Source organism: Canis lupus, chromosome 18 (assembly GCF_003254725.2).
Source record: "Canis lupus dingo isolate Sandy chromosome 18, ASM325472v2, whole genome shotgun sequence".
Taxonomy (NCBI): domain Eukaryota; kingdom Metazoa; phylum Chordata; class Mammalia; order Carnivora; family Canidae; genus Canis; species Canis lupus.
The window spans coordinates 55,290,059-55,427,184 of NC_064260.1; the positions used below are offsets into that span (position 1 = coordinate 55,290,059).

General features: G+C 53.0%; 7 protein-coding genes across 19 annotated transcripts; 3 read left to right on the forward strand and 4 right to left on the reverse strand.

Annotated features, from left to right (window-relative positions):
- Positions 1-19,529: 19,529 nt before the first annotated feature.
- Positions 19,530-26,950, forward strand: SLC15A3 (solute carrier family 15 member 3). Its single transcript, XM_049096544.1, has 6 exons — positions 19,530-19,635; positions 20,544-20,690; positions 22,131-22,241; positions 22,955-23,123; positions 24,512-24,666; positions 26,035-26,950. Exons 2-6 carry the CDS (start codon positions 20,676-20,678, stop codon positions 26,626-26,628), a joined length of 1,044 nt encoding a protein of 347 aa, XP_048952501.1. The 5' UTR covers positions 19,530-19,635; positions 20,544-20,675; the 3' UTR covers positions 26,629-26,950.
- Positions 26,868-39,600, reverse strand: TMEM132A (transmembrane protein 132A). Of its 4 annotated transcripts, none has more exons than XM_035701895.2 (12): positions 39,440-39,557; positions 37,652-37,778; positions 36,958-37,172; positions 36,510-36,728; positions 35,447-35,778; positions 33,980-34,129; positions 32,733-32,931; positions 32,491-32,634; positions 30,085-30,287; positions 29,140-29,413; positions 28,561-28,752; positions 26,868-28,133 (listed from the first exon to the last, which is right to left on the reverse strand). In XM_035701895.2, exons 2-12 carry the CDS (start codon positions 37,656-37,658, stop codon positions 27,108-27,110), a joined length of 2,961 nt encoding a protein of 986 aa, XP_035557788.2. In that variant the 5' UTR covers positions 37,659-37,778; positions 39,440-39,557; the 3' UTR covers positions 26,868-27,107. The 4 variants fall into 4 exon arrangements, with proteins under 4 accessions (XP_035557788.2, XP_025301741.3, XP_025301740.3 ...); XM_025445956.3 differs by lacking the exon at positions 39,440-39,557 and adding an exon at positions 38,602-38,973; XM_025445955.3 differs by lacking the exon at positions 37,652-37,778 and having other exon boundaries at positions 32,733-32,928; positions 39,440-39,600.
- A 1,098-nt stretch (positions 39,601-40,698) lies between these two features.
- On the reverse strand, positions 40,699-53,244 carry TMEM109 (transmembrane protein 109). 6 transcript variants are annotated; one of them, XM_025445874.3, is made up of 4 exons: positions 53,026-53,244; positions 43,712-43,956; positions 42,745-42,847; positions 40,699-42,288 (listed from the first exon to the last, which is right to left on the reverse strand). In XM_025445874.3, exons 2-4 carry the CDS (start codon positions 43,946-43,948, stop codon positions 41,897-41,899), a joined length of 732 nt encoding a protein of 243 aa, XP_025301659.1. In that variant the 5' UTR covers positions 43,949-43,956; positions 53,026-53,244; the 3' UTR covers positions 40,699-41,896. The 6 variants fall into 6 exon arrangements, with proteins under 6 accessions (XP_025301659.1, XP_025301654.1, XP_025301658.1 ...); XM_025445869.3 differs by having other exon boundaries at positions 52,799-53,186; XM_025445873.3 differs by lacking the exon at positions 53,026-53,244 and adding an exon at positions 52,943-52,999.
- Positions 53,245-53,368: 124 nt separating this feature from the next.
- On the forward strand, positions 53,369-63,646 carry PRPF19 (pre-mRNA processing factor 19). 2 transcript variants are annotated; one of them, XM_025445868.3, is made up of 16 exons: positions 53,369-53,509; positions 55,159-55,308; positions 55,494-55,570; positions 56,342-56,483; positions 56,567-56,640; positions 56,762-56,824; positions 57,704-57,745; positions 57,883-57,957; positions 58,300-58,375; positions 58,533-58,642; positions 60,050-60,205; positions 60,435-60,504; positions 60,733-60,818; positions 61,125-61,295; positions 61,419-61,524; positions 63,132-63,646. In XM_025445868.3, exons 1-16 carry the CDS (start codon positions 53,491-53,493, stop codon positions 63,227-63,229), a joined length of 1,515 nt encoding a protein of 504 aa, XP_025301653.1. In that variant the 5' UTR covers positions 53,369-53,490; the 3' UTR covers positions 63,230-63,646. The 2 variants fall into 2 exon arrangements, with proteins under 2 accessions (XP_025301653.1, XP_025301652.1); XM_025445867.3 differs by lacking the exon at positions 53,369-53,509 and adding an exon at positions 54,139-54,616.
- Positions 63,647-69,607: 5,961 nt separating this feature from the next.
- Positions 69,608-79,480, reverse strand: ZP1 (zona pellucida glycoprotein 1). The gene is given in 17 exon segments (XM_049096307.1): positions 69,608-72,881; positions 72,884-73,203; positions 74,257-74,489; positions 74,550-74,679; positions 74,682-74,795; positions 74,876-75,141; positions 75,856-75,994; positions 76,328-76,426; positions 76,429-76,499; positions 76,566-76,619; positions 76,621-76,729; positions 77,374-77,609; positions 77,688-77,731; positions 77,733-77,840; positions 77,843-78,067; positions 78,236-78,455; positions 79,377-79,480. Coding segments are annotated over 17 exon segments (2,754 nt in total). The 3' UTR covers positions 69,608-72,599.
- A 4,878-nt stretch (positions 79,481-84,358) lies between these two features.
- Positions 84,359-94,312, forward strand: PTGDR2 (prostaglandin D2 receptor 2). Of its 4 annotated transcripts, XM_049096547.1 has the most exons (7): positions 84,359-84,733; positions 84,868-84,924; positions 86,043-86,165; positions 88,053-88,172; positions 88,309-90,373; positions 91,028-91,154; positions 92,526-94,312. In XM_049096547.1, the coding sequence occupies exon 7, from the start codon at positions 92,534-92,536 to the stop codon at positions 93,734-93,736; it is 1,203 nt and encodes a 400-aa protein (XP_048952504.1). In that variant the 5' UTR covers positions 84,359-84,733; positions 84,868-84,924; positions 86,043-86,165; positions 88,053-88,172; positions 88,309-90,373; positions 91,028-91,154; positions 92,526-92,533; the 3' UTR covers positions 93,737-94,312. The 4 variants fall into 4 exon arrangements, with proteins under 4 accessions (XP_048952504.1, XP_048952503.1, XP_025301650.1 ...); XM_049096546.1 differs by lacking the exons at positions 84,868-84,924; positions 86,043-86,165 and having other exon boundaries at positions 84,364-84,733; XM_025445865.3 differs by lacking the exons at positions 84,868-84,924; positions 86,043-86,165 and having other exon boundaries at positions 84,374-84,733; positions 88,053-90,373.
- Positions 94,313-95,009: 697 nt separating this feature from the next.
- On the reverse strand, positions 95,010-100,823 carry CCDC86 (coiled-coil domain containing 86). Its single transcript, XM_025445866.3, has 4 exons — positions 100,200-100,823; positions 97,584-97,713; positions 96,039-96,113; positions 95,010-95,845 (listed from the first exon to the last, which is right to left on the reverse strand). The coding sequence occupies exons 1-4, from the start codon at positions 100,763-100,765 to the stop codon at positions 95,726-95,728; spliced, it is 891 nt and encodes a 296-aa protein (XP_025301651.1). The 5' UTR covers positions 100,766-100,823; the 3' UTR covers positions 95,010-95,725.
- Between the last annotated feature and the right edge of the window lie 36,303 nt (positions 100,824-137,126).

The following is a 137,126-nucleotide window of genomic DNA, read 5'->3' on the forward strand; positions in this document are numbered from 1 at the left end:
TGGGAAGGGGACAGGGATTTAGAGTGGGTTTTTTTTTTTTAAAGATTTGATTTATTTATTTTAGAGAGAGAGGGAGAGCTTGAGTCAGGGAAAGGGCAAAGGGAGGGGGAGAGAGAATCCCCAGCAGACTCTGCACCAAGCGTGGAGCCCGAGTTAGGGCTCAGTCTCATGACCCCAAGATCATGACCTGAGCTAAAACCAAGAGTTGGATGCTCCCCCGACTGAGCCCCCAGGAGCCCCAGGGACCTGCTGTGTTTCATTCACCGCTGCACTCCCTGTGGGGCGCAAGGTAGATGCTGAATAAATGCTGTTGAGTGACTGAAGGAGCAGAGAACGTACTTTGGTGGTTTAAGCAGAATCCTCGGAGAAATGGAGTCCAGAGGAAACTGGCTCCATCCTGGCCCTTTGTCGTGTGACCGTAGCTCTGGCCTGATGCTTCCTTTCTCTCTGTTTGCCTTCATTCCCCCATCTGTGGGGTGGAGAGCATTTCTCCACTGGGTCCCCATCCAAGGGGGCATCGGTTGCAGGTTTGGGAGCCACAGAGAGCCAGGCCCCCTCCCCCAGGAACCCTGCCTCGACCTGGGAGCTGGACCGGACTGTGGCTGCCCCCTGGTGGAAGGCCCCGGCAGCACAGGCGGTGAAGAGGGGGCCTTCATCCCCTGGGTTCACTTCCATTCAACTGACACTTAGGGAGACTTTGGTGTGGGAAACTCTGGAATGGGCTAGGTGGGAGATGAAGGTGGGAAACCATATCCCTGCCCTCAAGGAGCATGGGGGTCTCAAACCCAGGTGACCAAAGCACAGGCCAGGGTACGATGGACACAAGGAGAGGTGTCCTACTGCTGGGCAACATCCCGAGAGAAACACATCTGAATGGGCTGGAGGGGAGGGCTAGACTTCTATTTCTGACAATATGGTAAGCAGCAGATGCTGAAAGTTCTCCTGATACAAAACACCAAAAAAGGGGTAGGGGGATAAAAACATTTATAAATATCTTTAGAAATGCAAAGCTGAGGAGCATCTGGGTGGCTCAGTGGCTGAGCGTCTGCCTTCTGCTCAGGTTGTGATCCTGGGGTCCTGGGATGGAGCCCCATGTCCAGCTCCTGCTCAACAGGGAGTCTGCTTCTCCCTCTACCCCTCCACCCTACTTGTGCTGTCTCTCTCTCTCTCTCTCTCACTCGTTCTCTCTCTCGAATAAAAAAAAAAGAGAGAAGATCATTGAGAGCAGAAGCGAATGTTCCCCTGAGGTACCTGCTGATCCCAGGTGGCCAAGAAGTTCAGTTTAATGGGACAAAACCTAGCGCCTGAGCAAATGGAAAGCAAAATCAGAAACCTACCCCCTAAAGCAAAACAATGAAAACCAAGACTCACAGTGAATGAACTAGGGAAGAAAAACCTCTCCAAGGGCTCGGACAGAGAATGTGCTTGGCTCAGCATTGACTCTGAGTGGAAAAAAAAGGAAATGCCAATCCTGAATGCTCCTAACCTCAAGGCCACCGGCAACTGGGGCTGAGAGGGAATTCACAGGACCTGTGAGGCAGAAACACCACCACAAACAAATAAACAAAGAGCAGGAGGATTTAGAGCAGATAGTAGTTCCTGGGGCACTTGGCAGAAACAAATGCAAAAATTCTCTCTGAAGGGAAGCCATCTGGCCCTTTTGTGTTTTGGGAGGTTTCTGATGGCTGCTTCAATCTCCTCCCTGGTTATCGGCCTGTTCAAGCTTGCCATTTGCAACGACATGGATGGACCTAGAGGGTGTTAAGCTAAGTGAAAGAAGTCAGACTGAGAAAGACAGATACTTCTATGTGGAATCTAAAAACCAAACCAAACCAAACCAAACTCATGGATCTGGAGAACAGGGTAGTGGCTGCTGGGGGTGGGGAGGGCAGTTGAGGGTGGATGGGCACAATGAATGAAGGGGCTTGAGAGGTGTAGACTCCAGTTGTGAAATGGCAGGTGATATGGATGTGGTGCACAACAGGGCGACCACAACAGTCCGTGGTATTGTGGTACAGATTTGAAGGTTGCCAGGAGGGTGGATCTTGGAAAGGAAAATTAAAAAATTTTTTGTAACTTTTTATAGTGGTGAATGGTGATTAGCTTATTGCGGTGATCATTTCACGGGGTGCACAAGCGTCAGATCATCACCTTGTACACCTGAAACTAATATGATGCATATCAATCATGCCTCAATTTAAAAAAAAAAACGAGAATGATTTTGTTATAGACTCGAAAAAAAAGAATGAGGTGGAACAGAATAATTTTCAGATAAAAATCGAGAGCATTTACAACTGACAGAGCCTCACCTAAGGAAATTTTAAAGGATATTCTTCAGGAACAAGGAGAATAATCCCAGAAGGAAATCCCACCATTCAAATAGGAATGGTGAGCAAAGAAATTCGTCAACATGGAGGTGAATTAAATAAGCATTGATGGTACACGACGATTACAATAATATCTAAGTGGTGGGTTAGAAAAAAAACAAGATAAACATAAGGAACCAGAAGAAAATGACATGAATTAATAAGGAGTGAGCAGAGTTGGGAAGGTCTATTTGTCAGAAGCATAAAATATTGACTAGCTTTTGACTTTGTTCAATTAAATGTGCATGATAAACCAGTACAATAATCAAATGGAATGAGTTGAAGAGCCTGACAGAAAGCCATGAGGAGGCAGGACAGGAAAGGAAAAGAAATGAAGGACAGAAGCACCCGGCGGGCTCAGAGGTTGACCGCCTGACTTTGGCTCAGGCCGTGACCCCTGGGTCCCGGGATCGAGTCCCACATCGGGCTCCCTGCATGGAGCCTGCTTCTCCCTCTGCCTGTGTCTCTGCCTCTCTCTCTTTCTGTGTCTCCCATGAATAAATAAATAAAATCTTTTTTTTTTTTTTAAGAAAGAAATGAAGGACAAACAATGTTGGTAGATTTCCTGGCAGAGGGCACAGGTAAAGTTGAGGCAGGACAGCATGGGGGAGTGTCCCTGGTAATGGATGTGACACACCTCAGTCACTGTGTCTCACGAACATGAAGCTCTGAATAGGAAGCTGGAAGTTACACTGAGCTGAGTATCTAGCTCAATGAGCTCCTTTTTCTTTTCTTTTCTTTCCTTTTTTTTTTTTTTTTTTTGAGGGTAGTGGTGGCAAGGGGAAGAGGGAAAAGGAGAGAGAGAATCTTAAGCAGGCTCCATGCCCAGTGTGGAGCCCAGCTCAGGGCTCAATATCATAACCCTGAGGTCATGATCTGAGCCAAAATCAAGAGTCAGAGGCTTAACTGACTGAGCCACTTAGGTGCCCCTTAATGAGCTGATTTTTATGTATAACTCTTGGAGCCAGGATCTTTTTTTTCTAAAGACCTCTCTCTCTCTCTTTTTAAAGTAAACTCTATGCCCAACATAAGGCTTGAACTTACAACCCCAAGATCCAGAGTCACATGCTCTACTGACTTGAGTCATCAGGTGCTCCAGAGCCAAGCCCTTTTGAACTCGATTTGCAAGGACACTTCGTGCTCCTCCATGCTGTGGAGAGCCCAGGCATCTTTCATCCAGACTCTGTCTCTCTCCTGACCTTGGCCCAGCAAAGTGGAACATGCAACATCATTGAGGGCCTCTTTGGACAGAAGGGAGGGAAGCCCTAGGACTGCATCCTCTGTCATGTGGCACAGAGGAAAGCATCATGCAGACGGACACCTAGCGAGTGCATCCTATTCTGCCCCATGCTTCACAGGGGATCTGTTCTGATTTTCACAGCATCACAATGAAACAGGTACTGTCCCTCACACTCTCATGCAGATCAGGAAACAGGTTAGAGAGGCAGTTTGCTCAAGACCCCACAGCTAAGATGTGGAGTAGAGCTAGGCTCTGAACTCGGGGCTGTCTACTCCAAGGCCCTGAGTTCTTAACCATAGGCAGTTCAGCCTTTTGAAGGTTGGGGGACCCTGGGGGGCTTGTGGAAGCATGGATTCTTTGGCTGAAACACGGCATCTCTAGCGGGAAGGCTCTGGCTCTATGGGGCTCTGAATCTCGGACCAGCCCTGCCCCCAGCTCGAGTCCAGCCCACTCCTGTCTCGGGAGGCCTGAAACAAGTTCCAGAGCAGCCACAGCCAGCTCCTTGTCTTTCCTGAGGCCCAGTGTTTTGTATCACAGTCTAAACATCCACACCTAAATGTACATATATTAACCCTCATCACTTGGTCACTCATTTAACACAGATGTCTCATGTTTTAGGGGCTGGGGACACAACACTGAACAAAACAGATAAATATTGCTGCTCTTAGTGGGAGAGTCACATCACAAATAATAGACATAGCCAATAAGTAAATTATATGGAGAAAAGGAGGGAAGCTGAGTCCTGGGTACTGGGAGAGCCAGGGAGCGGTCATCCTTATAAATTGAGGCTCGGGGATCCCTGGGTGGCGCAGCAGTTTGGCACCCGCCTTTGGCCCAGGGCGAAATCCTGGAGACCCGGGATCGAATCCCACGTCGGGCTCCCGGTGCATGGAGCCTGCTTCTCCCTCTGCCTGTGTCTCTGCCTCTCTCTCTCTCTGTGTGACTATCATAAATAAATAAAAATTAAAAAAAAAATTGAGGCTCGGCCTGCACCTCTCAGAAAAGCCTTGCTTGCAGATGGGTTATTAGGGAACGTGATCCTAGAGGACAGAGTGGAATACAGGGGGGTGACAAAGGAGAAGAAGGACAGTCAGTAAAAGGGTGCACCATTGGGTTGGTCCTACTACAGCAAGTAGTGCCTGATGTCAGACTTACGAGATGGTTCTCAGACCTGTCCACTCCAGGGACGCCTCCATTCCTGCCCCCCACTGCACCAGTGCTGCTGTGGCTAGGGGGGAGAAGCTAGCTAACAGCCACACGCAAAGGCATCCTGTCCACTGGATTGCTGGAGCCTCCTGTGGGTACACCTTCTCTACTGGGCATTAACATAAGACACAGAGCATTGCATGCTTGGTGTCCACTCCCCCAGACCCATCCCCAGCTCCTCCCCACCCCACCAGGGGCTCATGGTTAACCCTGCCTTCAGCCACTTTTCCTTCTGCAGGCAGCAGATGACCAGAGGTACTTTCACATCTCGGCCCCCACAGGAGGGCTTCTATTTCTAGTTAGTAACTGCCTATGCCCTTGTTGATGGAAACCAGACTTGAGTTTTCCTCCTCCGTCAATGGCAGCTCCATGGAAGCCAGAGTATGAACGAGTTTAGAGAGAAACATGAACACAACAGAGGTCAGGGTCATCTGTTCTTTCTTTCTTTCTTTCTTTCTTTCTTTCTTTCTTTCTTTCTTTGTTCATGAGAGACACAGACTGAGAGAGAGGCAGAGACACAGGCAGAGGGAGAAGCAGACTTCATGCAGGGAGCCCGACGTGGGACTTGATCCCGGGACCGTGCGATCACACTGGGCCGAAGGCAGACACTAAACCCAGGCATCCCCTGTTCTTATTTCTTTGCACCTTCTGGACCTGTTTGAGCCTGAAGCTATTGTGTACAGTGAATCCCTTACAACCTGGTGTATGCAACACCCAGCTTAGGACTAGCTCTTAGGTCACCCAGTCTTTGGTGACCCATCATTAGGCACAAGTCTCCATGTAGCCAGCAGGAGATGGTTTTCAAATGACAAGTGGTTCTTTGCTATAGGAGTCATAGATTTACTCCAGGGCTTTGCTTTTCCCCCTTTAGAGCCTTCCAGATACTCCACACAGCATCCTCATTTTTTTTTTTAAAGATTTTTTATTTATTCATTTGAGAGAGAGAGAGAGAGAGTATGAACAGGAGGAGGAGCAGAGGGAGATGGAGAAGCAGGCTTCCCACTGAGCAGGAAGCCTGATGCGGGGCTCAATTTCAATTCCCTGAGATTAGGACAGAGCCAAAGGCAAAGGTTTAACTAATTGAGCCTCCCCCAGGCACCCCCCACATAGCATCCTTATTCGTCTTGGCATCTTTGGCATGATTGGACTTCGCAGGTCTTATGATCAGGTTAGCACAGCGGTCTGCATCATGCCTAGAACTGCCATAGAGCCTTCTCTTGCTCTGGGCTCCACTCAGAACTGGCAGCCCCTCAAGTCACATGAAAAATGGGTCAGAACAGAATTGCTAAGGATAGTCTATGCTCCAAATTCTAAACAGATCTACTGTGTACTGTGCCCTGTTCTTGGTGGGAGGGGATGCAAGGTTCAAAGTCTTGCTCTTTGCCATAGAGGCAGTATCCTGGCATGCTCTAGACCTTTGGATACCTAAAATCTTCTCCAACATGGCAGCCACCTAAATCTTTGTGGGGCGTGTGTCCCTCCTTTTAGCACACAGAGAGCAGCAGTTCTCAACCTCGTTGGTCTCAAGCCTCCTTTATATTCTTAAAAATTATCAAGACCCAAAGAACTTTCGTTTACGTGGGTTGTACCTATTGATACTTACCATATTAGAAATTAAGTTGACACATTTTTTTTAAGATTGTATTTATCTATTCATGAGAGAGAGAGAGAGAGAGAGGCAGAGACACAGGAGGAGGGAGAAGCAGGCTCCATGCCAAGGGAACCCGACCCGGGACATGGCGGTGCTAAACCGTGGAGCCACCTTGGCCGCCCAAAAATGACACATTTTAAACATTTATTTAATTCATTTAAAAATAACAACAGTGAATTTATAATATGTCATTGTAAATAACATTTTTGATGAAAAGTTAGTATATATTCCTAACCAAAAGATTATTGGGAAAAGTAGCATGGTTTTACATGTTTTCAAATCTCTTTAAAGTCTGATTTTATAGAAGACACTTGGGTTCTCTTATCAGCTTCATTTAATCTGTTGAGATGTGTTGTTTTGGTCAAAGTCTATGGACAAAAATCTGTCCTCATAATAACCAATTGGAAAAAGGAGGAGATTTTTTCTTTTTACCCTTTTTAGATAATTTTAGATATTCTTCTCTGATACTGCAACAAAATTTGACAAGTGATGTTTTCTAAAGGTCAGTTGCAGTGTGAGATCTGAAACTTTATCAATGAACTTTAATTAACTGTTAAATTAAAATCCACTGGCCTATCTTGCACTTTGAATAGATCTTTTATCCGTGCATGGTTCTGTATTAACATATATCGGTCATTCTGGAACATACTGGCTCACAAAAATTATGCAGATCTCCCAAATGTTGATATATTTCATTATATGGTATCAAAAAATCACATTCTCTAATATCATCTGTGATATCATCAGGAAACCTTAAGTCCTTGGAAGCTGTCAAGAGCATGGTGACAGATAAGAGTCTTTCTAAACTTAAAATTTTCACTTAAAAGCTCCAATTTCATCACTGGCAGCAAATACTGTCATGTGTTTCCTTTGAAACGACAGGTTTCCTTTGCTTGGTTTCAAAACTTTTTCTGCCAAATTCTCCAGTCTGAATAACCATAGTTTTCAAGTAAAGACGGTGTTCCATGAAAAAAATCCCAATGACGCAGCCTGGTGGTGACCGTGGCGTGGTGGGACTCCGCGAAAGAGTGCTATGCTATTTTCATCCTATCACATACATAGAATACTAAAAAATTAGGGGTGCCTGCGTGGCTTGTTTGGTTGGGCGTCTGGCTTCCGCTCAGGTCATGATCTTAGGGTCTCGGGATCAAGCCTCACATCAGTCTCCCTGCTTGGCGAGGAGTCTGCTTCTCCCTCTACCTGCCCTTACCCTGCTCGTGCTCTCTCTCTTTCTCTCTCTGTCAAATAAATAAATAAAATCTTTAAAAACAATTTTTTTAAAGAATACTAAAAAATTGGGCAGCCTGGGTGGCTCAGCGGTTTAGCGCTGCCTTCAGCCCAGGGCTTGATCCTGGAAACCCGGGATCAAGTCTCATGTCGGGCTCCCTGCATGGAGCCTGCTTCTCCCTCTGCCTGTGTCTCTGCCTCTCTCTCTCTCTGTGTCTCTCATTAATAAAAATTAAAAAAAAAAAAGAATACTAAAAAATTGTGCGTCTAATTGTGATCTAATAATGTTAATGATTTTAACTGTTTCATTGAGAACATTCTTAGGTAAAACTCACAATTTTTTCCCTGCTTATACTCTGAGCAGAGGGTGGAAGAATGCAGTGGCTTCTAGGACAATTTCATGTCCCTGCAGATTGACTCATCATGGCTTTTGTACCAGCAAACTATGTCAGTAAAAAGGCACATGATGTCTTCATTTAGTATGAAAATAGTTTTGATCTCCTAGATCACAGAAATGGTCTTGGAGACCCACAGGACACCCATGGACCTTTGAAAACCCCTGCTTCACAGGGAAGGGCTGAGGGACTCAAGAGCTGAAACCTCGAACACCCTGAAATCCGAGCTCTTCTCTGAAGCATTGCCTGAGACATATAATCCTTCTTCAAGGGGAGCCTGGGTGGTACAGTCAGTTGAGGTCTGTCTCCTGGTGTTGGCTCAGGTCCTGGTCTCAGGGTTTTGGGATTGAGCCCCCACATCAGGCTCCACACTTAGTGCAGAGTCTGCTTGAGAATCTCTCCCTCTCCCTCTGCCCCACCCCTCTGCTCCCTCTCTCTCAAGTAAATAAATCAATCTTAAAAAGCAAACAAACAAATAAAGCCCTCTTCAGGGGGCAGCCCTGTGGACATTTGGCAATAGGGATGTGCTGCCCAGTTGTCTCTTCTCTCCCACGGGTAGGATTTCAAGGCCTTTCCTCCCCTCGGATTGCTACCCGCTGGACCCAATGGTCTATTAAAATCAGCCTGAAGTTGAGCAGAAGGATACCCTCGATACCAAATTTGATCTTTGTGTAACTTTGCCTTAGAACCGCATTAGAGCAACTCTGGGAATTTAGGAAAAGAAAACAAATCAGTATAATCCCATCACCTTGACAACCACTGTTCTATTGTGGCCTCAGGTGACCCAAACAATGTTGACTCATCCCGAATCTGTTAATAAAATCCCCAAGGTTTCTTGTTGTTTTGTTTGTTTGTTTGTTTGTTTGTTTGTTTTGTCCTACTACGACTGAGCCATGTCATCTTGGCCCTTTCCACGTGTGGCCGAGCGTGCCATGGAGAGGGCCTGACATTTACATCTATCCACTGTCCTGTGGACATCTTTTGGTGTCTGGAGTCCACTGGCCAAAGTTTCTGACTAACTTTTCAGCTTTGGGTGAAAAGTGCAGAGAAATCACACTCATCTGACATCAGTGACCACTTTCACAAATTCTCCTGTGGCAATTTGAATCTTGCATTAGAACATTCGATGTTGAAACACACTCACTGATGAGGTAAGATCTTTCCGATTAGTTTCCTGTGGCTGCTGTTAACAAATCTGGTGACAGATGACAGAAATGTATTCTCCCACAATCCACAAGGCCAGAAGCCTGACATCAAGATGTCAGGAGGGACACACTTCCTGCAGAGGCCCTCACAAAGCCTGTCCTTTACCCCCACCCTCATGTCTCATGGAGACCCCAGTTCCTTGGCACTTCTTCATTTGCAGCCACATCATCTGCTCTCCACTTCTGTCTTCCCTTCTATGTGGCATTTGTCCTTGCCCTCTGCCTTGCTCTTATGAGAACACTTGTCTATGGCATTAAGGGCCCACCAGGATAATCCAGGATAAGCACCTCCTCTCATGACCCTTAATTTAATGGCATCTCTTATCATATCAGGTAACAATCGTAGGTTCCAGGGATTAGGATATGGATGTATCTTTTTGGGGGTTACCATGCAGCCCACTATACCCTTCCCCAGCAAACATTTGTCTAACAGCAGTTTTCTGCCTGCAGGGGACATTTGGTAATGTCTGATCACATTTTGATTGTTACAACATAGGGAAAGGAGTACAGCTAGTAGTATCTTGTGAACAGAGGCCAGGGATGCTGCTAGCTACCCTATGATGCACAGGACAGCCCTCGCAACAAAGAAGCATCTGGTCTGAAGCGTCAATAGTGCCAAGGTTGAGAAACTCTGATTTATAGTAAATTATGATTATATCATACTCTATCTAAAAAGCCTTCACTGGGAACCCTGGGTGGCTCAGCGGTTTAGCACCTGCCTTTGGCCCGGGGCACGATCCTGGAGACCCGGGATCGAATCCCACGTCGGGCTCCCAGTGCATGGAGCCTGCTTCTCCCTCTGCCTGTGTCTCTGCCTCTCTCTCTCTCTCTCTCTCTCTGTGTGACTATCATAAATAAATAAAAATTAAAAAAATAATAATAAAAAGCCTTCACTGTCATCTCTGTATCTCGTTTCAACTTGGTTTTTCATTTTAGCCTTTATTATATGTGACAATAAATGTGCCGTGTTCTCGTCTGTTCTGTTTTATTCCCTTCTCTTCTTTTGCTCAACTGTTGCCCAAGTACTGGAACGTCACCTCCACAAGGGCCCAGATTTGTGTCCATTGTGCTTATTGCTGTATCCTCAGCCACTTGCACAGCCTCCAACGCACAGTGAGCAATATCAACGTTTATTTATTTGTTAGTTACTTAAGGTGCAGACGTTTCCTGAGCTCTTACATATGCCAACCACCAGGCTGGGTTATCTTGTTTTGATACAAAAAAAGCATACAGGGTAAGTATTTTTCATTCTCTACTATTCAGATAAAGTACCAATGAGGTTAAGTAACTTAATGAAGATCACACAGCTCTTGAGAAGTCAAGACAAGGCCTTTGCTCAGTTGTCCAGCCCTGGAGTTCATCCTCCTATGTGCCTGGAACAGAGATGAAGACACAACCCCGTCCTCAGAAAGTCTCTAGTCTAATGGGATAAACAGGCAAGTAAAGCAGGCATTTATGACATGAGTCCCTACAGGTGCCTCTAAGGGCTAACCTGAACTTGAGAAACTAGAGGAGACTTCTTGGAAGAGGCGACATCTCGGTCAAGTCCTGAGGGAACAGGATTCGTTAGTGATGGGAGGTTCTAGGCTCTAGCGGGGTGCAGCACATGCCAACTTCCAGAGATAGGACTGGAAGCTGACAGTGGCTGAGGGGCGGCATAGAGGCAGGGGGCATGGAGAGGGAGCTGCTGGGGGTGAGGCTCAAGAGGCAGCTCCATGTCAGCATGTTGGCCCAGATTTCACAGACCCCCTGCCACACCCCTTCCCCAACTTCAAGAGTAGCAAGAAATCTAGATTTTCATATTTCTGAATGTTCAAGGAGATAAGTAATTTTTTTAAATATTTATTTATTTATTTAGAGCGAGCGAGCAGTGGAGAGGGGTAGAGAGAAAGGGAGAGAGAATCTAAAGCGGATTCCCTGCTGAGCGCAGAGCCACACATGGGACTCGATCCCACGCCTCTGAGGTCATGATCTGAGCCAAAATCAAGAGTCAGACACTTAACGGACTGAGCCACCCAGATGCCCCATAAGCTAAGTAATTTTTTAAAAGATTTTATTTATTTAAAAGAGAGAGAGAGAGAGAGACAGGGAACAAGAGCACACAAGCGGCAGGGTGGGGGCAGGGACAGAAGGAAAGGAAGAGGCAGGCTCCCCGCTGAGCTGGGAGCCCGAAGTGGGGCTCAGTCCTGGCACCCAGGCGCCCTAAAAATGTTTTAAGTCAAAAAACAATAATGAAAGCAAGAACAAAAACTGCACATCAGGTGGCCAAATTCTCTCTGGATCAAACTGCTTCTGTTTATGGGTCATGGTCACAGGCCACCTGCTCTGGGTCTCCTCAGTACTGAAACTGCTCTCCAGCTCCCTTAAATGTGGGCAATCAAACTTAACTCGTGTTTGGGGGACAGTCACGTCTATGTTCAGAATGCCACTCCCGCTATCTGTAAAAGGCAGTTTTCCCCAGTGGTCTCCCTAGGTAAGCAGATCCCAGGACCTTCCCTAGCACCCCACCCAAGTTCCTGGCCCCCATGCACCTCGGGAATGGAGACTAGACAGAAAGGAAGCAACTTAATTTGTCTCTTCTTTGATGCCTTTCTCTCTGTTTTTCGTCTGTTGACTACATTGTTTCAATGAGGTCACTTTCCCTTTGTCCTCCGGCAAGGTCACTGAAGGTCGCTGGCAGCAGACCAGTGCTCTCATCTGCAAAACTCAGCCCTCTGGGATGGCGTTCATCACATCCACCACACTGGTGATCTTGCCAAGAGAGAACAGAGCTGAGTCTGATGTGACATGCACTTCATCATCATGCCCTGATGATCCTGAGCTTCCTCCAAGAAGAGGCAAAGGCAGCTTAATCTTAGCATGAGGGAGAGGCTAGGAGACCCCAGTCTCTGCCCACGTCATCCAAAGCATCTGTTCTTGACTGAAGTGGCTGACACAGAATCCAGGGCGGGGAGCTCTGCTTTCTCTTCACCACCCCATATTATACCTTACCCTACATGGGCTTGCCTCATCCATCACAGCTTGTATTTCTCACCTGATACTAAATTTAAGAACCTAATTTTGAGGGACATCTACAGTTCTTCAGTAGGTGAATGGATGGATACATTGTGGTCCATCCGTTCAGACAGTTATTCAAAAGAAATGAGGTATGGGGCCATGAAAAGCCATGGAGGAATCTTAAATGTGTATTTAAGAAGAAGTCAATCTGAAAAGGCTATACCCAGTGCATGATTCCAGCTCTATGACATTCTGGAAAAGGCAAAGATGGAGACAGCAAATTCAGTGGTTGCTGGAGAGTGGGGGGTGGGAGTGGTGGGGGTAGGGAGTGGGCACATAAATAAATGCAGCACAGAGGATGTTTAAGGCAGTGACAATACTCTATGTGATATTATAATGATGGGCACATTTCCTCATACATTTGTCCATAGAATGTACACCAAGAGTGAGCCCTAAGGTAAACTATAGACTTTGGGTGATTATCATGGGTCAGTATCAGTTCATTCCTGGTTAAAAATGTACCATTCTGGTGGGTGATGTTAATAATGGGGAAGGCTGTGCACATTAAGGGCAGGGGGCATATGAGAATCTCTGTACCTCCCTCTCAATTTGGTTGTAAACCTAAAATTGCTCTTTAAAAAAATTCTTAAAAAAAAGAAAAAAAAGGACAAAGTTCTTGGCCCAGTGGAACTTCTATTGGAGAAAACAATGAACCAGCAATTAGACAAATAGTATGTGCTCTGAAGATATGAACACAAGACAGTGTGACCGAGGATGGGGGCTGGGAATCCAGCAGGCAGCTACCTAGGACCACCAGGAAGGTCTCTATGAAGAGGGGACATTTCAGCTGAAATCTGAATAAAGAGAAGAAACCAGCCTTGCAGGGTTCTGGAAGAAGAGCAGTTCTGGCAGAGGTCAGAACTCAGCAGTCAGGGGAGCAGAAAGAAGGTCCCCGGGGCTGGAGTTGAGTGGTTGGGGACCGTCATGAGGTTGGAAGAAGGCAGGGGTCAGAACTCACTGGGCTTCTAGGTTGAGTGAGGGCCAGCTCTTCATCCAAGTGCACTGCAGGGCTTGGAGGAGGGGCTGTTGAGGCCTGGTTTGGGTTAGTCTGAGATCCAGGCTGTCCAAATCTCAACTCACTTGTGGGCCTTCTATGGTACCCCATGCTTCCCGAAGGTGTCCCTGCTTCCTTCCCCCCAGTAGCACTTACACAATCTGAATTGCATTTGGAGAGCTTCCCCTGTCACCCAGGAGCCCCAGCGGTGGTTCAACCCCAGTTCAGTGATCTGGAACAGCCGTCCTGCCCCCCCCTCCTACAGGTCCTCTGGGCCTCAGTCTCTGCATCAGTCAAGTGGGCGAGGATGGGGAAGAGGGGGAAACCAAAAAATACAAATGGTGTTTCCAGTTGTGTCACAGTGGCTTTGGATTGTGATCGGAAGAGGATGCAGCCAAAGTGGGATCCGGGAAGGAAATGAAAGTGAAAGATGGAAACTCTTCCTCCAGGCTCCAGAGGTGGGGGCAGGAGGACTAGGCTGGGGAAGGAGGGAGGTTTTCAGAAAGCTGGGCAGGCGCAGACCCTGTGACCCAGGCTTTCGGTTCTCCTAAGCCCCCCACGGCACCATGTGACCCAGAGTGGCCGCAGGAAGGGGAAGCAGGAGAGCCCAGAATTTCTCAAGAAGCAGAAAGCTGGACGGAGGCTGAGCTGGAGGGAGAGGCCGAGGGGCCCAGGGAGGAGAGGAGGCAGAGGTGGGGGGGAGTGGGAGGTCCCCCTCCCCAGGGTGCAGGCCAGGGGTCAGGGCAACCGGGGAGAGCAACGGAAAGGGGGGCAAGGGGCAGAGAAGAGGGTGAAGGAGGGTGGGCAGGGAGGTCGAGAGGAGGAGGAGAGTCAGGCGTGGGTGGAGGGGAGGGGACAGGACAGGGATGCGGAGGGCGAGGCTGGGTAGCCCCTGAGGTCGGGGCGCGGGCGGCCGCGGTGCTGCTGGTGGAGAGGCTGGAGGCGCCGCCTTCCTCCTTCGGCGTCTCGGCCGACCCGGTGCCCTACCTGGGCCGGGCTCGTCCCCCTGGGCGCCTGGGCCTGCTGCCGCCACCGCCACCGCCTCCCCGACGCCGCCCCGCGCCCCTACTGCGCGCCCCCCCTGCTGCGGCTCCGGGGCGCCGGCCCCCAGCTCCATCCCGAGCAACCTGCCGCCTGCGCCTCGGGGCTGACCAGGGGAGGCGCCCAGCGAGGACCCCGGGACGGAGCCAGGCGCCACCTCACACGAGCCGCTTCCCCTGTCCGCGCCGGGTCCCCGCGTTGGAGACCAGAGGGGCCTTGACTCCAAGGGCCACGCGACGGCTGCAGGGTGATGTGGGCGCCCCCGTGCTAACCCCTTTCATCCTCTTCACCACCCAGGAGGTGGGCGCTAGTCTCAGGTCCACCTTACACACGAGAACGCTAAGGTTTCAGGGTGTTAATCCACCTGTCCAAGGTCAGGAGAGAGCAGGTCAAGGAGACGAAGGGCAACTAGACTTCAGGCCTCACCACAGCAAGCCCTGTCTGCGTCGTGGGGATCTGGGGGCCAGGGAAGAGCAAGTCCCTTCCAACCAGCAGTGTGAGAGGTGGGGTCCCCTCTCAATCCCTTTCTCAGATCCCAGCTCTGCCACTCACTAGCCAGGAGCACTTGGGCAAATATCTGGACTTCTGAACCTTTCTCTGTATGCCTTTGCACAGCACGGGGCACACAGGACGAATGCGGTAAATATTTACCAAATGAATGAGTGAATGCCTAACAACAAGGCTATATTTTTTTGTAATTTTTATTTATTTATGATAGTCAGAGAGAGAGAGAGAGAGAGAGAGAGAGAGGCAGAGACATAGGCAGAGGGAGAAGCAGGCTCCATGCACCGGGAGCCCGACGTGGGACTCGATCCCGGGTCTCCAGGATCGCGCCCTGGGCCAAAGGCAGGCGCCAAACCGCTGCGCCACCCAGGGATCCCCAACAAGGCTATATTTTGCTAGCTGTACTCAATGGGATATTAGACCATAACTTTAAGTAATAAGTAATATGATTAAAACAACCACATATGGTGTTGCTGAGCAAAAGCGAGGCAGAACTGCAGAGTATGATTAAAGTCATATGAAAAGACTAGGAGTCAGCTAAAAGGGGAAACCAGAAAAAATGGTAACAATGGTTATGATCAGGCCCTGGACTCATTGTACTTCTCCTTTACCGCCTCTGTTTTTCAAAGGTTCTTTAATTGTACGTATTCACCATCATAGAGGGGACAGTTTATTTGCCAACTCATAGCATAACACCCAGTGCTCATCCCGCCAAGTGCCCCCCTCAGTGCCCAGACCCAGTCACCCCAACCCCCCACCCACCTCCCTTTCCACCACCCCTTGTTCATTTCCCAGAGTTAGGAGTCTCTCATGTTCTGTCTCCCTCTCTGATATTTTCACTCATTTTGTCTCCTTTCCTCTTTATTCGCTTTCACTATTTTTTATATTCCCCAAATGAATGAGACCATATAATGTTTGTCCTTCTCCGATTGGCTGATTTCACTCAGCATATTACCTTCCAGTTCCATCCACGTCGAAGCAAATGGTGGGTATTTGTCGTTTCTAATGGCTGAGGAATATTCCATTGTATACATAGACCACATCTTCTTTATCCATTCATCTTTCGGTGGACACCGAGGCTCCCTCCACAGTTTGGCTATTGTGGACATTGCTGCTAGAAACATCGGGGTGCAGGTATCCCGACGTTTCATTGCATCTCTATCTTTGGGGTAAATCCCCAGCAGGGCAATTGCTGGGTCGTAGGGCAGGTCTATTTTTAACCCTTTGAAGAACCTCCACACAGTTTTCCAGAGTGGCTGCACCAGGTCACATTCCCACCAACAGTGCAAGAGGGTTCTCCTCATAAAGGGGGCATTTTAAAAAGAATCATTGCATCCTGCTGATGCCCACTGTTCGGCATCCTACACAGTTTCCAGTGTCCTTACCAAGGATCTACTCATCTAGCCTATTTGGATTCCTTTGGTGATGGGGGACTCAGTTCCCCCAGGGCTTCCTGTCCATTCCTAGGCTACTGTTGACCTTCCTTTAGACTAGGAGACCCCCAATATCTGCTACTAGGACTCTCCCTTCTACTACTATTTCTGCTGCTTCTTTCAAGATTTTATTTATTTATTCATGACAGACACAGAGAGAGGGGCAGAGACACAGGCAGAGGGAGAAGCAGACTCCTTGCAGGGAAACCCGATGTGGAACTCAATCTCAGGACCATGGGATCACGACCTGAGCCAAAGAGATGCTCAACCACTGAGCCACCCAGGTACCCTGGAATCTCTCTTCTTCCTTCATTCCACTCTTTCATTGATATCCACTGTACCCCAGGTGCCCTGGGCTGCCCTAGGGGTTCTGAACCTGACCCACAAGACAGGTTGGAAACACTGAAACAGACAGAGGTGGATTTGAGTTCTTTAAAAATGTCTCTGGCTACAGTGGGGAGTGGGTGGGGGTAACAGGAGTGGGTACACCAAAGCAGTGACGGGCTGCTGCAGAATTCAGGGGGGGCAGTCAGATGGAGGGTATCTGGGCGGGAAGGGTTGTCATCATCTGGCAGACAGCCATACCCACGAGCTGTATTTTTAACACACTTGCTGGTTTCAGAAAGGGCCGTCCATCATTCTTGACAAAGTGCTCGTTTTGGGAGAGCTCATTTATATCCTGAACAGGCTGCCTGGTCTTCCCCTCAGAGCTGCAATTGTCATATACATTTGCATCCCGTTAATAAATGGAAGTGCCTGCACATAATGGGACTTACTCCATTTTCTGCTTGAAAGTCTACAGCAAAAATCCCCAATGCATGGACATGGTCCTCACCCTCTAATGCCTGGAGGACCCCTCAGAATCTCTAAGGGCATGCATCTATCTGTATGGACTATAATTTTACCTTTGGAAAAGGAAAAAGAAATACTTACCTTATCCCCAATGCACTTATAGAAAGTAAAGCTTGACAAAGGAGAACAGTGGATTTTGAGATGCGGTGCTTTGTTGAAAGGGTGATGGGCATAACAGGGCACAGAATCACCTTGAAAATTGACCTCTAGTCTTCACTGCTTTTTAGAAATGCAGACTCCTGGGCTCTTCCTGCCCCAGACCTGCTGGGTCAGAATCTGGGACCAGGGTCTGGGAGAGAGAGGTGGGATCAGCCAGTGCAGCTGATCCGAGCCAGCAGGGCGCCTGGGGCCTGACTGCTGCAGATTGATCCAAATCCTGGGTAAAGATTTTGAGTCTTTCTGTCCTTGCTGGAGGCCTGATTTTTTCCCCAACCAGGCCAGAACCCACTCAGGGGGCTGTGTGCGAGGCCACCTCTGTTTTCCCTGATATGCCAACCTTGTTTGACTGGGCATATATTAGAGGAAGCAAGTGGAAGAGAAGGCTTGGGCCACACTAGGGAACTCTGCATCTCCAAATTGCAGAGGAAATTCTCCATTAGAGTTTTAACTGTCCTTTCAGCAATACCCATATGTCCCACCTAATAACGTGAAACAGACCTGATCATTATTGGCTTTCTTCTGATGATAGAGGTGGTAGGTACTGTAGGTTGTTCAAAGACAAAGGAATAAATCAAATAGAAGTGAACAAAGTGGCATGAGAGACATCTGTTGTGTGCACCACTTGGTGAAAATGAGAAAATGTGTTCCATGGGCATGCAAAAATAGCTGTGCCAAACTTTCCTGATCATGAACTCCCAAGGGAAAGGTTTCTTTATTCAATCAACCAGTATTTATTTACTGTGTCTATTTAGTGATCAGGGACCAGGAAAATGCTGGAATGTCCACCCACTGACTCAGGAAGTATCTCTGTGGGAAAAGGAGGGCAGGTACATCATGGCAGGGTGCCCCTGGGCCTCCCTTACTCTCACCCCTGCCCAGCAAGTGATGGATCTTGGCCGCCACGCCAGCCGCCGCTTCTTCAACTGGCTTTACTGGAGCATCAACGTGGGTGCCGTGGGCTACAGTATCACCATGGGCTGCGTGGACCTGGCCTTCTTCATCTTCCTCTTCGCCACCCCCATCTTCATCACCAAGCCCCCTACAGGCAGCCAAGTGTCCTCTATGCTGAAACTCGCTTTCCAAAGCTGCTGTCCCCACCTGCGGCACCGACACTCTGTCGGGTAAGAAGGGTGCTCTTGGTGACGGGGGCCATGGAGCCTGGAGACGTGCTGTGCTTCTCCTGGGGAGGTGCAGTCCTCTTGGAAGAATGTTCTGGGTCAGCTCCCATGGTAGCCCTTTATGACAACCTGCTGTGCAAGGGCCAGAGCTGCCCCGCTGTGACCTTGCTGGTGATGGAGCCCAAGGTGGTGGTGGTGGTCCTGCCCACGGACTAACTCAAGAGAGTATAAGGCTGGTTGTGCACGGTCTTGACAGTGATGATCGAGGTAGAGGGGGAGGTGTTCATCAGCAGCCACGGTGAAGATAATTCAGCAGTGGTTGACAAAGGCATTAGGACTGGCTGATGATGGAGACGATGGTACCAGGGAAGGCTGTTGGGATATAACATGAGTAATTCAACACCACAAGGGTAGCAAGTGTAAGAAAATCTAAGAGGGCACCTGGGTGGCTCAGTCGGTTAAGTGTCTGCCTGCGGCTCAGGTCATGATCTCCGGGTCCTGGAATGGAGCCCCACACTGGGATCCTGCTCAACAGGAAGCCTGCTTCTCCCTCTCCCTTTGCCCCTCCCCCCTGCTTGTGCGCGTGTGCCCTCTCTCTCTCACGCACTCTCTCAAGTAAATAAATAAATAAATAAATAAAATCTTAAAAAAAAAAAAAAAAAAGAATGTCTAAGAAATCAGCCAAACTTGCTCCTCCTCCGTTAGCTGGCATCCCAGGGAGGAAGGTTCAGAACAGTCCTTCACACACACACCAGCTTCCTTTTGCCCCTGTCCTTCCTGAAGTTAATTGACCACTTTGCTAAGCAAACATGTCTCCAGACCTTGGAGCCTGTTACAGATCCTATCAGTAGGATCTAGATGGAGAAAGGACAGGACATGTTTGTCTAAGCTGGTGCATTGTGGTGGGGGTTTGTTTTAATGATCCAGCTCAGCCCAACAAACCATCCTGGAACTCAGTTACCTAAGCAATCACATTTTATTACCTCTCATGATGCTGTGGGTGACTGGGCTCAGCCAGGTAGTTGTTCCGCTTCTTGTGATGTCATGGGGGTGGGGGGCTACAGTCATCTGGGGGCCTGAAGGGATTAGAGCATCCAAGACGGCTCACTTATGTGGCTGGCAGTCCAACAAAGGCACCCGGGGTCCCCCTTCATGTGGCCACACACCTGTAGCTGGAGCTCCTCACAGTAAGGAGTCTGGGTTGCAAGACCGAGCCATCACTTCTGCTTGTTCCGTTGGTCAGCACAGCCACAAGGCCAGCCCAGATTCCAGGGCAGGGGAACAGATGGCCTGTTAGTGGAGGAGTGACATCCCACCCTAGGAGGGGAGACGCTGATAGTGGCCATCTTTGGAAATGACCACACTGGTGTTATCCCCTTCGGCATCTCAAAGGATGAGGCAAGACTCTTGAGCAAGAATGGATTAGAAACTAGAAAAATGTCAAGACAAAGGGCAAAGGCGGGGGGAGGTCATAGCAGTGGTTGATCTATCCTGTTTCCTTAACATTTCCCCTGCACCCCTACCTCTCCACTGCCTCCATCCTCGTCAGGTAGGGAGAGGGCTATAATAATGCCTGTTCAGGAAGATGGACTTGGAGACAGGGAGTGAGGGTGCATTGGGGTATACCAGATCCGGGCTGGCCTCTCTCTCTATCCCTGTCTCTCTCTGAGTCAGGCTTAGACTGGGACCTCCCTGCTCTCCGCAGCACACTGATGCTGTGAAGCCAAAAATTCCCGAAGACTCCGCTCACCACAGTCTCTGGTCTGCTTTCCCCGGGGACCACAGCACACGGCTCTTGGCTGGGAGGGGTCTTGAAGAAAGGAGGAGATAGTGAGGGAGTGTAATGGACAGTCAGTGGGAGGCTGGCTTTGGGGGACAGTCGCTTCACTAACGACAAGGAAGGCGAGGATGCTGGCTGAGGTGACGATGGTGATGATGGAGAAGGTGAAGCTTCTGGTGGAGGGAGGAGATGGGTCATTTCAGAGATGATGGCTGTGGTCACCGGTGATAGAGGAGCAAGACTAAATAGGGGATAATGGTGGTCATGGTGGTGGCGATGGCTGCTGTTTTATCTGCTGCCCCCATGGCCCCACAGGGACCCTCAAGGCGCCCAACTGCTGCCTGACCAGAGGTCTCCCCAGCCTGGCCCTTCCCCCCAAGAGGACATTGCCAACTTCCAGGTGCTGGTGAAGATCTTGCCCGTCATGGTGACCCTGGTGCCTTACGGATGGTGTACTTCCAGGTGAGCACCCTGCCCGTTAGCTCTGAGGACAGTGGCTCCCCAGTCCCCGGATGGGGCTAAGCTCTCACCATAGAAGCCCAAAGCACGTGGAAATGGGAACAGGTGTTCACAGAGTGACCTGGTGCTACCTGGGGCCTGACACAAAGCCATCCCAGTAATTAATAGCATGAGGAACCCTGGAGACAAATTTGAGGCCCAGGGACTCCAATGTGATCCCATCTGTCTGAGCCTCATGTATAAAACAGGGAGCTTAGGGGTTCTAATAGCTCTAGAGCATTCAGATCCTCTGATGTGGCAACTGAGGCCCAGAGTTACCCTGTGCCCCACAGCCAGTTAGGGGCCACCTCGGGGCATTGAATTCTTTGTAGCAGTGATTCCCCCCGGGTCTGTGTCTCAGAACCACCTGCAAGCTTTTAAAGCAGATTCTGTGTCCCACCCCAGAGTACTGAAAAGAGAATTGTTGGGGGAAGTCTCTAGGAAAATAAACTTCTCAGGGGATACTGGTACTTAGCCAGGTCTGAGAGCCACTGTTCCCCACCATTTCTTACCGGGAAGGTTAGTGCGATGTGTGTGTGTGTGTGGGGGGGGGGGGTGGCTGTGACCTGACTCCAACTTCTAACCCCCCCATGACAAAGTCTTTGCCTTCCATACCCCTTCAAGAGGAAGCTTGTTTTGAGTCACACAAGATGGGGGTTATGCAAGGCCAGCCTGCTTCTTGGGGGTGGCATAGAGGAGACAGGACAGAGGCATGGGGAGGGGGTCTGTCTGTGTCCATGGCTGATTCTCAGTCATACTGGTTGTCAGAATACTGATGTACTTATGTACCACTTGGTCAATGGCTGTTGTCCTGAGCAGCCCGAGTGCCCTCCCCTGCCCCAGACCCTCGTGTGGGATTGTTCTGGATCCCCTGCATTTTAGAATACTACAGGGGTGATATGTGATGTGAAACTGGGCCCCTTGGAGCTTGCCCCTGCAGCTGAGCCCAGAGCCATGCTGGTGGGTTGATGTCTACCCAGTGTCTGTGCCACGTCCGCCTGTGGGATGAAGCTTGGCCTCAGTGTCAAATGAGAGCTCCCCATGGGGACAGCCGTGTCATTATCTTCCCCATGTCAACAAACATTTATCCACACTTCCTCTGTGTCAGGCCTTGGAGACACCAAAATGTGAGTCATAACAGCTGTGCCTAGGCTCTGGGATAAGGCTGCACACACAGCTCACGGGCCTGGGAACAGAGCGAAGGAAGCTCCCTGACTGAGCCTGGCTCCTGAGGAGGAAGCAGGGTAGGCAGGTCACATCTCCCCGAGGCTGGGAGAGGGGACAGCTGCCCAGCTGCCCTGTGCTCCTTCTGAAGAACGCCCATCTCGGAGCTTGCGGCCTCACCTCTCCTCGCAGGTGAGGTGGCCAGCTCTGTTCCAGCCATGGCTCCATCTCTCTTGGCAGATGCAGTCTACGTATGTCCTGCAAGGTCTTCATCTCCGCATCCCAAACATTTTCCCAGACCTCCCTGCCGATAGCTCCATAGCTCTGGGAGCCCAGGGTAGCGGCTACAAGGTGAGACCGGGTATGCATTCAGCCCCCGTGATGGGCCTTGCTGGGCGTGTCCTCTCAAAACAGAAAGAAATTAAGCTGTTTTCATGCCCAGGAGCAGGGGATCATCAGGAAACAGGAAAAGCACCTGCAGGATGGGGAAACTTGTGCCCCAGCCCAGGCATCCTGCTAAGATGGGGCAGCTTTGCTCCCACCCACCGCTGCTCTGAGGCAGGTCTCACCACCCTGTCTTCATCCCACAGACTCTCAGAGAGGTGCACCCACATCCCAGTTCTACCTTGAGTTCCCACACTCTCCGGGGCCCCTGGATCCCCAGATGTCTGCCTTCCACCAGGACTTTCCAAACCAGTTCCATGGTGTTTCAAAGACTCCTAACATCAAAGATCCTCAGAGCTGGCAGAGAAATTACATTTGCCACCATACCTTCATTCCTTGCCTGGGGCAGACATCACGAATCAATCCTGACCATGTTTTCATGCTGAGCCTGAGAATGTTCGCAGCAGCCATTACCAACTGATAGAAGCCAGAGGAAACCATTTGCCACCTCTGATTTAATCCCATCCCCGATTTAACCCAGCTGAGGAGTGTGCATTCCAGAGAGGGGAGAGGGCTGACCCTGGGTCACCCAAGGACGGTCTGGAGGCCAGCGCTCCCAACTCCAGCCCACAGCTCCTTCTGCTCTGCTAGCCTGTCTTGCTTGGCCCCCTCTTGTTCAGATCCCGGAAGCCTGGCTCCTCCTGGCCAATGTCGTGGTGGTGCTGATCCTGGTGCCCATGAAGGACCACTTGCTCGACCCTTTACTGCTGTGGCACAAGCTGCTTCCCTCAGCCCTGCAGAAGATGGCACTGGGCATGTTCTTTGGTTTTGCCTCTGTCCTTGTGGCAGGTGTGTGGGCCCAAGTGGAGGGATGCAGGGAGGGAGGCTGGCCTTTGTCTGCAGTTGGGGGAGGTTGGCTCCACTTTGGCAGGTGTTGGAGCCGTGGGTCTGGGCCACATCCACCCTCCTGCCGTGGGTGCCAGTCTTGGCTTCCCAGAGGGTGTGAGCTGAAGGGGATCTTCCTCCTCTGGTCCCCGGCCTCTCCTCATCTTGACAGATGAGGGAGCTCAGGACAAGAGAGGGAGAAAGATTTTCCCCAGTGGGATGTAAGCTCCCTGAAGACTGGTTTTTCTTTTTTTTTCTTTTTCATTCACTGCTATGAAACTATGCATGGACACCCAGTAAATGGGTTAAATGAATTTTTCAGACACTCAGCCACTTAAAGAAAAGAATTTATCATTTTGCTCTCTTCCTTCTCGTTCAAAAGGATTTGAAGCCATTTACTACAAAGAGGCTCTGGTAAAGAAGCCTTTCATGCCACGACACAAACCTCTGTCCCTTTCACTCCTGAAGTTACTTAGCATCTTTGTGCTCTGTCTTTACAATGGCCGTAGTCATTCATGCAGCCCCCGTGCAGGACCTGGGTTCTGCCCTCGTGGAATGTGGTCTAGCAGGAGTGTTGTGAGGATTCAAAAAAAAGGCAAAGCTGTGAGACATCCAGCACTGTGCCTGGATCACAAGGAGGAGGCAGGGAAATCAAAGCTCAAAGCCCAGTATTGTGTTGCAAGGAACGAAAACCAAACCAGGTTCTTTTTCAGCTCCGGGCTTTAAGGTACGTTGTCCTATTTCATCCTCACAACTCTGGGATTTTTATTCTCGCTTCTTGCATAAGAGCACTGGTTCTTAGAGAGGTTAAGTGATCTGCCCAAGGTCACCACTAACCAGTGGCAGGGCCAGGATTGGAACCTAAGTGACCTTGCACCACATGCAGTGTTCATGCCACTACGGCACAGCTGTCTTCTAACAATGACCTCCTAAAACTTGGAGGTCAGGTTAGAAACCCTCCTTGATGCTGCAGGAGAGAAGTCACGTGATATGAAGGAAATGGGGCACAAAGAGGTGGAAATCCAGCCCCAAATACTCATCAGCTCGTGTGACTCGGGGCTGATTACTTACTCTAAATTTCTTTCTTCATTTGCAAGAATGCATATTAAATGCCCAGCACATAACAGGCTCTCAGTTAATACCAGTTGTTCCTATTCTTGAGTGCCAAAGCCTCATTCTGAGCTTCCTAGCAGCCGAGGCAAAAATCAAGGCGTTTGCCAGAGTTCTCCTTTCCTGCTGTTCAGTCGGTCACCACTGGCCTAGGGAATACCCACCACGTGCCGAGCTTTGCTGCGGGCTAAGCTGAGGACCGGGGGCCTGGCTATTTATGGTGCACCTGTTTCCCCCACCAGGAGGCCTGGAGATGGAGCGTCTACAGTACATCCATCGCAACCAGTGTCCCAGCAGATCGGGAAGGATGTGTACTAGGCGGCACCACTGTCCATCTGGTGGCAGATCCCTCAGTACCTGCTCATTGGGATCAGTGAGATTTTTGCCAGTATCCCAGGTACCCCGGGCCCCTCCCCTGTTCTTGCACCAGTGATGGGCTCTGCCTGGAGCTGCCTCCAAGTCAAAAAGTCTCATGGGCACAGCTTCTGGAGTTTGCAGGAGTAGAGGAAGGCCAGGTTTTCTGAGTGCGGCTGCATTCACCCAGTGGATACTTACTAGCTCCTGGTTTGTGCCAGGCACTGTGGTAGGCACTGGAGATTTGGAAGGATGAAGACGCTCCTTGGCAACCTCCCACATAGTCCCTGGCACCATGTGCCTCATTCCCCATGTCTGTGCGTTGCTGTTCCCGATGCCTCGGATTCAAAGTAAACTTACTTTACTTAAAATAAACAAAGTATTTCCCCTTCACTGCTGAGCCTAAATGCCAGCTCCTCCATACAGCCCTCTCCAAGCCCCCTGGTCACAGGGGGTCCTTCTAGCTCCTTTTATTCACATCTATCACAGCACACGGGTCACTGTGTTGTAATAGTGCAGTATGTTTGTCACCCCCGCCAGGCCTGCGAGCCAGAGCTGTGGAGCGCAGGTGGGCTCTTCGCTCAGCCAAGTAGCAGAAGCTACTCAGCCACAGGCCCAGGGCTGGGCTCTAGTGGGACTTGCTCGGAATTGTGGAGACCATCACACGGACAGTAAACTCAGTGGAGGGCTGTAGAAGTGACTGGACAGTGTAGGGAAAGCCCCTGGGACGAGGTGGGGAGGAGGCTGGTAGGCAGGGAAGGTGGAACTCCGCAGGTAGGATGCCACAGGCGGAAGTGAAGAGCTAAGGCTTGTGGGGAGTGTGTGCAAGGCTGGGGAGGTATAGGGCCAAGCCTGGGTGTTGAAGTCGTTCCTGAGGGCAATAGCTGCCACCGCCCCCCAGCCCTCCACCCCAGGGGGATTTTGGCAGGGAAAGGATCCCAATCTTTTAGACAGACCCATCTGGCTGTGTGAGCAGGAAGAAGGGAGGCAGGGGGGTTTGCAGGTACTTGCAGAGGCTGGGCAGTAAGTGATCAGGACTGTGCTTTGGCCCAGGGCAGTGGGAACAGAGAGGAGGGCAGACAGTGAGATTTCTGAGGTTGGGTCAAAAGGATTTGGGGAGGATGTTGAAGGCGGGCAGAGAGGGTAGGGGAGAGGGAGGTGCTGTCCCTGAAATGGGAGACCCAGGAGGAGACAAAACAATGCAGGGGCATCCAGGTGGACGTGTCCAGCCAGGGGAACAGATGAGCAGGGCAGAGGCAAGGGGTCACTGGTACGCAGGTGTCATCCTAGCCATGGGTGGGCAGCCATACAGGGGAGGCCAGGATGGAGGCTTGGTGAGTATGGCCGGAGGCCCTGAGCCTCATCTCTGCTCCTGCATCAGCCGCTTGGGTTTTCCCCCCTCCCTCTGCAGGCCTGGAGTTTGCTTACAGAGGCTCCGTGCTCCATGCAGAGTGCCATCATGGGCATCTTCTTCTGCCTGTCGGGGGTGGGCTCACTGCTGGGCTCCAGCCTCGTGGCACTACTGTCACTGCCCCGGGGATGGCTGTACTGCCCCAAGGACTCTGGTGAGTGTGGAGCCCTCCCTGGGATTGGGACATGGGGGGGGGGGGGCTTGGAAAGTGGGTGGCAGCTACCAAGTGCTTTGATGCCAGGCAGAGTAAAACACAGGCTGGACTCAGGAGAGCCAGGTTCTAGCCCAAACCTGGCCAGTTGTCCACAGCGTGGCCTCCCTGCCTTGGGCCTCAGTGTCCGTAACTGTCAAAAAGGAATCCGTGAACTTAGCAGACCTCCAAGGCTCCTTCCCACTTCTGGAAGTCAGTCATTGTGGCCTAGGAGTCACCTTCCTCTGTGGTATTTGTATTTTAAACCCCTGAAAGAACAGCCAACAAGGAATTGCAGACGCCACAGGAAACACTGTGGACCACCAGGTGTGAGAGGGCTGCCTGCCCACCCACTGCCCACACTGCTTCAGCTGCCAGTCCCAGGGGAGCCGTGCCCGACCTGAATGCCAACCCCCCCTTTCCCCGGGGAATATCAACAATTGCCGGATGGACCTTTACTTCTTTCTGCTGGCCAGTATTCAGGCGCCACAGCCCTCCTGCTTATCTGGATTGCCGGTCGCTATGAGAGGGTAGCTCAGAGCCCGGCCTCCCAAAGCTGTCCCAGCAGGGATAGGGGCTGAACACCGCCACCCCCGACGCCCCCTTGCTTCTCTCTCAGGACACAGGCAGCAGCAGTCCCAGGTGGGGGTTCCTTGAGTTTATTCTGTACCCAACGTCACGATGAAATGGTTCTCATAAATAAGGGGCGTAAGCCCTTCCTCACGAGCATGGTCCATGATGGGGGGCGCAGGGCAGAGGGGGCCTGAGTGGGCGTCCTTTTGAGAGACCAGGCAGGGGACTTGGATCAGCAAGCACCAGGGGGGAGCAGGAGGCTGCCCGGGCTGGTGGCTGACAGTGCTGGACCAGGCAGGCCGGGGAGGGGTCAGGAGCTGCCCCGGATCCTCTCCATGTAGCTGCGCAGCTCCTCGGGGTCCTTCAGTCCCATGTCCTCACATACCCAGCGGATGTCCTCCTCACCTGCCACCAGGATGGACTGCACGGCCGGGGCCCCTACGGACTCCTGAGATAGCTCAGCCAGGGGAGCTGGCGCAAACGTCACAAACTCGACACGTTTCCGCCGTCCCCCCGCTTCCTTCCGGGCCAGGGTGCTTGAGGAGCTACTGGTGCCCCCGCCAGGTGCCTGGGCCACAGTCAAGGCCTCCCCTCCTCCCCCACTCTCACAGGGGCAGCCCCCCTCCCCCTGGGGCAGGCCTGGGGACTGCCGATCCAGCTGGCGGCTTAGTTCCTCCTGGTCTGTACCCAGCCAGACCCAGTTGTGGGGCTGGGGGGAGGCAGGGTCAGTGGCACCGTCGGGAGGCTCCTTGCGCTGGTAGCGCAGCACGAAGACCACACCGTTGACCAGGAAGATGAGGATGGCCAGGCAGAAGATGCCCAGCAGAGCGTACATGCCCAGCTCTAGGTCGGTGACCCGCTGAGGGGCCGGGACCATCTCCTCCTCCTCTTCCTCTTCCTCCTCCTCTCTGGCCTCTGCCTCTGCCCGCTCAAACTTGCCCTTCACAACCCCACTGCCCCCAACACCCCCTGCCTCCCACTGTTTACCACCCACGCTGGCCTCCGTGGCTGGTGGGCCCCGGGCAGGGCTAGATGGGAGGGCGGGGGGCGGGGTGGGAGCAGGGGGAAGCCCTAGCCAGGCGGTGCCAGAGGCCAGGGGGACCCGGTGGCGGCCCCGGCGGCAGGGCTCAGGTGGGTGGAGAGCCACGTGCAGGGGCAGCCCCTCGGCACCTGCCCCACTCACCACCACCCCAAGCTGGGCACCCTGGTCCTTGGCTGGCAGGATAGCACCAGGCTCCTCGGCGGAGACAGACAGTCCCAGGTCATGTTGGTTGTAGAGCTCAGCGGGGACCAGGGTGTGGTCAGAGAAGGACAGCCAAAGGGAGAGGGCCACCTCCTGTGGGGCACACGGACACAGGCAGAGACATGCGAGGGCACGCACGCATGCACACAGAGACCACTCCCACAGAGACAGGCCACACGGAGGAAGAGGAGGAAGAGGAGAGATCAGAGAAAAAACAAACACAGGCGGATGGACAAAACACAGGGAGAGAGGGGATGTGTGTCAATCACCTGGTTGCCACTCAGCCCTGGGGTCTGAGTCATCGGGAGGGTCCTCAGAGCCATCTAACCAACCTCCCACTGCCACACTCCAGCCAGTCACTGCTTGATCATCTCCAGCCGCAGAGAGCTCACTACCTCACAGGACAGTCAGTCCTCATTCTGAAAACCCTAAGGGGAGGGGTCCAGGTGCCTCCCAGCCCCCTGTCATTAGCCCCCATCTGGAGATGTTGACCTCACTCCCCTCATCCCCAAGCTGTCACCTGCTTTGGGGCGGGAAAGGCTGACTGTGCCCAGCACGTGGCTGTGACCTCCCCAGGGTGGGCAGTACCCCGGCTCAGGGCCAGTGAGATGCCCATCACCGGCTGCACCTGCAGCTCCAGCACCGAGACCTTGTCATCCGTCACGGCCAATGCCTGCTCCCCCAAAATGGAGTCAGACAGCGGGGAACGCACCTGAGGGTGAAAGGGAGCTGCAAGTTGTGGGGCAAGGGGGAGAGCAAGTGCACAGCCTCTCCCCTCTCATCCCCATCATCTGGACACACTGCTTTCCCCCACCCTTTGCATCCCATATGCCCTATACATTCATACCTGGACCCCAATACCATCTCTCTCTCAAGACCTGGTTCCCCCATGCTGTGAGGGATGCTGCTGTGAAGCAGCCCTTCACGCTGTGAGGATGTCCCCCATTACACAGGCCACCCTCTTCCTACCCAATCCCACTGGGCTCACACGTGCCCGGGTACACTCTGGGCCCGTTCTGACACTCCTCATCCCTGCGCATGAACATTCTGGGGGGTGCCACCTACACCCTTCTCTGGGGGAGGGGGGGGGTCTGCTCACCTCGATGGAGGTGACGCCGGGTTCCCGGCCCACCAGGATGCGGCCGCCCTCCAGCGAGGCTACGCGTGGGTCTTGTACACGTGCGTGAGGTGCCACGAGGTGGGTCACATCCAGCAGCCAGTCAGGGCCGAGCAGGTGGGTGAGGCGGCGGCCACCGTCCAGTGGGTGAGCCGCAAAGGGGACAAGGAAGCGCACGCCAGCTCGCTGGTACTGCAGGCGGCAGCTTCGGGGGCGCCTCTCAGCCTCCTCAGCAGCAGCCTCAGGCTCTGGCATCCTTGGGGGAGGTGGGGAAGAGCGTCAGCTCTGGGCCCCGCCCCTGAGGGACCCCCAGCTCAGCGAGGGGTGTACAGTCTTCAAACTCTGCAAGTACGGTTGCACCTCCACCTGCTGGCCTGGCACCGCGGCCCATTCCTAACTGGTGCCTATGCCTGTCCATCAAGCTGCTCTCACCCTCCCCTCGTTCCTAATCTGAATTCTTGGGTCCTGGGGAGGTAGGGAGATCTCAGGGTGCTCACTATCTGGAAGGCCTGGCTCAGATTCCTGAGGCCACCTCACCCATGTACTCTGGTGGGCCTCTCTTGATATAAGGCTGGAAGAACACAGCAGTGAACGTAAGAGACAAAAGGCCCTCACCTTCAAGGTCTTACATTCTTATGGAGGAGAATGAAGGTGGTGGCCATACCACAAACAAGATGAATCGGGCTATACAGTAACTAGAAAGTGATCCGCACTACAGGGAAGCGCAGCATGGAAGGGGGAAAGGGAGTGCGGAAATCAAGACTACAAATAAAGTGGCATAAAGTGGCCATAAGCTGGGTGGTGACAGGCAGGTGAGCAGGAGGAACCAGAGGCAACTGAGCAGTTAGACCCCCGCTCAAGCCCATGGCCAAGCTCCGTGCACTATCTCTCAGGTCCCAGAGCAACTTCATCAAGGTCTCCACTCACCCTTCAGTGGGGCCAGGGACCCTCCAGCCCCGGACCTGCTCCAGGGTGGTGTCGGTCAGCTCAATGCGCAGGGGCAGCAATGGGGCCCACACTGTCATCTGCAGCGAGGCCCTCAGACGGCGCCACCAGAAGTCCACCTGCACCCCTTGGGCACCCCGGCTCTCCTTGCCAGACACAAACACAGCATCACAGGTCTCGGACACCTATGGGAGGGCAGGAGCTGGGCTAAGCCTGGGAAGACAGGTATGGAACAGAGGGGGCTGCCCTAAGCCCTTACCATAAGGGGCAGGGCTGAAATTCATTCTGCACTCTACTGGCATGTCTCAAGATTAAGATTTCATCAAGGGGCACCTGCGTGGCTCAGTTGGTTAAGCGTCTGCCTTTGGCTCAGGTTATGGTCTCAGGGTCCTGGGATCCGGTCCTCTGTGGCTCCCTGATCAGCAAGGGGTCTGCTTCCCCCTCTCCTTCTGCGCCTCTTCCCTCCACATTCCCCCCCCCCCCCCCACACACACACTCGTGCTCTCTCTTTCTCAAATAAATAAAATCTTTTTAAAAAATGCATCCAAGATCCATTCTGGAGGAACCAGCCATTCCCCAGGTTCACCTGGAGCTCAGCTGAGGAAACTGGCTATTTGCATGCAAAATCTTTGTTCTGGTAGTGGAGAGTTCGAACCCACACATTTGGCTCATTAGTGCTGGCCTCTGACTTTCATTCTGGAGCCACCTGGCTACCAACTACAGGAAGGTGGGCGGAGGCAAGACAGACCTATCTCCTACCTCCCAATCCCCAAGAACCCTCAGGAAGGAATCACTCACATAGGGACAAAGTGCCATCATAAGTAGCAAGACACCTTTTCCAGTCAGGCAGCCAAGATTTAGGCGTCCCCTTTTAGAATTTCAAAATGGAGAAAGCTGCCCGCCCCCCCCCCCTTTTTTTTAAATCTCAGGATCATTATGAGGCTCTAATAATTATCATTATTTTTTTTAAATTTTTTTTATTTATTTATAATAGTCACAGAGAGAGAGAGAGAGGCAGAGACACAGGCAGAGGGAGAAGCAGGCTCCATGCACCGGGAGCCTGACGTGGGATTCGATCCCGGGTCTCCAGGATCGCGCCCTGGGCCAAAGGCAGGCGCTAAACCGCTGCGCCACCCAGGGATCCCAATTATCATTATTTTTAGCATCATGTATTACATTGTATTACTCTTAAAAGTTGTCATTGTTTCAGCTCCTGCCTCTCTGCTGGTAGAGTGTCTTAGGGTGCTTTTAATTCTTTTTTTTTTTTTTTTTTTTTTTTAAAGAATGGGAAGGGGATCCCTGGGTGGCGCAGCGGTTTAGCCCCTGCCTTTGGCCCAGGGCGCGATCCTGGAGACCCGGGATCGAATCCCACGTCGGGCTCCCGGTGCATGGAGCCTGCTTCTCCCTCTGCCTGTGTCTCTGCCTCTCTCTCTCTCTCTCTCTCTGTGACTATCATAAATAAATAAACATTTTAAAAAAATTCAAAAAAAAAAAAAAGGAATGGGAGGGAGTGGGGGAGGGGCAGAAGGGGAGGGAGAATCTCAAGCAGGCTTCATGCCCAGCAGGGTGCTGGATGTGGGGCTCCATCTCACAACCCTGAGATCATGACATGAGCCAAAATCAAGAGGTGGATGCTTAACTGAGCTACCCAGGCGCCCCTGGATGCCTTTAATTCTTGTAACAGTCTAATATATTAGACTCACCTCTAATACTGAGGCTCAGAGGTGAGGAGACTTGTCCACGATCACAGATAACAAAGATGGGTTTCAAACTAAAATTTGTTGGTTCCAACATACGTGTTTTTTTTTTTTTTTTAAAGATTTTACTTACTTATTTGAGAGAGAGAGCACACACACAAGGGGGGAGGGGCAGAGAGAGAGAAGGAGAAACAGTCTCTCTGCTCAGCAGGGAGCCTGACTTGGGGTTTGATCCCAGGACCCTGCGATCACGACCCGAGCCAAAGGCAGACGCTTAACCAACTGGGCCACCCAGGGTCCCCCTCCCTTTTTAAAGTAAGCTCTAGCTCTATGTCCAATGTGTGGCTTGAACTCCCGACCCTGAGATCACGGATCACATGCCCTACTGACTAAGCCAGTCACGTGCCCCCAAGGTATGTGGCCATACTCTTAACTTTCCCACATCAGTTCATTTCTTTCATTACAGTAACAAACGCAGGAGGGCCTAAGCCGGGGCTGCTGGAGTGACAGAGCTCCTTCCCAACTGATGTTGGAGAGAGGAGGTGGGAACAAAAGAAGTTGAATCTGTGGTTCCCCCCACGAGGCTTCTGGTGTCCAGAAGCTGCTCTCTTGGGTACAAGAGTGAGGAAGGATATGCATCGCTCTGCACACAAGTGCACACTTGCCTGGAGTTGGCACACATGCCACTCACCTGCAGCACCTGTGTGTTGGTCGACTCACAGCCAATGTGCTCTGTCACCTCCACCAGGGCCCCCCCATTGTCCACGGTGACCAGGCGTATGGGCACGTGCCTCGGCTCTCCGGTCAGTGGAGCTGTGTTCACCAGCTCCTCGGCCTGCAGGTGCAGGAAGAGCTCAGCCCCAAGCCCATTGCCTCACTTGGCCCCAGGCCTGGCCAGCCACAGGCTGGGGGGGTGGGGGGAGGACTCCTTACCTTGGCCAGTGGGACAAGGGCTCTTACATCCCGCTCTGACACCAGGATCTCCCACACCATTTTGTCCTTTTCTGCTTCGGGGGCCTGGCCTGCATATTCCAGCTGCCATGTGACAGGGCGAGTGACTGCCACACCCCCACTAGTGCCATTCTCCACCAGAAAGTCCACCCACAGGAACTCAGAGAGTTCAGGAGGGCTGCTGGCCAGGAGAGAGACAGAGAGAGAGACTGAGTGCTTGCTAGCGGCCAGGCACAGTTGGAAGCGCTGGCTATATTCATGAGACAAGTCCTATGACAGCCACCAATTAACAGGGGAGAAAATTGAGGTATGAACTTCTATAACCTGCCCAAAGTCACAGAGAAAAGTGGCAGGGCTGGGATTGAACTCAAGTATCCTGGCTCCAGAGCTCAAGCTCATATATTTGTGGCTTCTAGAAGGTGCACGCAGCCACTTCACCACCCTCCTGGAAAGCCTGCTGGTTCTCCTGACTTCTTACTCCCCTTCCATGCAGAATTCTGCCTTCCATGGTCATCCTCCTCTTCCAAGGAAGAAGAGTCACTTCAAAACCCCAGGACTGGCACTCAACCTCCTGAATACTAACCCTCACAGGTCCCTTTGATCAAGCACTGGCTGGATGCTTGCTATATAGTATTTTATTTTCAAAAACCCTAAGGGATGCATTATTATCCCTACTTTACAGGTGAGGAAACAGGCTCTGGTCAGGGGTGTATTTCTTTTTTTTGGGGGGGGGTGATGTAGCGGAGGTTAACTGGCTTGCTCATGGCTATTCATCCCAGTGTCAGAACTAGGGTTCAAACAGAAGCTACCAAGCTCGTGGCCTTGGCCCAGGCTCAGAGCATGAATAGGAGTTCATAAATGTTAACTGCAGCTGGGCTGTCTTTGAAATACTAATGGCCCAGAAAAAGGGACCCATTTGGTGATTGTGGGAGCAGGGAAGTGGCTGCAAGGGCTGTAACTGGAGTAGCCAGGATAGGCTTGTGTCACCTGGAATGAGACTCATGGACACTCACTGAACTTGGTGTGCACCTGGGGATGGATAAATAGTAGCTGGATGAATGAGTATCTGCTCTGCACTGCATCCTGGAAGGAGTCCTCTGTGCTCCCTCATGTGGGAGCATGGGGGCAGCCCAGTGGCCCCCTTCCCTTGGGCCGCAGAAATCTGCTCACTCCTTCCTCCGTCCCCCATCACTGCCCCCCCACCTCGCCCTGGGGAGGGAGATGCCCACCTGGAGTCCAGCCCTGTGTTGCCAGCACGGTGGCAGATGATGAGGGTTGTGTGGTGCTTGGAGCCCTTGAAGCGGTCCAGCTTGGCAGTCCAGAGGCTGGGCTGGACTGGGCGGGCAGCTGTCACATGCAGCCCCTTCTTCACCTTGATCCTGGAGAGAGGACCCAGGCCCCATGTGTCAGGGTGGGTGCTGAGCTATGGACTGAGTAAGTAGGGACGCAAGGGACCAAAGGCATTGGCCTGCTGCCTGGCCTCCCCAACTCATCTGCTCACAATCCTCTGATCCAGAAGGACTCCATTGCAACTCAGGGCAATGCACTCATTGCACTGCAGCCCTCCTCGACTCAAGAGACCTGCCGCTCCCAGGGTCAGGTCTCATCGCATCCCAGCATCTGGGCCCTCCAGGATCTGGTCTAGTTTCATCCTGGGCTGTGACTTCCATCTGTTACTCTGCTTCGGTGACACCGAGAAAGTTCTTTCCTGGACACACAACTCATTTATGTCTCTGAGTCTTTGCTCACGACAGCCCAGCCTGCCCTTCCTTTCTTCCTCTGCTCCTTCTTCAAGCCTCCAGCAGCTCAAATACTATTTCCTCTAGAAAGCTTCTCCTGTGGCAAGATGAGTTTCCCACTTCCCTCAGCCCTAACCCAGGCCCCCACTGCACCTCATATGGCCACCAGAGCATAGGTGCACCCCCAGTGCGTGCCACCTGGCTCCCTTCCCTGTTGCTGGGGCCCCTTCACGCCAGATGGGGACCAGGCCTTGCTCATCTCTGTAGCTCCAGAGTAGAGACACAGGGCCAGGCATGTTTTAAACATCTGGGAAAGATCTAGTGAGTGTGCGAGGGGGCATGAGAAGGTGTAAGAGACAGGGGGACAGGACAGGTACCTGAGAGATCCACAGGAACAGGACACACATTAATCCAAATGTGGGAGAGGCAAGTGACACTCTGAAAATTCTTGTCTGTGGAACTGGGTTGGGGGCTACTGTGGGAGAACCCTCTGCAGGGAGGGACGCAAAAAAGAGAGACTTTCCTGTGGGGAGGGGTGGGCTCTGTCCAAAGGTGAGGACATGCAGCAAGGCGGCGGACGGGAGAGCTTGTAGATGAATGTGATTGGGGCAGACACCCATCCTGGGGCATCAGAGCATTAACCACCCCCAGGCATTGCACTTTCCAGTCTTCCCTCCCTGGAGCCTCATGGCTGCCCTGTGAAGCAGGCAGCATCGGCCTCATAGGACAGGCGTCTCCAGGAGGTGTCGGGGGAAGGGGAGCTTCCAACATCTGATGCCAAGTTCAGGGCTGTGCCCACTGCTGGGGCTTGCCTGCTGCCAGGACAGTCACGGTTCTTGGCCCAGAGAGGGTTTGGTGGGCCCATATCAGCAGAGATCAAGGACTCCAGTAAGGTACCTGCTCAGTCTTTCTGCAGAGGTCCCTGCCTCCAACCCATGCCAGGAGCTCTGGACTCACCGCAGGGTCAGGATGCTGGCTGTGAAGTTGTGCCGAAGCAGGAGGGTGGCACTGAAGAGCTGGCCTGGCCGCACAGGCACATCAGGGACCCGCAGGGTCACCGCCTCATCCAGGGGCACCTCTTGGTACTGTGGGGGGTCCGCTGGGCGCAGCTCCACACTACCCACTGGAAGGGCTTGCTCCCTGGGGTCCTCCTCCTGGCTGGGGCCGCAGCCCCCAGGGCCCTCAGCTGCGGGCTCCAGCGTGTAGGCCAGCTCGGCCCGTGTAGTGGAGCCCTGGGAGAACCAGTGGGAGGGAAACTCCAGCTCCACCACACAGGCGCCTAGGGAGGGCTGCAAACACACAACGGCCATGGTTGACATGGTGGGGGAGGGGGTTCCAACACCCATGGCAGGAAATGCAGAGCTGGAGGGGCCCGTGGAAGGCAGGCCCAGCATGGGCCAGGGACATTTCCCAGATGACACAACTAGTGAGTGATGTGACTGGGGCGAGGTCCCCGAACTCGTCCAAAAGCCGCGCTTCTCTTCTTGCCAACAATCTCAATCCTAATGCCTCCCCCTCACCAGGCCCCAGGACCACCCTATGCCTCAGGCTTTGAAGATTCCCAAAGCCTCCAAAATATCTCTCCCTGGTAGATTCCCAAACAGTGCAAGCTGCAATTATAAAAGTAATACTAACAATAATGCAAACACTCACCGAGTGCTTACTCTGGGCCAGGTACTAGCATTGTGCCAAAAGCTCTTTGCAGCCGTTTCATTTGTTCTTTATTCCAGCTCCATAGGAGATAGGAATTATTATTACCCCATTTTACAGATAGGGAAGCCAAGTCCCACAAAAATTAAGTTACTTGCCTGAAGTTGTATGCAACAGACTAACTTCCTGAAAGGACCCTAAAGAACCCTTTCCAAGGGTCCCCACGTAAGTCAACAGAACAGGAATGCAGTCCGCTTGTCTGGGACTCCTAAACCACCCGGGAGTGGTGAGCCCTTTCTTCCCTGCCCTAGGACTGCCCTCTGGCTGGCATAGCAGGTAGAGCCAGACTAGGTAGGGCCTGCCCACTCACCTGGAAGTGGCAGGCTTGGTGAGCAGTGCCTGCAGGATGTGTGGCATGGAGCCAGGCGCAGGGCAGGCTGCCAGGCCCTGGAGGCCAATCCTGCCCTTTGAGGTGGAAGAGGACTCGGGCATGGGGCTCTGCTGGAGTCACGGCCGCTTCCACCGACACAGCCCGCACATCCCACGGCACTGGCCGTTGGTGGGGCTCAGTAACCCGTGGAGGGACCACCTGGAGGGAGAAGGGGGTGCTCAACAAACCAGGGGGCTGGGGGGGAAGCAAGATCCGGAGAGATGGGATGCCAGGCTTCCAGTCCCAGTGTGGCAGGAGAGAGCATTTACATGTCTCTGGAATACGCAGAGTGCAGCTGGGGGTGGGGAAGACCCTTGAGCCGCACACAGCAGGCCACAGCTCTGAATCCTATTAGCCTCGGAGTCAGTCTCTGGTGCCCTCTCCTTACCTGCTGAGTGGCAAAGGGTGGGTAGGAGGCCCGGAGAAGAGGCTGGACCCTGGGCCATGGCTGCAGGAGCAGAAAGGTCTCAGATCGGGAGCCCAGAGAGGAGTTGGCAGGTGGATAATGGCCCACTTGCTGCACACGGAAGTGCTCAGGGGCATCAAGGAGCTCCAGGGTTGCAGGCAGGTAGATGGTGTTCAAGGGGTCCTGGTCACAGTCCACTGAAGAAGGAGAAGGGATAGAGATGGTGACAGCTCCAGAGCTGACTGGGGCTGCACCAGGCTCCAGCCCAGGGCACCGTGGTGGTGGGCAGTGGAGGAAAGGAATTATAAATGTCCCATCCGGGATCCCTGGGTGGCGCAGCGGTTTAGCGCCTGCCTTTGGCCTGGGGCGCGATCCTGGAGACCCGGGATCGAATCCCACATCGGGCTCCCGGTGCATGGAGCCTGCTTCTCCCTCTGCCTGTGTCTCTGCCTCTCTCTCTCTCTCTCTGTGTGACTATCATAAATAAATAATAAAAAAAAAAAAAACAAAAAAAAAACATAAATGTCCCATCCCCCCCAGGATGTAGGGGAAGTGGTCTCATTTCACAGATGGGGAAAGTGGGGCTCAAAGAGCCTCCCATAGGTAGCATGGGACAGGGCCAGGATTTGAGTGTACATTCGGGACTGGATGCCAGCTTCCAAACCATTCCTTCTACCTTCCATAGACTCAGGCCTTCCTCCCTTGAGGAGAACCTTCTCAACATCTCTTCCCCATTCCTGTCCTCTACATACTTGCTTCTGATATCAAGGCATTTGTGGGGCACAGTTCTTCCCAGGCAGGGTCTGTGTAGTAAAAGATGGTGGCAAGGTGAGCTTGGTAGAAGCAGAGACCCTTTCTCTGTCCCTGAATCCTTGGCCAGACTTGCCAGGGCATCCACCCTCCTGTCCCCTTCATCATCACCATGGCAACTACAGCTTCCTAAATGTGCTCCCTTCTTTTCCATCCCAACTGGGTACCAGAGTGCAAGAGTGGGACTAGGGTTGGGGTGGGGGTGGGGCGACCGTGAGCTTGGGGAGAGGGTCAAAATAGTTAATGAGTAGAAGGGCAAAGGACCCCTATGACCGTATTTGGTTTGTACCAAGTTATGACTAGTTAGCCCCAATAAGAATAGACACTTTTGGACACTGACTACATGCAGACTACTATTTAAGACATTTTACATACATTAACTCTTCAGTTTATGTAATAGCTCTGAGAACTAGGCTCTATTGCTATTAAATCCATTTTATGGATGTGGAAGATGAGGCTGAGGTTAAGGGGCTTGCCAGGATCCCTCGGCTGGAGAGAGCTGGAGCTGGGAGTCAGGGATCAGGCACTACACACAGAGGGGGTACCCTGCTTCTCCATCCTATGCCCTCTGCAAGGGTGAGCACTTCTGGTTTCAGTCCCTGGACTGTGGGTCTCTCTTCCATCCCTTAGGTCACGTTGCCTCCTTAAGGAAGCCCTTCTTGATTGCTTGCCCTCCCACCACGACCCTGGTTGCCTCATCTGAATTAGCTGTCTTCCTGTCTAGGGACAGAGGTTTCTCGTAATCGTTCCTGAATCCCCAAGCTGGGCAGCTCTCCCTAGAGAGGATGTTCTGGGAGCCCGGAGGGCTGCGTTTACATCTTAATTCTGCCTCAATGTAGCTTGCATCGGTCATTTGACATCTTCACCTGTGGATTCTCTTCACCTGTAGACTGAGCATTCAGTGACAACTGCGAACAAGGGAGGGCTCTGGAAAGTGTGGAGCGCTGTCCAGGGGAGAGGTTATGGCCACTGAATAATGGATGTGACAAGGCCTCCCTCGTGTCTCCCAGGAGAGGTTATTAGGGCTCCTGCTGGGTCCCCTGGGGAGGGAGCAGGTGGCTGAGCGCGGCCCTGCGGACAGCGCCTTCTCTGCCCTGCCCTGGGCTGGGGGGCTTGATGGTTTCCACCCCCTCCGAGACCCCCCACCGGGGAGCTTGTGCCTGAGAGGCTGCCCGCGTCCGCCCCGACCTGCCGTCCTCCTCCTGTTCTCTGCCGCCCGGAGAGTTACGGGACGCCCGGGCCGGACTCCGCTCTCGCGGGGGGGGCGAGGCTCGCAGGGGCCTCACGATCCGGCCCCGGCCTGGGGGTCACCCTCCGAGCAGCGCGCCCCACCGAGGTGCTCCGACCCCCGCCCCGGCACAGCGGAGCCGCGGCCCCGTCCTCCGGTGATGCGCGCCCGGACTCAGGGAGGCGCCGACGGGGCCGTCCCCGGGGCCTCTGGGGTCCGGTGGCTCCTTGGGGCGGGGGCGGGAGCTCGCGGCAGGCGCGGGGGCCGGTGCCGAGCCCGGGCCGGCCGGTCCTGGGTCCCTTAGGGCTGCGGGGCTCCTCGCGAGGGAAGCAACGGGGAGCAGAGCCGGGACCCAGGGCGGAGACCTCGGGCCTCGGGGCGCAGTCGGGGACCCCCCCGGGCCGTCCCCCCCCCCCCCCCGCTGACCTCTCTCGACGTCCAGGGCCAGGGCCAGCGCCAGCAGGAGGCAGGGCCAGGGGCCGCGGGGCCCCCGGGGAGCCGCCCCCGCGCGCCCCATCCCGGCGCACATCCTCCCGCGGAGGGCGGGGACTAGGCGGGCGGCTCCGGTGGCCCCCGCCCGCCCGGCATCTCCCGCCGCCGCCGCCGCCGCCGCCCGGGGCCGCAGCTCCAGACAATGGAGCTCGAGCCGGAGCCGGAGCCGGAGCCGGAGCGGGAGGAGGAGGAGGAGGAGGAGGAGGAGGAGGAGGGGGAGGGGGAGGGAGCGAGCGCGGCACGCGGGCTGCCCCTCGCCCGCCGGGTCCTAGCGCCCTTCGGCTCTCCAGGCCCGGGCCGGGACCCGCCCCACCGAGGGACCCGCCCCACCGAGGGACCCGCCCCACCGAGGGACCCGAGGCCTTCCGCTCCCCCCCGCAAGCTCCGGCCCCGGCCCCGCAGTCAGCGGCCCCCTCCTCCGCCTCACGCCCGCCCCACAGACAACGCACCTGTAAAGGCGCCCGACGTCGGGACCTGCGGGATCTGCGGACCTGAGCCCCCGGGGCAGAAAGGGGCAGAAAGCGGCCCGGGGACAATCATCGGGGCCCGCCCTGAGAGTCCCGGCCGCTCCCGTGGAGGAAGGTCTCAGGCGCAGACAACCTGAGCTTCAGGCCCAGCCACAGCCTGGGAGAGGCCCGCCAGCCAAGGAGGGGCGAGGCCCCTCTGCTCCCCACCGGAGGTTCTGCCACCCAGGTCCTGGTCTCCTGGGCCGGCCCTGCCTACCAGGCAGTCAGAAGGAGTCCAGGCCAGGGCACTTGGCTGCACCCTAACATTTCTGTGGCAATTTAAAAACAAAGAAAAAAACCAACAAACAAACAAACAAACCCCAAATACCTGGGCCCCTCTACCCAACAGCTGATCCAGCTACAGGCCAGGCTGAGAACCACAGTGCAGGGAATTCCCGCGTAGTGAGCAAAGGCGGCGGGCAGGGAAACGTGGCTGTCTGCAAGCAGCCGTTCGTACTCTTACATACACGGAGCAAGGGGCACCTCCCTTGCCCTCCCTCACATACACACTGTTCCAACAGTATAGGTCGGTTTCTGGAAGTTCTGTAAAGAGGGCATGCCTTCCTCACTTCTTGCACTCCAGGAGGGAAGGGCACCTGGTACCAGCCTTCTTTTTTGCTCCCCCCCACCCCCTCCCTCTCCACAGAAATGGATTAAGCTGTAGGGAGAAATGAGAGCAACCGAGACTCTGAGTAAATACATTTTATGTGGAACAAGATAATAAAATAGCGTGCATTTTATTTAAAACCAACCAAGCGCTGATAAAAATATGTATCACTGCAGCTGTGATTCCACATCAAATCTTAACAGTAAGAGCTGGGATTTGAATTCATTCTTCACATCAAGTGCTGGCCCTGGCAGGGGATACCCACCTCCACCAGAGCCTCAGAGGAAGAATGAGACCCCTGGTGGTGAGAGGGCTCCGGTGGCAGGCACCCTGGCCCTCTCGGAGCTTGTGACGGGAAGGGGCCATGGTGTGCAGCTCTGGTTTGTCGGCCTGCATTCCCCCTGGGCCACTGGAGTAGACCCTGATCAGCAACTCCCTGGTGGCAATGAGTGGAGGAAGGGGGTGGAGAACCATCTGGAGCTGTGCAGACAAGATGCTTCTCCTTCAGCGTCTCTGAAATCCCCACGGGGGACCTGATGGCCACTGCAGGGTCCCACTTGCAGGCACAAGCCTATGAAGCAGTCACCTTTTGCTTTGGCTGAAGGGGAATCAAGATGAGAGGGAAAAACTCTCTTCTTGACACAAAGCAGCCACAGTGCAATTTCCTACATACAGTATAGCAGCGGGCAAGTAGAGGGCCCTGCTGGCTCGGATTAAGGCACTTGTAACAGACTCATTGTGCATCCCCATTCCCAGCCCCGGGTGGGAACCTGCCCCTGGGCCTCAGGTCCCTGGTGCCCTGCCTCTTCCCCATGGTGGTGAGGCAACAAAGAGGACAGGAACATGCCTTGAGGGACTGTGGTTTGGGTGGAACGCAGGGCTAGAAGGAGACAACCAGGAAAGAAGCAGAGACTTGACAAAGGAGGAGCCACAGAAGGACAGGAGAGCAAGAGCGTCAGGAAGAAGGCGAGGCAGCAGCAGAAGGGAGACACTGGCAGTGATGCCCATTGAGGGCAGATGCACAAGCCACAGGGGAGGCCCTTCCAACCTGGCCTGAGGCAGGCTGGGAGCAGAGAGGGGGTGAGGACAACCAATTCCAGGCAGAGAACCTCAGAAGACAGGGCCCCTGGGGACCAGCATGGTCTTCCTCTTTCACTGCTAGGGACGAAGGTTCTGACAGTTCAAGAAAGGAGTGGGGTGGGGGGCTGGAAGGACGGCTGTGCGATCCAAAAGCAGTGCAGTTCTTTGGTATGAAGATGGCCTTGCCCGGGGTCCTTCTCACTCCTCTTCCACACTCCGGGGCCCCTTGGCCGCCCGCCTCTGCCGCCAGCGTAGCTCTTCCACCTGGCGCTCCAGCCCTCGGACCTTTGCTTCCAATTGGGCCCCTGAGGCCCGGGTGCCACTGAGCCGGCTCAGCAAGGCATAGAGGGTCAGCAGGGCCAGGAGGAGCAAGGCCCGGGTGGAGGGGTCAGGGACTGACCTCACCAGGGCCACAAAGCCCACCAGGAAGAGGACAAGCTTCAGACCCCACAGGATCCGCCCCAGCACGGCCAAGACCAAGCCAAGGAGCAAGGACAAAAGCCAGTAGACAACTAGGGCCCCTGCCCCCCACAGCAGGAACGTCTGGACCTGGCTGGGGCTGAGCTTCAGGCCCTGGGTGAGGTGATCTCCTGGAAGAGGGAGAGTCACAGAATCAGCCAACCTGGAGTGGTCAGGGCACGGGGGTGAGACCCAAAAAGGGAAGGCTTGAAGCCCCTTGCAAAGGAAAAATCCTTTCCCACAGGGTCACAAGGATGGGAGCCTGAATCTCAGCTCCTATTCCTGCTGGCTGGGGGTTGATTACTTCTTTTGGTTGAACCCGATCCATCTGCAAAACCAGAGTGATTCTCTGGGCTGCAGGTAACAATTAAATGACATACTAGGGCTTAGCACAATGCTTTTCCTGACATGAAGCAAACACCAGGAAGGTGGTGGCAGTCATTAGCCAGCTCTTATACTTAACGCTGGGGAAACCTGGCAGGTGTCAAGCAGCTGGGGGGAAAGTCTGGGCCCTGAAAAGATAAAGCCCCACCAAAGGAAGTGACAGGCTAAGCTCCAGGAGACCTGACTAGTTCTCTGCCGCTCACCATCTAGTCCCAAGGCGTTGAGCAGCTGTGCAGCGATCCCAGACAGCGCGAAGAAGGCCACTGAGATGGCTGAGGAGATGGCCCACATCACCTGAGACAAGGTCTGTGAAAAGAGCAGGGCAGGAGATGAGTCCACAATCAGTCTCCTTTAAGCCTCTGAGCCTGACTGGGCAAGGCCTGGAAGGAATGTGTCCCATCTCTCAGCCAGACATCTGCCCACCAAGCCTGGACAGCAGGCCATCTGTCCTTCCTGACCTGGAACTCGGGACATCTGGGCCCTAAATCAAGTGATTTGCTAGAACACTGTGGTGATGGGAGTAGGTGAATGTGTGTGAGGAATTCATCAAATCTCCATAGTAGTCACCCTGTGACACTGAGGTTCTCCCAAGAATCATGAGGTTGCATGAAGCAACATCTGTGAAGGGCTAGGATGTTTCAATGAAAAAGGAGTCAATCAGCTCTACTAGATGATGGATTTTATAAATAACCATCTCAACTGTTTAGAATAACCTATGGAAAATACGTGATGCCACATCTGGCATGCCATTAGGTAGAAGGGACAGCCCTGCCTTAAGCCCCTGAGTCAGACCTACCTCTATCTCTACCAGTGAAGGAATGGATTTGGGTCTTGATATTTTGCCAGTTTAAGACTTTAGGTCAGATTTAGACAAAAATCAGACTTTGTCATCCAGTGACGTGGGTTTATAAAGACTGGCTCATTTCTTAGTCTTTTTGGCAAGAAGGGGCAGGAATAAGGGAAAGAGCTAAAGGCCCTAGGGCAGGACTCAATCAATGGGACTGCAAAGAGCGGGTACTGTCTGGCTTCATTTCGTGGAATGTGGGGCTCTCCGCACCAGAGATTATGACACACAGAGGATGTAGAGCCAAGATGGGGTGGCCATGAACAACCTCTCCTCCTTTAACTCTCTTCACTGTGTGTGGTCACAGCAGGGACCACTTTCCTTACCTCGGAAACCAGGTGCATGGTCTCTGGCCCCAGCCAGGCATCCAGTGTTCCCCGCGCAGAACGACCCATCTGGCTCAAGAGATCAACTGGAGCCTCCTTCTTCTGCTGGCCTGGTGGCACAAAGTCTGAATGGGACTGGGATGATGCTGAGTGGAGGAGGACGAGGGCCACTAGGACCATCAGGATGACTTTGTACACATGCTTGCCCCACGGTGAGCTGCTGCCTGGGCCTGCCATGGCTGGGTCTGCCAGGAGAGAAGCACAGGGTGAGCAGGGAGTTAGAACTGGAACGGACACCTACTGTCCCAGCTTTGACCTGTCCCAACACCCTCCTCCACCCCCTACCCTGTTAGCTGAGAAAGGCAGAACTGGGCCTTTCAGCTGAAGCTGGGCATAACCATCTGATTCATAGGTTCCTCTTTCACATTTTTTACCACTTGCATATTAATTAACCAGCAAGCATTCTTCGATGCCTTGGGGTGGATGAGATCTAGGATTATTCCAGTTCTAAAAATCTGAAGGCTCACTTCCGGATCTTAGGTGTTATGGGCGTAAACATATGTGTAAGACTGTAAGGCTTTGTCCCCATGGAGGTATAATCTACTTAAGATAAAGCTGATATAAAAAAACAACTTAAAAAATAGCCCACAGATACAATTACTGTTGTGTAATGATGTACAGAGAAAAGTGCTCAGGCACGTGCTCAAGCAAGGAAGAATGACATATATGCCATCTGTTCTCCAGGACCATCTATACGAGGTGGGAATTACCTCCATCCTGGGAATAAATGAGAAGATATTGAGACTTAGGAGTTAGGCATTTGCCCAAGGTCACTGAGCTAAGTAGAAAGGTCCGGATTTCAACCTGAGCTTCTGCTTCTGAATTGCATGCTCACTGGGAGTGAAGGTAACAGTGGATCTCTACCATGGCTACTCACTGGCATCACCTGGGAGCTTCACATTTACCGCCTCTATCCCTGAGCCCAGGGGTTTTGATGTTGCCATCTGGGTGTGACTTCCGCTTAGACCTGCAAAAGCTCCCCCAAGTGATCCCACTGTGCCAAGCTGAGATCTACGGACACAGAATGATCTCAACTGCCCAGCCTCCAACGTAGGCAAAAGGTTAAAGCAAAACCTTCAGGGAAAGACATTATTATTAATAACAAGCTAACCGGACACCAACTATCTCATATGATAGCTGGCAACAGGTAAGCATTGTTACTTTCCTCCATTTTACTGATGAAGAAATTGAGGTCAGAGAAGCAGGAAGTGGAGAAACTGGCATCTGAACCCAGGTACAACTCCTTGTACACACCAGCCAGGTGTGTCATCTCCAAAGTCAGTCTCAAAAGTGACTTAGAGAATCACACAATAGATTATTCATAAGCTAAAATAAACTTGGCATCTACCGATCATCTCTGTGAATTGCTGGTGACAATTCACTTAACCACCTTGTGCTTTGTGCTCTGAGCTTGTCTGTAACATGATGATACAGGCAAGTTAAGACCCAACAAGTACCAATTCATTGAAGCAGGTGTGGATCAGTCAAAAAAAAAAACATTTGCAAATTCACCTTCTCTTTGCCACTGTGCTCGAGAAATATCAAACAGCACCAACAAATCCCCTGTTCTCTTCCAGGCTCGGGAATGAGCCTGTAGCTTCAGGGAGTTTCCATGATTCAGACCTGATGATCAGAGGCTAAGCCATGCCCCTGATGCGGGAACAGCCAGGTGTTTGAAGTTTTTGCAATTACCAGATAGCTCAGGGAGTTGGCCAGAAATGGGAGCCATCAGGATGGAGTAGAAGGAAGATGTTTCCATTCTTACTTAGTGAGAAGGATAACAGTCCAAGTAAGAGTTATAAAAATAACATATCTGGGCACTTTCTGGCCCAGAAACAGCTGCCGTAAGTTCCTCTTGAGGTCTGTGGAATCAAGCAGGGTTGCAAAACACACTTTTGTGGGGAGCGACCTCAGGCCGGGAAGCCTTTTATTCTTCTACTCTGTTTGGCATAAATCAACAATCAGGTGGTTCCTGTCTGCCAGTGGTCAGACATGAGGGAAGTACAGGTCAATTCCTGAACTATCTGACTATCTGGGTCATAACCACCCTGCGAACTTTAGAGAGCAGAGTTGCTATCTTGGGTTGGATCCTATATCCAAGGACCTCCACCAGGAGGGATCAGATGTTGTCTCCCTTCTAGAAGGTCAGGGTGATGTGAGCTGCCCACCCCCCACCCCCACGGCAGCCTCCTGCATTCTGTGCTAGCCTTAACCTTCAAGCAGCCATCTGCCCCAGTCCACAGGAGCTACGGGACCTTGGAAAAACATCCCCCTTCCCTCCCTGTGAGGCCACCATTGCCTTGCCAGCTGACCTTTGGAAGTGCACCAGAAACCAAATCTAGCAGGGTTCTAGAGTATGCCTTTTGCAGATAAGAGTGCAGATCACTGGCTGGTGATCTCTTCAAATTGTTTTATTTAACAGGATTTCTTCTCCTTTCTTCTAGGTGGCAAGAATCAGACTCATTGTCATTATACCTCCTCCTCACTGCAGCCCAATCGAATACTTTTAATAAAAAGAAGCCATGACAGTCAAGAGCCAAAGCAGTCTCGAGCTCTGAGAGGAAGTAAGTCTCAAACATCTTCGTCTCCTGCAATGCCTGGCCTCAAATGGTAGGCTTTCAACAAATTGTGTGTATGCGTGGTGTGTGTGTATTTCTATTTATATACACAAGTGGCCATCTGCCTCAGTTGATTGTGCATGTATAGTGTTAAGCATAGCTTATTTGTGTGTGGGCGCGCGCACGGTGCTTTTTAATTTACAAAGTGTGGGCAGCCAGGATGGCTTAGCGGTTTAGCACCTCCTTTGGCCCAGGACATGATCCTGGGGACCCGGGATCGAGTCCCACATTGGCCTCCCTGCATGGAGCCTGCTTCTCCCTCTGCCTGTGTCTCTGCCTCTCTTTCTCTCTGTGTCTCTCATGAATAAATAAATAAAATCTTTAAAAAAAATTTACAAAGTGCTTGCCTTTTCACTCTCTCATTTAACTCTTACAACAATCTGACAAGGTTCTGCTATTCTACATTTTACTCAGAAAACTATGGCTTAGAGAGGTCAAGTGACTTGTTCAAGCTCACACAATAGAACCAGGACTTGCTTCCAGAACTCAGGATCTAAACCTTGCCTCTTTGCTTGTTCCACACCCCTATGCCCTTTCAGAAAGACCAGGTCCCTGCCCTCAAGGTACTTAAAGTTCCACCAAATAGCAACAAGCTCAAAGTGAGAGGACAACCTGATTTCCACCAGGAGATGATCCACCTGCTGGACTTACAGGTCACGGTTTTGTACCAAGAGGTATGACAACACCAAAAGATTGGGGCAAGACCTGCAGGATGGCTCAGACAGGGCCAGGAGAACCCAGATCAGCTGGCAAACGGCTTCACTTAACTATGGTAGTGAGGAGGCACTATATGTTTAGGTGTGGTTTGCCAAGAGGGCAGGGTGGAGCAGTCCACACCCCCCCAGCCAAGGCTCCTTCCTCTGGTTAGCTTCCTTTCACACTATGAATCACTACGTGGCAGGAGGGGCAGCTGATTTAGTGCCCTCTGCTGGCCCTGATTTCCCCATCATTGCTCAGAGCTGCCCGGGTTGGAGCCGTGGTTTTCAGTTCTGGTCCCAAATCAGAAAGGTCTGTGGAGCCTGTTCAAGCAAGAATGTCTGCCCCACTAGGGGCCACCTTAGACTCTCCCGAAGAAACGATTTCGTTTTTTAGAGCCCCTTGAGAATTTCTGATGCATAACCACACAGCTGCCACAAACCATCAGCAGCACAGGAAGAAGTCTATTCTAGGCAAAGCCTCCAAAGTGTGGCAGTGCACAAAGGAACCCAGATTTCCATCCCAGGCTCCATTAGGCCACAAACTAGAAGCCACTGGCGTATACCTGTTACCTAACCTGAATGTCAACCTCTTCCACGTAAAATGGGGTTAAGCCGAGTTAAGAACTACTACATGTTTCTGCAAGAGTTTTGTAGACCTTAAGGGTCAACCCAAGTGTTGCGGTACACAGACCGCCAACACACCACTCATTGCACTGTAGCATAATTTAGCAGTTTTTAGGCTCAGCCTCCCACATCAGACTTTGAGCGCCTCCGGTTAGACTTAACTTTTTTTTGGAATCCCCAGTGCCTAGCACAGAACGACTAAGAGATGCTTGTTAAATATTAGAAGCCCGTCAAGAAGCTGTCAGAGTAGCAAGGGAGACGTAGGGAGAGGCGGCTCATTTTAAAGTTGGTCCAAGGGCAGCCCTGGTGGCTCGGCGGGTTTAGCGCCGCCTTCAGCCCAGGGCCTGATCCTGGAGACCCGGGATCGAGTCCCACGTCGGGCTCCCTGCATGGAGCCTGCTTCTCCCTCTGCCTGTGTCTTGGCCTCTCTTTCTGTGTGTGTCTCTCATGAATAAATAAATAAAATATTTAAGAAATAAATAAATAAATAAATATCTAATAAATAAATAAATAAATAAAGTTGGTCCAAATAGGCAGCAGCCACTGGAGAAGCACAGCTGCGGTGACAGGAAGCTCCCTGACGGGGCGAAGCTACCACTCAGGAAAATGAAGTCAGCGTCCCGGCAGGTGGGGGCAGCCCCCGCTAAACCCCTGACAGCTGCTGCCCAGCAACTGCTTGGGGGCAGGGCCACGGGCAAAGGGGCAGCTTCCTCCCAGGGCCCAGCCTCCCGCAGACAGGGTGTCAGTGGCATGTGCTATTTCGAACAGCAAGTCCCCTGCCAAGCTCTGCTGGGTGGCGTCGCTGGCGAGGGGCGCGGCGCGGCCCGGGGGCTCGGGGTACCTCTGGAGGCTCAGAGCAAGGCCACGGGGAGCTGGGCCGAGGGGCAGAAGCTCGGGGCTCAGCGCCAGCTCCGTACCCCAGCCTGGCAGCTGCCCGGCCTCGGCCGCCGGACCTCTGAGCAGCGCTCGGAGCCCTTTTCATCCCGGAAACGCGTGCCTCCCGTCACCTAGCAACGACGCTCCCTGTTGCATAGCAACCAGGATCGGGGCCCCAGTCGGCCCCCCCCCCCACCCCCCACCCCGCGCGCCGTCGGACCCCTCCCCAGGCGAGCTCGCCAGGCCTCGCGGCCCCGTCCTGCTCCCACTTGCGGCGGCGGCCGCCTCCCCGCCCCGCGTTCCGCCCCTGAACCCGTCTCCATCCGCGCTCACCGGGCTCCGACCGCCACTGCCCTTCACGTGCGACTCCGTTAAAACGCCCCAACAAACCCGCGCCTCAACCCCGGGCGTTGGTTCAGCGTCTGCGCACGCGCAAGGCGGGATGAGCCGGGAGACCGCCCAAACTCTGTGCCGTGGGCGCATGCGCGCGACCCTTTGCTCACCTTTGCGACCCCCCCCCCTCCCCACTACCCGAGCATTCCCACCGAAAAAGAGTTGGAATCGGAAGTTCGAGCTGGGAACGGAAGTCTCTGGCAGGAAAAGGAGGAGACGTGACTATATGTGGGCTGCGGAGTAGATAAACTGGATCTTTGAAATTCGGAGTCGAAGCCCACCCGTTTCTTCGATCCCTCGGCATTCTGGGCAATGTAGTTTCCAGCCAGGCAGCGCCTCCTGGGGCATTGTGGGAAATGTAGTTCTAACCAAGAGGTACCTAGGCGTTTGAGGCACTTTGGCCCTAAAAAGGCACAAAGGAAAAAGGTGTTAAGAGGCACCAGTACTGAGAAGTTGCATCCACCTCGAACCCTGCAAATGGCTCCCGAATGTTTACTAAATTTTAGAGAGGGAAAGGAACTAACTCCCAGACCCCATTTCTAAAAAGAAAGAAAAAGAAAAGAAAAGAAAAAAAAAAAAAAGGCAAGATCGTTGGGTTTGGAATTCCAGAAACCGGGGGTTTGGAATGAGGTGATCTCTTGCCTGCTTTGTGATTCTAGGCACGTTGCTTCATCCCTCTTGATCTCAGCTTTTCAGTTTTACTATACAGTCCTAAAATACCACTTCACTTCACAGTAGGGTGTGAAGATTCAATCAAGTAAGGAGAGTGAACATTAAAAAAAAAAAAAATCCAAGTTGCTGTCCGAATACCTCTCTCACATGGGCGCCACAGGAAATCTTCTCTTAGATGTTAAAACAGTTACTGAAACTCAGCGGTCTAAGTCAGAATTCTTTTTTCCCCATCCTCCCTGGATCAGCCTTCTAATTGTGCCTTTTTCCCAGACTACACAACTCTGCACCAAGCAGCCCCTCGCCTCCTCCAGTTGTTTCTTTCCTTTAAATGTTCTTCAGGTGCGTCCATCTTCCTGCCTAAGCCAAGGGTCTCTTTCTCCCAGCACCTGGGGTCTCACCTTCTACCTTTCCTAATAGTTGCAGCTTTCCTAACAGTTGCAAATTTACGTGTGTTTGTGAGATGTTTCTGATTTGTAGGACTACCACTCTCAGGTCACAGACTCTTGTGCAAGAAATGCAACTCCCTCCACCCCACTTCCTTATCTCCCCAATCTCCCCACTATGGCAAGTCATTTTCTTTTTTAACTCTCTTCCATCTGAGTAGTAGAGATAATCTCAGACAGTTCGGGGTTCTTCCCACCTTGGTTTTCAGAGTGTACACAGTGTTTGGAAAATTAACATGAGGCCAGAGAGTCACTAATCTTCATTGTCAGTTGAGCTGCATTGTCTTGCCTAGTCTTCTGCTATTTGTCCACACAGGTTTCCACTAAATCTACCTGGGAAATGGAGCTTCTCCTGGGCTACTGGCCAATATGTCCCCTTAATTCCCGAGTAGCAGCAGCCTTGGCTGAAGGAGCAAGGCATAGAGTTCCTTTCTCAGGATCTAGCCTACAAATATGCATATATCCCATATTTACTATGTCTTCTTTCCTGCCTAAGGGATCTTTATCTCCCCTGTGGGAGTTTGAGATTCAGGGGAGTGAAGAGGACACTGAGATCAAGTTCTTATCCGTAATATTTACCCAAAAATTGGTTTCCCTGGATCCTTTCTATCCCTGAGGGGCTGGCTTTTGAAATTCACAAGCCTTGAATGGACTTCCTGATTTTTCCATTCTTCAGTCACATCATAAGCTCCCTAGAATAGGGACATCTCTGCTTTTGCTCACAGTGGAATCTCTAATGCCTAGTACATTGCCTGACCGGCACACAGGAGTACTCAGTAAGGATTTGTCCAACTAATGGATTCCTGGCTCTCTTCCTCCAGGCTATCCTCCTCCAACCCATCCAGTAAGTGACTTCCAGAGGAATCTTTTGGAAGGGTAGCTATGATCCCATAGCTCAACTGCTTTTCTACTGCCAGCCCAATTGGGTCTAGTCACCTCTGGTTCAAGGCCCTGATTAAATGGATCCATCTTATTTCCCATCACATCTCAATATTCAAGATGCTTGGCCTGTTGTGCAGCCTTTCATTCAACCAACAATAGCTATGAAGTACCTGCTGTATGTCAGGTGCTGGTTAGACTCTGAGGAATAACAGACCAGAACAATGATGGTTCTGCTATCACAGAGTTTACAGGCTAGAAAACGCAGATATCAAACAGATACTTGTAAACAATGAAATACTTAAATGATTATAGCTACCAGAATGACCTGGAAGAGAATTACAGGGTGCTGTAGGGACTAAACTTCACTCAGGGGTCAAGAAAAAGGCTCCAGAGGAAGTGCCATTTAAGAGGAGATCGGAGTTTACTTTGGAAGGAACAGAGGGGAGGAGAGAGTAGGAAGGTGTGCCAGGGCAAGTAGCAGAACCAGCCAGAAGGGCTGAGTTTGAGGACTTAAATAGCTAGTGTGGCTGGAGGGAAGATAAAGCCAAGTGATGGAGGTCAGTATGAGCTATATGGTGCAGGACTTGGGAGCAAGTTTTCTCTGCCAGAAACACTCTCCCTCATTCAGGTCTCAGAAAAAATTTCACCTCCTCAGTGAGGCCCTCCCTGAATACCCAGCTTAAAGCAGCCCATCTCTCCCATCCATATCACCTCCTATCCATCTTTCTCTTATTTGTTTTATTCTTAGCACCTACCACTCTCTGGAACTTTCTTATGTGTTGATTGTCTCTGCCACCTGCAGAGAGTGGCCTTAATAAAAGAATGTAAGCTCCAAGAGAACAGAAACCTCGTTCACCATTTGTACCTTCAATTATCAGACCAGAGTCTGGCACTTAGGAGGCACCCAATCAATATCTGTTGAATGAATGAAAAGCCTGGAGAGTAGCAGAAACAGATTTTTCCTGGAAAGTGGATCACTAGCTGTTCTGAAAAAGGTGGATTATAAAGCTAGGCTGGAAGCAGGACCAATTAGGATGCTATTTTACTGCTGCCAGGAGAGAGAATCATAGCTTGAACAATCTTGCTTGGATTCAGGGATAATGATAACAAACACCAAAATGTATATCGTACTCTCTGCCGGGCAAAGTCCAAAGCACCTTTTATTTATTTTACATTATTTTATCTGTTTTTAGGTAGGCTTCAGGCTTCATGCCCAGCGGCGGGAGCTCAACGCAGGGCTTGAACTCACAACCTTAAGATCAAGACCTGAACTGAGATCGAGTCCGATGCTGAAATGACTGAGCCACCTTGGTGCCCTCCCCAAAGCACGTTTTAAATGTTTGACGCCTCGCAACAACCTTTGAGCTGGTTCAACCTTATCATTCCCCCTTATTCTGCAGATGAGGAAATTAAGGCAGAGAAGTTCGCACAGTTTACTAGCTGGGTAGTACAGCACATGCAATCTGACTTCAGAGGCCATGCTCTTGGCTACTGTGTCATGTTGCCCTTCATAGCCGCAACTTTTATTCTCGTTGAGCCTTTGCTCACGCTTTCTCCTCTTGGTATGCTCCCTGTTCCCCGCTTCTATCTGAATATTACCCATCTGTCAAAATCAAGCTTATTCACCCCTCTTCAGCCAAGAAGATTTCACTGATCACACCTGGCTGTCCTGCTTTGTCTGGATCCTTCATAGCCCACACCATGTGTTCTGCACGTGATCCCTGAGCGCATCTTCTAGATAGCCACTTAGAATCCCACGGATCTGAGCTGGAAGGGGCCTGGCAGTCACGTAGGAAAGGGGTAGAGAAGGTGATGACTTGCCCATAATCACGGCGCAAACTGGCAGTGGAGGCAGGACCAGAACCGTTTCTTCCTCAATGCTAGTTCCTCTCCCCATCTGCATCTGCGCTTTTTTCACCGGTCACCTAGCAGTGTCTCTCAAAGGGCAGTGGGAGATGCACCTGCCTCAGGATCCCGTGGGGCCCACGCTGGAAACGCAGACTCCCAGGAAGACGCACTTTAACAAGTTCGTTAGGAGGTTCTCATACCCTGCAAGGTCTGCAGGAGGGTCCCACGAGCAGCGAGCAGCGCGCAGCGCAGCACGGGTCTCAAGAAAACGTCGCTCCGTACGTTGGCTTTAATTTGCGCTGCATCATGGGAAATGTAGTTTGGAAACTCCTCGGCGCCCGCCCCCGGGAGCGCTTTACGGACGGCGCCGAGTCGGTCCGGAAATGGCCGAAGGCTCCCTGGCGGGCCCTTTCCTGCCCGGTTGCATTCTGGGAAAGGGCAGTTTCCGTTATAGGTGCCGGAGGCTGAGGCGCGCCGCCGACCGCACTCCCACGTGAAGCGCTGCGCGAGCGTCGCTCGGCGGGGTCGCCCCCCGCCCCCGCCCCCCGCTCGCCGCTCGCCGCGGAGCGTCCCGGAAGCAGCGGGGAACCGGAAGCGGCCCGCGGCGGCGCGGAAGCGAGGCCCCGAGGCCGGCGTGAGGCGCCTCGGAGCGCTGCGGCGGCGCCATGTCCCTGATCTGCTCGAGTGAGTGTGGGCTGCGGCCGGTCGCGGGTCGGAGCGGGAGGAGGCGCCCGCGGGGCCCCCTGAGGGGCAGGGCGGCGGCCTGTCAGCGCGGGGCCTCCTCCTCCGCGGCGTGGGATGCGTTCGCGCAGCGCCTCACGGTTGACGCGGCGCCTCAGTTATGGTCGCAGACGTCACCGAGGCCGAGGACCTCGCTCGCGCCTTGAGCCGGGGCCTGGACGGGGGGAGCCGGTGCGGGAGACCCCGCCCCTCCCCCCGCCCCTCCCCCCCCGGCTTTGCGGTCGGACGCGGGCTCTGCGCCTCAGTTTCCCCGTCTGCAGAGAGGGGGCGTTGCGGCGGGCGTGTGCGGGCCCGTTCGGGCGGGCAGAGCCTCTGCAGCTTGCGAAGGTCACGCCGCGCGTCAGAGGCAGTGGCGGGGCTGGAGCCCGGGGCACGACCACACCACAGGGCGCCTTCGCTGAGCCCTTGGCCGCCGCGCCGGGCCCGACCTCGGTGCATCCCTCGCAAGCCTTCTCCAGAGCAGAAATGAAGGACGGGGTGTGCAGATGAGGGCCTGAGGCTGGAGGAGAGTGTGGCACAGCCGGGTGGGGGCCGCTTTGAGCCCCGGAGGAGCCGTGGCGTTTTGGGTTTTTTTTTTGTTTTTTTTGTTTTTTTGTTTTTCCTGCCTTGTACCGTCTTCCCTTTCGGCACTTTGACGCGGCGCGCAGGTGTTTTCCCGTGTCCTCAGGCTGCTAGAGCATCCCTCTCGGATGTGCTTCCGAACTCGCAAGCCCTGAGCTCTCTCCTCTCCTCAGAACCTCTCCGGGAATCCAAACGGAGGGAGACGGGAAGGAAGGGAAATGAGGGCCAGGAAAAAGGAATCTTTCATAGCGAAGAAACTGCAGCTTTTGCAAGATATTTCACGTTCGTTGTTTGCTTTCCATCTCGAGGAAGTTTTTTTGTTTTGTTTTTGTTTTGTTTTTGTTTTTCCCCGCTCCCCCCCTCCCCCCCCCCACATTCCCAGCACCATTCTTCCTTTTATTTGATGGTTTCGTTGGATGTGTACCGGGTGCTTGCTGGGCATCTGCATCGCGCTGGAAGTCAGACCAGCTGTAATCCCTGTCCTCAGAGGTGTGTAGTCTACTGAGGCAGGTGTGTTCGGGGGTTGCTGTGAGGATGAGCCCATCTATAGAAAATGTTTACGATCATGCTCGGCACCTGATACACCATATAAGTGTTTCTTCTTAATGTAACACTCGTCAGAGAGCTTTGTGATTTTTTTTTTTTTTTTTTTTGGTCCAAAATCCATCTTGGCTCTAGACTGAGATTTGAGTAGCCTTGTGTATCTCTGTGTCTTCCAGTATGATGGGTGCCTGGGCATCTTTTTCCAAACGGAGACGGGTGGGGATTGATGATTGACCACTCCGTAGATGTGTGGCATGTGGCAGTTGTGTGCTAATTGTTGGTTGACTACCTGCCAGGAGAATGATGGAGAAGCTAGTTATGTAGCTGAAAGGATGCTGGGGATACTACAAAAGTAGTGTCGTGTCCTGCTTTCTGTTAGTTGAAAGTGGGGACGTGTGGTTTTGTTGGGGCCAGTAGCCTGTGAGGCATCGCCTTGCCCCAGGGTCCCTTTCACCGCCCCGCGCTCACCGCCTGCCTTTTCTCCACAGTCTCCAATGAAGTGCCAGAGCACCCGTGTGTGTCCCCTGTCTCTAATCATGTGTATGAGCGGCGGCTCATTGAGAAGTATATTGCGGAGAATGGCACAGACCCCATCAACAACCAGCCTCTGTCTGAGGAGCAGCTCATCGATATCAAAGGTGCCTTGGTGGCTGGCCTCCATCCAGGGCTGTTTTTGCTCAGAGCTTGAGAGGCTGGGAGGTGGCACCAGTGCACTGGAGGAGGAGACGGTGTTCTGTTAATGTAGGCTAAAGGGGAAAGAGATGGGGGACACGAGGAGTCCCCGGGTTAGAGTTCTTCATACCCGCTCTCCCTCTCTTGGCAGTTGCTCACCCAATCCGGCCCAAGCCTCCCTCTGCAACCAGCATCCCAGCCATTCTGAAAGCTTTGCAGGATGAGTGGGTGAGTCCCTGGAACAGAACTGATGTTTGTCTGCTTGAAGAGAAGGGATCACTGCACTAGGACTTGGGGTGGGAAAGACGGAGTATTATTTTCTTTTTTGAGGGGCAGGATGATAGTGGAGGAGGAGCCTGGTTGTTGAAGTCCCACGGATCTGGGTTCCACAGTTAGCTCCCTTGCTCCCTTGCCACATACCCTTGGGCATATTGCTCATATGTGAGTCCTGGTTTTCCTGACTCTAGGACAAGGATTTGTGCCAGTCTCTCAGGGTGTGGACAGAATTAGAATAAAGGTAGAGTATAAACCTTGCGACATCAGGGATTTGATTTATTAATTGGTATATCCCCAGCACCAAGGGTAGCACCTGGTATGTAGTGGTGCTCTGGAAGACGAATGAGTGACTACATCTTGAGTGGTCGTCTCGCACAGTACCCGGCACAGTGAGGGCAGTTGATTAATGGCAGCCTTAGTGTTATGATTCCCTTGTGGGGAGGTGACGGAATGACGTCGAGATTTGCCTGTAAATCAGAGGCGATGAGGGTGGGAAAGAGCTGGCTCCCACTCCTGTCTGTGCCCAGTATTTGGTATGAGGTAGCAGCTCCAGAGTGGCCACCAGCACATTCATGGTCCCTCACGTGTTTGGGTTACCAGTACTGGTCTAGGCTGTGGGAATACAGGGCAGTGTCCTCTTCATCTCTTGATCAAGGGCTGACTCTTCTGCTGGGTGTTCCCTGCTCCTCCTCACCCCCTCACAGTGGCGTTTCCCTTCTTCAGGATGCAGTCATGCTGCACAGCTTCACTCTGCGCCAGCAGCTGCAGACAACCCGTCAAGAGCTGTCCCACGCTCTGTACCAGCATGATGCTGCCTGCCGTGTTATTGCCCGGCTCACTAAGGAAGTTACAGCCGCCCGAGAAGGTGCCACCTATGCCCCAACATCCCCCACTCTGGGCTGGTCCTGCTTTGTAATACCCCATTTTTAATGTATTCTTTTCTCTCAGCTCTGGCCACCCTGAAACCACAGGCTGGACTCATCGTGCCCCAGGCTGTGCCGAGCTCACAGCCAAGTGTTGCAGTGAGTGCACCTCCCCCTTCCTGCCTGTCTTGCAGCCCCTGTATGCAATGTCTCATGTGGCTCTCCTGCAAGTGTCCTGGGTGTTCTGTGCCTCCCTCACCTTTAACCTTCTTGTCTTCAGGGTGCAGGTGAGCCGATGGATTTGGGTGAGCTGGTGGGAATGACCCCCGAGATTATCCAGAAGGTAAGTTGTGGGAAGTCACTTGGTGGGAATGCTGGTGGGCCCTCATGTCTCACCATCTGCCTTGAATCCAGTATGAATAGAAATCCCACCCATGTGGGACTCCCAACAGACCAGTGCAGCGCACAGACTCAGGCCACACTGCCCAAGTTCATGCCTCTGTATCACTGCTTAGAAGCTTTATGACCTTGGGCTGACTTAACCAAGTCTGTATCTCATTTTCCTTTTTTTTTTTTTACATTGAGAAAAACAGTGTCTGCTTTGTAGATCTATGGGAATTTAAAAGATTGTAATTACCGATAAGTGCAACTTGTAGCTCTTACTGTTAGCGGGGTATTGGGGTTCTTTGCATATCATAAAACACTGGTTACATTTTCACATTTTTTTTTCTCTGATGGAGACAGAAGGTGAATTACCATCTTTAGTTTACAGATAAAGAACTGACACCTTTGACAGATTCAAAGGTACAGGTCACAGAAGGCAGAGCAGGCCAGATATCAGGGCCAGTGCTGTGTTGTGCTCACAGAACTTGTGTCCGGTCCATACTCTGACTGCATCTCCTCTCTCTTGGTGGTATAGACTTGGTCTGGTAGCACCACAGTGCTACTTGAAGTGCTCACTGTGCTGTTTGTCACGTCTGAGGCCTTGGGCCAGTGACTTCACTCCCCTGAGGTCCAGTGTCCTCCTCTGTGAAGTAGGGCCAGCAGCACCCTGTCATCGGGTTGGGGTGAGAGTAAGAAGAGGAAATGCACTAGCCCTTAGCACAGAGCCTGGCAGATCACAAGTGCAGGTGACTCTTGGGGATGTGACCAGCATCCAGCATACTGCTGTCCTGGCAAAAGAACTTGCCTCATGTTGCGTCCACTCCTCTCTCTTGCCCAGCTTCAAGACAAGGCCACTGTGCTCACCACGGAGCGTAAGAAGGTGAGCTCTCCTGGAGCCAGGGGCACTAGTGGCGGGTGGGGTAGGTGGCTGCCACCTTTGGGGCAAGAGGGGGTGGCATTGAATCCTGCACTCACTGCCGCTCTGGTTGGGGGTGTGGTGCATTTGTTTTTTCTCAGAGAGGGAAGACGGTACCCGAAGAGCTGGTGAAGCCAGAGGAGCTAAGCAAATACCGGCAGGTGGCATCCCACGTGGTAAGTGGCCAGATCCCCGCTGATTGGGCGGTAGGATGTGTCCTGCAGTGTTGGGGATGGTGTCTGGGCCTGGCAGCCAGTGTGGGGAGCAGCTCACGGGCCCCAACCCTGCTTCTGGCCCCAGCTGCAGAGTTCTCAAGGCTGTTCTTCTTGCTTGGTACTAGCTTTCCCAGCAATGCAGCGAGGATGGCACTGCACCCAGGCAGAAGGCCAGGTGCTGTGGATGAAGAACAGCAGTCACTCTTGTTCCCTGGGGCTGGGGATGGCATGGGGAGGGTGTGTGGCTTTATGGCCGGCCTGGATTCAGCTATGTCTGGATTTGATGTTGCACCCTCTGCTCAGGGCTTGCACAGTGCCAGCATTCCTGGGATCCTCGCCCTGGACCTCTGCCCTGCTGACACCAACAAGATCCTTACTGGTGAGAGCCGGCCAGGCCAAGCAGGCCAAGTCGGGGAGGGCAGCAGGGAAGGTGCATGCTCCTGTCCTCTGCATGTCCTGGGGACAAAGTACCTTCTCCAGCAGAGGGACCCAGGTGGGCATGACTCATTTTGGGGTATCATTTGGGTCCTTTCTAGGTGGGGCCGACAAAAATGTTGTTGTCTTCGACAAGAGTTCTGAGCAAATCCTGGCCACCCTTAAAGGCCATACCAAGAAAGTCACCAGTGTGGTGTTTCACCCTTCCCAGGTAAAGGGTTCTGCCAGTCACCCTGCGTTCCTCATTCCTGAGCCTTGTGTCAGCAGTTTAGTGTCAAGAACCCAGTCATCTGGTGCCCCACTGTGTCCTTGGTGAAGTGAATTGGACTCAAGAAAGAGTGCTGAGCCTCCATAGTGGGCACTGGGCCTTTGTTTGTAGTCGGGGATGCCCTATACTCTGTGTAGTCCTCCTAAAGCAGTGACCTTCACATCAAGGGGCATAGAGCTTGAATAAGCAAATTCATAGACATGTTTTGTGTTAGGAAAAGGAAAAACCCTACAGTGTCTGTGGTACAAACTGGAAAACAAAGCTCAGCAAAATCTTAGCATACCCAGGAAGGACGGGTTTGTCCACATTCCCATAGTCCTCTGGGATTGGTGAGGGGACTTGATGATGACTGTTGACTGTTGAAAGTGGTGTGGGCTACAATAGATGGAGAAGTGCTGGCTTAGGGGCAAGGGCTGCTCATTAGATGAGATTACTGTTAAAGGATTTGAATCTTCAGGTCTGGCACAGTTTGGGTCTGAGACTATAGGTTAGTGCCTGAGTATGTGCTTCCCAATCAGCCTTTTTCCTTTTCTGTAAAGAAAGTAGAAATAGATAAATAATTTTAAATTTTAAACTTACTCATTTATTTTTTTGCATGTTCTTTTAAAGTAGTCTCTGTGCTCATCGTGGGGCTCGAACTCATGACCCCCAGGTCAAGGGTCACATGCTCCCCCGACTGAGTCAGCCAGGAAGTGTATTTCAAATGGAAAGGTCTCCTTTTCTGCTGAGTGTTAATGGGTTATTTCTCTTATGAAATCCTGTTGACGAAAGATGGTAGTTGGTTCCACCTTACAGTTTTTAATGTCCTAACCCAAATACTTGGTGGGCAACACTATGTAAGTTCTCTCTCTGCCTCAAATTGTTCTGAGGATTAGCTTGCCCTTGCAGTGCTGAAGTATGGGAGGCACTGGAGTATGCCCTTGCAGCCTTTCCCAGGCCAGTGCTGTTCAGTGCCCACGCGATCCCTGACAGTAGCCATTAGCTGCATGTGTCTATTTAAACAAAGTAAAACGAACTAAAACAAGAAAATCAGTTCCTCAGTTGCACTAGCCACGTTCCTCTCTCTTGTTCAGGGAACGGTGTGGGAAATTGCTGTCTGGAACAGCTGTCCTTCTTACCACTAGGTAGTTAGGCCTCCTCATCTAGGCCAATGCTGTTTGATTTACCATTTTACATAGTACTTACTGTTGGCTCTCTTAGGTATCATTAGGTGGGTGGATGGTTTTAGGCAGGACAGGGCTGAAAGAGAAGCAGTTGTTGGGGTTATGGCCGTCCCTGGCTCCCCTTTGTAAGATTGTTATGGTCCATCTCTTCTGCCTTTGATGTTCTGCCTCTTTGCTTTCCTTTCAGGAGCTGGTGTTTTCTGCCTCTCCAGATGCTACTATCAGGATTTGGTCAGTCCCGAATGCGTCCTGTGTGCAGGTGGTTCGGGCCCATGAGAGTGCTGTGACAGGCCTCAGCCTCCATGCCACTGGGGACTATCTCCTGAGCTCCTCTGATGACCAGGTGTGTGGTCCCAGCCCACACCCCGTAGAGGCCAGCTGGTCTCCAAGCTCAGGAAACCTCCTGGGAGGAGGGAACATCTTACCAACACCAGCTGGTTCCCCAGAACCCCAGAGGAGAATGTTCCTCTGCTCGGAGGGGCTAGCTTTGCCAGGGTTTGCCTAATGAGGGCCCCTGCCTTCCTAAAGGGCACCCGCTTTCTTATTGGCTCTGTTGTCTCTGTGTTTTTCAGTACTGGGCCTTCTCTGACATCCAGACAGGGCGGGTGCTCACGAAGGTGACAGATGAGACCTCTGGCTGTTGTAAGTTGCTGCAGAGGGGCTGGGTTCGGTCATTTGATATTTATTATTTATTTTTATGTTTTATTTAGTCAGTTGCTTATTTGCTTTTAAAATACATTTACTGTAAGCCCCTCCCGAATGCCAGGTGTTGGGGTGGGCGCAGTGTGCAGTGTGAAGAGCGAGGAACCTCTCGCTGTGCTTCTTTTTCCTGTGGGCTCTGACCACAACTCCCATCTCCCTCCCCTACAGCTCTAACCTGTGCGCAGTTCCATCCTGATGGACTCATTTTTGGAACAGGCACCATGGACTCACAGATCAAGATCTGGGACTTGAAGGTAGGACATGGGAGCCTCCACCTAAGGCCCAGGCTCTGAGTTCTTGACTATGCAGTGTGATTATGTGCTGACGGCACCTGGCCCTGGGGCTGTCACAAGGGTAGAGAGACCGTGGCGCTGTGTGTGTGTGACGTGATAGGTGTGGTCCGGGGTTCTTGGGCTGGGCCATCTGCTTCCGCTGTTCCTGCTAGTTGACCTTTCATAAAGGCTGGAGGAGGATGGCTCAGAGGTAGGTTTTTGGTGAACGCCATCTTCTCCCCCTCATGACCAGTGGATGACGTTGTGCTATCCATCCTCAAACTGCAGGAGCGCACCAATGTGGCCAACTTCCCCGGCCACTCGGGCCCCATCACTAGCATTGCCTTCTCAGAGAATGGCTACTACTTGGCTACAGCGGCTGATGACTCCTCTGTCAAGCTCTGGGATCTGCGCAAGCTTAAAAACTTCAAGACGCTGCAGCTGGATAACAACTTTGAGGTATGCCCCTCCCTCCCCTGCTGCTCTTCATTTGTACTCATCAAATCATCTGAGCTGCCTCTGTTGATCTCTGACTGCCTCGTAGTTTCTGTTCTCATGTGACCTCTCTCCTGGTTCCAACAGGTGAAGTCACTGATCTTTGACCAGAGCGGCACCTACCTGGCCCTTGGGGGCACGGATGTCCAGATCTACATCTGCAAGCAGTGGACAGAGATTCTTCATTTCACAGGTAGGGTCTGGACTCCGGGATCCCCAGGTCCTGGATGCCCTGGTGCAGAGCAAAGAGGGCAAATACCACTGGGCTGGGAATTTCTAGGGGCAGGCGTGAGTTTGCTTGGGCAGCTTTTCATCACTACCTGAGGCAACTGAGTTGAGTGACTAAGAAAATGAACTCAAAAATCATACTGCTGAGCATTAAATCCTAGCTCTACCACTTCAGGTCCTCTTCAGGTTGTGTGACATTGGACAGGTTACCTAGTCTCTCTGGGGAATGCTAATAGTGCATATTCCATGCGGTGCCAAGGAGGTTTAGATGAGTTTATGTATACACAAAGTCCTCTGTTTAGTGTGTATACATGTAACCTGAGGAAGTAGCTGTGTATATGCGTGTGTACAAACACATACGTAAATAGGACAGCGCCTGGCACATATTAGGGATTTGCCCTTATTCAGCATTGCATCTTTCCTGTGGGATTGGAGCCATGACTGAGATCTAGGCCTTGCACTAATGGAATTTCCAATCAGCCTAGAGGAGCAGATGTGAGACAGGTTTACAAATAATCATTTAATTGTTGTGAATGCTGGAGAAGAAAAGTAGAAGGGGTGGCACAGTGGGTGATAGGACTGCTAACCTAATAGCTGTGTGGTCCTGGGTACCTCAGTTTCCCTCTGAGAGCTGTAGCTTCTTCCTTTTTTTTTAATGGTCACATTGATACTGCTTTGCAGATTGTGCCAGTTGGTGACATAGACGTGGCACGCACAGGGACAGTGTGCCTGTTGCACGCTGGAGAGCTAAGCAGACGGCAGCTGTTGGCTGTCTCTGTTGATGAAATTCTCATCCTCATTAGCAGGTTGTGGGCGGGGCCCAGGATGCTTCTGCCCCCACATTCTGCTGAGCCCTGCTCAGTTTGTATGCTGCAGGGGTGTCCAGGCCTAACCGTGACCTTCACTGGGCTCCGGTGTTTTGGAGTTGAGCGAGGCGGGGTAGTGGGCTGGAAGCACAGCCTGGGTTCTGTAGTCGGGGCCCCAGGTGTTATCCTAAACCTAGAAGGAATTTGCTTTGCTGCTTGTGACTACCGGAATCCAGGAAGGTGTGTCACCCAGCCTCTTGTGCCCTCAGCCCACCCCTGCCCTACCCTGTGCCCTAGGTCGGAACCCGTGAGCTAGAACTTATTGACAGACTGTCTCACTTATAAGAAAGGAGGTAGAAATAAATACATATAATAGCATTGAGGTTTTAGATTGAACAGAAAACTCAGCTAAGTTATTAAAAATAAGGTGAGAAGTGGAAGAATGAGACTATGTCTGCTTGGTCTGTCGCTCTCTCTGCCAGCTCCCAGTGGGTTCTAGTAGCACTTGAACTGAGCAGAATTGCAGCAGCCCCAAAAGCTCAGATGAGGGGCAAAGCTCAGGTGAGGGGCGCTGACATTCCTCTGTTCACTCAGCCCACAACAAGAACTCGAGTGCCTACTGTGTGCCGGGAACTGAGTAAGGCCCAGGGCACAGGTGGTGTGTAGGCCAGACTAGCACCCTGCCCTCGGGGGTATCGGGGTGACTAGGAAACACTGAGCACTGACCCGGGGAAGCCTCACTACTGCCTCTTGTCTCTCTCCTCAGAGCATAGTGGCCTGACCACAGGGGTGGCCTTTGGGCACCACGCCAAGTTCATCGCTTCAACGGGCATGGACAGGAGCCTCAAGTTCTACAGCCTGTAGACCCTGGCCCTGCGGATCTGGGAGCTGGGCCTCATCTCAGTAGAGGGGTAGAATTAGGGTGGGGGGAGCGGGGAGGAAGGGGAGAGACTATTGGGGGAGGGGGGGTCTCTGGGGCGGGGCATTCACATCATTTCACTCTGGTCTGGGTGGTGACCTGAGAGCCATGGCGGCGGGGACCACCCTCATCCATGCCACCTCCAGCCTGACAGGAAGGATCACGGGAGGTAGAACTGTCACCCTGTGAAGGCTCTGGTTGGAGCCCAGGGCCTCTCCCCTCATGGTGTTCATTGAGTTGCTTCAGTTCCTGGGAGATGGGGAGAGGCTAAGCCAAGGGAAGTGTGAAGGGGATGGGCATGAGGGCTCTTGCAGGTTTTTGTAAGCAGTGATTTAGTTTCATTAAAAAAAGAAAACAATAAATGTAGCACTTTCCTGTGTGTGTCTCTAAAGGGAGCCCCAAGCTGGGAAGGTCAGGGGGAGGGAGCACATTTGCTAGAAAGACTTTTCATGTCCCTGCAGGCCTTGACCTTGTGTTTCTAGGGTCTTAAGGGTCTCACTCGTGCCACCACTTCCTTGTGGGGTTGGCTTCTACAGCAACTGAGAGCAACTGAGACAAGAGGGAGAAGTGAGGGAAGAATAGCTTTTTCTTGCCCATGAGGAAGTGTGAACATATCAGCAAGGACTCTAATGCTGTGGGTGCTACAGAACCTGCCCCAAGCCAACCCAAAAGATTTTTCAAACTAGCTTTTGAATATGGAAGGAGAGCTGGTTCCAGGGAAGACAGCCAGAAGAGTAAATGAACATAGAAGATCAGATATCAAATGCCTCTTGGAGTGAAAGTAGGGCTCCTTGGCTGCTGCAGCTGGGGTGGCTTCTTTCATGTGATAACGAAGCTGAAGTCTTAGTGCTCTGGAGCTGAAATGGAGGAGGGGTCTTGCTGGCAGGGGAAGCTTCTAAAGGAGGGGATGATCAGGGTGCGCAGAGGGGTAGGGAGGAGGCCAGGGTGTGTGGGGACAGGGTGGGGTGGGTGGCTGAGGGAGGTGTTCAGGAACCTGGGGGAGAGCAGTCCAGGAGTGTGTTGGGGGGAGTGGGAACTGTCATGCATTGTGCTGGGGCCCTGGGGCAGTGGGTCACAGCACAGTGATCTACACTGGTGCCGCAGAAGACTGCACATGTTCTGCTGGGTCAGTGGTCCATGGTCAAGAAAGCTTGGGCATGCTGTCCTCTCCCTTGGAAGCTCACAATACTTATTAGCGGGTAAAGCCTTTGAAAACTGCAAAAAAGAAACCCTTTAACATTTGAACCCAGTTTCCACAGACATCTGACTAGGATAGCCTTTGTGCGTGTGTATCTGTGATCATCAGGGGAACTGGCCTTTGGAACACACGCCAAAGTTGTAGCTGTTGCAGACAGCGCTGCGGGGGCATCTTGGAGTGCCAGCCTCTTGTTTGTTCAGGTCAGTTTTACCGCAGGACACCCAGGAGGGGAGTGACCAGGCGGCGTTTGGAATACCTAGAGGTTTTCCCACATTGGCCAAAGTAAGGCCAATTTTGAGTATACCGATTTGAAATGTGTGGGGTTGTCCCTTTTTAAGAAAAGAGCCGTCATGCAGTTACACTTCAAAAGGAGGAAGGGATGGAGCTATGGTTTGCTGGGGGTAGAGCGGCCCCTCCCAAGGTGGGGGAAGGGCAGACTGGACCCTGAGCTAGCCCAGCACCTAGCCATTTGGCTGCTTCCTGGCTGGATGTGAATATGTGTTGTTAGGCTGGTTTCATTTCCAGGAAAACTGCTAAAGAGAAAGAGGGAGGTTCTCAGGGGATCTGTGGGTTGGGAGGGGCTGTGGTATGAAGCGTGTGTCCTCTCCATGCTTACGTGCAGTTTTTTGACAGGGGAGGGGCTTGGAGTACATCTCAGAAGATCTCCAAGGGACCACCATCCTGTCCCACCCTATTTCAAACCACTGCCCTGGAACTGGGGCATGGCCCTGCTCTCTTGGCCTTGGAAGCCTCATGTTGGCGTTAGAAGTCCTAAAGTGCTTTCACTCTGTCCTGCCATCTGTCCACTCATCTCAGCTGTGTGCTGGACACTCTATGTACATTCTCTCCTTTTACTCTTGAAACAACCTTGTTTTTAGCTGTCCAGCTGAGCAGCTTCCAGGGAAGACCCATGGCCCTCCCCCTCCCCTGCATTCTGGGCTGTGAGGCAGGAGTGAGGCAGGAACGTGGAATCCCAGCTATGGCACTTTTTAGGCTGGGGCCCTTGGCCATATTATTTTGACTTCTCTCTGTTCTAGTTTCTTCAGAAGTTGAGGATACTGTACCTGGGGTATTGTAAGGCTTAGATGAGTTAGTCCCTAGGTAAGTTTGTAGACTGCTGGGTGCACATGATATGTGCTGTGTATATTGTGCCAGCTGCTGCCACCAGCTGCTACTCCTGCCCCCACTACTGCTGCCCCTCCTCGTGCTGCCACCCTTCCTGCTACACCACCCCCTACTGCTGCTCCACCGCTAAGGAGTGGTGCTACCACTCCTGTTACCACTTATGCTCACATTCCTGCTGCTACCACCATTGATACAGCTACCACTTCTGCTGGTACCACTTCTGCTGCTGCCCCCCTACCACTGTTCCTCCTCCTCCTCCTCCTCCTCCTCCTCCTCCTCCTCCCCCTCACCCTTTCACTACTGCTGCAACTGACCCTTGAACAACTCAGGCTGGAACTGTGCAGGTCTACTTACGCATAGGTTTTTTGTTTTTTGTTTTCAATAAATCAGTACCGAGTGTATTTTCTCCTAAGATTTTCTGAATAACATTTTCTTTTGAGATTACGTTATTGTCAGACGACAGTATATAGCACATGCACACATATATCTTTATCACCTGTAGACGTTATCGGTAAGGCTTCTGGCTATTGGACTATTACTAGTGACATTTTGGGGAAGTCAGAAGTCATACATATATTTTCATCTGCTTGGGGGTGTTCGAGAGTCAGCTGTATGGCTTCTACTCCTGCTAGCACCACTGTTAGCACTGTCACTGTTTTTACCAGTGCTTGTACTACTACACTGCTGCTGCTTTTACCATGACAGCTATTTCTGTCCTGCTACACTGTTTGCTCTCCCCGGATTCTCCCTCCCTAAAGATGGGCTCACTCCAGGAAGCCACTGCTGCCCATCCCTGCCCTGGCAGGTGAGTGACCTCCCTTGGCCACGGTTCCCAGCTCTAGCAGAACTCTGATTTTGGAGGTATTTATGCATTTGTCTCTTTCAGCTAGATTTTCATTTCAAGGGCGGGGTCGTGTACTCAGTGCTGTCTTTTCCCCCCTTTTGACCTTATGTCAGGTTGCAGCTAAGGGGCAGACAGATTCAACCTGGGCTCTATCTCAGGACACAAAAGCAGGGGTTGACAGTCTTGGTTATTTTGGCCATAATGGAATGGAAGCTGCCACCTCTCCAGCCTGGGCTCAGCCGCCGTGTGGGTGAAACTTTGGCAATAAGGTCTGTGTTCAGTGGGTGGATTGGGGTTTGGTGGATTCTCACAGGGCTTTGCCTTTTCTGGAACCGTATTGTCAGGCTCATGAGTTTTCTATTTAGGGTCTAGGAGTAGTTCTAGGGATGTGAAGGGAAATTGTTTGGGGTGTAATCAATACTTACTGCATCCTACATGAACTTGAGCCCTGAGACCGTTCATGCCTGGGCTTGTGTCTGGGGCCTGGGGTCCAAACTCCTTGTCCCTCCACTGTTGAAGGCTGCATGGCCTCAGGGCACTGAGCAGGGCGGCCACCTGGGGGCACTGCGGTTACATCAGTCTCTCCGGCAACCCAGCTCCAGGACTGCTCCCTATCAGGACAGCTGTGCCAGCAGGGGCTGTTACCCCATTCTACAGATGGGAAAGAAGCTCCGAGTACCTTGGCTTCAGGCCACCCAGGAAGTAATGGAGCTGGGATTTTAAGCCATGCAGCTTCAGAGACCAAACTGACTACCCTGTCCTCTGGGGAGACCGTGGGAGCTAACAACCCTCTGCACAGTTTCCTAGTGTAGAGTTGTGGTTAAGTGCACTCTGGAGTCAGACACCAAGTTTGGATCCCAGCTCAGCAGTTCTCTACGACCACATAGTGTCTCAATTTCTGCATCTGAAAACCTAACCAATGGGTGCCTGCTTCACCGGGCTGCTGAGGGTTAAGCAAGCCGACATATGTGGAGAGCACACAGTGTTGGCTGCTGTCTCCCCTGCTTTTGTCTGCACTGGCATCCAGGGACGCTCTATGGGTCACAGCAGCTGATGCTCAACACTTGTGTTACCGGAATGAAGGCTCCACTGACACAGAGTGACCAGAACATAGGCCAGGCAGGGAGGTGGTGGTGTGCAGATGGCTACGACCACAGGATTAGTTCTGAGAGGGGTGCAGATGTGCAGGAAGGGGTGTGCAGCTGCATGTCAGGTAGGTCTGGGGAGAGGTGACAGGCACATTGTGGAGAGGTGGGCCAAGAGCAGAGTGGCTGGTGAAGAAGGGGCTGCCGCAGCCCCACTGCCTGGCTGCTTGACGGCCGGGAGGGGAGAACAATGTGGAGGATGGGTGGTGGGGAGGGCAAGTCATTTGGAGAAGTGCCCAGCAGCTTGTTTTTAGATTAAAAGGTTGCAGATCTCAACTAGCAGCATGTTTCCTCAATGGGAACAGGTCTTTAACATTTTTAAAGTTTCTTATTGTGAGATATTGGTTCAAAAGTGTCTCGAGCATACCTTTTCAATTTAAAGAATACTAAACACCCTTATATCCAACACCCAGAAGGACAGTATTATGGGCCCTCTGTGTTCTTTCACAAACGCCGAGGAAACTCCTACCTTGGGATTGGAGTGGATCATTCCTTTCTTTTCTTTTTGTAGTTTCACCACCATATTGTATGTGTGTGTGTGGGGGGGGGTGTTACTTACTCTGGAACTTTATATACATGAAATCATGCAGCTGGCTTTCCCTTCATTTGCTTAACATTGTTCTTGAGATTTACCTGTGTTGACACATGGTAATGGTTCATCCACTGTTGGGCAGACAAAGGAGGGGCCCAGTGGGACGTCCGGCAGGCTACTGGAACAGCGCCCCTTGGAGATGGAGGTGTGGGTCCTGCGTGGCCCATTCACCCGAGGGGAATGTGCTCTGGGCTAGGGGTGCCCGACCTGGTGCTGTGGTGCCGTCAGGCTGTGTGGTCATGAGGCACAGCTCCGCCATTGTCACCAGGGGAAGGGGTACAGTGAGTGTGCGGTGGCTGCACCTTGGTTCCAGCCGTAATCTGCCAGTTCATCTTTTGCTGGGGTGGCTGCACCAACGCTTCTCCCGGATACAGTCCTGGATCTATGTCTAACTTGTGCTCTTGGAGCTGTTTGACATTCTTGCTTGGAGGAGCACCAGCCCCTTCTGACGTAATTAGGGGGCTGAGGTCCAAGCTTTGTGATTCATCAGTGCCTTGGGCACTTGGCAATAGCTGGACTCTGTGGAGCCTTGTCAGAGGCCATCCCCCTGTTTGGGGAGGCCAGCCTGCAAGTGATAAATCCAAACAGGTTAATTAACCCTTCCCTCATTGGTTGTGAGGTTCCGTCCTAGGAGTATACCACAATGCATTGATATGTCCTATTGTTAACAGACCTACAGATTATTTCTAATTTTTCAATAATAAACAACATTCCTGTGAACATTCTGGAGCAGTGGTTTTTCCCAGGATATTAACTTAGGAGGGGATTTATTTTACAGATAATACTATAGGTAATGAGAAGCTCTTTACTAACATGGTTGTATCAGTCTATACTGTGATTTACCATGTGGATGAGCATTCCTGTCTTTAATACCCTTTACTAGCCCTTAGTATTTGCTGACTTTTTAAATTGTTGCTAGTCTGGTGGGTATATTATGCTACCTGAAGTTTAATTTTCATATTCATGATTACTAATGAGGTTGAACGTCTTCATCCACATCTAGGCAATTTATCTTTCACAAATTGCCTGCTTTGTTATTTGGCTTGTCTTTTTGTTTTTGTTTCCCAAGATTTTATTTATTTGAGAGAGAGAGAGCATGAGCAGGGCGAGAGGCAGACAAAGAGGGAAAGGCAGGCTCCCTGCTGAGCCGGGTGTCCAACATGGGGTTCAACCCCAGGACCCTGGGACCATGACCTGAGCAGAAGGCAGAGCTTAACTGACTGATCCACCCAGGTCCCCTGGCTTGTCTTTTTCTTATTGATTTGTAGTTGTATACGTGCAGATCTATACATATACTTTTTTTTTTTAATACCAATCCTTTGTCCGGGTGTTGCAACTGTCTTCCCAGTTTGTGCTTTATCTTTTCATTCCGTAGTGTCTTTTGATTTTGGTTTGTAAAGTGCTGATTTTATTGTGACTATGAGAATTCTTTGAGATTGTTTGAAATCACATTTTTTTTCAGGCAGGATTTGCATTTGCTCCTGCCTGAAGCCCAGGGATCACTTCAAGCTCAGCCATGGAGCTTTCTCTGATTGAAAGTTTGAGCATTCCCACCTCTGCCCCAGTCTAAGAATTTGGACCACACACACCAGAGAAGAAGGAATTGTAATTCTCGGGGGAGTGCTTTTTGTTGTTTCAAACTATCCAGCACAGAGATCGTGATAGGCAAGACCCCTTACTGCCCCTCTCTGTGCAGTGGGCTTGTTTCTCCATCACTCTTGCCCTCTGAAGCCCCAGCTTCCATAGCGTGCCCTGATCTGGAGTCCCCACCTTTGGCAGGCTCTGGGCTTGACCCGTAGTCCCTCATTAAACCAGAAGGTCGAGGTCGCCAGGGTTCTGCAGAAGGCCCAGAATAGAAGCTGGTTTTATTTCTCAGACTTTATTTTTGGCCTCTGTGCAAGCTTCCCCCTGCCCCCAATCCCCGTATTGCTCAGCAATGATTTAAACATGTTTTTAAAGTGTATATAATATGGCATTTTAGTTTACTTCTGAAGATTGACCCGGGCATGTAGTCTTCCTGCTGCTGGAATAGAAGTGGCATTTTTATAGGAGATGTCCTTACAGAGCTACGTGGGCATGTGGCCACACTTTAGGGAGTCAAAGTTTTACCAGAGCTGAAGTAACAGGCTGTGAAGTGTCCTCCCCCTTCCTTGCAGGCAAAGTAGGTGGACCTGATCTCAGCCATAATGTAAGTGCGAGGGAGGGAGTGCAGGGGTAGGTGGAGTGGTAGGGGAGTCCTTCAGGTCCTACCCTCACTGCAGCCACAGCCCTTACGTCCCCTCCCCAGAAGGGCAGGAAGAGTGCAAACCTGAGAGGCCCCTAAGCAGCTCTGCTTCCTGCCAAAGGTCGGCACAAATGGTTTGTTATCATCCGCATCAGGGCTGACCCAACTTTTCTGAAGGCTCAGGTTCCTGCTTGAGTTAGGAGGTAGCTTAGGGGAGGGAAGAAGTTTTACACTGGGCAAAATTTGGACTAGATTTTGTGATCTAGGAAAGTCAAAGCTGAGATGGTTCTCTCCGGGGAGAGCAAGGGGACCTACAGCGGCAATGACCCTCACTGTTCATATATTTTGGACATTTGTTTCTGCAAACTGAACCCTCAGACATAGAAGTATTTATAAAATCTGTGTACAAGGACTGATTACCAAAGTTCTTAAAATTCTTTACCTGTGTACACTTGATAGTAGGAGAGAAACCCCTGAACTGCCATGTCAGTAGCAAAAAGCAAATGGATACTTTTGTAATTATGTAGGGTAATATGGTGTTTGCCATATTCACAGATAACAGTGTGAGGGAAAATTATGGCTGCATAATCCTCTGGGACAACAAGATGGAAGAGCTCCACAGAAGAAAAGGTGGAAGGCTGATTGGGCAGGAAATCCGTAAGATGAAGATGCTGCCCCCCGGACTTGGGAGAGCTCTCTGCAAACAGAGAGTGATCAGGGGAGCAGATAAGAGACACAGAGAGGCAGTTTACAAGACCCAAGTGGCTATAAAGATGCTTGTCTTCTAATCAAAGAGGTATGTTATTTAAGAGAGTAGCTTTATTTTTTGAAGATTTTAAGTAATCTCTACACCCAAAGTGGGGTCGAACTCCCAATCCTGCGATCGAGTTCATGCCCCACCCACTGAGCCAGTCAGGTACCCCCAAAGGTATAGTTTAGATCAGCAATGCTATTTGGCTTAGGATACTCATGTGGCAAAGCTTTATTAGCACGACACTGATCTGTGGTGGCAAGGCTGAGGGGTAGGGAACCAGCGCCCTGTGCTGCTATAGAGCCCTACAGGACTGCTGGACCAAACTGTACCCCTTCTACAGGCTTCTTCTGAGAAGATAATGTACAAAGAATTTACATGCTTAAGTGAGGATAAGCTGTGTTAAGCACCAATAATAGATTTGGTTTCCATCAAAGGGAGGTAAAACACATCACGGTTTAACCGCAACATGGATGAGAAGGCGTCTATTAAAAGTGATAGGAAATAATACAAGATGTCTACCTTTGTGGTAGAAAAACAAACCCCGGAGATAAGTTAGTTACATAATGTGATTCCACTTGGTATCTATACAATCACACTTTGTTCAAACACAGCATCGGCACGATTCATAGAACTGCCCTCCCACACTGCTCCAGATGCTTACGTGGGCTTGGACGCTGAAGGCGCTGGTAAGAAGAAGAGTTGGGGCTGGTCAGAAGAACCAGCTCCCTGACCTCACCTGGAAGCCAGCCTGGCTCCTCCAACCACCACCAAGCTCAGAATCATGATGATTTCACACGAGCCCTGAGGAGTCCAGCCTGGGGCTCCCCTCCCTTCCGAGCCAAGAAGGTGAACAGAACTGGCTCTCCCTAGTCACAGATGGGAAGATGGGCCCAGATAAGGGAAGCTACACAGCTAACCTCCAGAGCAAGTGTCTGGACCTTCTGGCCGAGTGTTCTATTCTGCTGCCTCCACTAGAAAAGCCTAACAGGCAGCACTTCCCCAGCCCCTCTTTATCTGGGCTATAAACTGGTCTTTGTATTAAAACAAAACAAAAAAGTAAGCATTAAGTTTGGGGCAGGGGAAAAAATTCTAATCAATAGCACTCAGTAAATGCTGGCTGTTATATACCATTCTAAGGATTCTTGTTAGTTTCTTTCATCCAACACCCCTGTGGGGGTGGGTATTACCCCCCATTTTACAGATGAGGAAACAGGCCCAGAAAGTTCAGTAACACAATATCACACAGCCAGTAAGAGCCAGAGCCAGGGTTGTCATGAAGCAACCTGGCTTGGGAGTCTCCATAGAGGATCAAGATCCTAAAGACCAAAAAGATGGAGCAGGCCAGAGCCCAGGAACCCCCACACAGGGTCAAGGCACAGGGTCAAGGCCTTGTCACACATGCTCAGTAGGCTTGAGATTATGGTTTATTTATTTTATTCACCCTCTCTGGCCTTCCTGGAGCTTCTGGGCTTGGCCTGGCTTAGGCCCATGGAAATGCCAACCCCTAGGACCAGGGCAACAGCCACCAGCAGGAGGACCACCCAGGGGAGAGGCCCCTGGTTGGCAATCCTGGAGGAGCCTGCAGGAGAGAGGGGGTTTGAGGGCTTGCAAGGCAGAGTGGGGCCTCTCCAGCAGTCTCTGTGCCGCTGGACCTTGGTGGTCACACCCGCAGAGCTGCCGCTGCCCTGCCGCAGATAGGGCGGGCTGCATCTCTTCGCTTAGTTCCCTGCTGACTGCTGTTATACCACCTCTGGTCTGCGCTATGGCTGAGTGTCCCCTGGCAGCACACAGCCCTGGCACCTGTGGGCCATGGTAGAGGCTCCTGCCTGTAGGAACCCTCAAGGCTCACTGGGTCTGGAGAGCTCACGAGGTTCTGGGGCCTTATAGCGATGCCACAGGGAGCATAGGGTTGTCGTGGCCCTGTGCATCTGGGGCTAGTCTGCAGCCCCTGGTTTCCCAGAAGCCGGGAACAGGCCTGCAGACATAGGAACGAAGACCCTGTCCAGGGTCCTTTCCCTAGACTCACTTGCAGGCCCCAAGCAGCACATCATGGAGCAGGTCTCCAGACCTGAGCAGGAGCAGGCTGAGGGGCTGCAGAAGTAAACCTGGTGGGAAGAGAAGCTCAGGGCACGGGGCTGGCTGTGACCCACTGGAGGAAGCACCAGGGCAGGGACCCAGGACCTAGGCCAAGTCCAGCCAAGCAGGCAGGTTGAGGCCTGGCTACGTGGACCAGTGTGAAGACTGCAGCCCCTCCTGCTGAGGCTCAGACCCAACCGGTGTTGCCTCACCACGTGGAACCTGCTTTCCTCCTTCCTGATGGCTCGGGTCTGCAGAAGAGTTCCTGGCAGGCAGCAGCACTGCGCATGGTGGAGCCCCAGCCTTTTTGTGTGCTCCCCCAGTGCTCACCTAACTGCAGAGCCCCCCACCAATCCCAGGAGTTCTGGCCTCTCAGGAGGCGGGACTTCACAGGGCTGCAGGGACACATGGAGCGGAGAACAGGGGACAGGTTACCCCTGCTTCCAGAAACAAGGCCAGGGGCAGCTCCCCGAAGGGGCAGAAGCAGGAGGAGTGGGTGGGGCTGACTCAGCCCCTGGAGGCCCAGCCAACAGATGTGCCTCTGTCCAGCAAGTGGGGGGTCTGCGGGCTCCAGGAGAGCCCGGTAGAGAGAGAGAGAGAGAGTTAAGCCCCCCTACCAGTGCTAACCCGTGAAGCCTGCCCACATCTGGTATAATAACGTGCAGCTATATCAGAGTACAGGGGTCTGTGTGTAGTAATAGGAGAGAGAGGTACTGCTCAGGGGAACAAGTTATAGGGTAGCTGGTGCCTGTTTGTGTGTTCTGTAGAAAATCTAAATATATACCCTAAGTTTGTTTACCCACCAGAGAAGCTGCTGGATTAAACATTTTCAGAAGAGATTTACGTCAAACACGCTGTTTCTAGAGTCAGAAGCAAAGTCACTCTAGAGCACTGTGGCCAGGATTCAGATTTAGGGTTGGTGGCATCCACTTTCCTTCCTCCTTCTCAATGCTTTACGGGTTGCCTCTGGGCTGAGCATCCCCCACGAAGCCCCATCTGGGGAGCTGGGTCAGCTACAGGTCTCAGAATGCTGGAGAGCTTTGGGAACCGGCTGACACGGAACAGATGGGGAATAGGCAGGAAGAGGCACACGGGGTTTCTTCCGTCTCCTGAGGGTCCTCTGGGAACCAGGGTCTGGGAGGGCGAAGGTGGTCACAGTGAAGCACTGGCAGTGGGAGGAGAAGGACACCTCTGCCCTGTCCAGGGGTACCACTTGGGTCCTGTAGCTGTTCCTGTCAAAAGGACACCTGGGAAAGAAAGTGGCCAAGTAGGCAGCAGGGGGATCGGGGAGGTAGGCGGAGTGACACCCTGGGGCAGCAGAAACATCCCCTGCCACTCATCTGTCTGATAGGACGGGCCACTGAGGCTGCTGGAAGGGGCAGGCACCGGCAGAGGCCCAGCACTGGTGCAGCAGCAGGACCAGACTGGGGTCTGTGCTCTCAGGAGCCGGACTCCCACAGGGACAGGCTTGCAGGGCAGCCTAATGTTGGGGTAGTCCCTCTCCTCTTAGTAGGAGCAGAAAGTCTCCTCTGCAGGGCGAGGGGCCTATAAACCTCCGTGGGCTGAGTGTGGGGGAGCAGGGCCAGCACAGAAGGCCTAGGGACCCCGTACCCTTGGTGATTGGAGCTGGAGCCACAGGGGCCGGATGGTGACACGGGGGCTGGTGGGGGCCGTGGAGAGATGGACACCTGGAGCAGCAGGAAGCCACTGGCATTGAAGATGCAGCACAGGTGAAGCCTGAGGTCAAGGGCCAGAGTATGCAGGGGTGGGGCGGGGGGAGGACGAGACCCAGCATCAGGATCTCTGCTTGGCAAGCTGGACACCCGCTCCATGGATGCAACGAACAGGGCCTGGTCTGGCACCACTGAGCCCACGCTACGGGACCCCACACCCCTGCCCCTGTCGTGGCCCAGGACAGCTCAGGCTGGTCAGACCGCGCCCTGTGGTGCCACCGTCCTGGCAGTGGTGGGTGGCAGCCATGGGGACTGGGGTTGCCTGCTAGCCTACGTGATGCCACACACTCTCAAGTGCAGGGCCATGCCCAGCACACCGTGTTCTGCTTGGGAAGCTGACCTCACGCTATCCCCGTCGCCCTTTACCTCTGGCTCCTAAGCGCTCTCCCTTTACCTGAGAGGCGGTCCATGGGGAAGACGCCCTGCAGCTAGAGACTGGGCCTGGCATGCACCTGAAGGCCTGGTCCGAGGAGCTGTCCGCTTACCCCTGCCAGCTACAGCAGGTGTCCCGTCACGCTCCTCCCCTGGGCAGCCCTGGAGCCGAGTTCAGTTTTGGCTAGCTCCCCCAGCTCATAAATCCCAGGGTCTACAGGGCTGCAGGTGCATCCTTCCCACCCCTGGCCCGTAGGTACTTAGGATTTTAAAGCAAAAGACATCTGGGCCGGCACACGGGCAACCCTCCTGGCCCTCGTGGCAGGTAGGTGGGGAGAAAGACACCTTGGCACCCAGCTGGGGTCACACAGGACATTTTTCGTACAGAAGTATTAGGTCTACCTGACAGGGTGAGCAGCTAAGAGTTGGTGCTGGGGCCCCTGTACTCCAAAGGCAGGTGGGACAAGCACAGGTGCCCTTGGGGCACCCCCCGTGGCATCCTAGGTACCGGGGTGCTCCTGCCACCACAGTCTGCAGGTCCCAGGGGCCCCTTTCCACCAGAGGCCCTCCCTCAGCTCCTGCTTCCAGCACAGCCCCAGAGAGCTTCCGCCCAGGTATCTCCTGCCTCATCTGTGGCTTCGTGACCTCTGAAAGGAAGAGGCAGCTACAACCACACTCACAGCCTCCGCTGTCTCCATGGGCCTTGAGGGGGATGCTTGCGGCTTAGTTTCCGAGCATGGTTCTTGGAGGGACAAAGGCAAATGGTCCTGAGGACCCCAGCTTACTCGCCCACTGTGGTAGCTTCTGCCTGCCAGGTGTGGGCAGACTCCCCCCCCCCCCCATCAGACCTGAGGCAGGGCCATTCCCCCTGTCTGGTAGGGGAGGCCAGGGAAGTGCCCAAGGGCTCTCTTGAGACCACACAGCAGCTAACAGAGTTGGGACCCCAGCTCAGATGGCTCCAAAACCTGTCCTAAACTCACCTGCGCCCCCTTCACACCCAGGCCCACAGCGTGGCCTGTTCTCAGCAGGCTCCCCCTCACAGAAGGTGCCATCCTGCATGACGGAGCCCTGTGGCCCATTCGGACGTCAAGGTCAGACACCAGCTGGTTCCCAAGGACAAGCTGGTTGCCGGCCACCTGGGGGGGATGACAGCTGGGTGAGGCCCCCCAAGGGGGAGGTCCTGGGTGCCAGCCCATGGCCACCCCCTCCTACCTGGACTGTGGCCCACAGTGGGTGAGCAGGAAGTGGAAGAACACGAAAGACCCCAGCTCCAGTCTGGGAGCAGCTGGAGGGGGTGTAGAGCATGTGGATATGGGCCAGCGTGATCCCGTGTGCCAAGGCTGTTTCTTGGGGTACCGCCAGGACAAAGTGGCCACTTTGTCCTGCTCAAACTGTCCGGTGAAGCACTGAACAGTTGCTGGGACAAAGGCATATCAAAGAGGCCTATCAGGCGCTCGGGGCTAGTGTTCGTGCAGCCCAGACACGGGGGGCAGGCTGGGCCACCGTACTGAAGTGCCCTGGGACTTCGGAGATCTGGGTTCTCTTCCTTGCTCGTTGTGCCGGCGTTGGCTCTAGTGACCCCTCGATGGACCAGGTTTTCTCCTCATGACAACAAAAATGAACTAAAGAAGTAGGATTTTATCTGTAAACTGGACTGTTCCAGGGGCCTTGGGCTGGCCCAGTTGGAAGAGCGTGAGACTCTTGGTCTTGGGGTCATGAGTTCGAGCCCCAGGTTGGGTGTAGAGATTACTAAGACAGAACAAAACAAAACTTAAAAAACCAAACAAACCAACAACTGTGATGCTGTAGACTGAAGATAGAGGACTGCATGTAAAGACAGATTTGTTTCTGGTTCCGGGCCGTCCAGCTCCTCTGGACCCCATCCAGAGGTCCCCTTTACAGCCATTTTGGGGCTCAGGCTCTCCTAAAAGCAGGTGTGAGGGACACAGCTCTGGCGCTAGGGGAGGGGCTGGGGGAAGCCCTGTACCCTTCAGGATTCAGGTGTGGAGAGCTATTCCTATGTTGCCATAGTAACGGGGAACCCCTCCGCTGTTGTCATAGCAGCAACCAGCCTGCTGACAGGCTTCCTTGGAACCTCTCCTTACTCTGCAGGGGAAGTGCCTGGAGGCCACCCGACACTGGTCCTGCATTGGAGGCCGACCTGGGGAAGGGACTGAAGGGGGAGGACATAGGAAATGGCCACGCAGGCCACGGACATGGAGGGAGTTGGCTTCCTCAGCCCGGTCAAGGGCGAAGGGGTCACTCGCCGTTCCAGAAAGCCCAGACGCAGTATGTACTCACAGAGGAGGCCTATGTACCTGCGTGGGGTAGCTTGTCAACCCCCTGCGTTCCAGGGTGCCCCACTGGGGTTGAGCCTGGGTGGGATTGGGTGGTGGGTCCAGGTCCGAGGGTCAGCAAGGCAGGGGCTGAGCGGACAAAGCCGTGCCCTGGGGTGGGGTGGAGGGGCTGGGCACGAGGGGTGGAAAGGGAGAAGCCCATGCCTATGGCGCCAGGCAGGGGGCCAGAGTCCAGGCGTGGCCAGGTTTAGGACAAATCAGAGTGACTTCTTGTGTTCCAGCAACGTGGCCATTGGGCAGGACCACTTCGACGAACACCCTCAGGTGGAAGTGCCTGTCCTGTAGGGAAGAGGGGGACCCAGGAGAGCAACTAGGGGAGTCCACCCAGCATTCCAGGCAGAGGCAAGAGCAGCAAGAGACCAGCTGGGGGTCAGGCCGAGAACTGGGATTGTGGGCTGGTCCTGGGAAGTACCTGCACCCAGGATTCAGCAACCACCCCTCCCCCGGCCCCTCCCCCACCCGCAACCTTCCAGCCAAAAGGCAGGTGTGAGGAGAGCAGCAATCAGCTGTGAGCTCCCTCTGCAGCCTGACACTGTGCCTGGGCAAACGGGCTCCCAGCTGTGGAGCTGTGGGCTGCCCCCTCCACCCTCGCCGGGCATAAGCCATCCCCACCTCTTGCAGCACAGGAGGCAGAGAAACAGCAGGTCCCAGGGGCTTGGCAGTGACCCAGTGGTAGCAGGCAGAGCAGTTGCTTACTTCACGTTGGTTCCCAAGTTCATCTGGGGCTGGGGAGAGACAGATGGCAGGGAAGCTTCAGGAGCTTTAAGGGTGAAGCCAGAGGCTATGAGATCCGCTGAGAAACCCCACTCGGGAGCAGGCAACGCCGGCTTCAGCCTTAGCTTGGCTCCTGGTTTCCTGTGTGTCCTTGGGCAAGCCCCTTCCCCTCCGGGCCTGTTTCTACATCTGTAAGAGAACAGCTTGGGCTGGTCTTAGGATCTTTCCAGCTACGGTGCCTCAGGAACAACACACAATAGGAATCAGGAATGGAAAATAGTGGAGAGAAAAGGTTAGTCGGGGCTCAGGCACCGGGCTGGGTTCTCGTGAACTGGGCTATCCTCATCCTGGATGAGCCTGCCAAGCACGAGCATGAGCTTTCCTGGATGTGTGTGATGTGGGATTTTGTGACCCATCTGCCAGGCTAACTGGTTGCTGCAGTCACTGGGCTGGGTGCTCACCCACCATCTCAGCGCAGAGCCCTGGGACCTCTCTGGGTGCAGGCATCCCCCTGGGCTTGGCAAGGTTGGGGTCATTTTCCCCATCTTACAGATAAGGAAACAGGGGTTCAGAGAGGTCAGGTCAGTTGTTCAAGAACACAAACCTTTTAGAAGCTGCAGATTCAAATTCTCCCTTTGAAGCCCGCCCCCTTTTCTCCATAGTAGGCCATGCCCGCCAGGGCCCTGCCACCCAGCTGGTCTGACGTCAGCTGAGCACGGTTACAGGTGCAGAGCCTGGGGCCTACTGAATCAAGGCCTGCATTGCAGTAAGGTGGCCGGTGCACACTTACCTGGGTGGCCAGGGAAACTGAGGCTGGCAACTCCCCTTCCTCTCTCCCCTTCCCTAGCATGGGGAGAAGTGGGGGGCTGAGAAGCCTCTCTTCTTGTTCCTGTTGCAGGGGAAGGATCCCAGCTCCCCACTGCCGGCCAGGGAAGTGGGGGCCAGGCTTCAGCTATACTCATCTACCACCTTGGAGCAGATAGCGGCCGTCAGCAACAGCACCGCACAGCAATTCCAGGCTGTGGCTGAGGCTCCTGCCATCAGATATCCCACGGCAACCATGATAGTCCCCACCCACTCACCACCAGTGAGGCCCAGGACTTACAAGGGGGAGATGGCCAGTGGAAACTTTAGGGCCAGAGGGGGCCCACCTGAGGAGCCCTGCCTGGCCTGCAGCGGCTCCTGATGAAATTCCTGCCCTGAAGGCCAGGGAAGGCACCCTCCTAGTCAGGGTCTCTGATGGGCTGCCCCAAAAGCTGCCCCTCACCCTGACTTCCTGCTTTCCAGCTGGGGCTTGATGCCACTCAGTCGAGTGATCCTGGCTGGGAGGTGGAGAGGACAGAGGCTTCTAGTACAGGGGAGGCTGCAGGTAGGTGGAAGGGCTGGTTCCAAGTCCTTCATCATCCCCTCCCTGCCCAGGCTGGCTCTCAAGGTCCTCCTGCCTGCATTGGGGCCTGCAGGCCACCAGAAGCTGCAGGGACTGTGGGGGTGGGCAGCAGGCCTGGTTAGGTCACTAACTGGGTTTTGGGGGCATCTGTGCAGGCCCCAGAGGCCGTGATGCTGTCCCTGCCCTGAGAGCAGGCAGATGGATGGGGGCAACAGGCTGGTAAACAGACTGTAGCCCCTCGTGGGGCTCTCCTGACCATCAGGACGATTGACAGGATGTGGCTGTTACTAATGGAAAATAACGATGGACGATAAACATAACGTGGCCTCCTGGATGGGATCCTGGAGCAGAACCAGACCGTAGGTAAAAGCTTAGGAAGCAGACTTAGGTTAATACCAGTGAATCAACAGTGGTTCCTTAACTATAATAAACACACTCCCTGAGTGTGAGCGTCACCATATGGGACCCTGGGTGCAGTGCACATGGGACCTCTGTGCTTAAATCTGGAACAGTTTTGAGAAAAAAGTCTATTAACCACAAGAAGGCTGGCTCACAGGTGACAATGCCTCACTCAAGGCCTCATTACCACTATCCTCATTTTGGTGGGGTGCCTCCCCCGGGCCTGGCAGAGTCGGCTCTGCCAAAGCCAGTAAACCCCACTGAGCGTGAGTCGCAGTAGGGCAGCATGTAGCTTGGTCGTTAAGAGTCTGAAGATCTGGGCAGCCCTGGTGGCGCAGCGGTTTAGTACTGCCTGCAGTCTAGGGCATGATCCTGGGGTCACTGGATCAAGTCCCACATCGGGCTCCCTGCATGGAGCCTGCTTCTCCCTCTGCCTGTGTCTCTGCTTCTCTCTCTCTGTCTCTATGAATAAATAAATAAAATTAAAAAAAAAAAAGAGTCTGAAGATCTACACGTGGCCAACAGACACATGAGAACATACTCCACATCACTCGGCAGCAGGGAAACACAAATCAAAACCACAATGAGATCCCACCTCACACCCGTCAGAATGGCTACAATTAATAAGTCAGGAAATGACGGATGTTGGCGAGGATGAGGAGAAAGGGGAACCCTCCTGCACTGTTGGTGGGAATGTGAACTGGGGCAGCCACTCTGGAAAACTGTGTGGAGGTTCCTCAAGAAGTTCCTTATGACCCAGCAATTGCACTGCTGGCAATTTACCCCAAAGATACAAATGTATTGATCTGAAGGGGCACCTGCACCCCAAAGTTTCTAGCAGCAATGTCCACAATAGCCAAACTATGGAAAGAGCCCAGATGTCCATCGACAGATGAATGGATAAAGGAGATGTGGTAGATATATACACAGTGGAATATTATAACTCATCAAAAAAAAAAAGAAATTTTTCCATTTGCAATGACGTAGATGGAGCTGGAGGGTATTATGCTAAGCGGAATAAGTCAATCAAAGAAAGACAATTATCATGAGATCTCACTCATACGTGGAATTTAAGAAACAAAACAGATCACTAAGGGAAGAGAGAAAAGATGAAATCAGAGAGGGAGATAAACCATAAGAGACTCTTAATTATAGGAAACAAACTGAGGGCTGCTGGAGGGAGAGGGGTGGGGGGATGGGGTCACTGGGTGATGGGCGTGAGGGAAGGCAGGTGATGTAGTTAGTGAGCACTGGGTGTTATATAAGACTGATGAGGGACGCCTGGGTGGCTCAGCGGTTGAGAGTCTGCCTTTGGCACAGGTTGTGATCCTGGGTCCTGGGATCGAGTCCCACATTGGACTCCCCACAGGGAGCCTGCTTCTCCCTCTGCCTGTGTCTCTGCCTCTCTCTCTGTGTCTCGCATGAATAAATAAAATATTAAAAAAAAAAAAGGCTGATGAGTCCCTGACCTCTACCTTTGAAAATACATTATATGTTAGTTAATTGAATTTAAAATTTAAAAAAAGATAAAAAGTGTATTTCTGACCTCAAATATCTAAGATAATCACTAAGTATTAAAATAAGGGCTTTACCTCTGTCCAGTTCTGCTATAAGACTCTTACTATAAAGAAATATGAATATTGGAAAAAAAAAAAAGTCTGGCTCCAATCGAGCCCCTACCTCCTTCTAGCCTTGGCTGGGGCACATCCATTTCTGGGATCATCTTCCTGCTTGTGAACTGGGGATGAGAATGCTTGCCTCATAGTGTGGACAGAAGGACGGGCAGTGACCAAGATTGGGTGTGACAAATTCTACATGATCGCGATTTAGTGCTTGAACTTCATTGTGATTAGACCTGAAGAGGGGGAAGCTTGGAGGATCGCCCTGGGTACAGAGCAAGCGAGGCACAGACTGGGATGGTGGTGGTGGAAGTCAGACGTGTAGGAGGCACAGGGGTGGTGGTGGGAGTACTTTGTTGAGGCAGAAGGGAATTTGGGGTGAAAAGGGCATAGGGCTGCAAACAGTGGATTTCAGGCTCATTGGGGTCCCCAGAGGGGTAAGGGCTGTTGAGGTGGGTTTTTCCTGAAGGACAGTGGAAGGCTTTAAACTTTTTATTTTGAAATCATTTCAGACTTACCAAAAACATTTTCCATATACCCTTCACTCAGGTCCTTCAAATATTGTTAAAAACAGGACAAGAGGCCCCTAATGGAGTCACTTATGCTAAGCCCCATGTCAATAAAACAATTAGTTTTGGCTCTCCCAGAAATGGAAGCTTAAACCAGTCAAAAAAAAAAAAAAAAAAAAAAAGGAATCCCCTGATTAGTACTGGCTAGTAATCTGCTGCCCAACAGACCACTGCCATCCCCTAAAGGAAAGTGACCTTGCAATTAGCCGACTAGTGGAAGTCTTTTGGGGCAGCTCCTCAGGGCTGCCTGACTCATGAATGGCTGCATAAAGCCAATAGGACGTTTAAACTTTACTCAACTGAATTTTGTTTTTTAACAGTGTCTTTTTATGTTTGTTTTAGTTCTTTTGCTTTCCATATGTATAGAGACACCCACATCCACACTTTCTTCCGTGACATTTGAGAGCTGTCTGTAGATGGCTCTCCTCTTACCCTGAACACTGCAGTGTGGCACTTCCTAAAATATAAGTAAAATGATCAAAACCAGGAAATCCACATTGGTATAACACAAATGTCTAATTTACAAACCGTATTCAATTTACCAACTGGCCTAGTCATGACTCTTACAGCAAAGGAGAAAGCTTTTTTCCTAGACCAGGATCCAACGTGAGGCCAAGATCACGCTTCCTTACCCTCCTCCAGCCTGGGACCATCCCTCTGTCATTCTTTGTTCTTCATACCCTTGATGTCTTGAGGAGTCCAGTCACTTTACAGAATGGCCCTTGCATGGGTTTATTTGGTGTTTCCTCCTGATTAGACTCAGGCTATGCATTCTTGGCAGCCGTATTAGTTTGCTAGGGCTGCTGTAACAGAATAGCATAGGCACACGGGGGGCTTCAACGATCGAAACATTTTCTCACAGTTCTAGCGGCTGGAAGTCCAAGATCAAGGTGTCAGCAGGTTTGGTTTCCTCTGCAGTCACTCTCCTCGACTTGCAGAGGGCCGCTCCTCCCCTGTCCTCACGTGGTCTTTCCGCTGTGTGCACACATCCCTCGTGTCTCTGTGAGACCCCATTTCTTTTCCTTATAACAACACTGGTCAGATCGGATTACAGCCTATCCTCACAGGCTCACCTCTTAAGGCCCTGCCTCCAAGTACGGCCCCATTTTCGGGTGCTGGGGGTTAGGGCTTCCACATATGAGTGGGGGGGTCACAGTTGTGCCCTTCACGGGCAGGAATAGCCCGGAAGGGACGCTGTGTCCTTCTCAGGACATTCTCTCAGCAGGCTCACCGTACTGGTTTGTCCTATTAGTGCGGAGATAAGTTTGAATGCTTGGGTAACATGGGGTCTGCTGGGTGCCTCCGCTGTACCATTACTGTTTCTCTTTGCACGTGGGAAGTACCTGATAGGGAGACCCTCCGAGACCCCTGTGTGCGACCATCCTGCTCCTCAGCAGACATTCACCCAGGTGTGGTGGTTTCCCGGCTCTATCATCCCTTCCCCCTGTGCCTGTGTCCTGCTGTAGCCCAGAGCTCTTGCTGAGGGCAGCGGTGGGAGTTTCAGGCGGCGGAGAGAGCCCCAGCCAGAGGAGCTGAGAACCTGGATTCTATTCTGCTGCTCAGGAGTGAAAGGACCTTCTGCCATCTGTAACGTAGGAATGGGAATGATTATGGTGGGGATGAAACTAGATACACAGAAAGCTCCATGTGCGTGAGGGCAGCGTGTCTCCTAAGGGCCTGGAAAGGCAAGAAAAAAACAAGGGAACTTCCTAATGGGTAAGGGCAGAAGGATGTTTTTATATTTTGTTTTTTTTTAAAAGATTTTATTTATTTATTCATGAGAGACATAGAGAGAGGCAGAAACACAGGCAGAGGGAGAGGTAGGCTCCCTGTGGGGAGCCCGATGTGGGACTCGATCCCAGGACCCCAGGATCATGCCCTGAGGTGAAGGCAGACGCTCAACCACTGAGCCTCCCAGGTGCCCCCAGAAGGATGCCTTTGAGAAAAGTTGTGCCAAACTGTCCTGGAAGGTGGGGAGGGGGAGCCCTGAACACTTGGTTAGGATTCCGATTCTTGCCCTAGCTCACCGGCACTAGAGCTCATCAGCCGGAGAAGGATGCCAGCTCCTCGGCTCACCCCACCAGATGCTTATGACATCACACATGGTTTAACCAGCGGTCCAGGGAATGGTCCCCAAGGGAACGCATCCCCCAGCTTCCTTGGAAAAATCACCCACTCACTGACTCGATTTTCTCATCTGTGTAACGGCGCGGGCCAGGAACAGTGCCTGCCTTGTAGGCTTGCTGTGAAGATGAAGTAAGAAGACCCACGGAGGGCAGCTGCATCGCTGGCGTACAAGAGCAATACAAGCCACCACTGTTTTGATTGCTGAGGAAAGAAGGTCAGATCAGAGTGACCTGACTTGGGATCTTGGCTTCCCACTTGGCCTCTTTCTAAACCTGTTTGTCTATCTCTTAGCTTTTTACATTTCTTTTTTTCTTGTTTTTAAAGTGGGGCTTCAATTTCTTTCTGTAGGATGGAATTAGGAACAAGATCAACTTGTGGGTGCCGAGAGCCTGAAGGGCTCCCTGAGTGAGTCCCCATTCTGCCTGCTTGTGAGAGCCAGGGACAGAGAGAGGGTGCCCCAGGGAGGAGGACTGGGCCTCTTCCGGCTGGAAAGACAAGGGTGGTTATGAGGTTTATATGAGCTTATCAGGCAAAGTGCTTAGCTAGCTACCTGGCACACAGTAAGCACCCCATAAATGTGAGATGTGAGATACTGCTACGTGTACTGGGGTGAGTGGTGTGGCCCTCAGAGGGTATGTCCACACTGTAACCCCTGGAGACTGGGAAAATGACATTGTTTGGAAAAAAGGGGCTTTGCAGATAAAATTGAGTTAAGGATCTCCGTGAGATCGTCATGGATTTGTTGGTAGGGCCTTAATCCAGTGGCCAGTGCCCTTAGGAGAGACACATGGGGAGAAGACCATATGAAGTGGAGGCAGAGCCTGCAGGGATGTAGCGCCAAGGGAAGGAGCCCTGGGGGGTACCAGAGTTGAAGGAGGCAAGGGAAGAGCCTTACCTTGGGACCTTAGTGGGAATGGTCCTGCTGAGTCCTACATGCCAGACTTCGGGCCTTCAGAATGAAGGAACAGCACAGTTCTGTTGTTTTCAGCCATCAGGCCAGTGGTATTTTGCTATGGCAGCCCTAGGGTGCTAATCCACGAAGGCAGGTTTTACAGGGACTGACAGGCATATGTATGGGCCTGAGAGAATCAACAATAACAGGAAGTTCTTGTGTGGTGCCCACCATGGGGGAGAACAGTCAGAGTGAGTGGCATTAGGACACAGGCAAGGACGCATCCAGAACGGGTCACCCTATGTCTACCCGCCAATACTAGAGATTCATTCTGTTTAGCGGACATTCACTGGGGCCCCTGCACACATCAGGCCCTCTGCTTGGCTTTAGTGAGGAGCTGATGAAATAGGAACAGTCTCTGTCCTCAAGTCGTGAGGGTGGTGGAGCAGCTGAGTGAGAAAGTCAGCACAGAGGGCAACAAGGCAGTATAGAAAGTGAGGCAGGGATGCGGGAGCGAGGAATGGGAGGTAGGGTCTGAGGGGATCAGCAAAGGCTTCCCAGAGGAGGTGACCTCTGGGCGGGGTTTTAAAAGGGTGAATAGGGGGACAAACTAGTACTTGTTGTGCCCAAGATTGTGAATCCGAGAAACCACCGAGAAGCCGACACCGATGCAAACACACGAGGGTTTATTTACAAGCTCGGGCTTGGGTTCCAAGTGCACCCGACACAGCGGAGCAGGGACTTGGACCCCGAGGTGGGTTACAGCAGGGTTTTTATGGGCTGGTCTAGGGGATTTTCAGAAGGGATGGAAGAATTTCTTAAGCGCTGTTTTCATTCCAATACGGGACTTTCAGTCTCTGTCAAGGGCGTTCTGTGGTTTTTCCTGTAAAGTTCAGCTCTTATTCACAGGGGCCTGAGATGGCTGTACTTGTGCTAATGCTAAACTTGAGGCAGAATGGCCTTAATTTTCTCGGCCTCCACAGTATTCTCAAGCTGGGAGCAAACAGTATAAGAAGAGCCCAGAGATAGCCTGGCCTGCACAGGGTGTTGGGAGGTGCTGATAAATACCAATGGATGTGGGCTATGACTGGGGAGTGCCAGAAACAGAAGGGGAGAGGTGCTGGGACCAGACCACCCAGCGCCTTAATGGCCAACACAGAATTAGGCCTCCTCTCGAGCTCCATCTAGGCTTTCCGCGAGGTCAAGTCACATGGCCTCCCTGCTGCTTGTGGGCGACGCCAGGGCCTCCTGGGCAAGGGGGTTGGTGGAGTCTAGGGCAGGTTCTACCTGCTTCCTGCTATGCCTCTCACTTCCTGTTTGATGAACTTCTGTAAAAAAGTCAGAAAGGAAAAAGGAAGTCTACTTCCTAAGGTAGGAGCAGGGGGAGAAAGGTGGGGAGAAACGGGAAGAAGCTGGGGGATGCGTTCCCTTGGGGACCATTCCCTGGACCGCTGGTTAAACCATGTGTGATGTCATAAGCAACCTCTTGGGAGCCTGAGACACTCAGCGTCTGGGAAAGAGGGACTGCAGGATGGGGCAGGGGAGAGGACTAAGGGATTCCACCCAGCAGCCGTGTAAAGGCGCTGGGGTGGCTGGAGATGACGGGGATGCTGGGGATGAGGGGAAGGTGCAGGCGCTGGTGTCCTCCCACAGGCTGCAGAGACCCAGGAGTAGTCTGCTGGGCTCGGGTTTGTCTCCCTGCCTGCAATGGCTGAGATCACAGAGATGGACCTGATTTCTGCTCTCACTGGCTGGGACAGCAAGCTTCAGGCCACAGAGAAGCTTGTGCTTCAGGGACTCGGGCCTGTGCCCAGGGTGGGTGGGAGGGGTTATTGGACAGGTGGCCAGGGCTGGGCTGAAGACCCCCCACCTTTCCCCAGCCGCTCATCCCAGGGCTCGGAGAAGCCCACCCCATGTGGCCCCGTGGGCAGCTACATCCCCACTCCTCAGGTGGGGACACCAGCTTCCCTGAGAGTGAGGCTCCTGAATCTCTATACCCTCAGGTGGGCCCCTCTCCCCTCCCTGGGCTCCCACACATTCTATCCGGGGAAGCACAGCCCCATTGGGGCCCACAAGTCAGCATCGCTGCAGATGGCTGCCATGACAATGACCATTCCCGCCTTGACCGCCTGGAGCCCAGAGGTTCTGCGGGTTGCTTCTTAGCACGGCCTTCTTGGCTCCCAAAATCAAGTTTGCAGCAAATGCGGAGGTGGAAGATGCAAATGTAATGTCCAGAGTCAGGAAGAGGTTGACATGGAAACCCAGTGCACTAAAATAACTAAGTGGCAGCTGGCTCTTGCATCATCCCTCGGTGGCCAGCTCTGGGCTGGGTGCTGGGCTCAGCATCCCGACACTCACAGCGGGGAGGGGAGGCATTCAGGAAAGCCCCTGGGTAGCAGTGAGCAGCTCTCCCGTGTGGAGCTGCTGCTCTCTGCTCCCAGCACCCCAGGCCTAAGGACTCTGACTCTCCTTTCTGGGGGGATCAGTGTTCTCCACGCTCTCTTCAGTACCGGGGGCTGCTGGGAGCCTGACAGAAATGCAATGTGACCCTCTGGGGGAGAGGCCCTGGGCTTGACCTGCCCTCTGGGAGGCCCGATGTGTGCTCAGCTGAGCTGAGACTTGCTGGTCTGTCCTGTTTCAGGCACTTCCCAGAGGACCCTAGTCACCCTCTACCAGACTCTACCCTCCTTGAAGGACCCTCAGCAGTCCTGGGGTCCTCCTCCTGGCAACACCAGCCTGACACTGTGGAAGGCTCTACAAGGTTCTCCGGTTGGATTCTCTCCTAAAACCCATCCTGAGCTCTTGATGCCTGGTCACTGGGGCCCCTGGTCCCTACTTCCAGCCAGCAAGCCCCACCTAAGGCTCCCTTCCCCTCTTTGCTTCTGTCTACCCCCAAGGCGCTCTCTGAGGGGCAGACGCTGGCTCCTCGTTCCTGATGCTTTTGCCTCCCGGTCCCAACATCCTACACGCAGGGACCCAGGGACCGTGGCACTGCGGCTCCACTCCGGGAAGAATGCAGAAAGGTCCATCTCCCCCGTGGGAGTGTAGCCGAGGGGCCAAAAGAACCAACGTTACTGCCTCCTTGGCGGGATGAGCACTGGGTGTCATACTATATGTTGGCAAATCAAACTCCAATAAAAAAAAAATCTACAAAAAGAAAGAAAGAAAGAAACTGTCTTAGGGTCTTGCACATCTGGACGACTTTTGTTTGTTTTAGCAACTTTCATAAGTGACTCCTCAGGAGCCAGCACAGGGATTGCAGGGTTGGCAACAGGAGTTGGGGAAAGGTCAGAGGAGTAGAGGTGTCAGGTAAGGAGGCCATTAGCAGGGCTGCTGCAGGAGGTTGTGCAGATGTTCACTGCACAAGGGTGCCGGATGGAGGAGGCAAGGGAGGGCTGTGGTCCTGAGAGGGGGCTCAAGCCTGACACTCCCCTGCCGAAATGTGCCCACAGGAAGGAAGGGGGGACTCTTTCTCAGCCCCAGGAGCAGTCTGTGCACCAATCCTTGCGTTTTGGGGCAGGGGCTGTACAGAAGGAGTCCCTCTTCAAAATTCTACTTGACTGCTTGTGAAGTCACTTGCCCAAGGTCACACAGCTCGGGGGTGGCAGAGCCAGATCCACACGCAGGCACTCTGGCCAGACTCCCTGAGCTCGCCACCACACTACACTGACTGCCCGGCCTCGGAAGATGTCTGTGGGCCTGCAGGTTGGGGGTGGAGGTGGGTGGGGCGGGGGCACTTTCTCCAAAGCAGGATGGAAACATCTGCCCATTTTCTAGGGAGGGCTGCCGGCACTCGGCACTCGTCTTGGGAAGACCAGGCCCTCCGTGACCTACAGGAAAGGAGACTTCCCAGCATGATACTCTGGATAATCAAGTCACTTAATGATCTGCCGTCTTGGGCTGCCATAAAAAAATGTGACCCTTGTCAAAAGGTCACAGGTTTTCACCCATTCTTCAGTCAGGATCGCAGGTTCTCCGCAAGTTGATTAAGTGCCAGGCCCCGTGATGGAGCCTGGGTCTAAGTGGAAGATTCCTGCAGAGTCAATCCCCTGGGAGGGAGTGCCCTTGCCTTGATGTGGAGGCACTGAGTTTTTAGATTTGGTTTACTCAGTTTTACTTCTGAGGTGCTGGGACGCTAAGCTTGAATGAATGGTTCCTGACCCCAGGAGGCTGGGTCCTTGAAGACCTGGAGAACAACTAAATGCAAACTCGGATGGTTCTGTAAGCTCATCTTAGGGCTCTGAGCCCATTTTAAATCAAAGCTGTATTGCCCTTGCCCTACAGCCTCTACCCCCTCCCCCCCAGGGGAGAAAAGACCTGTTTTCCATGAGCACTGACTGTGTGCCTGGCACTCTGAGCGAGGTTCAAGCTGCCAAGCTTTTTGGGGATACAGACGGCAAAACCGGGGCCCTGCAAGGGGAAGTGGCTTAGCTCCCAGCTAGGGCTGCAGGGGTGGCCTGCCTTCTGCTCTCCCCACTGCTGACCCTGCCTTCCTGAGGATTCTGGGGTCAGGAGAGGGCAGCCCAGGCCAGTGGACGCATGCACGAGATGTCCTCTGCCTCGTCCACCTTCCCTACACGGCGGCCGCCTCGATCACAGCCCCTCATGCACACTTCCATTCCCCCACACGCACCCGCACCACCCTGGGGCTTCTGCAAGCCTCTTGTGGAAGGGGATAGGGGTGCACAGGGGCTGCCAGCAGTTCTGTCCCTTTCTCATTGATGGAGACTAACGTTACTAGAATACCAGCGTGACAACTCACCCTCTGCTGTCCCCGCCTCCCCACCCCACCCCTAAACACACAAACACACACACACACACACTCTGGGGCGGATAGCCATTTCCTCCCTCAGCCTCACTCCCCTGCCTCTGCCTGCCTGGTGCCACAGCACCTCCTCATCCGGCTGCCAAGGGGAGCGGACTGTCTCCAGGGCTGGAAACCTGTGCTCCTTCTGTGCCCAGGTAAGGAAGTGATGGCAGAGGGGTGGGCAGCCTTAGTGCCCTCTGAACCCATAAAGGAAGGCACAGTTTTGCCAGGGGAGCAGCTCCTTACAGCTAGCAGAGAGTCGGGTTTACCAAAGACCAGGGGGGACAAGCTGCTGGAAGAAGGGAAGGGCATGGAAACCACACAGGCAGTGTGGGTGGGAGCATTACAGGAGCAGTTTTAGGGTAACCGACTCGAAAAGCTTGCGTTCTCTACCCCTAACCCACACCAGAGCAGGATCCTAGCTGCTGGGTTCCCTGGGGATCTCAGTGGGCTGTCTCCATGCAGCCAGAAAGATCAAACTGGATGGGTCCTGGGGGTGTAGCAGGACTGTGTTCTCGGTGTCCCCACGAGACCTGGCCAAGGGGCTGCTGAAGGGAATGTCTTGGTGCAGAGAGGGGATAGTGCTCATTTGTCTGCTGGGTGGAGTCCCAGCTGCTTGCTGCTGCTGAGCCACGATGGGCAAGTTGCTATGTTTCTGAGTCTTAGTTAACTCCTCTGAAACACGGGGTTTCACATGATCACCGTGTTGCAGAGTCACTCTGCAAACTCTAAAGCTTGGGAAGCATGAGCATTCTCAGGGAGCACAGGCCCCGCTGCTCCCCACTCACCTACCTACCTGCGGTCTCCAGCTCCAAGGGCTCATCTGCCTGGAAGAGTCTAGTTTGATTCCCAGGGGCCTCACCTCACAAAGGACCGCAGTACCTGGAGAAAAGTGCGGATTTCCTCATCTTAGCCAACAGTGTTTCCCCTGGAAATGTGAGTACTAAAGACCATCCCCCACTTCCCTTGCTTCTTCCTCCATCGAAGCTCCCTTATAGCAGGAATGCAGGGAAGAGGACAGGCTGAGCCCTAAACAGTTGCTCCTCTACTTGCCAGTGTTATTTGGGTGGCTTGGGTCTCAGTTTACTCCCCTGTAAAATGAGATGGAGTGAAGTTCTGAGCCTTTCTTCTCGAGTCCTGAGCCAGAGAGCACCTACGTAAGGGGCCTACTGGAGTCGCTGGCACATCGTGGGGCCCCAGAACAATCTGAGTCCCCAACCCCTGCTGCCTAGCCCCTAGTTCCCTAATTCTTGCCTGCAGCCTCCCCTCTGCTCTCCCCAGTCTCAACCAGCTTTGCATCCGGTGGTCTTGGGTTTTTGAGGAGGCTGTGGGTGTGCACATCTGTCAGACGCTGGCTTCCCCAGCATTTACCTGAGAAGTTGCTCAGTTAATATCTGCTGAATGAGTGAGTCGCTGAGCAAATAGATGAGCAGGCTGGGCTTCCCCAAGGAGTGGGGAGCCGGCACATGGGCTCGGCTTCCCCGGGTAGGGGACAGTTCTCTAACCCTATTGGGCCTCCAGGGCCCTAGTCTGGTAGTTCCTCATGCCCAGCTCTCTCCTCTCTCTTATCTTATTTCCTCTCCAACTACCAGAGTAGGGGCTGGCTCCACAGTTCAAGGCTAACACACCCAACCTACCCCTGCTGTGGGAGAAAAGGGCCAACTGGAGAAGCTGCAGAGCCAAGATCTGAGCGTGGGACAGGCAGGGAGGGCACGTCCCTTAAAGGCACAGGCTTCTCCCACTCCCCTTCCCCAGGCCAGCTGACATCTCAGGTGGGGAACGCTGCAGGGATGGGGAAAAGGAATCCTGCGTGGCCTGGCTTTGTATCCGTTTCCATGTGACCCGAGGGGGCCTGCGGAATAGCGATCTCAACGCCGTGCTCGCTCAGGCGTACATATACTAAAGTAATCTCAACATCGATGCGGTGCTTTCTGCGCGCCGGTTCCGCTCTCAGTGCTCATGTCTGTAAACTGGCCGGACACGCCCGGCAGCCCTAGGAGCTAGGGCCGGTTATGAGCTGACATCCACGTCACAGACGAAGAAACAGGCTCGGGAAGGTTAAATGGCTTGCCCGAGTTTGCACAGTGAGCGGGGTGTGTGTGTGTGTGTGTGTGTGTGTGTGTGTGTGCAGCTGGGATGTAATTCCCCCCACCTTACCGTCTTTGCTCAATTTCCCTGATCCCTCCCCCTGTCCCCACCCTCCAGGCTTCATCTCTACAGTTCACGGGTGGGATTCCAACGTCCTGGGGGAGGGGGTCCCCAGCTGCCAGGCGCCACCTACCTCAGAGCCCCTTCTCTCCGCCACAGAGCCTGCCATGTCGGCCAACGCCACCCTGAAGCCCCTCTGCCCCATCCTGGAGCAGATGAGCCGCATCCAAAGCCACAGCAACTCCAGCATGCGCTACATGGACCACGCTTCGGTGCTGCTGCACGGGCTGGCCTCGCTGCTGGGCCTGACGGAGAACGGACTCATCCTTTTCGTGGTGGGCTGCCGCATGCGCCAGACCGTGGTCACCACCTGGGTGCTGCACCTGGCGCTGTCGGACCTGCTGGCCACCGCCACCCTGCCCTTCTTCACGTACTTCCTGGCGGTGGGCCACTCGTGGGAGCTGGGCACCACGTTCTGCAAGCTGCACTCCTCCATCTTCTTCCTCAACATGTTCGCCAGCGGCTTCCTGCTCAGCGCCATCAGCCTGGACCGCTGCCTGCAGGTGGTGCGGCCAGTGTGGGCGCAGAACCACCGGACGGTCGCCATGGCCCACAGGGTCTGCCTGGGGCTCTGGGCGCTGGCGGTGCTCAACACTGTGCCCTACTTCGTGTTCCGGGACACCATCCCGCGGCTCGACGGCCGCATCATGTGCTACTACAACGTGCTGCTTCTGAACCCGGGGCCCGACCGCGACGCCACGTGCAACACGCGCCAGGCAGCCCTGGCCGTCAGCAAGTTCCTGGTGGCCTTCGTCGTGCCACTGGCCATCATCGCCTCCAGCCACTTTCTCGTGAGCGCGCAGCTGTGTCACCGCGGCCGCCGGCGGCCCAGCCGCTTCGTGCGCCTGGTGGCGGCCGTGGTGGCGGCCTTCGCGCTCTGCTGGGGGCCCTACCACGTGTTCAGCTTGCTGGAGGCCCGCGCGCACGCCGACCCCTCGCTGCGGCCTCTCGTGTGGCGCGGCCTGCCCTTCGTCACCAGCCTGGCCTTCCTCAACAGCGTGATCAACCCGCTGCTCTACGTGCTCACCTGCCCCGACGTGCTGCGCAAACTGCGGCGCTCGCTGCGGAGCGTGCTGGAGAGTGTGCTGCTGGACGACAGCGAGCTGGGCGGCCCGGGCAGCGGGCGCCGCCGCCGCTCCTCTGGGCCCCGCCAGGCCCCCGGCGCCCGCGCGCCACCGCCCCCGTCCGGGCCCGCACGCCTGCTTGCCTGGCTGCAGGGCGGCCGCGGGCGGTCAGCGCAGAGGGCCCGGTCCAGGTCCCAGGACGAGAGGGGCCCCCTGAACCGGGCGCTGAGCACCGCGTCGGGGTAGAGCGCAGCGACCGGGCACAAGAGCGCCCCGGGGGCGGGCAGGCGAGCCGGGCTCCGCGGCCCAACGCGCCTCCGGGGCCTCCGTCCCATCTAGAACCGTCAGGGCCCAGGGCGGGCGCCCGGATTCTGCACTTCACCGAGCTCCCAGGAGGCGAAGTGAGCGCTGCTGGTCAGCGGACCCCAGGGACCAGCGCAGGCGGGAAACCATAGATTGCTCCGACTTGAGAGGGGTGGCCACCCCTTCCTGGGGCTCAGGGCTCAGCTCCGCCTGATGGTCGGAGGGGGAAGGAGGTAAAGATCTTCACAGGAAACCAGCCATTGCGTTTCGGAGTAGCAAACCGGGACAAAGGTTTGGGAAGCACTGGTCTGGTCTAACTTGTCACGCAGTCACCTACCCCACGTTTGTTGAGATGCTCGATCCCAGGGACGGGTTCTGTCAGCCCCAACTTCTACTCATGATCCAACTGAGGCACACACAGGCCGGGCCACTAGCCCAAAGTGCAGGGTCTGCATACTCACTGCTGTGCATGCCGAGGTTCCATCGTCCCTTAGTAAGTGCAAAGCGCCCCCCCCCCCCCCCCCCGGACATACCCAAGGTACTGAAGATCTGGCTGTAAGGGGCCCCATATCTCTACCCTTCTGACCCCGCACCACCCAAGGGGTTTATAAGGTATCGAAGGTACCGTGGTCAGCCTCGGCTAATCCAAGTGCAGCGGGCATCTCTGCTGAAGGTCTTCTCATTCTTAGTATTTGAGTGTGCGCAGCAGCCTCCGAGACCACAGCACATGACATGTACAGGCCGGTATTCCATGGGATGCCCCGTGGGCAACGCTGGTAATCCTCATGTTCCCAACACCTGCGTCCCAACCACGTAGGGGCTGGGTGGCTGTCCCTTCCAGGGCGTGGATGTGACGGCCACCTTGGGCCTCCCTTGTTAGCACATCCACTGCGCCAGGTTTCCTCTACCCACCACGCACCAGAGGACAAAGAGCGCTGCACTCGGGTCTGTCCCGGGGCCTGGTGCAGAGCTGTGGCCAGTAACTGGTGGGTGAAATGCTAGTAGAAGAGTGGAGGGAGAGACGTTCTTGGGGTCTGGGTCCAGTGCTGCCTGAGCCACTCCTGGCTGGGGGCCTGAAGGCGGGCGGCCAGCTTACGGTTTCCGCAGCAGGGGCTCAGCAGACTGAACACACACCCATCTTATCACCTTGCCACACTCCCTGCGACCCTCCCCTGCTTCATTTGTAGCACTTCTCACAGTCTGATACACAATACTATTCCTTGTTTATTAGGTTTTTTTCCATCAGAATGAAAAATGCCCCTTTGTGGGCAGGGGCCTCTGTCTGTATTCCCCATACCTAGAATTGTGCCTGTACACAATGGGTGTTCAATAAATATTTTTATTACAGACTGAATGGTCTGAGTGAATCAGATGCCCAGGTAGCCTTCTCACAGTCCAAGAGAGGTGAGAGCGCGCTGGGGGGGCGGGGAACGTCATTCCCCGCAACCTCCTTCACCCTTCCATGTTGAAAACTCGGGGAAACCGGGTTCCAACAGCTGGGTGACAGGGTCAGTGGGCTGCAGAGATGCCCAAGGCAGCCTCTGGGATGGTGCAAGGGGAACTGGTTCCTGACTGCAGTCTCCTGGTCAGGGGCGAACCTGTGACCTTGAGACAGAAATACACATTTTGAAGAGTCACCCTCCAGCTGTCAGCTCCCAAGGAACCAGAGAACTGACTCTTTGTGGTTGTAAGGCACTTGATGAAAGAGGAAGGAGGCAGGGGTGGGCTGAACCTGTTCCCTCCTCTAGTTCTGCCAGGCTCCTGGCTTCCTAGGGCTTGAGAGCCCTCAAAGGCCTATAGCCTCTCTGGGGTGGAGGAGGGTGGCACTAGTGTTGGAGTACCACATCCCACAGAGGCGTGTGACCACTGGCCCGGCAAGTGCCGAGTCTGACATAGCGGTTGGTCACAGGAGACTTCTGGGTTGTCCTGAGCTCAAATCTTGGCTGCTGGCTGCTGGGACGGCTGTTTCTGCAGCAGCGCCAGCGTATCCCTCTTCTGAATGGAGCGAAGCTGTTTCTTCTTTGCCCGCTTGAGCTTGGCGGGGTTTCGGATCTGGGGGTGGTGTGAGAAGAGGGCATTAGTAGGTTGTAGTCTCTGCCCTGTGCCCCAGGGGGAAGGGAGGCTGCCCCACAGGGGTCTGGATCACAGAACAAGGAGAGGTCTCGAGGCAGGGGTGTCGAGGCATCTCGAACACAGTGCCCAGCCTGGCTGCGGTTCAGATCCCCGTGAGCAAGACAACACTCACCACTTGGACAACCTCTGCCCTCCGCTCATTCTCCAGGCGGCGTTTCAGGTTCTCAGCCCGGCGCTGTTTCTTCTCCTGGAACACACAGGGGGATGAGGATTTGAGTCTGGGAGCTGGGACAGCCCTGGTTGCTTAGGTCTCAGAAGAGTCAGAGCTGGCTGAGTTCCCAAGGAGAGGAAAGACCTTCACCTTAGTTCAATTGTTCCTGGTGGTATGTGCGGGGAGGGCCAGCAAGGAGATATGCCTGTGCCCCTGGAACCAGAGGCCCACTGTGGTGGGAAGTTCCTGACTGCAGCCAAGAGGTTGGGCACCTGGTCACGTAGCCTAGATAGGATGGTGGGTAGGGGGCAGTGAGACACAGGTGGCTCCCCCCACCTGGAAGCTTGGGCATACACAGTGGTCTCTTTCCTCCTTCCCACCCTCACAGGGTCCCTAAGGTTTGCCCAGGTGTGGGGCTGGGAGGGGTGGAGGCCATAGGGAAGAGGCTCCCGAGCTGTCTGGCCCTGACTCAAGTCCTGCCTCTGCTACTTCCAAATGGGTGACCTTGGCCAAGCTGCTGAACCTCTCTGTGTGTCAGGTACCCGGCCCAGGGGGGACACTTCAAAGATGGATCTAGGTGGAGTCTTTCTCGGGAATGGGAAGTGCGGTGCCTGCTGTCCCTGGTAGGGCCTGAGGCCACGGCATGGTCAGGAGAGCAGAGGTGGCCTGGGCCCCAGAGGAGGAGAAAGGAGAAGTAAGATATGGGCTCCCGTTGGGGGAAGGGTTGGGCTGGGGGCGCTCCTGGGGGGCGGTGACAAGAAGTCGGGTCTTGCCCAAGAGGGAGTCAGGGCCACACAGGAAGTATGATAAGGAGTCGGCACACAGCAGCAGCCACAGTCTGCAGGGCCTCAGCCACAGGCTGGACTGGTGGGGTGACTCAAAGCAGGGGATGGAGGACTGAACGTACTGGCCTAGCCCCTGCCCTCGGTGGCCAGGTTCAGGGTGAGGTGTTTGACTTCTCCCGTGCCCTGGGATCACTAGGCAAGTAACATCCCTGACAACCCCAGGCCTGGCGTGCTGCCTGCTGGGGCTTCCTGGAGACTGGAAGGGGTCGATGGGAACCTCTAAAGGGGCATTTCTGGCCTGGGGATGAGTGTCAGGGAGCAAGCTGGAGGGAAGTACAGGCACCCACCTTGCTGATAAGTGGTAGCTGTTTCTTGGAGAATGATGGCCACAGTACGAGGGATAAGCCTTTCTCCTATGGAGGTGCGGACCCTGAAGCCCATCTCACCAAATGCTGCTATCAGCAGTGAGAGCCACCATGGGGGTGGGGAGCAGGGGGACTTTGTCCTGGGCTCCTCCCCATACTTGAGTCTCTTACAGAGCCCTGGGCCAAACTGGACCTTCCACTGGGCTTTCCCACCCTGCAGGCCATACTGGACTTCTGCTTCTGGCCAGGCTCCCTGCCTCCCTGTGGCAGTTAGGTGCCCCCTCCAAGGCCTATTACAGCAGTCACCGGCTCAGCTCCCTGAGCTCCAGCCTCAGCCTGGTTGGCCGGCCCCTCACCTGCTGGCGTTTCTCCTTCTCCTCCTCTAAATGCCGGGCGAAGTCCTTGGCCAGCTTCCTCTCCTGCCGTTCCTTCATCTTCTGCTGCCAGGATGTACGCAGGGGCTTGCTCTGTACCATCTGGGAGAACCTGGATGGGAGACCAGGGATGAGTGCTCAGGTCATCCATGGGAGGCCCCCATGCCTCTTCTTCTCTCAGCTCCAGGCTCTGGGCCTTCCTCCTCAGAACCCAGGCAGAACTACATGCTCTCCTGCCTGCTTGCCAGGCAGGCACCCCTCTGGGTCTGCAGAAACGGAGGCAGGAGTGGGCCCCTATCATGCCAGCTGCCATTTCTTAAGCCCTAGTTATGTGTCCCTTTTTACAGAGCAGCAAACCCAAGGCTCAAAAAGGTTAAGTGCCCCAAGTCACCTTGTACCTGAATGGCTGTCAAGACTGAAATCCCTGTGTCTGTGATGAAAGGCCAGACCACACAGTCTTTCTGTAAGGTTCTGCTGCTTCTACCAAGCCAGGTCAGCTTGGGAGCTGATGTTTCTGGAAACAGGGCTCACTTCCTCCGGGGGCAGCCTGTTCCACCTCCTCAGAACGGCGTGGGTGGTATGTGAAAGTGTGGTGGGCATGAGAGGGTATCAGGGGACGTCTTGGATTTCCCAAGTGTTGATAGTAACATCACAGTCCCAGGAGAAATGGGACTACCTCAGTAAGAATGCGTACCGCAAGAACGTATGGGTGGAATAATCAATCTAGGACGTGCTGGGAAATATTCCAGGAAGAAAAATAAAGGAAGGCATGTCATGGAGCAAGACGAAACAAGACCACTGAGCAGGTGAGGAGAATGGGGAGGGTCATGGACTTTGCTCTCCCCTTTCCTGTAGGTCTTTCCTCTTGAGCTATCCGAAGCCCCTCTGGCTGCCCTGTCCTTAGCAGATCCTCTCATAGTGGCCTTTTTTTGTCTCCTCCACCAATTTCTTGACTTATGAAAGAGCTCTTCTCCATCCACTTCCACTATATGGTGCTCCAAATGGTCATAGCAGGCTGGCGGGCTCGCCCTAGCTTCTGAAGGCTGCAGGGCACACAGGACAGAGCCCATTCCCCTCCATGGGAAAGGGTCAATAGGGTCAATACTGCTCTTCTGGGTCATCTTCTCCCCTTCTTGGTCTATAGGAGTCTAGTACACACAGCCCGGGGCTTGACCCCACGCCTATCCATCTTCAGCCTGGTTCTGACCCCAGGAACCCCTCGACTGCTCTCTCCCCCTCTCCCCAAGGACTTCCTGCTGAAGATCTGACATCTTAAGCACAGGACGACGGGGCTGCAGCACACATAGCCTCCCTACCCGTCACGAGAAACCCAAAGGGACAAGGCAGCGAGGACCTGGACACACAGAGCCACAGTTCTGCCAAGCAGAACTTTCTGTTAATGGTGGAAGGAGTCTACACTGACCGTCTGGTAGGGCAGCCACTATTCACACTGGCAGCTGAGCACTTGTGATGAGGCTGGAGTGATGGAGGAATTCAGGGTTTAAGTTTTTACACTTTAATTAGCTTCAATTTAAATTGCCACATGTGCCTGGCAACTAGGCTATTGGGGCAACGCAGTTCCAGAGCACCGGTTTTACAGGGCGGTTGAAGGCAGACAGGCCTGGGTATTAAGGCCTGGATCCACCTTCTACTACGTGGATGACCTTGGACAAAGTAGCTGGAGTTTCAGCGACTTCCCACGTTAAACAGAGACGAGAACGGTTCCTGTTCCAAAGCATGGCAGGAGGACTGAGACAAGAACAAGACTGGAGAAGCATTTTAGCACAGCGGTCTTGCCCGTGGCAGGTGCTCAGTAAACAGTGACCTTCAGAGAGGGGAGATGACACACACCTGAGGAGCCCCGCGCAGGTGGCATTTGGTCTGAGCACGGAAGGGGAGGCTGCGTCCACCGCCTCCGGGCTCGCTCACCACCCGCCGAAGCTGCTTCCTCAAAGACCCCAAACATCAATTCACCGGCCCTTTGGCCACAAGACCGATCTGTAGCTTCTGAACACGTTCTGGTTCTGCTGCCACCGCCTCCTCACTGGTCTCTGCTTTCACCCCTGATGTCGTAGGGTCTGATACCCCCCCCCCATTTCTCTGCACAGCCTCGAGTTCCCCACATGCAAAACGGGGATAACCCTAACACCAGCTGCTTCCCAGTGCTGCGGACGGAGGCGCACTGGTCCCTCTGTCTGCAAGGCCCCTCGCCCTGGCGGGTCCCTGCCGAGATGCCTGGCCGTGTTCTACCCCGTACTACTCTTCCCCACGAGGGGCAAAATCACCGTAAGGGATGCTGGCTGGTTTTTATCAAGGAATGTCTGGTTTCCTTGAATCTGCTTCCCTCACTGCAATGCTTGTTGAATGAACACACAGATCCAGGGCTCCAGGAGAGCATCCCGGAATAACCTTTGTGGGCACCGGCTCGCCCTCCCTGAGACCCCGGAGCATTTTTACCACGTTGTGATCATAATCACCTGCTTGTGTGAGCACCTGCCCCCCCCCCCCCCACCGCCCCGCGCCCTCTCCCTGCAAATGTGAGCTGGCTCCAGGCTACACCGGAGAACCACGTCCCCGCGCGGCCGTCCCCAAGGTCACCTCTTCTTGGAGCCGTCCTTCCACAGCCGCCCCGACTGGGGCTTTCCCTTGGGGATTACAAGGGCCGCCTCCACCTCCTTCAGCTTCTTCGACGCCGCGGCGTGGGCGGCAGGGCCTGTCCGCTTCTTCGCCCCGAGGTCGCTGCTCCCCGTGCGCGTGGCCGGGGCCGGCCGGCTCGGCTCGCGCTGACCCCGCGGGGAGCCGGGGGGCGGGGGCTCCGGGTGAGGCTCCGGGGGGCCCAGCCCCGGCTGGTGTCGCGGAGACCCGGGGGCCGGCTCCGAGTCGAGCTCCCGTCGGGCCTGGGGGAAGCCCGCGGACTCCCCGCGCGGCCCTGGCTGGAGGCCGGGGGGCTCTGGGGCCGCCTCCGGAGGCGTCTGGGGCAGCTCCGGGCCGGGATCTGCGGGGCCCGGCGCCATCGGGGGCGGCCGCCGACCTGCGTCCCGCCGCAGAGCAGGTGCTCCCGGGCCCGGCTCCGGCTGCCGCACGCTCCCAGGGCGCCCGGGCTCCCGCGCGTCTCGTGGGTCCGACCCGGATTCCGCGTCGGGGCCTTCGGGGCGCGCGTCCATGGCCCGGCCGGACGGCCCCGAGCCCCAGCTCACGTGCGGCCTCCGCGGCGGCGCGGCCCGGTGACGTCACAGCGCCGCGCCGGGCGCCGCGAGGGAGATCTCGCGTGGCGTCCGCGTCCGCCTTGCGTGCGAGCAGCTCGTGCTCCCGCGAGACGTGGCAGGAGCGTGCGGAGGAGGAGGGGAGCCCGACGCGGGACTCGAACCCGGGACTCCAGGCTCGCGCCCGGGCCCGGGGCCGGCGCCAAACCGCGGGCCGCTTTGCACGAGCTCTCGGAGCTGCCTGGTGAGCCCCGGGGCTGCACTTCCCTTCCGCCTGCAGTTCCCTGCGGGGCGTGACCCTTCCCCTCCCTTCTCTCGCCCTCCGCTGCCGACTCTGGGCATCTGTGAAGCCGCGGGGGGGGGGGGGGGGGGCTCCTTCAGCCCCAGCCCTGGATCAGCCCCACGATCACATCATCACTGACCTGGTTTTGTTGTTGTTTTTGAAGCCAAGACGGTCCCCAGCCCCGGCGTGCGAGCCCGCCCTCCCCGTCCTCTTCGCGAGGGCCAAGGGAAGCTTTGATTCCTCGCAGCAGTGTCGGAGGAAGGACGTCCTGGAAGCTGCCCAGCTGCGCCCCAGCTCCTCAGTGTTTCCTTAGAGCTGCCTGGGGACGGCCCCCCGGGATCCCAGGACCCTTGGCCAGCTGTCCCCGTGACTGCGCTCACCAGCCGCTGCTTCTCCAGCCGAGGGGTTACGAGAGGGCCTGGGAAGCAGCCCAAGGGTGCTTAGTGCACAGACAAGGGAGGTGGGGCAGACGCGCAGGCCCCCGAGCTGGGCGCCTCCCCACCTGCTGAGTCACTGGCTGACTCCGGAGCATCCCATTGGGCCCAGGGTGCCTTGAGTCCTGATCAAGGAGGAGGTGAGCAAAGGAAAAGCCCAGGCAAAGGCTCCTGGAGGGGAATCCCTTAATACCTCTCGCCCCTCGGCTGAGGCCACACAGCAGGCACCCCGAAGGCGTCCTGATGAGTTCAGCCTGCTGAAGTCACCGCCCCAAGGGTAAGACGATGGCACGAAGCCGTCGCAGCCCTATACAGTAATGATGTGTCTGCCTCTGCCTTCCTGGCCCTCCTCGGTGGTTCTGTCTGCAGTTCTTGGGCAGCTCCGCTTCCCACTGCGGAAGCAACGAGGACCATCCCTCCTCACTCAGCTCTCCCAGCCCCCAACTCTTGGTTCCTTCAATTCTCTGCTCCAGCCTGGAGGCCCGGATGCCTGCCACTCAGAATCAAGCCTAGTGTGCATTCCAGGGTGGCTGGAGGAGACTGTTTCTGCTCCCTGCTCCCTGAGCCCCTGTCCTCAGCTGGAGGGGTTACTCACAAAGGCCAGGTAGATTGTACCCAGCGGGCCCTGCTTCGAATACTCCAGAGTGTGGGGTCTCAGGTGCCTGCCAGGGTGGTGTGAGGAAGGGAGCTGTTTTATAGACATTTTTTGCTTCAGGGTGGAGGCATCAGGTGAATTCTGGCCCCCAGCCCTCCACTGCCTCCTGAAACTTGGTTTGTCAGTGTTGTTATACATGGTGTTCAGGAGTGCAGGGGAGATGCCTCAATTTTTCAGAAAAGCCTGATGTGGCAGTCACTGTTGGGACTCCTCTGCTTTCTACCGCAATCATCCTGGCCTCCATGCCCTTGGGAGTGGGGAAACGCTGCTGAGGGATTCTCTGCCCTCCACAGGGGCCCCCAGCAGGACCGAGCCCTGCGGAGGAGGCTGAGAAGGCAACCTGATCATTCATGCATGCTTTTTTAGCTTCTTCCCGGTCCCTGCCTCACTTTCTCACTCCCTTGCAGGTGCTTGCTGTGGTCATTTTCTGAGCAGGCTATTTGCATGTAAGTCCTGTCTGACGTTTGGGCGTGGAGGAACCCAGCCTAAAACACTGGAGTGAGCAACATCAGGCCAGGCATTTTTTTAAGGGTTCTCTCTCACTAAACCCATTCAGTCCTCACAACAACCCTGTGAGGCAGGTGCTGTTGATATGACTCCCATTTCACAGATAAAGAAACTGAGGCACAGGGATCCCTGGGTGGCGCAGCGGTTTGGCACCTGCCTTTGGCCCAGGGCGCCATCCTGGAGACCCCAGATCGAATCCCACGTCGGGCTCCCGGTGCATGGAGCCTGCTTCTCCCTCTGCCTGTGTCTCTGCCTCTCTCTCTCTCTCTGTGTGTGTGACTATCATAAAATAAATAAAAAGAAAAAAAAAAGAAAAAGAAACTGAGGCACAGAGAGGCTGGGACACTTGGAAAGGTCACACAGTAAATTAAGTGGAGGAGGTGGAATCCACACCAGCTGTATGACTGCAGAGCCACAACTCTTAAGAGTAAGTCTTCCTGTTATCTGGCCGAGGAAATTGAGGCACAGAAAGGCTAAGTGTTTGCCTAAAGTCACACGGCTACACATTGAGGTGCTAGGATTATAGTTCCAGAGCTGGGCAGCTTAGTTACCTCGCAAGTGCCCTTCACGTGAGCCTTGCTTGCCTGTTCCTCACACTGATCCTGGTCTGTGCACTCACTGGGAGGTGCTGGGCTGGCCACGTTGCCCCACGGGCTGGCTGTGATTCTGTCTGCCTCACACAGTGGGCAGGGCACACTGAATCAGCACCACCCGCTTCCTTATGTATCGTGAGATCTGCTGACTGAAGAAAACTATGTGCCCACGAAGATATGGATCAGGTGTTCTCTGAGCCACTGGTCTTCTATCCTGCCTAGGGTGCTACAGCAAAAGGGGTTGACAGTCTCCGGATGTCGGGGGCCTGTATCTGTACAGTCCTCTGCTCAGCATTGAGATTGGAAAAGGCCAGGAAACGGGTCCTGTGGTCCCCAGCGGCACTCACCGGGCAGTCACTAAGTGCCAGGCCTCTCCTGGGTGCTTGTGCCATCCTGTGGCACATCAGTGCAAGAGGGTGATAGCTAGCACCAGATAACATTTGCTGAACGAGGGAACGGGGAGGGCTGCTCACCGCCACCTTGCAGGGTGTGGGCTGGAGGGCAAACACCTGTGCCAGGTAAGAGGCAAACATCCCCATTTTCCTGACAAGGAAATCCAAGACTGGAAGGGGTTGTCATTTGGCGCAGGGTGACACAAGGGGAAAGAGGCATGAGTGCAAGGACAGGACTGGAATTTGGGGCTTCCTGACGCCATGCCCACACCCTTACTCTCCCATCACTGAGCCAGGAATGGAAGCAGGGGGGAGGGACGGGGTAGGGGGTAACTGGCAGTGGGACATCACCTGGTGTGGCCAGAGTGAAGACAGGGCCCTGAGGAGGTGGAGGTGTCACAGGGCTAGGCTGCCCTCACGGGCCCACACGACTGGACTGCCCTCTCTTCCACTCTAATGTATTTGAAGACAGTTTTCTTGTAGCTTCCCCAGAATTGTCTTTTATCCTGGCTGAACATCTCCTGCTCCTCTAGCTGTCCGTCTCACAGCGACACAATAAACCTTTGGGAAGGACAGTAGCGGTTCTCTACGACCCTTCCAGAATGTGGTGTCCCCCGGGGAGCTGAGAGCGTTTGTCATCTGCCTCTTCCACGATTCCTATCACTGTGGCTAGGTCCCCGTCCTCTTCCCAATGACACTTGGCCTTGTGGCATTTGGCTTTGACCTGCTGGAGATCCAGCTTTCCTCCTTCAATTCCTGCTCCCCTCTCTCTTTGCGTCTGTGAACTGAGCTTCTAGGAACCTCCAATCAGACCCTACTGAGAACGTGCCACAGGACATGAGTTATCTCGTCAGTTCTTATCGAGTGCTTATCTCAGAGGTTCATCTTTTCTTCGTATTCCCAGCAGCTCGCCGTGACTTTCAGGTCCTCGGGAGGAGGGGGCAGAGACCTCAGAAGAAGGGTGCGGGGGTGAGGTGGGGAGTGGTACCTGGGACCCTTGGCATGAGACCTCCCAGTTGTCCCACGGGGCAGAGAGGCTTGTTTACAAGTTACAACTTGTAACTAAAAGTTACGTCTCTAGTTTACAGGGTTTGTCTAGACTGGATTGGGAAGAGGCCACTCTGCAGAGTTCTCACGTACCTGCGAAGCTTATCTCCTGATCCCTCGTGGCATCTGTAGGTTTTGCTAAAACAGGAAGGGGGAGAGGAGCTCCCTCCCAAAAAAGACAAGACCTCTGCCAGCATCCACAGCACATTCTCCTGCTCCAGGCAGGTCAAGGAAAGAGTGAGGGGTGGATTGGGGAAAGCACACCTGTGCCAGGTGGGAGGGAGAGTCCCTGGGGAGGGGCCATGGCAGCTCATACCGCATCTCATGCTTTCCCCACTGTGTCCAGCAGCAATGTTTCTTCATCATTGGGGAGCCTTGGAATCCTAGGAGGGCATGTTGAAACACAGTCTGGGCCCTGGCCCCAGAAATTATGATTCAGTAGGTTTGGGGTTGGCCTGAGAATCTGCATTTCTATAAGCTCCCACGCGCTGCTGCTGCTGGTCCTTGGGCCACACTTTGAGGAGCAGCATCGTGCAGGAGGGAAGCAGAGGTTCGTGAAGAGCTTTCCTGCTTCACTTTCCCAGAAAGGGCAGGGCCAAGCTCACCATCATCCTGTCACTTATTTACCCACCAAATGGTTATTGAATGTTTACTCTGTGGCTGGAGCTCGGAGTACAGCAGTGAACCGGGCAGTAGCGGTCCCTACCTGGAGGGTGCATACACGGTCTTGGGGCACATTAAATTCTTGAATCTTAAAACTTCCCTTTGAGGAAGACTGAGCAGAAATCCTTTTCCCTATTTTTCACGCAAGGAAATAGCATTGCGGAGAGGTCATATGACTTGCTGGCAGAACTTGAACTCAGGACATAGCTCAAAATGAGGCTACTGTGCCCAGGCCATGTGTCATCTCTAGTTTACAGGGTTTGTTTAGATGGCAGAGCTACAGGCCCTGGTGTCAGTAGGTGACAGCCTTCCTTATGTATGGAAGGGGAAAGAGCTTGACAGACACTCCCATGCCCACACCCACAACTCTCAGTTCCCAAGACCTTCATTATTGCTGAGTTTCACAGTGAGTCACTTCCCCTCTTTTCCTCTCTGTTGATTAATGCCTCTCCTCTCATTTCCCCTAATGTTTGTTTTTTCTAGGCCCTGGCCCTTCATCACTTGATGGTATCTGCTCCACTGAGGGATGCCTCCTCCAACCAAGATGGCAGCCTCATCTCCATGGCAACCCCTAGAAACTTTGCCTTGGTGACCAAGTTGCAAATTGTGAGGCCCCTTTCCTGAAACATGGACCAGCGAGGTCCCTGCTTGAGGGTGGGATCTTCTGGCCCCATGGCTGGGAACTCCCAGCTCACCCTAGTCATGCACCGCAGCCTGCCCCAATTGGACTGAGCCGGCTCGCTGAATGCCAGCTTGGTGACAGGTGGTTTCTGCTGAGTCAACAGTCTTGCTTTTCTGTTCTTCTTACTCACTTTCCAGAATGACCTCAAGCTTTCTAGGAGCAAAATGGAGCAGCTGGCCCTGACACGCACTGGGTCAGCCAAGCTCATTTTTCTGGATCTTGCATCCCAAAAGGTCATTGTACCAAAGGACCATTGTAGAAATAAATAGCTCTGTTCCTCCCAAAGGACCCTTCATATGTTTACAGATTTAAAAGCATATCATTTGTGATACATTTTAAGGACATAAAAACTGTCATGATCTTGATGAGAAGATATTTCATTGCAGTGGATGGAAAATACACAAAACCATGGCAATTTACCTGGAAGTTTCAGATGGTAGAGGTTCTTTCCAGAGTGGCTACCAAGCACGGAGGGCAGGTGCTGGCCAGGATTGTCTCATTTCATTCTTTTTTTTTTAATTTTTATTTATTTATGATAGTTACAGAGAGAGAGAGGGAGGCAGAGACACAGGCAGAGGGAGAAGCAGGCTCCATGCACCGGGAGCCCGATGTGGGATTCGATCCCGGGTCTCCGGGATCACGCCCTGGGCCAAAGGCAGGCGCCAAACCGCTGCGCCACCCAGGGATCCCCGTCTCATTTCATTCTTATGGCAACTCCCTGGTGAAGTTGCTCCTGCCACCCTGGTTTTCAGAGAAAGAAGAGGCAGCTGGTAAAAGGCAGAGAGGATTTGAATGCAGGACTCTGCCCCCAAAGTGTGTACGCCTTCATCCATACCTCCCTGCCTCTGTTTTTGCCGTTTGACCTACATCAAGAATAAACCCTGCGGGCAGAAATTTCAGGTCGCTAAGAAAGTGTATGCCTTCCATACAGAGCAGAAGCTGACCAAAGAGTTACTCTGCTGCTTTTACTTCCCGTTTAAAATCAAATATTACACAACACTCAGATATTATCACTTTGTGCCTGCATGGTTTTAGAAACCCTTCTACCTGCATGATGGTTCCAGGCAGATCTAGATAGCCCTCTTTTTTTATTTTTATTTTTGAGATTACACACAGAAAGGGGGTAGAAGATTGTATTTTCTAAAGTTGCCCACAACAGTATCTGCCATCCATGTGCTCTCCTTCCAATGTGACCTTGATACCCCTTCCCTTGATGAGTGGGGTCTGTGTCTCTCCCACATCCAAATTTGAAAAGACCTTTGTGATTTCCTTGGCCGAAAGAGAACAGCAGAACTGTTGCTGTAGGACATCTAAGGCCCGATGATAAGGATGTCATGCGCTTCTGCCTGGCTCTCATGGCACTCTTGCTCTTGGGATCAGTTGCCATGTTGTGAGGAAGCCCACATCACCATGTGCAGAAACCACATGGAGAAGCCAGTGAAGGCATTCCAGCTGGAAGCCCGGCCAGGGTCCCAGCTGGCAACCACATCATCTGCCAGGCATGAACCAAGATGCCTCCAGACCCTTTTAGCCCCCACGTGTCAGGTCACTCTCCACTTTGCATCTTCCCAGCAGAGGTCCCCAAAATGATGGAGTGGCAACAACTCTCCCTGGTTTGCCCTGTCTACATTCTGCACCGCAGGACCTGTGAGCATCATAAAGTAGATCTTTTCATCACAGGGTTTTGGAGTTGTTTTTTATGCAGCCATGGTGACTGGAACTGAAGGTATTTACTCACACTCAGGTGGCTAAGGAGGAAAATCTCATGGCCTTTATTGTACCTTCTCTCGAGCAGCTGTGATGTGCAGGGCCTATGTTAAACATGATTGTATTATTTTAATATCCTATCTTTGAATTCAGAGTAGTATGCATCTTAAAGGCAAAAGGGTGTGGTCCTCAAACAATTTAATCAGAATACCATCTTGATTGTGATTTATCCATTATCACATTTTATTTTATTTTTTCTCATCACTTTTTAATATGACATATATAATATTGCACCCAATCAGCCCTATGACTTCATTGGAGGCAAATTGGTTGGGCAAGCTCTTCCTTGTTCTTTAGTAACAATAAATTAAGATATTTTACTAGCTTACTTGTTTATTATTTCCCATCGGCTAGAATGTTGGTGCCCTGTGGACAGGATTTTTTTTTCCTGTTGTGTTTGTTGCTGTACTCCCAGGGTCCAGACTAATACTTGGTACTTAGTAGTTGCCCAATAAATACTTATCAAATCAGATAATGTCTGAGTGTTGTATGAGTTAATGGAGATGAAATATCAGGTGGACACAATTTTTGATAGTGATTCCTCAAGAGAATTTTGTTAATTCTCCATAGGCTGGTTGTCATGATAACGTAACTTTATTTTGGGGGCAATGTCTAGCTCACACTGTGGTGGGAATTTCTTGAGAATCATAGCAAAGCATAGAATAGAATAGAGATGAGAACAGAGAATAGTTAACAGATTTAAGAGTTAATAGGTAAGAATAGGTAAGAGTCCCAATCTTTTCTTGAAATTAAAAAAAAATCATAAATGTATTATGCGTGGTAGGGGGGCTTCAGGTGTATACTAAGGAGTTTATTCAAGATGTTTCTGGACATTCTCTAAAGGGATATAGAATCAGTCAATGAGTAAGAATTGATTCGAGCAAACTTTCTTCGTTCCCTGACATGTTCTGGGTGTCATGGGTCCATCCACAAGCAAGTGTAAGGTGAGAACACTGTCCTCGAGACAGTGTTGAATGCTTTGTTGAGTTCAACTGAAGCCTGTGAGGCAGCCAACCCGGGTGGCGAGTGAGGCCCAGGGGTAAAACTGATCGGGTTTCAGCAGCTGAAGTTCCTAAGGATGAGGGAATATCAAGGAGGACTTCTTGGAGGAGGCAGGTCTAGGCGGGCAGCTTCCCCAGGCACTAACTTAGAGGAACACTGAAACCCCATAGGGATTTATCAGAAATCTGCCTGTTAACTTGGGTTTCCACCTGTAGATTCTCACGGAGCTAGTGGAAAGAAAATTAGTGTCTCTTTTGCCAAAATACTCATTTTAAAAAAAAAATTTATTTATTCATGAGACACACACACACACACACACACACACACACACACACAGAGGCAGAGACAGAAGCAGGCTCCATGCAGGGAGCCCGACGTGGGACTCGATCCTGGGCCTCCAGGATCACACACCCTGGGCTGAAGGCGGCGCTAACTGCTGAGCCACCGGACTGCCCCCAAAATACTCTTAAACAGATGATTAAGTACTTAAGTAGGTAATACCCTGAAGCACAAAGAAAATCTCCCTAGCCACTGGCACATGTCCTGCCCGCCCCCAGGGGGTAATTTTGTGATGTACACTGCAGGTTGCCGTGTCCACTGACCTGTCCGGCCATGAGGCCAGCCTGCTGGCAGTCCCTGGAGTGGGCATTGCCAGTCAGCCCAGATCCTGAAACCAATTAGCGCACAGCAGAGGGCTGTTTACCGAGATCATACCTGCAAGCCTTTAAATGTCTCCTAAAAAGTTGTTGGTCACAATAGAACCTACAGAGAGAACCCAAGACAGAGTGTAAACCATGAACACCTGAAAACAAGTGGTAAATCTCTTTGGAGAGAGACTTGTTTGCTCCCCAGCAAGTCACTCTGCCTTTGGCAACTGAGTGATGCATATGCCAGTTTTGTGTGACGTGCCCGAGAGAAGAAGCAGGAGACAAAAGACAATTCCAAATAAACTAGAGCTCTGTTTGCTGCATGAGATACAACTCCATTTTGAAAGTGAAGAAAGAGGGTTCCGACTTTTATTTATGGGAAAGACTTCTTCCTCTCCTAAGTTAATATTAAACAAATATGGAAGATCATTAATTGGAGGCATGCCAAGCGTTTCTGAGCTGCGCTGCAGGTGGGACCATTTCTCCCAGGTTACATTGTCCTGTTGCTAAGCCTAATAAAACATGTGAGTAAGTTTGGAACCTCCCAGAGGCCTTGATTAGGACTGTGGTCAGGGTGACCACAATTGGAGGAGTGGGTATCAGCGGGTGTCCTGGAAGAGCCCAGGAAGGCACAGCTTGGTGTCTCTGTCCTATGGTTTTCCTGGCTGTTCCTTCTTTGACCAATTCTGTTCTGTTCTGCAAATAAGTATCTTTCTGAGGACAGCCTTGGCCAGACCTGATCCACTGGGACCAGCAACCTCAGCAGTTACTCAGGTTCAGTGTTTGATGCCACACTACCTCCTGGTGGCCTCTCCTCATATTTCTCTGGGGCTTTCTGAATGTTGAGAGCAACTTTCCTAGGGGCTACTGTGCGCTGATAGCTCATCATCCAAGTGAGAGCCTTTGTGTCTCTGGGACCCAGGAAGATGGGTGTAAACTAGACCTGTTCCAAGGACATAGAGGTCACTCTACGTTGGTACCTCCCAGGTACTGGGGTGTGCATTCTGCAACCTGCTGTCATGTGACAGAGGTGGGCACCAGGAAGCGATGCTCTTCCAAATGTCTATCAACAGATCAAGAGTTTTCTGCACCACAGTGAGACATCTGGTTCATGCCAGTTCGCCACCAGTCTTGGATCCTTCAGAATCAGTTACACCAAGTGTTAGTGTTGCTGGCTGCGGGGTCCGACCACCTCGGCTCTGTGCTCCCAGGCTGTGTGATTGGAGGGCAGGTACTTTACCTGCCCCCAAAATTAGTTTCTTCTAGTGTAGAATGGGGTGCAGATTGGCACCCAGGTCACAAGTGTGTTGGGAGGAGGGACTGAGATGCGTGGGTAGAGACCTGGGACATTGCTGGTGCAGGATGCCGCTAACTTTACGGATGACATCACTGCATCCATCAGAATTCTCGACATGGGACACACGCTCTTTCTGTCGCACTGTTTTCAGATGCAAACCAGGTAAGTTGAACAAACTTGGGGGCTGTTTTATGTTGTTTTTTTTTTTAATTTAATTTTATTTTATTTATGATAAGCACACAGTGAGAGAGAGAGAGAGGCAGAGACATAGGCAGAGGGAGAAGCAGGCTCCATGCACTGGGAGCCTGATGTGGGATTCGATCCCAGGTCTCCAGGATCGCGCCCTGGGCCAAAGGCAGGCGCTAAACCGCTGCGCCACCCAGGGATCCTGGGGGCTGTTTTATGAAGGACTTGGGGTATGAATATTTAGGGCAAAAGCTAGTCTCCACCTCTCCTGTGTTCTCCTCTGATTTGACCATGTGATCTCCTGAGAGGCCTCAGCATGTGTTTCTCTCCTTCTGAAGGACCCTTGTTCCCTTGACCTGGGAGGCTTTTAGTCCTTCCCGAGATGCCGGCTTCAGGGTCACTTCCTCTGTGCTCCTGATACACGCTGGAATCCCCCAAGTGCCGGAATGCCCAAGTTCCTGATGGTTTCAGCTAGATGCTGAGCTCTGTTGTGGGGAGACCACCCTGCCTGGCTTGCCCCCCCGTTTCCCCAGCACCTGCACTGGGCTCTGGTACAGAATGGGTGCTCATACATTTTGTCCACGAGAATTTTCTCCACAAGGATTCTACTAAAGAAAGTCTGTCAGAGAAAGTCTGTCATATCATAACTCCTGAGATTTCTACTGGATTCTTCTGGGGGAAAATAGGGTATAGCACCATAGGGAGTGGGATGCCGTGGCCTGGGGTGAGTGGATGTTGTGATGATTACTTTTATGTGTCAACATGGCTGGGCCACAGTGCCCAGATATTTGGTCAAACATTTTCTGGATGTTTCTTTGGAGCTGTTATTTTGGGAAGAGATTAACTCAAATCAGTGGAGTTTGGTAAAATAAATTGCTCTCCAGAATGTGGGTGGACCTCATCCAATCAGTTGAAGACCTGAACAAAGACTGACTTTCCTCTGGTGAGAAGGCAATGTCAGCCGATTGCCATTGGACCAGAACTGCAAATCTTCCTGAGTCTCCAACCTGTTGGCCCTATCCTATCAGATTTTTAATATTTATTTATTTATTTATTTATTTATTTATTTATTTATTTATTTATTTATTTATCTATCTATCTATTTATTTTTATTGGAATTCAATTTGTCAACACATAGCATAACACCCAATACTTATCCTGTAAAGTGCCCCCTCAGTGCCTGACACCCAGTCACCCTATCCTCCTGCCCACCTCCCCTTCCGCTACCCCTTCTTCGTTTCACAGAGTTAGGAGTCTCTCATGTTCTGTCACCCTCTCTGGCTTTTCCCACTCATTTCCTCTCCTTTCCCTATGATCCCTTTCACTATGTTTTATATACCCCATATGAGTGCAACCATATAATGTTTGTCCTTCTCCGATTGACTTACTTCACTCAGCATAATACCCTCCAGTTCCATCCACGTTGAAGCAAATGGTGGGTATTTGTCATTTCTAATGGCTGAGGAATATTCCATTGTATACAAAGACCACAGCTTCTTGATCCATTCATCTTTCGATGGACACTGAGGCTCCTTCCCAGTTTGGCTATTGTGGACATTGCTGCTAGAAACATCGGGGTGCAGGTGTCCCAGCGTTTCATTGCATTTGTATCTTTGGGGTAAATCCCCAGCAGTGCAATTGCTGGGTCGAAGGGTAGGTCTATTTTTAACTCTTTGAGGATCCTCCACACAGTTTTCCAGAGTGGCTGCACCAGTTCACATTCCCACCAACAGTGCAAGAGGGTTCCCTTTTCTCTGCATCCTCTCCAACATTTGTGGTTTCCTGCCTTGTTAATTTTCCCCATTCTCACTGGCCCCTCCCTCTTGGATGCTTTTTATTTCTTCCCTCCTTTCCCCCCGTCTTCCTACCTTGATAGAAGCGTGAACTCTTCTCACTGTAGCATTCCAGCTGTTCTCTCTTTAAATCTCAGGCCGAATTCATAGGTTTTCAGGATGATTTGAAAGTTATCTAGGTAATTTGGTGGGGACAGGTGACTTGGGGACCCTACTCTTCCACCATCTTGGCCCCTCCCCTCGTTTATGTTTTGGTAGTCAATGTTGGAGCTTTCTAGTATTGCTGTTTTATATAATTTGGGACTATCTTCTAACATACAGAACTTAATACACTCAGAACCAAGAGGATTGCCCTCTAGGACCCCTCAGTAGAATATATTCTCCCTCCACTACAACTTCAACACCACCATCTCCTAGTCACCCCCTCTTTTTTCTTTTTTCCTTTCTGGTTTCTTCTTCTTTGGGATTCTTGGCCTTTTATTTTTTACTACTTTAAGATTTGTTTTCACTTTAGTGGTCCTTTTGTTTTATTTTGTTCTGATCTTTTATTTCATTTTCTCGTCTCTGACCTCATCAGAATCATTAAGGGTGAAATTTACTTAGGTTATGGTTGATATTCTTGATTCAGTCCACTCATACAGCCACTCTGTACTGACTAGAAGGAAGAACTCACCATAAAAGAAAGAATAAAAAACGGTACTCTCTTCCAACAGAATTACAGAATATGGATTACAATTTGATGTCAGAAAGCAAATTCAGAAACACAATTATAAAGCTACTGGTGGCTCTGGAAAAAAGCATAAAAAATTCAAGAGACTTCATGACTGCAGAATTTAGATCTAATCAGGCCAAAATTAAAAATCAATTAAATGAGATGCAATCCAAACTCGAGGTTTGGGCATGAATGAATGTTGAATGTTGAATGAATGAATGTTGAAATGAATCTAGAAGTGAAAAATATATCTAAGACCTGTAATTGTAGAAACATGAACATGAAAAAGGAAGAAACTTAAAAATGAAAAGCAGGTAAAATATTGTAGTTAAGGTGGGAAAAGAGAAAAAATATTGGAAATTTATAGTCTGATATAAAACCGAGTTGTACTGCAAGAAGAGGGAAAAAAAGGAGGCGTACCCTCTGGTTCTATGTACTGTAAATCTGTCGATTTCCCCTGGAGCTTTTCAGCACTGCTCAGTCAAGAACTTGCTCTTCCCCTGTCCTTCAGCTGGTCTTCTGGGGGAGGGGCCTGCTGTGCTGATTCTCAGGTGTGTGCACCTGGGGGAGCTGCCCTGCGCCCCTGCCCCCTGCCCCCTGCCCCCAGCCCCTGTGCCGGGCTCAGTGGGAGCTGTTTACCCCGTGAGGCCCCTGTTCCCTGGCGGCCCCGCTCCATCCCAGGCACAGGGTGACACCAGGAGGAACAACCACACTGGCGGCAGCCGGCCTTCCAGCTCTGGAGTCAGCTCCCGCAGTCACTGCCGCCGCAGTCTCCCAGTCTGCACTGGCCTGGATGCTCCGGGGGCGGGGTGCTGATCTGCACGGCTCGGGGGCGCCCGGAGACAGGAGGGTCCTCGCTGCCCTGTGTCCTCCCGGCCTCCGCCTGCCCCGGGGGTGAGCATAGGATCCTCGCGGTGCCCCTCCCCCACTTGATTCTTTTTTATTTAATTCTTTTCCGCCTTCCTACCTTGCAAGAAGCCAAAACCCTTCTCTCTGTAGCGTTCCAGCTGTTCTCTCTTTAAATCTCAGGTCGGATTCGTAGGTGTTCAGGATGATTTGGAAGTTATCTAGGTAAGTTGGTGGGACCAGGTGAGTTGAGGACCCTACTCTTCTGCCAGCTTGCCCCGCCCCCCTATCAGATTTTAGACTCAGCAAACTTCTGTAATCACATGAAATGGGTAAAGATGTTGAAGAAGAAATCTCAGGAGAGACTTCCTCTCTCCTCCACCTACCACCCATCTGAAACTCCTTCCTTGGGAGGCATACTGAAACAATTATACTTTTTTATAAGTGTATTTACACTCAGGGCTTGCTACCTATACGTTTGCCCTCACTGGGCATTTTTCTGAGAGTTGCCTGGTGAGATGGTTGGAATATATCGTATGTAAAATATTTTTATTTAATGCAGCAGGGGCTTGAGACACAAAATCAGGTTGTTAAGTGAGGAATGGGTGAATCCTACTTGCTTGTCTATCTATGCATGTGGACATGATATTCCCAGGGTCCCCAGACACACGCACAAGATGACAAGATAAGACTTTAGTCACTACATCCAGACAGATATGATCCCAGCTGAATGTCAACCTTTTATTGATAGCAAAGCAGCAATGTTGGGAGATGCTTCCAAGATACCATGAGGAGGCCTGTGTCCATGCCAGTGTGTGTGTGTGTGTAACTGGGGGAATGATCTGTGAAGCTGGGAGGTCCGGCCCCACAGAGACAGGAACAGAGAGACAGCAGAGCCTCAGAGAGGCTCACAGGCCATGTTGAGCTCAGCTCCCAGGAACAGCAGGTGCCTTGGGCTCAGGCAGTGGCCAGGGGCTGCTGTACCTGCTGTGCAGGGCTTTCAGCAGAGGCTGCTAGAGCCATGGGCACAGCCTCAGCTGGGTCCAGGTTCTGGAGTTGGGAGAGGAAGGAAGAGCCATGCTACTTGCCTTCAATTCGAAAGCCCCTGCAATCCCATGATCCTTTCAGATCCTTCCAAGCCTGCTTCCCCTTGACCCAGGCTTCCCCCTCAGCAGGCCAGGCAGAGCTGACTGACCCCCAGACTGTGGGCTTTGGGCTGAGTTCTGCTCAGAGCCATGGCATCCCCTGGAAAGAAAGTTGCCCAGCAGTCATATCTGGATTCTGGAGCTGGCTGTGATCTCAGCAATCTGAGCTTCACTTTCATCTGTGATAGGGGCATCACAATCCCTTTCCTACTCCCTAGAGGCCCATTATCAGGACAGGGAAATGAGCTGTTGCAACCATCCTCTATAACACAGGCTCAGCTTCAGGTGGCAGCCAGGACCCAGAGGCATCACCCTGGAGGAATTCTCAGAGCAGCACCTCTAGCACAGATACAGAGGGGCTCACCCTGGCCACTGCACATAGCTCCCCAAGTGTAGATTCAGAGGGGCTCACCCTATGCACTGCACACAGCCCCCCAAGTATAGATCCAGAGGGGCTTGCCCTGGCCTCTGCCCAGGAGCACCCTCAGTATAGACCAATAGGGCTCACTGCAGCTACTGCACAGAGCACCCCAGTATAAGTCAGTGGGGTTCACCCTGGTCACTGCATACTGGCTACAGGGGAGTGGCTTCTGTCCCCTACCTTCCCCATGGGGTGCTCTTGTTGTCATTCCTTCCTTTGCTTACCTTGAAGGTGCTTCTGTTCTGTCCCACAGAGACCTCACATGTAGCAGAAGGTGGCTCAGAAGCCCAGGAAGGTGGCCAAGGAAGTAATGCCCAGCTCCAGGACAGACGAAAACAGGAACAGCAACAAAAGACTCTTCTGGGGCACCTGGGAAACCAGCAGCAGGAAGCCCCTCAGTCTGTGCTCCTGGGAGTCAGTCAGCAGGTCTGACCAGGAAGGTGTGTACCAGGTACTGGGCTGAAGGCTGGCAGGGGAGGGGTAAAGGAAGAGAAGCTTCCAAGAGGAGTGGTCATCAGCCACCCCTTGGGCACCTGCTATGTGCTCATTTAAATCCCAGTCAGGGGCCCCTGGGTGGCTCAGTGGTTGGGCATCTCTCTTTCACTCAGGTCATGATCCCAGGGTCCTGGGATCTAGTTCTGTATTGGGCTCTCCTTCTGCCTGTGTCTCTGCCTCTCTCTGTGTGTATCTCTCATGAATAAATAAAATCTAAAAAAAAAATCCTCATCACTTTCTTAGGTAGGTGCTATCATTATCCCCATTTCACAGAGGATGAAAGAGGTTCAGAAAAACAGAGCCACACACTTGTTACAATGAGCATTGGGCGTCAGGTGTTGTAAGTGACAAATCACTAAATTCTACTCCTGAAACCAATATTACACTATATGTTAACGAACTAGAATTTAAATACAAATTTGAAAGGAAAAGTAAAATGATCAAAAAGTAAAAAAAAAAAAAAAAAGAAGAAGAAGAAGAAAAAGCCACACAGCTACTAAGTTGAAGCTGTCCAGTTCCAGATCCCATGTGATCAGCCACTTAGAGTTCCCATAGCAAAATTATAGAGTGGTCAAGTAAGCAAATAGAAGAGTGTCCAGTGTGTTTGGCACTAGATCACTGGTGACCTCCACACCAGAACTGGGGAGCTGAGGGGAGGTGAGGAGGCATAGACAGTAAGAGACTCTTGTCTGTGAAAGGGGCAGGAGGCAGGACCACAGTCAGAACTGGTGGGATCTCAGAACTTAGGAGGATGGGAAGGATGGAGGAGGGAGGCGAAGGTGGATCTAGAGTGGGGGAAGAACAATTTGTACTCTCCTGGCAAGGAAAGCATGGACGGGGTTGTGTGGAGACTCAGGTACACCTGGGATCATGGGCAGGAAGTGGAGTTTTGGGGCTGTGGGGGAAGGTCTGGAGTCACGGTCAGTAGGGCTGCTGAGGGGGTCAGGACAGGGCAGCAGCGGACAGTGTGTTTCTGCCCTCCCATGTTGGACCCCGTTGTGAAGAGTGGTCTGGACCTTCTTGGTCCTTCCCTAGGACGTAAGTGGACAGACAGGACTCCGGCCAGCCTTCCCACCCCCTATTTTTGCCACACAGGGGGCAATGGTGGTGGCCGCATGATATATATGCCGGTTGTCCTGCAGATCTGTCCCAGACCCCAGTCAGAAGACAGCACTTCACTGGTGAAGCCCAGTTATCTGGGGGAAAAGCCTGGAGCAGACAGATCTGGGTGGAGTTCTGCCTCAGGCACTCTGTAGGTGTGTGACCTTGAGCTAATCAATAAAGCAATTCAACCCCATTCCCCAGCTCGGGCTTTGGTAAGTGGGAGTTATAAAACATCTCTGGGGAGTTGTTTCCAGGATTAAAGGGTACACAGAAGGGCTTCAGGTGCGGGTTCTCTGGCCCCTCTACCTTCTGGGGCGGAGGCACTCATGTTGGTGTACCTGCTGCTAGCAGTCAGCTCCACCACGAAGGCCCATATCCCGAGGCTGGCGCACAGCAGGCTGACCAGGGGGAGCCCTGTGCTGACCTTCATCTGCCCAGGGGATTGGAGCATCTGTCACCACCCAGCCAGCCTCGTGGGCCATCCATCATAGGCTTCTTCCATGGGCTTTTGATCTGGGGAGAACTGTTGGCCTGTCTGGGGGGCACTAGGAGCCCATTGCTACAGGGTAAAAAGACATCTCTGCTCTGACTGTGGAAGCTCATGGGCCACAGACACAAGAGCTGCTGCTGCCCCAGAAGCAAAGCCAGCCTTATCAATCAGCCAGAGGACCCCTCTGGAGCCAGTGGCACACATACTCCTCCTCCTTCCTGTGCCATGGCAGACAACACCAATCAACCCTCTTAATCCACCAGAGTTGGCATCGATATAAAAGCTACCCGCCCTCAGTTGTAGGTTTGTGTCCTCCAAAAAGATATGTTGAATTCTTATGCGTGTGCCTGGGATCCTATTTGGAAGTGGGATATTTGCAGATGTAATCAGGTTATTCAGGTCACACTCTGTTAGGGTGGGTCCTTAATCCAATACACTAGTGTCCTTATCAGAAGGGGGGAGACACACGGGAATGCCATGTGATGAAGGAGGCAGAGGGGAAGTGGTGCAGTCGCATCCAAAGAATGTCAGTTGTGGGGGGGTGCCAGCCACCACCAGAAGCTCGGGGGAGGCCAGGAAAGCTCTCCCCTAGAGCCTCAGAGACAACCTGATCCTGCCACCACCTTGATTTGGGGTGTCTGGCCTCCAGATAGAGCAGGCTATGAATTTCTGTTGTTTTAAGCCTCCCAGTTTGTGCTACTACATTCCAGCAGCCCTAGGAAATGAACACACCATCCCAGTTCCTTAGATTCAAAATCCTGGCTCTGGTGTGACTCAGAGGACAGGTGTCTAAAGCTCTGACCCAGTTGGGTTAATGCCATATGGGTCTGCATTCAACCTGTCCCATCAGGGGCAACATGGTGGTGGTGGTGAGGGCCAGGCTGTACTGAGGGTGTGGAGGACTGGTTTACCTGATAGGCATAGGTGGACGATCTGGTGTTCACGGAAGGTTGGCAAGCCCCACCCCCCCACCCCTCCGCCCCAACCTGTGGAAAGGCTCCCATGAGGATCCACCTTCCTAGGAGGTTTTCCAGGATGAGGTAGAGGCAGTGGCTGAGGAACTGTGCGGTTTGCTGTGGCAATCAGGGTGGCCACTACTGTAATGAAGAACTGCAGAGAGGCAGGAGAGAGGCAGGAGGACTCAAGGCCCCAGAGAATCTGGGGCAGCTCTGCTTCCCAGTAAAACCCTTGTGCTGGAAAGTTTGCCATCTGGGAAGGATTTACCCTGAGGTGAATCTTACTGGACATCTCTGGCTCATCACAACGTGGCCAATCAACAGGGAGGAATGGGGGTTATGGCAAGAGAGGACACACGGTCTCCCACCGGGCTCTGCAGAGCTCAGTAGGACAGAATTCTAGAAGGTGACCACTAAAGACTCCTAGGGACCTTGTTCACTACTTCTCAAACCATCTGAGCATACAGGAAGCCCAGGCACTTGTTAAAACACAGACTGATTCAGTCGGTCTGGGGTAGGGCTGAGACTGCATTTCTAACATGCTCCCAGGGGAGGCTGGCGCAACTGGTCTGCAGACCACACTTTAAGGAAGGACCAGTCTCTTAATATAACGATGAAGAGAGGGATCCCTGGGGGGTGCGGCGGTTTGGCGCCTGCCTTTGGCCCAGGGCGCGATCCTGGAGACCCGGGATCGAATTCCACGTCGGGCTCCCTGCATGGAGCCTGCTTCTCCCTCTGCCTCTCTCTCTCTCTCCCTCTCTCTCTCTCTCTCTGTGACTATCATAAATAAATAAAAATTAAAAAAAAAAGATGAAGAGACTAGGGCAGCTTCTTCCCTGGTCTGAACCTAACCTAAGTCATGGGTCTGGGAAGTGATATTTCTGGGTCTAGAAATCAGACGTATGACTTGAAGTCACAGGGGAGCTGTTGCAGCAGGGGCTCTGTTTCTTGACTTATGGGCCAAATGTGGGACCCCCTCATCCCTATCCCACCCCAGGAACTTTGCCTTCCTTGGGCTAAATCTATCAGGGTAGGGGCTCCTTTCTCACTGCTCCCTTCCTCAACCCCATGCTCAGTGAAGCAACTGTAGCCTCTGGCTGACCACTCCATAGCCCAGCTTCCAACCTTGGGCCCCTCAGCCCTGCATGGGTGTGTGAAGTGGGGTGAATGAGAGCTTCCCCTGGAGCTCAGGACAGTTCTACATCCTGCAGCTTCACCCCCATTTCAGACTCAAACTGACCCCAAGGGCTCAGGGAAGGAGCAGAGTTCCCAGGTTCCTGTAGTCCCCCTGTGGCTCCCCAGACAGCCTGCCACCACTGGGCAGGATCTCCAGTACTTACCAGCACTCCACCAACCAGCAGGTACCAGTAAGTGGTGGGAAACCCCATGAAGTTTAGGGCAGCAGCCAGGATACCCCCACTGCTGACAAGAAGAAAGCCAATAAGGATCTGCAGGGCCTGTGGGGTAGGGATGGGGGTGAGCTAAAGCCCCAGTGGTCCCTGGAAGGGCTCTTTCATTCAAGGACTCAAATGGCAGAGCTGAGCAAGTCTTCATCCAGATGTTACTGCAGGGATCTTAGAGGTTTGTCCAGGTGTTACTGCACAGAAGGATCTTAGGCAACCTCCTCATCCACCTCATGACTTGGCAGCGAGGGAGACATAGGTCTGGAGAGAACGAGTGCCTTGCCAAGATCACCCAGCCAGTTGGGAGCAGATCCAGGGCCCCCCATCCCCATCTGGGCACCACCAATTTGAAGCCTTGGGTTAGGACCGTCTTGGGCATCCAGCCTGGTCCTCCTTTGTGAGATGTTATCAATTAGTGTGTTGGTTCTCTCCAAGGTGCCAGGCTCTGAGTGTGTTAAGGACTCTCTATGCATCAAATCATGTAGCAGTCAGACCCCTGGGAGACAGGCACCCTTGTCACTGTGATTCAGACAGGAAGTAGGCTCAGCAAAGCATGTCGCTTGCCTAAGGTCTCCAAGCTGGCATGTGAGTTTGTGTGTGCGAAGCACAAAGTCTATGCTCCTTTCTTGCTGTGTATGGCGTCTGTGTAAGCATCCTCGTTGTTTCAACCTCGCCTTCCAGAATTCTGGGTTGACTCAGCCTAGCCTGATGGCCCCAAATTTGTGGTCATTTGTTCCAAGCTGTGACTGGCACCCTCCTAGGCTTCTTTGATCCTGAGAGCAGCACTGTGACCTTGCCTTCGACATGCTGCATCTCTGAGGGGTAGCTTCTCCCAGGTTCCCTCTGCTCTTTCTATCCTTCATGGCCCATTGGGAAGGTAAGTGAGCCTCCACTTTGGAAACAGGACAGAGTCTCCAGTTGGTGACTGCATGATTTGGGACCCAAATGTCTGGCTCAGCTGCTACTCTGACATCAGTGCCAGACAGACATCCTTGGCTCACACCTCAGCTGACCACTGACCAAGACACACTCAGGTGTGGCAGGGAGAGCCACATGCAGGTGTGGGAAAGGGAAGTCAAGGGGAACCAGAGAGAAGCTAACTTCTTTTTTTTTCTCTTTTTTTAGATTTTATATATTTATTTTCATGAGAGATGCAGAGAGAGAGAGGCAGAGACACAGGCAGAGAGAGAGAGAAGCAGGCTCCACGCAGGGAACCTGACGTGGGACTCATCCCGGGTCTCCAGGATCACGCCCTAGGCCAAAGGCAGGCGCCAAACCGCTGAGCCACCCAGGTGTCCTGAGAAGCTAACTTCTTACCCCAGAGTGGCCCCAGGAGGCTGTCACCCTGCTCACTCAAGTAGCCACCCTCCAGGATGTGGTGGCAGCCCCAGCCTTTCCTATTTTTCCAACCTGGAGGCCACGCAGATCTCTCAACCTTGCAGATCTGTCCTATTTTCCTGCTATTTTAACTTTTCCACTGGAATATGCCTTTGGCCCTATCAATCCTGCCTACTACCTAGCTGCTGGGACTGGTGGTGGCTGTTTTGTGTCTACCTTGGAGGGAGGAGGGTCTCTGGGGATTGAGTGGTTCACTTACTCCCAAGGTGGTTGGCTGTCCCTGGAAGAGGTCCTTCCTGTTTGGGTGGGCATTCCCTCAGATCTGGGGCTGCAGGGAGGGCTCCTCTGGGCTCTGCCATGGCACCCTTGGGCTTTTGGGGGCCAGGGATATCACTGGCTGCTGCTCCCAGTTTGTCACCACTGATAAGCTGGTTTCCGAGGGCAGTTGGGCTTGAGACTGGGCTGCTTCTGGCCTGCCAAAGGGAGTTGGGTTTGGGGTCCTGGAGACTGCCGTCTCTGACATCCCCTCCATGGAGCTTCTGGACACATACATAGGTCATGTAAGGATGAGATAAAACATTCCCAAGCAGATCCCCATTCCTGGGTCCCAGTTTCCCCATCTGAAAAGTAAAGCTTCATTGCCAGGAGAGGTCCTTGGTAAAATGTGGGTGGATGGCTGTGTAATTTGTATCATTAAAAGCAAAAGGCTGCATGTCTGCAGAGACCGATAGGTATGCATCTTAAAAAGGGCTAAGCAGGAAATAAAAGCCAGAAACAGAATGAGACTTCACAATGCCATCTGTGTAAATAAATACACACGGAACTGTTCACATACAAAAATACATACACTAAAACTACCAAAGTTGCTGACGGGCTGGAGGATGAGAGTGGGGATGCAGGTACAGGGAGCAGTTGAAGCAGGTGGGGGAGAGGTAGTGTGTGGACTGGGTGATCCCCCCACCCTGGGTTCACACTTACCATCAAGTATTTACAGTTTGACAAGCCCAAACTCCATTCGCTCATGGGAGACGGAGCTAGCTTGCCTGGATAAGCCGGCCTCTGAGTCAGGACAGCGGGCTACAGACTCTGTTTTTCCTGCTTGAGGGCACCACTCCCATCCCCTTCTTCCGCCCACTTCCCTCCTTCCTGCTCAGCCAGGCTAGTTAATACCACCACCAACTCCACAGCTACAGCTGTGTGTACAGCTCATTAAGCATTAATGCCTTCAGGTAGGCTCCCCTGCTGCATTACTAAGCATCCCTTGAGTTGTGTAGGGCTGGGAGTACCATTCCCTCTTTGCTTAGGTTAGATGGATGTAAATAGGGGGATTCTATAATGCATTCATGCCTTCTGACCCCCCATGTCCCATGTTCAGCCCACAGCCTCATGCTGCCTTCCTTAGCAAAAATGAGGGACATTATAAAACAAACCCACAGAAACCCAAAACACCTCAAATTACAAGTGAGCTCATGAACAGTGAGCTGAAAGGTCCCTGGAGTCCGAGGCCTGCAGTTCTGAGCCTTTTCCATGACTATAGGGCCATCCGTCAGCAGCCTGGGCACCTCCTCACCTCCCCTAGCCTGGCCTCTACTCGAGCCATATCTATAACTCACCACCTTCTCCCTACTTCCGTCACTGCTGCTCAGTCTTGCTTGGTCACAACAATCAGCTGGGTGCTTGCTAAAAATCACTGACACTTGGGCTTCACTGCTGGCCTGGCCTTTGGAATCAGCCTGTCCGGGGGAGGTGCCTGGGAATCCCGGCCTTGAGTACCTCCCTTCCCCAGGTGATCCCTCCACCCAGGCCAGTTTGCAGAATGCTGGCCCATTTACCCCTCCAGTCCTCTGGCCCCTGCTGCATTGCCATGGACTAATGAGGTCTCTTGGCTGTGAGCCTCTGCACTGATATCTCCAATCCCACATCTGAGTGAGTCAGTTGGACCCTCTGAGCCTCTGCTTCCTCACTTAAAAAATGGAGAGAAGTATCTATCCTCGAGGATCATGTGGGATGAAATGCCACGCTAAATGTAAAGCACCTAGCACAGTATCTGGCCACATGAGTGTTAGCTTCTTCTTCCTGCCAGATGCAACCATCTACAAGAATAATGGATTAGAGCCTTGAAAATGTTCACCTCTTGGGTCCTGTAGTCCTGCCTCAGATGGACCCCCCCATATGCCCATCTGCCTTCCATGGAAATAGTTTCATTCCCTATAAAAGCCTGTGGGTTTCCTTTAATAAGTTGGTGTTTGCCGATTGCTTGCCAGCCTCATGTCTGCTCAAGGCCATCAACCTGGTGATGGTCAGGCCAGCATCCCCCAACCCTCCACCTGCTGGAGGCATCCAGAACCCCAGGTTCACTATTTCACCAAGCTCATTGCAAACACCACAGTTGTCCCTCAAAGGTCAGCCCCTATTCCACTTCCTTTGCTTGCTGCCACCTTCACTCTTTCTGGGTCTTTTTTGGGGGCCGCAGTGCGGGGAGTAATTATTTTCCTAGACTTACTTCACCACCCTGAAGGAAATATATCTTGAATTCAGTGGGAGTTGGCAGGTGACAGTAGAAGGATCACTGTTGGGAGAAGGCGGGGGACAGGACCTGTCTTCTTCTTTGACTAAAGGTATTGACCTACTGTTTGACTTTGGAGAGACCTTTCTCCTCGTGCGCCTCAATTTCTTCATCTGGAAAATGGAGATGTTGGACCAGATCATGAGCCCCAAGGCCACTTCGAACTCTAACTGGCATCCTTAGTCTCAAGTATACATTCCCAGTATAATTGTTATTGGCACAGAAAAAAATGTGTCCATTGTCCAGGTGTGTGTGACTTCCATGTCTAACATTTTTTTTAAAGATTTATTTATTTTAGAGAAAGAGAGAGTGAGCATGAGCAGGGGGAGGGGCAGAGGGAGAGAGAGAAGCAGACTCCCTGCTGAGCAGGGAACCTAACATGGGGCTGGATCTCATGACCTGGAGATCTCAGTCTCACAACCTTGAGATCACAACCTGAGCCGAAACCAAGGGTCAGCCACTCAACTGACTGTGCTACCCAGGCACTTTCTACCATGTCCACCATTTCTGAGGTCCTGCCTGGACTCTGCCAATATTTCCACAGAATCTAAGTGCCATAAACCAGATGTTTGTGTCTCTCCAAAATTTATATGTTGAAACCTGACCTCCAATGTGATGGTATTTGGAAGTGGGGCCTTTGGGAGGTGCTCTGCCCTCACAAACAGGACTGGTGCCCTTATGAAAGGGGCCTTAGCAAGCTCCTTCGCTCCTTCTGCCATGTGAGGACACAGTCTGTGAACCAGAAAGAGGGCTCTTACCAGATATGAAACTGGCCAGCACCTTGATCTTGGACTTTGAGCCTCTGGAACTGGGAGAAATAAAGGTCTGTAGGTTAAGCCACTCAGTCTATGGTATTTTTGTCATAGCAGTCCAACTAAGACATAAGATTTCAGCAGGACTTAGGGGCTCACCTGAGTTAACCAGTGATTGTTCTAAAAGTTGCACTAGGATTCCAATAAATATGCTCCCTGTGACCAGGAATATTGCCCCTCTGATGCTCGGCTTTGTCATATGTGTGCAGGGAGGGTATCCTCTTGCCTGGCCTCTTGTGGGTGTTGAATCAGATCCTGCTGTCTCCCCTCTGCCCAATTTGGGGAGGAGTTCTGAGCCAAACCCCAGCCACATAGCTATTCCCTCCTTTAGGCCTCATTAAAAATGGAGAGATTGGCCAATCTTCTTAGAAAAGGATTGGTCCTAAAAGGTGATTGATTAATAAATGGGGTAGAGGATCCAGGAGGATCTCAGGGCAGGAGGAGCTACCATGTGAGGGCCACATGTTCATCATGAGGAAAGGGACAAAGATGGAGTGTTTCGGGGACCCCAAGGGATGCTGACAAAGGTTCACAGAGAATAGGAGTTTGCTGGGACTTCCTTCCTGTGCCGTCTCAGGAAGAAACACGGAGAGATACGCCCCCAGCCTCTGGTCCCCAAGAGCTTGTTGGAGGAACAATAATGAGGTCAAGTCCAATAATGAAACTCAAGTCGGCTCTGCTGCTAACATGCTGTGGGATGTCAGGCCACTTAACCTTTCCCCTGAGTTTCAGTTTCCTCATCTGTAAAATAATAGGAATGGCCAGGAATGGTTAGTATTGTCACAATTCTATGTGATACTGTCAGCTCCATGCACATTTCTGGGGAGCCGAGCAGCTCCGTGGCTCATGCTACCATGGACACAGAGAAGAATCAGGATCTATTGGATGCACAATTGGAGATGCCCAGGGAGCAGGAGGTTGGCCAGGTCTCTGCCATGCTCCCGGGGGATGGGTACCAAGGAAGGCCAGCAAGCAGTGAGTTCCCAGGGGAGCCAAGACACCAGTTTGGAAATTCAGTAATTCTGCCAACAATGCTCTGTCACCCTCCGGGGCTTCTAATTTGTACCCAGACCACAGCAGAGATTTGGCAAGAGCAGTGTCCCACTCTGGGTTGAACACTTACTCTTATCCTCTGTGTTATTATCCAGACAATGGAAGGAGATATACTGATGAAAGGAGCTTGCCGTCCAGCAGGCAGGATGCTCACAGGTCAAGGGGCAAGCATCTGTGGCCTGGGATGAAACTCCCTGATTCATGAGCCTTGTCTGACCAACAGGGTCTTGACTTCGCTGTTTGGAAAGTAAGTGACTTGTTTCCTTGTTTTCCTCTTGTTTCCTCTGGACTTACACTTTCTTTATTCATTTATGCAACTTACTTGGCTCTTGAAGGGCTGGGAGTTGGAGACTCTTAAAACTAAAGGGTCACCTTGAGAGTCAGTGTGCCATTCTGGAAGGGGGAGGAGGCTGATGAGCTTCTCTAACAGCCACAAAGACCACCCTTGGAGAGCTGGTGGGTAACAGACCCGCTCCTGGGCTTCCTCCCTCTCTCCTCCATAGAGCAGCCGCTCCTCAGCTGTCCTCTGGAATCACAGGTGAGAGGGTCTCAAATAAATGTGGCCTCTGGGGACTCCTCTGTTCCCTTCCTCCTCCCTTCCCTGTCCTCAGCCATGTTCTCCAAGATGAGGCAGAGGGCCTGGTCCTGGAAATCCTCTGACGGAGTCTTTCCAGGATTTGGAGTGGAAGTGGGAGCATGGGACAGCGGCCGCAGGGCGCAGAGCAGAGACCTGCAGAGAGGGCAGGAGGTGAGAGTGGCATGGGGTTGGGGCTGGAGGGTGTCACTCTGCCCCACATCTGCCAGACAGGGACCTGGATCAGTCCCCTCACACTCATGGGCCTCGGTTTCTCCTCTGTGGCATGGGAACAACTGAATGCAGGCTCACCGCCCCTGTCTGAAGGCCAGGAGCAGGTGCCATGGCTTCCCTGTGGCTAGCAGGGAGACAGGGAGGCAGAGAAGACTGCTTGTCATGCCAGGTGGACGGGGCAGAATGACCTGCAGGAGGAAAGGACTGTGCCTTTCCCCTCTTCTCCTCCAGTTTGCAGCTTTGTCCCTTCCTCCTGCTAGAAAGGACAGACAGGTCTCCCACGAGCTCCAGAGAAAGGCCCAAGCTCTTCTCTCTGAGAGAGCGAAGAGAGAACTAATAAAAGTAATAGCACCTTTGAGTTTGCAGTGCTGCCCTAAAACATGCTTCCATGCAGATCTCGGGGGATAGGTCTGACCTGCAACTGTGTGAGGGGGGCTGAAGGAGGGAGGGAGAAGTGGGCGATTGGCTAGGAAATGTGAGCAGCCCCTCTTGGGGGAGGCGGCAGGTCTGGGGACAAATGAGATGGTGTGGGGTTCAAGAATGGTGGCCACCCAGGGAAGATCCCCAGCACCCAGCCTCCAGGGCAGTGGGGGGAGGGGAGAAGGGGCCCCCAGGCCGAGGGTGTAAAGGGCATCTCAGGGGTCAGCAGGCAGCAGCCTTTTGTGGCCAAAGGGGCAACAGAGGATGTAGTTCCCACCCTCCGTATTCCAAAGACAAATCCCTGGACTTTGTAGATGACCCAATGAAACTGAGCAGGACTCCACTCATGGCAGATAAAAGATATCCTATCTTTCACTATCAGCCAGATTTAACTCAAGACAAGTAAAAAATAGAATGTTTTATTAGCTGCAGGTTCACAGCCCTCTCTAGAGCTTTTCTGCAAGCAAAGGGTTGGGGGTGGGCCCAAGAAAGAGACAACCCACTCCAGGTTGGCGGGTGGCAATTGTAATACCAGCCAAGGGAACTTACGTACCAGGCTTGTCTTGGGTGGCAGTATGACGAATGGGTCCCTAGACCCACCCTCCAAATCTTAAAAGTTTATCAAGAGGCCCTCACTGGACTCGGTCCTGTATGCCACGCAGGTGTTTTCAACAGCACATCACATCTCAAGGTTGTGACATTGGAGCAGCTTTTGGGGGCAGGAAAGTCCAATAGAACCCACATTCCAAGGACAGGAGTGGGGTGAGTAGCCTCCTTGTACCGGGGTCCAGCTCCCGGGTCATTGGTGGTCATGTTTTGGTTTGGTTTGTTTAAGATTTTATTTATTTGACAGAGAGAGAGAGGTCACAAGCACAAGCAGAAGGAGGGGCAGAGGGAGAGGGAGAAGCAGGCTCTCCGCTGGGCAGGGAGCCTGATGCAGGACTCCGTCCCAGGACCCCAAGATCATAACCTGAGCCAAAGGCAGACGCTCAACCACTGAGCCACCAGTTCCCCAGGCGTAATGTCTTTTTTGGACCACGTTTCCATGTTTAATTCCACGGAGGAGGGTAATGTGGTCAGTGCAGGGACTTTTCCTGAAATCATTCAGAGAAAGTTACTATATTTAAGTAGGTGCACGCTGACATGGCTTAGGATGAAGAGGGGAGGCCACAGGGCAAGACACCCGCACAGATGTACACACACGACACTCAGACCCTTCTTGGGCCTATTTGCCCTCCTGCTGTTGGAGTCTTCGGCCCACAGCTGCTTTTGCTCTCCAAAGGTGCACCCTCCTCCTCTGAGCTGCTCTTCCTCTCTCAGCTCTCTCTGCACTGTGTGTGCCACCTCCCTGCGTGCCCACGTAGCTGCATGCTCCTACCTGTCCAGGTGGATTGGCCCCGGCTTTGCTGGCCTGTGAGGCCGCGCACAGTGTCTGAGGTCTCACCCTCAAGGCGACACATAGGCCCAGCCCCGCTCTGCTTCACACCTGCTGTGCCACCTTGGGCTAGTGGCTTAACCTCTCTGAGGGCTAGAACTGCTGGCCAGAGGAGGGCGGGAGGCTGACTGCAGGGAGGGTCTTTACCCGCCCTTTGTTTGGCAGGATTAAACAGGCAAGAAGCTCCCCATTTCCAAGCTCTTGAGTGCCAAGCACAGCAGTTTGCCCCTGAGCTGATGAGCCAGAGGTGTAATTGCTGGCTCCCACTGAGGTGGGAAGTTCTCCAGACTTTGCATACCGTGGTCTCAGAGAGATCTTTCCAGAACATAAATCAGTGGGTCCCTATGGTCGACAGCACATGAATGGAAGCCCAGGCCTCATTCTAGCACAGTTTCCCAGCCTCGGCAATATCGGCATCAGAGGCTAGATAATGCCTTGCTGGGGGATGGGGGGCTGTCCCGGGCATCGTGGGCAACTCGCAGCACCCCCAGCCTTCACTCACTAAATGCCAATAGCATCATCTTCCACGACCGAAGATGTCTCCAGACGTTGCCGATGAGAACCTCTCAACCAGTTAAATGCGAGTCATTGGAGGCAGGTTGTCGTGGGGGAGGTCTGCAGATTTGATTTTTTTTTTTTAAAGATTTTATTTATTTATTCATGAGACACACAGAGGCAGAGACATAGGCAGAGGGAGAAGCAGGCTCCATGCAGGGAGCCCGATGTGGGGCTCGATCCCAGGACCAGGATCACGCCCTGAGCTGAAGGCAGACGCTCAACCACTGAACCACACAGGTGCCCTGAGTTCTGCGGATTTTAAAGGCTCGTGGGTGGTTCTGATCCAAGTCAGACCTCTGAGCTGCCCCCTGGGTGCCCCCGTCCTGCCAGCCACACTAATCCTCAGCAGACCTCCAAGGTGACATGTAACCTCATCAGGGTCGACTATTCACACTCTGTTGCCTTCTCTCCTGCCCTGTTCCAGCAGTTGAGAGAGAGGAAAGTTAGGGTTTAAAGAGCCAGGGGGGCCCCCACTGCATTCCTCAGATGCCCTGGAGTGAGCCTCCGTGGGATGGAACATGCTGCGCCCCCTCAGCTGGTCTGTTTTGTATTATTGAACATTGGATAATTTATAGGATTTTCAAGGATAAGTCTCTACATGACTGACGCCATGGCTAAAACTGGGTCTGCTCAGGCTGCTGTAACCAAGTGTCATAGGCTGGGTGGCTCCCATGGCACATTTATGTGTCACGGCTCTGGAGGCTGGGATTCCCAAGGCAGGGTGCCCGTGTGGTGGGGCTCTGAAGCAGGTCCCTTCCTGGACCACCGGGGGCTGCTTCTCTTTGAACCTTCACGTGGCAGGGAGCCAAGACAGGGGTGAGCTCTCTCCTGCCTCTTTCAAGGGCACTAATCCTGGTGGCGAGGTCCCAACCCTAGTTGCCTAATTTCCTAGGGCCCCGTTTCCTAATACCACCACACTGGGGATTAGGGTTTCGACACAGGCATCTGGGGTCGGGGAGACACAGACGTTCAATCCATAGCAGTGATTCTTATCTTACCTGCTGACTGTGGGTGCTGACTCCTTGGAGGGGGGTTTCTGTATTTGGAAATTCCATCTGTAATTTCATAACTGCTTCCTGCCTCCCTAACCCCATGCCTTTGCCCACTCTGTTCCCGCCCTCAGGACCATTCCTCCCTCTGAGGCCCAGAGCAGACAGCCAGTCTTCCTGCAGCACCTCCCTGACTGCTCTGCCCCCTGTCCCCATGGAGCCCCACCTGGTCCGTCCTGTGGTCACCCTGTGGTCCTGTGTTTACTGTCACTGCCCAAAGCCATCCCTCAGGGGGGCTTTTTTATCTCTGTTTCAAGTTCCCAGCTCTTCCAGCACCAATCTGGGTGTGTTGCTGTTGGAGGTGTTTCGTGGATGTGGTTGATGGACTGAAAGTAAAGGAGATGCTCCCGGGTGGTCTGAGTGGGCCTGATTCAAGCAGCACGAGGCTTGAAGCACAGACGTGGAGCTTCCCTTGTGGGGAAGGAATTCCAGGTGTGGAAGGCAGCTGCAAACGGAGCTGGGAGACCCTGCCGGAGTGGTCTGCCTGGCAGCTGCTCCCCCTGCTGGGTGCTTGCCTGCCCAACCCCCATCTGTGTGTGTGTGTCTCCCGCTGGCCTTGACTCCAGCTCAGGGGGACAGATCACAGTGTCCAGCTCTGGCAGGGGCCTGGCACACAGTAGGCGATTTGCTACAGAATGCACACAAGGCAGCAGGAGTGCTGGGGCAGCTGTGGGGAGGTGCGAAGGAAGTGGTGGCAGCCTAGGGGCCGGGGGTGGGGGGGGTGGGGGGGAAAGGAGAGCTGAGCAGGTGGCTAATGGCTGTGGCCCAGGCACAATTCTGGTCAGTGGGGACCTGGTGCTGTGGCAGCCCCTTCCCTGGGGGCCACGTGGGGCAGTCTTCAGGCCTCCACTAAGATGACCTCTGGAGAAGAGGACTGACTACTTCCCTGCCTCTGACCTGTGCCCCAATCAGGTCCCTGCCATTCCTCACAACCCTTCCACCAGTTACACACTTATTTGTGTGATGCTTAGTGCCTGTCTGCAGACATAGAGCAGTGGGGATGGGTCTTCACCTGTGGAAGGAAGGAATGAGCACAATGCTCTCATGCCTCTGTGACCTGCCTCGAGCTCCCAGGGAAGGAGGGGCAGCATGTCCTGGGTAGTAGGCAACAGCACCAGACCCAGCTCCAGCCTCGCCACACTCTAGGGCCTGCTAGATAACCTTTCATACCCCTGTGCCTCAGTTTCTCCATCTGTCACATGAGGGGTTAGTGAGATCACCCATCAAGATTCTTCCGGTATGAAAATTCTATGAGACTGGGAAGTAGAATCCCAGGTTCCAGGGCCTAAGTGAACTTTCAGCTCAACCACAGAGGGCAGACCTGCTTCCTTCTTGTCAATGGGGTGGGATGAGTGGGTCCACTTGCCTTGCTTCCCAGACTTCAATCCATTCAAGCTCTACCTTCACAATTTGTATATATTCATCTGTATCTTGTATGATTATTTATTTAATGGCTTTCTTTAAATGAACCTTCTTTAAAATATTTTTTCAATTGATTGGCTTTTAGTATATGCACAAAGTTGTGCAATGATCACTACAATTGTAGAGCATTTTCATCTCTGCTTGCAAAACACCTGGACCCATCATAACTTTGTTTCAGCTCACATACAGGCCCTATACGAAAGAGCGCACTGTGTCACATCCATAATTGGGAAGCCAGTGTCACTTGCTGTCATAGAAGACAGCCATAAAAACAGACCCAGGACAGCAGAACAGCGTGGCTAAGTTCTGGCTTAATGCCATACCCCTGCACAAGGTCTGCTGTCTCAGGGTGGAGACAGCAGCTGGCATTAAAGAGGTGTAAAATATCAGAGAGGGCGACAGACCATGAGAGACTCCTAAATCTGGGAAACGAACAAGGGGTAGTGGAAGGGGAGGTGGGCGGGGGGATGGGGTAACTGGGTGACGGGCACTGAAGGGGGCACTTGACAGGATGAGCACTGGGTTTATACTATATGTTGGCAAATCGAGATCCAATAAAAAAAAAGAGGTGTTAAAGATAAGGCAGTCCCAAAAGGAGACTTTCTCCCTAAAGGAATCCAAGAGACCGAAGGAGGCTGAAGAGGAATTACCTCCGTCCACATCCGCACTGATGTCATTTATCACCATGCTCAGCCTACACCAGGGCCTCCTCTTCCCCGCATCTATGCTTCAGGGAACCCTAAGTCTATACTTTCACATCCACAGTCTTCTCTGACTCTCATGACCACTCTGTGGGGGAGGAACAACCATTCCCATTCTACAAACGGGAAATGGAGGCTCGTTTCCACAATGAGTCAGAGGTGCAGGAAGTTCTTAGTCCAATGACCTTCCCATCCCCTCTGAGGATCGCTCTCTCTCCTGCACTGACCAGGACCTGTGGCTCTGGGTGTGTTCATTCCTGGGAGCCCACAGCTCACAAAGCTGGTCCCTCCCCCGGCCTAGGGGTGGTTGGAGGTGTCTTCACTGGGGATGGAAAGGCCTCACTCTCTATGGGCCCTGGGGGACTGAGCACTCTGCTTTATTTGCCCGCAGCTCACCGAAGCATCCCTATTAAGCAACAGCATCTTGAGGCCAGCTGTGGCCGTGACACCTTCCTTCTGTTGGCTCATTGTCACAGAAACCTAGTGTGCAGGAGCTCATTGGGAACCTAACAGTCATTGAGGCCAGTGTCCCCCAGCCCCTAAGCTCATGAATCCCTTTATGGTCTTGGTAATTGTATGACCCCTGGGAGTGTTTCCAGTTGGTTTTCATTTGTGCATGGCATACCACAAAGAAGAAACTTCAAGCAAAAAAAAAAAAAAAAAAAAAAAGAGCTGTTATCACTCTTCAATACAGTACTATGAAGTTAGTGTTTACTGTATTTGAGATTTATATACTGTACATTCAGCCATTACAGAAAGGCCAATTTTGACATCTTCCTATTTGATAAGTGATGTGAGCTGTTCTCTCTTCTTTTTCTTTTTTTAAAAGATTTTATTTATTTATTTGAGAGAGGGAGCCAGAGAGAGTGCAAGCTGGGGGAGCAGCAAAGGGAGAGGGAGAAGCAGGCTCTGTGCTGAGCACGGAGCCTGATATGGGCTTGATCCCACGACCCCAAGATCATGACCTGAACTGAAATGAAGAGTCAGTTGGTCCCTTAACCAGCTGAGCCACCCAGGTGCCTCTGTTTTGTTTTCTTAAAGACAAAAACCCAACAACTATAGGAAAAGTCAGGTATAAAGAATGACAGTAGCTTTGACAGTGACCCCATGCCTGGGCTTACTAACTGAGGGACAAGCAGGCCCTGGCGCCCAAGAGGTGACGCAGCAAGAAGGGCCCAGCACCACCTTTGGGGAGCTCTCCCTGGCATTCATCCTGCATTGAACCAAGCCTCAGGGTCACTGTCAGGTGACAGGAAAGAGGAGGATGGGAGGCAATGAAGGGCACTAGGAGGAAACAAGCAGATACTCCACAGACAACTGTTCTTTTCATGAGAAAAAAGTTGGGAGGATTGTTCTAGATGAAAAGAAAACAAAGTGATGTAACAATCAAATACAATGCATGAAATTTGATTGGATCCAGGTTAAACCTAAAATACAATAAAGAACATTTCTGGTCCCATGGGGGAAATTTGAATATGGACAGTGTATTAGTATTATGGAATTATTATTAATTTGTTAATGTGATAGTACTTTTGTGACTATGTAGAATGCCCATATTCTTGGGAAAGAATGCAGGGGGAAGAATATAGGGATGAAGGGTCATGGTATCTGCAGCCTACTTTCAAATGGTTCAACAAAAAGAGCTTGTGTGTGGATGGATGTGTGCATATGTGTGTATGTGCACACATACGGTGGGTATGGATGGAGAAAGAGGAAGCAAGTGTGTAAACCTGACACTTGTCTAATCTCCTTTTCATTGACTGATTGTCAGAGCAAACCACCATTCTAGTACAACGTCCTATTTTACAGATGAGGAAACTGAGACCCAGTAAAGGATGGGTCTGAGTCAAGCTCATCGAATAAGTTACAACCAAGCTGGAATTTGCACCCAGGTCCCCAGACAGCCAAGCTGAAGTTCTTCCCTTCATGTCCCTTGTCCTAAACATTTGCGTGGCCCTTGGCTCCCTGATGCTCCCTCTGAGCCCAGTGGCTTCTGCTTTACGTTCTGCTCCAAAGCCAGCTGCAACCTATAGAACCAGCAGATCAGAAGTAGAGAAGAGAGGCTACTGACAAGTCAGTGACCAAAACCAGAGGTGTCAGCCAGGAGTGGCAACAAGGGAGGTGACAATAAGAGAATTCAGACAGCCTTGAACCCCAGGAATATGCAGAGCACCCTTGATGTGGAGGGTGTTTCTACACAAGGGGATGTTCTAGGGCTGCTATCCCTACAACTGCAAACCTGGGCAACCACATGGCAAGCAGCCCGTCTAGGAGGATGGGGTGCCCATGAGCTTGGAGGGCTGAATGTGCCATGGAGACTGTGTGGTAGCTCTCAAACGGGCAAGTGTCATCTGACCGGTGAGAACACAACTCCTGGAGAGCAGGGCCTAACCTATAACCATATCACTTTGGAGCCAGAGCGCTCAGGTCCAAATCCTGGCTTTGCCACCTACCAGCTGGGTGCCTTGGGGAAGCTTGCTTAACTTTTCTGAGCCTGCATGAAATGGGGATAGTAGCAGACCCTACATCACAGAGTGTTGGCCCAGAGTCAGTAGCCCAATGAAGATTCACAGAGCGAGTGCTGCCATACCCCAGGGATGAGAGTCCGGGCAGAGGAAGGGCAAGGGGAAGGTTCAGCCCCAGGGATGTGCCTGCAGCATTTGTGAAACCTCAAGGAAACTAGGATGGCTGGAGCAGAGGGAGCAGCGGATGCAGAAGCAGCAGCTGACATCACAGCCGTCGGGTAGCAAGTGGATTTTGTTTTCACTGTGTTTACATTGTTTTTGTGCTTGGCTTCTTTTTATGGAAAGTTATTGGCTTCCTGTTTATTGTGGATACAAAGTGCCTCTCCAAAGTGATATGTCAGGAGAAAAAATCCATCTATGGAAAGAAAAGAGGAATGGAGTGCAGTCCACAAATAACAGAACCCCCAGATTGTCCTGGGATGATGGCATTCGGGAGAAGAGCAGCTGGCCCTCACTTGACTTACTTGGCGGGACTCCGAGCCTGCTGGTTCACTGGCCAGCGTGGCTCTCACTGCTGGAGTCCTGAACTTGACTCCTATGTCAGAGCTTTCCCGCGGGGAGGCCCCAGATTACTTCATCCCCCTGTCCCCTCCCCATATAGACGGAGACACTGAGGCCCAGAGAAGCAAGGAGATGCATTCACGGTTTGCTGGGAAGAACCGGTCCCAGTTTCTATCCCACTCAAAGTCCCAGCTGCCCCCACTCCTGACCCAGGGATTCAGATGTATACTTCCCCCCAGACTCACCCCACAGCCCCACAGGGACAAGCTCCCGTGTGTCCACCAGTGATCCGAGGAAGCAGATTGGGATGGGAGAAGGTGTAGAGTGAGGCCTGGGATCTGTTCCTGGGTGGGTAAGACCTGGCTGTGCTCTGGTCCCCTGAGATAGCTCTGGCCAGCCAGTCGGGTCCTGGGGTGCTATGGGGAGGTGAGGGGCCAGGGACCTGCAGGTCCCTTCTGTGCCTGCAGGAATGGGGACCGCCCCACCTCAGCCCCCAGCACAGGGCAGATGGTTCTAGCAACGACACCGTTTGCTCCTTTCTGGCAACTACTCCCTCTGAACTGGTCTATACCTGAGCAGGAAGAAGGGACCAGGGGGTGAACTCTGACAGTTTGGGGAGCCCAGGACCTCCATACCTGTGCTTTTGCTCATCTTACATGTCACCTCAAGTCATATGCTGATAGGACAGTAGAGGACTTGCTGGCCACCGCCTGAACTCCACTGATATGCCAGCAAAAAGGGACGAGACGTCTTTTTGCAAAAAAAAGGAGCCACTGTCCCTGCTGCTCACGTTCATGGAGTGAGTGGCCAGGTAGAAAGCACTGACCACTGGCTCCCTTGTGGAAGTCTCAAGGTTCCCATGGAGGTGACGGCCGAGGCTCGGGGAGGGACTTTCAGAAGGCTGCTGTGCACCTCTCTCCACCTTCCTGTCCTGGAGGAGGGAGCGGGGAGAGGCCCATGGGAGACAGTGGACTGGCCCTTGTTCTGGACCTGCTCCTAGTGTGCAGGGAACCTGGGGCAAGTCACCCACTCCACCCAGTTCCCTGATGAGGTTGAGCCAGGTGTGTGGCAGGGTCCCTCCCAGCCGGAACACATGCTAGGGCCGCACTGCCCTGTCTTCATCCCGGTTCATGACCAGGCTGCTGCCAAGCCTGTCCCTGGCAGTCTTTCCCGAGGTAGAAGAGAGCACAGAGGCCTCTGGGGGAGGTCAGGCTTGGCCACTCACTGCTTGTGTGGCTGTGGGGAGTTTCGTGACCCTGCTGAGCTTCACTCTTCCTGTTCAGAACAGGAAAGCAGCGCCGGCCTCCCAGAGTGGCTGCGAGCGTCCTGGAGACCTGAGCCAGGGTGGTGTAGCCCCCAGGGATGCCTGTGTCCTGGTGCCCCAGCCCAGGGACACATCAGGCCACATGGCCACATGGCAGAGCAGACAAGGCTGCTAATGAGGTTAAAGTTAGATGGGGATGATCTTAGATTCTCTGGGTAGGCGCCTGGACCCCGCCCTGAGCCCCCGCCCCAGAGCTGCCAGCACAGCTGCGGGTTGCCTGCAAGACCCCTTCAAACTGCCAGTGTCCAGAACCGTGAGGTCACACCGCTGTGTCCGAGCCGCAGAGTGAA

What these genes read in the sequence shown, in the direction of transcription:
- SLC15A3 (XM_049096544.1), top strand. An exon ending in CCCAGGGTAGCGGCTACAAG is followed by an intron (nt 22,242 to 22,954) that starts GTGAGACCGGGT and finishes CCTCTTGTTCAG; the next exon opens with ATCCCGGAAGCCTGGCTCCT. An exon ending in TGCCTCTGTCCTTGTGGCAG is followed by an intron (nt 23,124 to 24,511) that starts GTGTGTGGGCCC and finishes TTCCCCCACCAG; the next exon opens with GAGGCCTGGAGATGGAGCGT.
- TMEM132A (XM_025445954.3), bottom strand. Translation starts at nt 39,542, where the DNA reads ATGTGCGCCGGGATGGGGCGCGCGGGGGCGGCTCCCCGGGGGCCCCGC. An exon ending in GCCAGCATCCTGACCCTGCG is followed by an intron (nt 34,130 to 35,446) that starts GTGAGTCCAGAG and finishes TCCTCTCTCCAG; the next exon opens with GATCAAGGTGAAGAAGGGGC. An exon ending in CCGGCGTCACCTCCATCGAG is followed by an intron (nt 28,753 to 29,139) that starts GTGAGCAGACCC and finishes TTTCACCCTCAG; the next exon opens with GTGCGTTCCCCGCTGTCTGA.
- TMEM109 (XM_025445869.3), bottom strand. Translation starts at nt 52,880, where the DNA reads ATGCAGATGGGGAGAGGAACTAGCATTGAGGAAGAAACGGTTCTGGTC. An exon ending in AGTTTGCGCCGTGATTATGG is followed by an intron (nt 43,957 to 52,798) that starts GCAAGTCATCAC and finishes CTCTCCTGGCAG; the next exon opens with ACCCAGCCATGGCAGGCCCA. An exon ending in CAACGCCTTGGGACTAGATG is followed by an intron (nt 42,289 to 42,744) that starts GTGAGCGGCAGA and finishes TCCCTCTTCCAG; the next exon opens with GAGATCACCTCACCCAGGGC.
- PRPF19 (XM_025445867.3), top strand. Translation starts at nt 54,544, where the DNA reads ATGTGTACCGGGTGCTTGCTGGGCATCTGCATCGCGCTGGAAGTCAGA. An exon ending in GCAGCTCATCGATATCAAAG is followed by an intron (nt 55,309 to 55,493) that starts GTGCCTTGGTGG and finishes CTCTCTTGGCAG; the next exon opens with TTGCTCACCCAATCCGGCCC. An exon ending in AGAGATTCTTCATTTCACAG is followed by an intron (nt 61,525 to 63,131) that starts GTAGGGTCTGGA and finishes CTCTCTCCTCAG; the next exon opens with AGCATAGTGGCCTGACCACA.
- PTGDR2 (XM_049096547.1), top strand. Translation starts at nt 92,534, where the DNA reads ATGTCGGCCAACGCCACCCTGAAGCCCCTCTGCCCCATCCTGGAGCAG.
- CCDC86 (XM_025445866.3), bottom strand. Translation starts at nt 100,765, where the DNA reads ATGGACGCGCGCCCCGAAGGCCCCGACGCGGAATCCGGGTCGGACCCA. An exon ending in AGAAGGAGAAACGCCAGCAG is followed by an intron (nt 96,114 to 97,583) that starts GTGAGGGGCCGG and finishes TGTGTGTTCCAG; the next exon opens with GAGAAGAAACAGCGCCGGGC. An exon ending in GGGCAGAGGTTGTCCAAGTG is followed by an intron (nt 95,846 to 96,038) that starts GTGAGTGTTGTC and finishes CACCACCCCCAG; the next exon opens with ATCCGAAACCCCGCCAAGCT.